This window comes from Python bivittatus, unplaced genomic scaffold, assembly GCF_059951505.1.
Source record: "Python bivittatus isolate LINGU-HERP-01145 unplaced genomic scaffold, Pbiv_v1 ctg000120_np1212, whole genome shotgun sequence".
Taxonomy (NCBI): Eukaryota; Metazoa; Chordata; class Lepidosauria; order Squamata; family Pythonidae; genus Python; species Python bivittatus.
Window position 1 is genome coordinate 4,167,832 of NW_028277037.1, and position 120,629 is coordinate 4,288,460.

Sequence of the window (120,629 nt, forward strand, 5' to 3'; positions counted from 1 at the left end):
CAGCAGATAGAGACATGCTCTTCTCCCACCGTTGTGACTGATATTTGCAGGCATGCTGCCCGTTACCTGGAGACCACACTGAATCTTTAATTGTTCTGTTTTCCATGAATACATCCAGTCCCCTTCTAAAGCCATTCAAGGCAGAGGCCATTGCTACATCCTGGGGTAATGAATTCCACAGGTTGTATCTAACATATAAATAAAAAATAGATTTGTATCTCTCCTTTGGTTCAGGAGCTCAAGATGGCATACATAACATTCCTCCTTTTATTATTCTACACAGCAACCACCCTGTGAGGTAAATTGGGCTGAGAGAAAATGATTGGTCCACCCATCCAATGAGCTTCCATGGTGGAGGGAGGACTAGAATCTGTGTCTCCCCCAATGCCAGATCATTGCTACAACCACTAGACCGCAATGGCTGTGATAAGAAGTGGACTCTTTTTTTCCCCTAAACTACCTTCCAATCAGCTTTATTCAGTGTCCCCTAGTCCTTGTTTTCTAAATAAATCTTTACAAAAAAAATTTTTTCTGAAAAGGAAAAAAGACACTTGAGTCTTAATTGAATCTTTTTTGCTGAATATCTGAGTGTGAAAACCATGCCTCTAGGAAGACACCTAGCCCATCAAATTTTCACCTGCTCTGGTCATAAGCTAATTTAGTCAAAAATGGGTTTCCCAGTGAATGGCTCAATCAAGCAACGGTCAGGTACCTTCCTGGAAGCCTCCTGATTTTTTGGGGCTAAATCCAATCAAAATGTGATCCAGGCTTTGTCTCTTGGTTGCTGTTAGCTGAGCATTCACCTATCTGGGCTGTTGGGCTTTTCTAATATGCAAGGACCTTCCTAAGAAACAGATTGAAATAACTCACAGGTCCACCTTCTGTTTTCTTCAGCAGCAAAACTAAAGACATTATAGCCAAGAGCATGAAACTACAAATTGCTGTTTTCAGGAAACATGGGTAAACCAAGTAGGACAAGACACCTGGAGACTAGTGAAAATTTCTCTGCTTTTCTCCACTTAGAGCCACAGTGGTCTCCTGTTCCAAAGGCCAGGCCTTTGTGCTCCTCAGCATGAGCAAGAAACAAAGGGGAAGTTTCTTAAGGGCAACAGTGCTGAGGCATTTTATAGTAGGGAGAGATCCCAATACACAACAGGATTTCAGAGCTTTGTAGTACATTTTAAGCCCTAGATCAAGACCGTCTTTGCTCTCCAGATATTCTTTAGGTTCAGTGGGATCACGGAAGAGGTAATTTTCTGAAGCTTCACTCCAGTGACAACTTCTATCTACAAATTAGACCTCCACTCTTTCACTCCAATCCTCTTTAAATCCCCTTAATGAGATGTATGCTTGCATTTTTCTCTTTTTCTCTCTGCTTCTCCTTCTGCCAATCACTGCCAATTTGCAGAAGGAGACATCCTCTGTAGATTCTCCAACTTCCCTTTTAAGACTTTTTTCACTGTTTTATCCCAATTCTCAATCTTTTTTACCTTGATCCCCTTTTGCCTCTAGCCAGTCTTAAGCAAATCCTCTTCCCTATTCTGGATAGTTCCAGGCAGAGAAAAATAGTCAAAAACCAGATACATCAATCACCATTCAAAGCTATCAGCCAAGTTTATAAAGCCTGGAGCCTGAATTCTACAACAGTCTCTTTATGAGCTGGTATTCTGCACAGCTGTTCTAATTTGGGTATCTCAATTTAATTTGCATGTTACTCTTAATTTCATACTTTCTATTGGATTTCTAATTTTCCCAGATAAATAGTTAATTTGTTGTAATTTCTGCTATTCCCCAAGGAAGTAACTTGTATAATTTGACACTGTCTGTTTTTTGTCTGTCATTAAAAAGTCTTCTAATTGGATGAGATTGTTCTATCTATGATAACTGGACTTAATTAATCAGGACACATATCAGCACATTGTTTTAAGATTCTTCTGTGGATATCTCAAGTTTGAGTCATGGCCCTAAGTATATGTGTTAACTCAGTACAGACTTTCCCAACACAAATTTGCTAGATATATTACAGTACAGGAGGTAACAGCACCTGGCTGATCTTGGTTGTGGGTAGTGGGCATCTGCTACTAACCACAATGATGAAAAACATGAAAGTGATTGGGCATAAATATATAAAACATGGGGTTTGCACTGTAATGTCACAATGCACATTTGGTTCCTTATCCTCTCTCACTCCCCCTCCCATGGACACTTATGACCTTAGAGGATATCAGAAAAGCTAAGCAGGGCCAGCCTAGTTAATATTTGGTTGGGAGACTGTCAAGAAACCCCAGGGCTGTAGATAGACTGGGAAGTTGAAAAGGGATGCATGAAGAAGACAATGGTAAACCACTTCTATACTGTTGCCAAGAATGGACATGTCCATCATGAAGACACCAAACATCAAATGTGAGTCAAGGGAGCCTTCACCTTTTATGATAGCATCTGTAAACAGCAGGATGAAGGTGCTTATTGGAAGGAACTCTGAAAATCCTCTGTGTATGCAGAAGGGGGGGTACTATGAAGAACCCACTTCTCTATTCCTTCATGTTTCCTGCTTCTCTGAACAGTCTATAGGGAGTCCTTGCTTAACAACCACTTGTTCAGCAACTGTTCGAAGTTACAATGGCGCTGAATGAGTGGGACTTATGACTGGTCTTCAAAGTTCTGGCCGTCACAGCATCCCTGCAGTCATATGATTGCAATTCGGGGGCTTGGAGACTGGCCTGCATTTACAACTGTCACAGCATCCCATGGTCATGGTTTGCAACCTTCACTGTCAGCTTCCCACGAGCAAAGTCAATGGGGAAGCTGGCAGGAGGTCGCAAATGGCAATCACATGACATTGTGCTTAACAATCATGCAAGATTTGCTTAACAACAGCAACCAGAAGTGCCAAACTGCCGTCTTTAGTTGGCGCGGTCACATGATGCAGTGCTTTATGACCGTGTTGCTTAGTGACAGAGTTGCCAATCCCAATTACCATCATTAAGCAAGGACTACCTGTACTGATTCCTTTTTTTCAGCATACTTTTCAAAACCTTTGTTGTTTTTGCTTTATTGCCTGATACATCATTCCACATCTAGGCTACGCTGAACAGCATTTCCTTGAATAATTTCAAAACTGGCCACATTCATCTTTCCCAAAGGCAGGGTCTCTGGAGAACTCTTATAGATAGGTGGCTGATTAACAAGTTAAGAAGTATATTATAAGATGAATGACATACCAAGGAAAAAGCCATAAACAGCTAGCAGATTGTTTCTAACTATTTTTTCTTCCAAGAACAGGGAGTACTACATAAAAAAAGGCTACGCTTGACAGTTCTTTTCCAAAACCATCTTTCTTCCTAAATCTCTTAGTTCAGAAGGTTAACATTTTTGTCAGAGAACCTGAGCAGTTTTCCACCCAAATTACCATTAAAATTTCAAACCCAGGGTTGAATCTTGATGCTTGCAAATTATATAGTAGCTTGTTGCATTTGTGATCTTTGAGGGGATTACTCTTTCTGTCTAAAAATTCATTTGCAATATAACTTTTCACACTGCTGACCAAGGTTTTGTTTTCTGTACTTAACAGTTTCCCATCAACCTGTCAATCCTCCCTGAGAAATATTTAAATAATGCTTTGAATTCAGCAGTTAGGTCAGTCTGGGGTAAGGCTGAATTCTTCTGAAATCTGACTTATCAGTATATAACCAGCACACATTAGACCTTGTCCCATGATATCTGCAGAACCTTGCAAGTGATAATACCTGGGAAGCCTAGATGGTTCTATCCACAATCTGTTTATTATGTCACTGCTGGCTTTACGTGCTGAACTAAGCCTTAAACCAACCACAGTGGTTGAATTCTCTCAATAAACTAAGCCACAGACAAATGAATCATCATCACGAAATTTGTTTGATTTGGGCATAGCATGGTCTATGAATTCAGCCAGTGGGATTCGTAGATTATTGTCCATGGCAGCCCAACCATTTGTTTTGGGCCCACAATTTTTGTTCTTCTTGTCTGTGTCAGTTAAGCATTAAAATAGGTGTCTTAAGATTCCACTAGGCTCAACATATTTTTTAATCAAAAATAAAGAAAGGGTCTTCTTTTGTGATCATCATTGTTTCAACCTTCAATGCATGGCAGCTGAAATAAAATATTTTTTAAAAAGTGCAATCCACAGCTTCAAAAAGTCCCCTGCCTCTGGTCTACAGTATGATATGATGTGTGAAGCCATGTTATTCAATAAGTTATAATTAAACAGACTGTGGCTTAGTGTGATACGTGAACCCAATTACAGACAACCATGATTTCTTTCTCTGGTTCAGACAACAACACTCTTGTGCAGAAGAAGTAGAAAAGGTATCAGAGCTTCAGAGAAGCAGGCAACAGATCGATCAGGACAATCTTGCACCACTATTTGTTTGCCAATAAATTCAGATTAATTCTGGCTTACTGTGTCTTTCAAATGCAGTGACTATTGGTCAGTTCATTCATTGGGCTTATACTCAGAGCATCATCTTCACACTATTCAGAACATAGAGCTTCAGTACATAGGAATCACAGTCCTAGAAAGCTTTGAAAAGGTGCTTATTTTCCTCTTGAAAAGGAGTTGGTGATACATTGTTATACCAAACTGGATCGAGTATTTCCACACCGCCTGGAAATCAGAAATGAGGTACACATGCCCGTCAAAATACGCCACTGTTAGATTCAAAAGGAAAATATATTTGACTCACTTGGAGACAAAATGATGCATGTTAATTCTGCTCCAGAAGATGCTTAATGATAGATCAGCAATTTGGAAACTTATGGGAGAACAATGGAAATGAATGTTGTGTGGTTGCAAGCTGGGAAGAGTGGCAGATTGACCCCTCCCTGGCAGATGTCATGCTCCATGGGTTCACCATGAGACAGACTGTCTTGCCATGAGTTAGGCTGAACCTCCCATCTTCTCCAAATTTATCCAGCTGGGGCATTTCATCAAGGGCTTGGGCCTTCAACCCAGCCATAGGGAAAACTGAGAAGGTGGTGCTTTGGTTCATCCTGCCTAAAGCTCAAGAATACACAACATCACCAAATTTGTGGAAGGAGTCACTATGATTGCAGATATGCAGACTTGCACTTGATTAATGAGAAATCCCCCATGGAGCCAAATCTTTAGATACAGAAAGGAGGTACATGAAGAAAAAAAAAAAGGAGAGGAATAAAGGAAAAATAAGGGAAGGTATTAACCACCCATGTAACCATAACCATTATTATAACCAACCCCTTTCCTTCTGCTTGATCTCCCCTCTTTAGCACCATTCTCAGTTTTATATAGAGCACAAGTGAAAACCAGCTTCTGGGTACTGTTTCTTTGACTCACCCAGCTAAACGTTCCACCTCTGATGCCTGAGGTCTTGACAGCAAATATCTGCCTTCCTACTAACCATCTCTGAACAAGCATTTTACTGCTAGGAGTCCCATCTGGAGGACTATTTGGTCAGCAAATATTACTTTATATATTTTATTTCCCTCTTGTTCCTTTTTGCTGTTGACTTAAATGTTAATAACTGGCTGGTATAATATGACATGAATAGACATGCAAGTCTCCTGTGCTTTAGTGCATAAGAGATTATTTCTTTGTCTTCTTCCTTCTTTTCTGTGTATTCCTCTTCCTTTTTGCTTTCTTTTTTGCTTAATAGATATAATCATTAAAGCTCTTTAAACTCAGGAGAAGGGATATGGGGCAATTCAGGAGCTCAGGTAAGAGCACATAGGAATGCTAAGTGGGTCTCTAAGGTGTATTTTCTTTTGTCTTACTATGATGGATCTACAGAGAAGGTTTACCACATTTTATTGCACCAATACTAGGACGAAGAGAGGCGATTTAAGTCTTCACTGATTGCATCCTTAATTCTTTGCTCCTGCATTTTATATTCAATTTCAATTCTTAAGCTTTACAACTATACGCAGCCTTGCTTGAGAGCTTTTGGCTGTAAGATAAATGATTCAGGATAGTTCCATATGTCTCTTACCGCAAAGTGTCTTTCGCGGCCTACATTTCAGCATCGCGCACCAATCTTTGTTCTACAGCGAAAGGGGCATCCACGGGAGGAAAAGAGGTCAAAAAAGGCAAGATGGCAGCATTGCAATAGAAGCCCCACCCCTTTTGTAGTCGGATAACACATAATTGAAGGTGAGGCTTCAATTGGAATGCTGTGGCTGTCATTTTTCCACTTCTGGCTTCCACTGTACATGCTGCAATACAGACAAGTTGGACAAGCCATAACAATGAATATTTCATATACTTTGGATGGTCCACATATTTATATTGTGAAATGTATGCCAGTTCCTGGGATTTTCTCATGAAGCAGGAAAAAGTAGCTAAAGTAGCTGAGGCTAAAAAGATAGCTTTTTCTGGATAAGAAAAAAAATAAATTCAAAATGTTATACTGCCTTTATAGAAAAATCAAAGCTGAGGAATGACCAGAATCTGAACTTTCCTGGAGAAATATGGCAGTTTCATATGATACTAGTCCACAAATTATATAAGCAAGTTCCTGATAGGCAGCTCCTAGGTTTCAGATGCCTTGAATTCCTTGCTACTCCAGTTTTCTTGGCAAAGGTTAGGGAAATGGTTCTCCATCTGATTGTTTCAGATGTTTTGATTTCCCAATCTAGCCATTACTTTGGGATTCCACATGGTCTCCCATCCAAAAGTTAACTAGGCCTGACTCTGTTTAGATTCCAAGTCCAGGCAAGGCCTGCTAGGTGGTGTCACAGAAGGAGGAACCTCTTAAATACATGACTGGAGTGTAATCATTAAATTTTAATTATGCCTAAATGAAATTAAAACCAATGTTTGTCTTAGCCCCATGACCTTTAGTAGTGTGTCCTTAGACATGCATGCAAAGACTAAATACAGCCCTTGGACTGGAAAAAAATCATGTTTCCTGGAGGTAGACCTGGATCTACCAGCCTGGATCTACTCATTAAGAAACAGAAACCATATGCTTTGGAAGAACGGTGGTAGGAATACTATTTCTGTAGAGAATGGGGTATTTGAAAGAGAACCAGCTGTCTTCAGTAATGCTTCAAAGCAATTTCTAAATTACATGAGAATGATCCTTTTCCCATTTTCGTTTCTACTTCTACAGATGTACGTCCTACTTTATAAAGGAACATAATACTTGGATGAGGAAAGAACATAGTTGTACGCCACCCAGAGTTGCTTGGAAAAGTAAAAAGGGTGGCTAATAAATTGTGTGTGTAAGTAAGTAAGTAAATAAATAAATAAATAAATTCCTTTTTTCAAGGTTCCCTCTTTTTGAGGGGTTGTCTAGACCAGTGTTTCTCAGCCTCAGCAACTTTAAGATGTGTGGACATCAACTCCCAGAATTCCCTAGCCAGCAAGACTGGCTGGGGAATTCTGGGAGTTGACATCCACAGATCTTAAAGTTGCCAAGTTTGAACAACGCTGATCTAGAGCAAGGCTGCTGTAAAGATCTCAAAGAGAAAATAAAGATCCTGAAGTTTTCCATGAAGAATTACTAGCATTCCCAGAGGGCACCAATTTCCTTACTATGGCAGCATTTATTGTGTTTCTGTTTAGCAATTGTAAATTTGTACTTGCGTATAAATCAAACCAATCAAAACTCATTATGGCCCTTGACCAGAAATCCAATATAATAAAGAAAACCTATGAAAACTTAATAAAACGTTCAACAATTTTCACAAGTAAGCAGAGTTGTTCTTGCAGATGGTCATTCTGGCTGGGATGATATTCTGCTTACGGCATAGCCGTATCGCTTAAGTAGCAAATTTTTCCCATGGAATAGGTGACTTGGAGATTTCTGCAGCTATAAGGTAGCTAACATTGCATTTACATGTATTAATTAGCATGTGCAAACGCTATAGAATCTGTCCTCTTTTATCTATTTATTTATTTTTGGTGGAGATGAGTTATGATCATCCTAGTTTCTGCTCAGCGTTAGAGTCCCTAGTGAACAACTTCAGTTTCCTGCTAATGCTTAATATTATTTTCCATGCCATTAGATCTGGGTGTACTCTAGATGATTTGCACATTTGAGAAAACTTCCCTTAACCCAGTTTGACCTGTTTCTTTTCTGGGGCATCCAGTTTGGATTTTTGCTCGTTCATCAGGTATGGAGAAAGAAAAGTTGCATTCCTTCCTCTTCATATGATAATTCCTTACACAGATTGGCAAGGGAGATAAGGTCACTAGGGAGAAACATTCTTGGCATTTTGAGAACAGCTAAAGAGGTTCTGATAAAATTAATGAAATGCTTGAAAGCTCCGCAGATGATAAGTTCCTTATCTGAAACGGTTCTGAAATGGATATGTTAAATTCATTTTCTTACACTGTAATATAGCCTTCCTTTGCAGCCCAGTGATGAGGTTTTATAATAGTGATACTCACTAGAATTAGGTTCACTGCTTTGAACCAAACCCAATAAGTGTGTCTCTCTTTTGCATGCAAGCACCTGTATGTTCTGAGATCTTGGGAAATCTGCAATATTTCAGGTCCAGGAAGGTTCTGAAACTTCTGGAAAATAATACTATAATGCTACACTAGTTGTTTCAAATGAAGAACGGGCAAAATCCTTGTGATATCTTGATTTACCTTTGTGGAAGATCTTGATGGAGAGCTCCTACGTGGATTGGTCAGAATGAAATGTCTGCCTTTTCCCCTTTCCATTTTTCTTTCTTTGCTGCCATTGTTAGTAACTTTGGAGAGTGAGTTGGGTTGGGATAACAAACAGCCAAGGAAAACATAAGACATTTTATAGTAACATGACACTGAGTTGTGCTTTGTAATTTCTTTAAGTGGTTTTTGCCTTGTGAAAGAGGCTCATGGTTTTTTAACGGATTCTCAAGGTGTTTGAGAATGTCTTCTCAATTTCTGTTGGTGGTATTTTTGAGCCTACTTTATTGTGGAAGGTAGTGGAAGATGCTACTACCAGTGATAACATTTTTTGTTAAATAAATTTCCATTGTATGGAAGCTTTGGGGTTGTCCTTCGCTTTCTGATCTGGAAAAACACCACCACCAGTGGCAGAGATGCTATCAAGAGGTCTCTCCTTCAGATGGAGGGAGACCACAGATCCCTTGCAGAGTTGATTGAACAATGAAAGACAGGATATTGACACACATCCCCGATTCCTCATTACTAAATAAATAAATGGAAGGACACCCTTCTCCACCCAAGAGAAAATCCATCATACTTTTGTTCCCTTTTCAAAAAACACGGCAAATACAAATGACATGAGAATCGGTTGGAAAAAATGCAGGGGATTTTTTTCTCCACAGAACTAGTTGCAAGCAGAAGCCTTTATCTTCAGTCTTTAGTGAAAAAATTCTGTGATGCTGGCAAGTGATACGCTTCATTAAATATAGGAGAGCAAAATAAAATTGCTTCAAGTGATGGTCTATTATGGAATCAGGTGTAATTACTGTAAAATAGCCTTTTCCAACCAAATGTACTGGATGGAACTGAGATCACTTCCTCACTAGAGATTAATAGGATTTTTTAGCATCACCCAGACATTGTTGGAGTAACACAAAGACTGACTTCAACAGATTTAGAGGGAACTAACTTAGCAAAGGGGTCTCAAGCTCCATATGTCTTCCAATAGCAGATGCTAGTTTTCTCTCCGTATACAAGGTTTAGATAGATGATTACAATAAGCAAGATTCCTCCACCCGCCTTCTCTCCCCTTTGAAAAAATCTTCTGGCTGATCACAAGACTTTTACCTGATTTTGATGTATCATTTAAGCACTCTTTTTTTCCTCTCTGGAAAAGGGTTAGGGCTGAAAGTTATAAGATATAATAAATATAAGACATATTCTAGAAGCAGGGTGGAGTAGCCATAGACTTACCTTTTGCCATTACATGATTGAAAAGCTATTAAAATGTTTGTGTTTCTAACCCAAGGACTGTCAGGGAGGCTTTGGTTCAAGAGAAAGCAATATGCTGTATAGTTTGGGAAATGTTACAAGCTGTAGGAAAATTAGAACACATTTCTTTTTTTCCCCTTCTCCCTTCTTTTCAGCAATATAAGACATTATAGGTAGTGCTTTGTAGAGGGGAAAAAGAATGTATTTCTTAGGAGAACCATTTAGTTTTGCATGAGTCTGCTAAGAGTTTAATTTTTCATATCCTTGCTTAAAAGGGACCACAGGGAGGAGCAAATATGAGCCAGCAGTTTTAAATCTGTTACAGATGTGCTCATAGTGTGGTTTGGGGACCAGAATCAGAAAGCATTTGGTTTGCAAGCTGCCTGCCTCTTGCATTTGTTTCCTGTGAAAATCCTTTCCAAACATGACGTTACTTGCAGAAGAAGGGTTACACAGGGTGCAGCCCTAAAATGGATTTTGCAGGAATGAATATTGTGATTTTTATTTTTAACTTATCAAAGGTGCATATTACAGCCAAAGTGCGTGGAAATTGAGTTGTCCTCATTTCAACATTTATGTAGAACAGCCTTCCTCTAACTTAATTCTCTCCAGATGAGTTGGATGCAACTCCCACCATGGCCCACATACGCCTGGAAGGAAGATGTGAAGCAACAACCTCCAACTTCCCCTGAGCCAGGTGGTACCTTTATCTCCATCTTGCAAGACAACAACATGAAATTAATAACCTATCTCCAAAAGCTAGCGTATTAGCAGCATAGGTTACCCAATGCTTCACATTGATGTTAATGTTGACCTTTTTTTTTTTTTTTTGTAAAATCCCATATTGTTTTAGAAAATGTATACTACAATAAAGTAATACCAATTAGGTTCCAGACAAGTCTCAGAGGATGGATGGATAAATGGATGGATGGATGGATGGATGGATGGATGGATGGGAGGGAGGAAGGAAGGAAGGAAGGAAGGGAGGGAGGGAGGGAGGGACACATAAACAAGAGGTCAATTTTTACAGCCTCTAAAAGGATGACAAGGTCTGAGCAAGCCTGATCTTGGATGGTGAACTATTCTACCACAAGGAAGGCACTATGGATAAGAATTTTCCCTCAGCCTCTTGGGAGCAGGGGACTAACAGTTTTTCCTGAGTTCCTCATATCAGACAGGTGGTTCTTGCTGAAGGAGATGACCCTGTAGGTGCCTCAGCACCAAGCCATATAAGGCTTTATAGGTTAAAGCCAAGATTTGAAATTGCCTCTTCCTGCCCATCCAGTCCTAGCCATGAATCCACTGGGCATAGACCAACTTTCTCAGGTGAAATGCCACCTTCAAGAGACAACACTGAAGCCAGCATAGAACCAAAACAGCAACTCCAGCTTGCTTGGGTGCAACTCTTTCTTCCTGTCCAGGCCCTAAAGCATCCCAATGCAGTTGGAAGATAGGCATTGACCTTCTCAACCTTTGGCCTCTAGGGAATAAATTAGTCAAAGTTAGTATAAGGATTCCCCTCTTTACATTCCCTCTTTGACATTATGTTTGACACTGGTTCTGTTTGATCAGACTGATATTCTCAGGGTTCATCACCTCTACTTCCTACCATTTGTTTCCCCAAAATATATTCCTCTGCAATGGAACAGATACCATGTTAAACTCCATGTGGTAGAGCAGATAACATGGCCTTCCATTCTTTTACTGTAGAATACAGCTAGATTAGGCATTTAGGCTATCTAAATGCAATTTCCTAATAAAGATGTTCTTTTTTAAAAGATAAGCCTCCAGTTAAAGCTATTCCCACAGTCACATGGACTTCAGCTCAGAAATGTTATTATTCCTGCTGGTGCCACTGATGCTACTAATCTCACCTTTCCTCTACATAGTTCAAAGCACTGTGCAGAGTTTAGTTTCCCTGGCTCCATCTTATCCTCCTGACAAACTCACTAGAAGGTTTAAGAAGATGCCCCAACAATCAACATAATTGAACCAAGTACTTTACTTAACTTTTACCATATCTCTGACTGAAGCAACTAATCTCTCTTTTTCCTGTCTTTCTCCTTCTCCCTCTTCTGAGAAAGAGCTGGTGCATGTTCAGTCCCACACTAGAAGATCAAAAGTGTACCTTTCTCCTTCAGGTGATCTATCAGGGTTCACATATGTGAAACTTATGCCATCATCTCCTCACCATTACTTCTTCTTCTTGTTGTTGTTGTTGTTAGAAGCAGCTATATTTGTATAGATCTCTCTGGAGAAGTATCTGATTGCATTAAAACTCTGATAATGCAGATCTTATTACTACAAAATATCAATGGACTACTTTCTTCCCCCATTTCCCCTTCCATTTTTAATTCCATCTTCCCATTTTTTTTAAAAAATGGAGATCTTGATAGTTTTTCCATAATATTGTACTTACGTCATTGATCCAAGCAAGTATATCACTTCTCTCTGTATTCTGGGTAATTACATAAAGGTATATGGTTAAAAAGGATGAACCATGAGAATTGGATCTGGAGTGCAGCAGGCTCTAAACTGGATTTCAGTCTCTCTCCTGAATCTGTATACTACTAAAACTCTTGTGTCTGTAAACTTCAACTGGGCAAAACAGTGTGTCATAGGGCAACAGTTTTTGAACCAAGGTACCTCAAATGGGCTAACTTACAGAATGTGTCTGAAATCTGGGACCCATGACTCCTGTGGGATTGAAATTTGGGAAATTTGTGGCTGCTTTAGCACTGCTGTGCTGCCATGCCGCCACAGTCAGCCTAGGTCACATGATCATCATGGGTGTATCCCCAACCTCTTTACTGCCTCCCTGTGTCCCCTGTGCTTAATTAGCTGGTGGCAAGGTGTGTTGGGCAAGTGGCAATTGGCTGCTTTGGAAACAAGGCAGAAATCTGAAATCTCTTAACAGTGGTGGGTGTTGAGGGAAGGATGAAGGAGTGACTTGAATGCTTGCTGGTGAGGTAGGACTGGCTGGAGGCACTGGTGGTCAGTGGGTGAGCCCTCTTCCTCCCTCAAGGGAGGGGGCCCTTGGGGACATGCCAGAATGGGGAATGGGGGTGCAGTTTTCCTCACAGTCCATGGCTCCCTTTGTTCGATCTCCCCCCAGCAAAGTGGCAGGCAGTTCTGCTGGTCAGCCAAGGAGGGGGAGGGGAGGGGGAGGGAAGGGGGAGGGGGAGGAGGGGGGAAGGGAAGAAGGAAGAAAGATTTCTGATGCTCCCTGCTGGCTTCTCACAAGCAAAGTCAATGAGGAAGCCAGCAGCAAGTCGCAAGTCGCTCACACTCCCACTGCTTTTTTGCCCTTGGTCATTCTCTTTCTCTGTTTAAGTAAGGAAATATCTCTGAAATGATGACCCAGTGGGTCACAGGTTTTCTAGTATTATCTATTTTCTGCTTCATCAGAAATGTAACCAATTGTCTTAACTTAGGATTCTAACATGCCCACAACTTTCTACCCTTCCAAGTACAGGAAAGTTTGACCTGCATAGGAAATTATTCTAAATTGTATAGAATCTATATCATCATCTAGTTATTAATTCATCTAAAAGATATTTTGCTGTCTTTGGTGACTGGTAGCATCCCTTCATCTAGACGGGACTGATCTAGGAGGAACACAACAGAAGTAGAACTAGTTGTACAAATATTCAAGCAAGGAACCTTTGAACTAAAGGTTGAATCTTATAAATGTACAGCAATAAACCACAACCTTGGCAACTTCCAGAAGTGTGGACCTCATCTGCCAGGATTCTCAACAATGGCCATGCTTGGCTGAGGAATTCTGGGAATTGAAATCCACACATCTGGAAAGCACACAGGTTAGGAATCACTTCTGAAGAGTAAGCGTGTGCTATCTTTCTCTGGACCCTTTTTAGAACTCCCCAAATGCCCACTGACCATGTGACTGAATTTCAGGTGTATAACTATAAACATCAGGGCAATTTCTTGAAGTGGAAAACATGAAGACATTGCCATAATGGGTACAACATATTTAAATAAGGGAGTGGAAAATATATAAATAAGAGAGTGGAAAAGCCTAGCTTCCCTAAAATAAAGAAGAAAATTTGGCATAACTCAGAAAGATGTTCCACAGTTTTGCATCCTTAAGCCAATACTGAAATCTTCTCCCACTCCAAAAATGCTAACTGTGACTTATGCATGATCATAAATTTCCATACTAATATATATCCTTGTGCATTAAATGGTGAAACATACTTCTTACCATTTAACAAAATGATAGTAGCCACAAAGTGAGATACAATAATTTGGACATCTGTATTCCCAGGAGGCATCAACTGTGGAAGAAATTTGATCCAAGGTTTTTTCTTTTCTGTAAGATCCTGATAATTTCATTTACTTCTTTATGGAGATTCTATTTTGCACTCTTAAAGAGGCTTCAAGGACAAGGCATGAATTCAAGCAAACATATTAATAATAAACCAACAAGAAGGGAGATAAAAGCAAAAACAAAAGTGATAAATAATGAGAAGAGCTGTCAAACAAAGCCTTTAAATCTATCAACCAATTTATAAGAGGAATAGAGATGTCACAGAAGCAGTCAAACGTCATTAAAAGCTCAAGAGGACAGGACACATTTAACTTGGCATCTGAAACATGGTAACAATGACATAAGGAAAACATAGATGCTGGTAGTATGATTACTACTGAGAATGTAAATTCATTCCAGCCTACACTCAGCATACCTTCAGGGCACATTTTTTTCAACATGCCAGGAACATCAAAGGGGGGGGGGAATTGTTTCTCTCTCCCACCTCTCATTGGTGTGGTTGAAATAGTTCCATGTAATGTTGGCAACTGCAACAGAAGGTATTCACACAGGATTAAGCAAAGATCAGATTGTTCTGCCCTGCTGTGCTAATAGCACTCAATATTTTTTGTCATGGGGAAGTACTCAAACAGGCAGCGGTGGGCCAGATGCAACGGCATATATAATGTGTTTCCAATCAGCTGCAAACAAACCGATGGTGACATTCTCAATTTTCACCACAGAGGAATGCATTTTTGTCCCACAACCAGCACATGAAAAAGCAGCTTGTGGAGAAAAGATAGATATCATAATTCTTGCAAGTAAGTAAGCACCGGGTAAAGAAATTGCCCAATTACGTGAAGGATCTTTTTCAGGGAAAGAGGAATGGGGGCAATTGTTCAAAGCCCTCCACAGTAAGATTCTGCGTTTGGAATGATCAGATGAAACAGTAATTTTTCAGGGCAATGAAACCCTTTGTTTACAGATAATGCCAATAATTATTTTAACACGCTGACAGTTTTCCATAGGGTGGCCCTGTTCCTTTGCAGCAGAAACAATTGTCCTATGGTCCCTTCATAATTGCCAAGGTTCTTACTGCCAAAGCTTTGGTAGATCACCATCCATTTCTTTAGATGCATCAAGCATTGGCCCACAAAAGGAGTATTAGATACCTCTATGGCTGCTTTGGGGAGGGAGAGAAAGAGAGGAAGAAATGGTAAGAGATACAAGATGAATTGCTTCTAGTGACTACAAATAAAGCAGTAGCTAGGTATGATACAGGCATTGTTGCATCGCATAGCTGCAGTGATAAGAAATCCTTGTCTCTCTTTAATTTATGGAAAATTATATTAAATCTCCTCATGAGTTCTAGCCCAACTGTTTTGCGTGACATTATTCCTTAGAACAGAGAACATCTTGGAGACTTGAAATGTTCCTCCACTGAGTTTTGGATTTTGCCATTTCTCATTTGCACCCAAGTTATTCTTTTGCAGAGATAATGGCCTGTGCAAGCGGAATTACGTTTCCAAGATAGTGGATAGATTATCTATGCTACATTGGAGGTGGCTTAGCTTGCAGCTGTAGGTGAGAAGTGTGTGACTTTCTTATAGTAGATTGTTCCTGGGAATCAGTGTAGTCCAGTCAATCTGTTTTTAACTGTACTGCATGGGTATTATAGATTGAGAAGTGCTTGATTTAAATCCCTTAGTTGTGTATCTCTGTCAGAGATGTTTGAACAGATGTAGCTGTATTGTAAAGGCTGATCACAAACAGTGGATTTTGTAGTGTGTTCAGGATGCAGGTTGTGCTAGTTAATGACCACAATAAAGTTATTTATTAATAGGATGCAGGCTGGTATTACGCAAACCTGCGCAGAGTCTGCATATTTCATATATAAGCCAGTGCTTTTATGTCCGTTCACAATACTGTCTATTTTTTAAAAAGAAAAAAAAAAGCTTTAATGTTTGTTAAATTTATGGAAGAAAGATAAGGAATGAAAGGAAACCCACCCAAAAAAGTACTACTATACCAATTTAACACAATGTAAATTGGTTTAATCTTAAATGTAATGAAGACTAATCCAGTGAGGTTGAAGACTAGACACTTGAGGTCCTGGACAAGAATAAAAATACTCTTAGACCTTCTGGATCCTGGGATTAATTCACAAAAATAGAAGAACCAATGTTTGATGTTGTCAAAGAGATATGTTCATCCCCAGTCATAATTTCAAGCTTCTGCTGACCAACCTTACCTGGTAGAGGCCACAGTGCAACATCTTCCTTTGTAATTTTACTGTTATCCATTATCCTGTTTCATTCTTCCATCACACTCTTATGGACGCAGATTTTTTTCTGATTACATCATCATTTTCATATAGTAACTGCTGGTTTTTGCATATCTCAGTTTACTGTTGGGATGGAACTTAAACTTAAGAAACTGATAGTCAAACTTGCTCTTGTGTCCAACATAATAGTGCAAATAGAAATCACTCACCATGATCAAAGAGCGCCCGCTGGGAAGCCAGCATTCTCTGCGCTGTTTAGAAGGTTAACATAGACTAGTCCAGACTCAGGTTAATGAAGAGATGGAAATTATTAAACCTGTAATAATTGCTAGAGCCTCTTGTCCGCATGTCCAGAAAATAAATATGTCATTGAGGAATCTCAGGTACAGTATTTTGGGGCATGGAGCCAGAATACAACATTCTGTATTAATTAAGTTATTAATGTTGTTGTTGTTATTATTATTATTAAGATCATGGCATACTGTATTGTCGTGTAAATGGTCAACGCTATCTTGTTGGTCTGAAGATATCTGCAGTCTTCAAAATGGAAGTAATTTGGCTGAGTTTGGTTGCAAAGGTTAGTGCCAAATGTGTGCTGTGGCATGCTTGTAGTCCATCTTGCCATAGGGTCTCAGCATCTGCAGAGGCAAGGACTGCATTCTATCAAAGAGGGTCAATACATTGTAATTTTTCAGATAACACTTTTTTCTGAGGTAACCATTAGTTTCACTTTCAATCAGATAGCGCAGTGTTTTTCTATTTGGCAACTTTAAGATGGGTGGACTTCAACTCTCAGAATTCCCTAGCCAGTGCTGGCTGGGGAATTCTGGGAGCTGAAGTCCACCCATCTTAAAGTTGCTAAGGTTGAGAAACACTGGGATAGACATTTGACCACTCAAGTTCACTTTTAAAGAGAATTATCTTATTTGACTTCAGTGATAAGTAAAAGTAGATTGAAAAAATAAAATAATTAAGCTGGGCAGGGAGAGTCACATGAATTATGCTGAAGATAAAACCTTAGACTACTGCTCTAAAAAATACATATTTCTAATTCTCTGCTTCCATGCTTTTCATTCTAAGGACCCAGATTTTACAACCCTACACAAAAAACTGTCTATTCCATAAAACAAATAGGGTTAATTTTGCACACAATGCAGATTAGGGTGGAAAGTGGAAAGTGTACTGAATTTCTTTTAAGAGCTCTAATTTTTCTAGCCATCAAACAACCCAATTATCCTGAAAGAGTCATCCAGTTTGTTCCACTGCAGGAAAGCATGGCAGGTGAACAAATCAGAAGATTAGCTTATTGTTGAATATGCAAATCTTGCCCTCTTGTACTTCCAACTGGCAAGCTGCAAATGTCAGGCAAAAATCAGCTATATGTCCTCAAAACACCACAGGATACAGAAACTAAAGTGAAACCCAATTGTTCTGTATTTAAGAGCAAGCTGTAGAAAAACGACTGATTTTGCTTTCTGGGGGGTGGGGGTTGACTTGCACAAGACGACCTCAAAGTATCTGTGTGGTTCATACACAGCAGACCATGATTTCCATTTAAATTAATTACAAAACTTGCAATCATTTTTAGATGAGATGAAAATTATTGTCTCATGATATTAATGGACATTGACTTGCTAATTTATAATGTTTACACAGACAGGTGGATCTAAATTTCCTGGCCAAATGCATTTGCTGACATATAGACTGTGGGTATTGGGTTTTTTTCCTGTGAAATTATTATTTCATTTTTGTTTTTGAACAATCAGTACCTGAAGTCTCTGAAGGAGCAGAAGGAAAACAGAAAATTTTTAATGAGCAGATGATGGATAATAAATCCTTACAGAAATATATTCTTATAATCAGATTTAACACTCTTGATATATATACCTTGCAGCAGATTCATAATATAGTTTGTACTGTACGTCTCTTATTTATAGCTGAATGTGATAATATCTTGGAATGACAATTCTATGGCTATGCTTTATGCATTATCCTAAACTATGGTTTGTATAACCATGGCTTGCTGATTAAACTATTTAGCTCGGTTCACACACATAAGCCATCCATCATCATTTAAAAGGCCTAATAACTGGATCCATGTGGCAAAAGCAAGCCATAACCAAAGAAGTCATATTATAACCTAGCATTTGCACCAAGCCATTATCTAGGAATTGTTTTGAGATAAGTCATCCATGGAAGTCTATCAACAATTAATGTTACTCTCAAACGACTGGATTCACACAACTGAATAAAAGAGAATTGGCTGTTTGTACATCAAATTGAACATAAACATGATGGTATGTTCACAGAACACACTATGCCAGTGCAAAGCGTGTCATTCCAAATAAATAAATCCTATTTTTGTTTTTGTGATATGCAAATTCATTGCTTTAAGCCATGATTTCCTGAATAAATAACAACATACCGACCAAACAAAGAAACTCACATTATAGCTGAGTATGGTCCATAAACCTGGTCAGTGAGTTCCAGTCTAAAAGGTGAAAGAGATTAGGAAAGAATTCAGCACTAAGAGAATAAAACCTGGACTAATGGCAGATGAAATGGACCTGCTAAATTGTACAAAATATGTAACCTAGCATAATTTATTTCAGAATTTGTTCTCATATGTGCAGACTCCAAATTGCAGAAGGGCACTTGTTCTTTTTTAATGCTATGGAGGAGTCAGTAGGACCTATGCATGGAAATTTTAGTGTTCATAAATGTCCCATACATCGATGCATTTGGGATGTCTTCTTTTATCCCCTGACCTGGATATCCTCAACTTGCTCTGTGTTTCCAAAGTATTTCCAATTCTGCGGATGGTTCACACATCCTGCTAAGCCATAATTTGTTTAGCTTTGGTCTGAATAAACCACAGTTAGCAGCATTTATACAACCTGTTATCCCAGAGGAGCTCCTTTTCGATCTGGGGCAGTCTGTACAACATGAAATGGTAAAATGAAGTCAGACTTGCAAGCCCAGGGAGAAGATGGCTTGTTTGGTTTTGGCTTGGGCTGATAGTGAGATTCTTGGCGGCTATGGAGGTTTGGACTTCTGGGGAGAGAAATGGTAAGTGACAGAAATGACCACAAAACTTGGGCCTTTCCAACTAATGTTTATTCTGTTATGGATTTTTCCTCCACCCCTCATATGGGCAATTGGGGGCTCATACAAAGATCAGAGAAAGTTCAGCCACTCTGAACCCTACCTTGAGTGTCTGTAATTCCGATATGGCCATGGTGACGTTTTCATTTCAAAATGTGCTTTCTTAAGAAAGGTCAAGTGACTGAAGTTGGGTAGCGGCCTACTGCACTGGCCTACGGCTTTCTGTGACATGTGGTGCCCAATTCAAAGTGCCAAACCTTACCCAGGATGAGACCCAAATTGGCTTAGCACATCATACGAACATGTTCAGTGACCTTGGTCAAGCTATATGGGTTTTAGGAGGAATTGTTCCCAAATAAGCCTGCTCAGTCTTAACAGCTTCTGGCTTCTTTCTTAGTCACTTAAATTCAGCTGCTATCTTTTCTCCTAGCAATCCTCGGTTGGAACCTGCGTTGACATTTCCAGGCAGAGTCAGTGCTATCAACTTAAGATAAGTTCTGAACATAGGAGGTCCTGCTGCAGTGTCATTCTTGAAAGTGCCTTCTTCATCTAGAAAAAAATCAGCTGTGCAGCTGATTTCTCTTCCTTGACAACTGCACGTACTTGTTGCTGGAAACAACTTACACCAGAAGCATTAAGGATTAAGAGCAGAATCTGCAAAGGGGGATTCTTTCATGTAAGACAGACTCAAGTTAAAAAGCTGGTACACTCCTTGCCGTGCTAGTTTTCTATGGCTGGATTCACCTTGTACTTAATTTAATCATGGTTTGTTGTGAGGACAAGGAGTTTTCTTGACTGGGAACTGAACTTTATTATAAAATCAGCAGCAGCAGCAGTTTCTAAGGCCACCGAAGACATGGTGGTGATGTGTGGATAGCCCTGTAGGTTTTGAGGGTAGGTGGTTGGATGTAGACCCCCCCCAAAAATAAAATAAAATAAAATAAAATAAAAGTATGCAATGAAAGACATAACACAGCTACGTTAGCTTTCATGTAAAACTATCAGGTTACAAGGTCATATGTGCTGAATTAACTACAATTGGCTTGTTTCACACAAGAAGCAGCACCATAAACTATAGTTTGTAAACCACAACAGTTGATTCAGTATACACACTCCCATTGGGCACAGCACCACAGTCTAACTGTTTAAAAATATATACCTCTTTCTTTTCACCTCCCTCCAAATTTATGGGGCAGAAGTGGGCAGAACACTGACCTGGTACATATTTAGATCCATAATTATATCAATACATTAAATCAGTGTTTCTCAACCGTAGCAATTTAAAGATACGTGGACTTCAACTCCCAGAATTCCCCAGCCAGCATGGCTGGCTGGAGAATTCTGGGACTTGAAGTAAATGTATCTTAAAGTTGCTAAGGTTGAGAAACACTGCATTATATCATCAAACACCACTGAAGCAAGCAACTGACTTCAAGGCCACACACATTCCATAATTCTCTAGTTTTGGACCTTGAACACTTAAATTGCTAATCAAGGTGACTGAGATTCCCACTACATCGGAGACCCATAGCATAAGGTATAAAATAGACTTAATATAATTTAAAAAGCTAAGGAAAAAGCCAATATCCTGCCCCTGCAAATAAGCAAGAGAAAACAAAGCCCCCCTTGTGGCAAAGTGTGTAACACTGCCTAATTCTCAACCTCAAAAATGTTACTTGTGCCCCCATTCATGAAAAGATTCCCCACACCAGAATTACAATGCAGAACTCTTAAGCCTCAGATTTTCCAGATGATCCATGGAATCGTGGAATAAGGATCTCTGCCAGTGATTTGCCTCTGAATGCCTACTTAGATATTCAGGCAATACAAATTGGCTTTTTTGTCCACCACAGATAATTTTAAGTTTCAGCATATATCCAGATGGAGGATCAACCCACATTTGGAACCGGAGTGATTGCTTTTCTTGCATGTTCATTCTCAAAGCCTGTACAGGAAACTTAAAAAGTTACAGTTCTTTTTATTATAAATGTATAAGCCACAGGCCTTGGGCTAAAGTGGGTACAGGCCCCTTGCATGTTATATGGCTCTTTTTAGAGCTTGTGGGGTTTCCCCCCAAAACGCCTGTTCTTTAGTTTGCATTTTTGAGTTGTTTTAACACCATATGCTGCCCAGAGTTGCAGTGGAGTTGGGCATCCTTATGCATTTAATAAATAAATATTTATTGTAAATGTACAATCCAAGGGACACCAAGAGCTTGTTTGAAAGGCTGGTTATGATTCTGGCTAGCCCAAAACTTTTTGCAGAAGATGAAACAGGCTCAAACCTGTTGGGCTGGAAGCTGGATTTTATTCAAAACTGGCAACAGGATGAACACTCCATTTTACTACAGGAAGAAATCTAACAAAAGGGGAAACACATATTCACTCTGCCTTCCAATGGAGAGAAGGATCCTACCAGTCCAGGAGCAGCTGGGTGGATCTATGGGGTAGCTACCCTCCCAGGATTATCCCATAAGATAGTTACCTCAGTTTTCCTAAGGATCAGTTTGGCTCCATTCCAACATTTCATTGGAATTGAAACTGAAAGTTTGAATGGAACTGAAATAAGATGCAAGGATGGGTGATCTAGGCTTAAGCAGTCTCATGAGGAGCAATCAAAGGCTTGGTTTCCAACTGCAACTACCTTTCTCAGGCAGTGTTCAAACAACAGGGTTAAGATGAGTTTATACCAGTGTTTTTTTTAACTGTGGCAACTTTAAAATGTGTGGACTTCAACTCCCAGAATTCCTGGGAATAGCTGGCTGGGGAATTCTGGGAGTTGAAGTCACACATCTTTAAAGTTGGCAAGGTTGAAAACACTGGTTTATACAATATGCTAAGCTTGATCAGTTTTAAAATTTCTTTTTTTTTTTTTTAAGAATACTCTCAAAGCTCACATTTAGTGACTTCACCCATGTCGTTTTCAGGCAATAGAACAGAACAGATCGCCAATGCTACTTTCAAGACTTTTTTGGAGGAGGGAACCCTTTCGAGGTTAGTCTATAGCCCCGGGTTTCTCAGAAGTCTCCAGATCGCAATCAGGACCTATTCTCTGTTTAGTTTCGGTTTCGGTTTCGCAAAGCAGAGCAGCCGCCACTCGCTGCATTGGAAAATTGGTTGGCTAATGGCTCAACGTACAAATCTAGAGAAATAGGTCCTTTCACTGAGCAGGTGTAGAAACAGCCTTGGTTATGAACCAGCAATTAAACTCCTGGGGAGATCCAGATTAAGTTCACCGCCAGCTATGGAAGAAAGTTCACTAGAGGTGAACTGTGATCCAAGCGCACACAGCTCCATCTATCTGCCCAAGGTAGCGACGGGGATGGGGAGCGAAGTGGAGAGAAATCTCCGCCTTATGGTCTGGAGGAAAGGCGGAATAGAAATCCCCCAAACCAAGAAACGGTGAACGAAAATCCCGTCCAGCAAACGCCCCGCGCCTAAGGCGTCCACGCGCACGACCCCTTGGCCTTCGCAAGCTCAACGTTCTCGGCGCCCCGTGCCTGCACGCGCGCACCGCCCCCCCTCCGTGGCCGCTTTAAGGGCTGCGGGGGTGTCCCAGCCCGGTTACGCGGTGCCTCCCGGGGGAGAGGGAAGGAGAGGGCGGGCGCAGGCGCGCCCGCGCGGCAGAACCGGGAGCAGCGGAGGCGGGGCGCGCGCGGCGGCGGCTGTAACCCGAGCGCAGCAGGACGGGCGCGCCAGCCAGCGAGCCAAGGCAAGCCGGCTGGCGAGGCGCAGAGAGCGGAGGGAGGAGCTGCCCGCCCGAGCCCCGCCGCCGGAGGGTCAGCGCGGGGCGAAAGCCCGCCCGCCTCCCCGCCCCGAACTCCGGCGCCCTCGGCAGAAGCCGCCCCGTGGGCTCTGCTGTTGCTGCTGCGGCTGCGGCGGCGGCCACCTCAGCGGCTCTCCGCAGCCGCCGCGCCGAGCCAGAGAACTTCGGGGAGCGCCGCAGAGGAGCCGGCCGGGGGCTCTCCTCCTGCGCCCCCCTGGCTCCGAGGAGGGGGCGCTTGAGCCGCTCCTGCCCGGCGGGAGGCGGGGAGCCCAGCTTGGGCTCGCCAGGCGGAGGGAAGCCCGCCACCGCGGGTGTCCGGCGGTGGGAGCCTCCGGCGCGGCCGCTTCCTTCCTCGGCTCGGCGGGTTTTGCCCTGGCGAAGCGGTAAGGAGAAACTTCGGAGCTCGACCTCCTCCCGTCTCTGCCTTCCTCCTCTCCGGCCCCCTTTTCCTGGAATCTGCTCTTTCCCCCTTCCTCCTTTCCCCCTTTGGCCAATTCCTTTCTCGCCCCCTTTTCTGCTTCGTTCCTGCCTTTCCCCCTCTGGACCTTCCTCCTTTTCCTTGCCTCTCCTCCCATTTTCCCTTTGGGTGTCTCTTAGCCATCGAGCCTTTCCCTCTCGTCCCCCTCAGACAGGAGGGGGAAAAAAGAGGCAGGAAAAACCTCTGCTTTGCATTCGGATCCGGTTTAAGGTTACTCAGAAACGAGGGCTGTAAATTCGGTGGGACTCAGGCTCGTCTGTCGGCGTGGAACCGAGACCGATTGGCAAGGCAACTTAAGCTCTCAAGGGTGCTGAAGGAGACAAGGTGGCGTTTCCTGAACGGGACAATCCTGAATGTAATTTATGTCTTCATTTCATGTATCTAAAATAACTTGATAGCTCCCAATTCCACCTCTGCGGAGTGGATGGTTTATTAATTCTCCACCTTCCTCTCTCCCCCCACCCCCATTTAGTTGAAAAAAAAAAAAACTGGACTGCAGACCTATGCATACTTTTCGGTAACGGTGTTGAGTATTCTAGGACTAAGTTCTGAGTAAGCATGCATAGGATATGATGGTGGAAGCAAATGTTGATAGTAGAGGGTGGATCTGATGTTTCGGAACAGCCGAAAAGACTCTTTCTGTGACTCACTGATTGCAGTTCAAAGTTTGTGTGGGTTTCTGTGCTTCTAATCCTCTGCTGTGATGCACGTTTTTTCACTCTGGAGGATGTCAGGTTGACGTGACCAGCAGAACTGCCTGCTTCTCTGAGGAGGGTATGTTGCTCGTGGATTTGAGGGATGTTTATAAATCAAAATGCAGTCAGCAGAGTCACAGTTTTGGAAATGCCCTATAGGATTACACTTGGGTAGCATAGGAAATGTCATCACGGTGGGAAGAGGGGCAAAGAAAGTGGCTGGAAAGTTACTGCCTTCCTGACAAAAACATGTGCGTCTCAGTTGCGAAATCTGCTTTTGCGGTTTGGGCTCTGAACCGTGCATAGGTGGTGTCAGGACCAATTAAAATTAAGAGCATACAGTGCTATGAAAATGCAGGGAGAATACTGTGACTGCTTGGTTTCCAAAGAGAAAGGACTGAGATACTCAATATTCCACATTAGGAAAGTATATTTTGTAGATGGGGAAAATGTGCATGTGTAATTTTTCAAAGTAATTTTTCCTTGTTTCAGGATGATTGATGTAGGTTACTATTGGTTATAAGGAAGATGTTCATTAGGAAGTTTTCATTGCATCAGATAATTTTATAATCAGTGGTTATCATATTTCTCTCCTTACTTGCTTTGCTAGGGACAATCACTGGAAAACAAGTCCTTAAAAGCCAAACTTGTTAGTTGCTGTATTTACATTGTGTAACCATTCCTTGTAATTTTTGAATTGCTGAGCCAGAAATTTTATGAAAAGAATATACAGTGGGTGGTTTTTTTGGGGGGGGGGGGGAAGGGTTGGAAAAATATCCTCACGGCTGATGAATCTGATTGTATTGCATTTACTGTATAAATGTATCTGCATTGGCAAAGGGACATCGCTTGGAATTCCACTCCTTCATTAAGAATTTGAAATTGAGAATTATTTCAATCTCTCTTTAGAGCCAAAGAAGAATTGCCCCAACAATATAAGGGTATAGCCTTTGGCTATGAGGAGATGCAAATTTTCCAGTACTCTATAGGTAGGAATATGTAATTTTTTGATACTATAGGAATGCAGATAAGTTTACAGCTATGAAGTACATTACATCTGAATAGGTCTTAAGAGAGTAGATGAGCATCTGATTTCTAATACTGCTTCTGATGCATTGTGGACACTGATGCATGGAAGTGGTTCTGCCCTTAGACCTTATTAGATTAGGACATTTGGCACAACGGTTCTCTGCAAGAGCCCTCCAGCCCTTGAGTTTGGGCATGCCTAAAGGTGAATGTAAGTGTATTTCTATAGGGCTTCCATAGCAACTTCTGAGGCTAGTCTGATTTTTTTTCCTGCATGGATTGGATTGAATGCATGTGCATATACGCTGAAAGGTAGTATTCTGAAACAATATGAGTGGACACAAACAGAAAATTAGGCAGAAAGTATTTTGTAAAGTTGTCAGCTTGTGTTTCTAGAAACAGAAAATTGGCCCTTCTCTGTAGTGAAAGATGTATTCAAAATTATTATGGAAGACGAGAGATCTCTTTTTCTCTCACCTGCCAAGATAGCAATCTGTGAAGAGCAGAATAATAGCTGGGAGCTTATATTCACCGGGCTTCAAAAATATATTTTATTACTCTTCAACACACTTGGAGTACTTCCCTGTATTGTGCATTGCAACTGTTGCAAGAGCTACTTAGCGGATGGATTTCAGGAATCATGCTTAAACATGTAAGACATTGAATTGTGGTTAAATATAGATGGCTAAGCTAATATCCTTCTGTTAGGGCTACACCAGACCTTCCTTCCTTCCTTCCTTCCTTCCTTCCTTCCTTATCTTAACTAATAACATCCTAAATTTCTATGTGGGACTTTTGTTTGCACATCCTAACACTGAACATCTTCTAAACTTGGAGGCCATTCAAAAAGCTTTCTGATGTGTAGACACACATACTCATGTAAACTTGTAACTTGCAGCTACAAAGTCTCTTTCAAATAACTTGCTAGTCTTGAGGCTTGTCTAGGTGGACTATAATTCTTGAACATAGTGGATAGGATGCATCAGAACCTTAAATTCATCTCTGGTGTTGAGGTCTTCAGCCACCCATGTCTATTCATTGGCTGAAAAATACCTTGTGATCCAGATTATTATCAGGTTAATGAATATTGAATTGAACTATAAATGGATAAAACCATTTATTTATTCAGCAGAAGCATACCTCAATAGCAGATCTTAGAAACAATAAATATACAGTAGCTAGTATCTTCATGTTTTCTTTGCGAGTTCTTAGGTAAAGTTAAGGGAATGCTGAGTAGACAGCTGGATCCTGAAATACGGTTTTAAAAGCTCCTTTAAATGTCCTTATGGACTTTTTTTTCCAAATAAGATTAGAGTTGAAGTTGTAAATGAATGGGACACAGTTACTTGGAAGAGACAATCTTAACTTGGTCTTGGCCCCAGCAAACAAATAGAAATGTGACAATTTAAAACCATTGAAAGGTTATGGAGATTGAGCGTATCTAAAAGAATATTTCATCCCTCTTTTAAATATAGTAGCTGGAAATGCTCAAAAAACTTGTTTCAATAGTTTTGGTAGGGGAGTTGTCAAGTGGGCTTTTTGGGGGGGGTTGTAACTACTATGGCAATTCTCAGTTTGATGGTATCTCCAGATCAGGGCTGTTGTCATGCTATTTGTTGATTAACTTACCCCTAATTGTTCTGCTCTGTTTATCAGTGCATTTCTCTCCCCCATTCTTCACCCTAAAGGAACTTTTCAGTTTTAATGGGATTCTCTCAATCTGCATATGTCCTTTTCAGGGACTGAAAGGGGGGCATAGCAATTGCTTATCTTAAAGCATGGCTAGGCAAACTGCAGCCCATGGCCACCTACAGCTTTCAGAATACCTTTGAATCATCCTGTTTAAATAAGCAGAAAAGCTGTCAATTTGGAGCAACATTAGGGAAGATTTTTGTTTTTGTTTTGCAACTTCAGAGGTTCAAAATAGATGTGTTCAGCTGAATTCATCTATTATGAAACTTTAAACCCTCCAGCCACCCCCCAAAGGGCCCAAAATCCATTTCTGGCAATGTTACCATAGCACCAGACATGAGCCTCATGGCCCTTGGAGGCTGAAATAATTTTTTAACAGTGCAGCACCACCAAAAAACTAGTGTTCAACCCTTGCCTAATTCTTCTGGCTTTTTTATGGATTGTGAGTGGATCGTGCTTCTCTGCTCTTGTGCATATACATGTGTCACTGAAATCCAGCCCTCAATATTTTTTTGAGTGGAGTTGGATTTCACAGGTAACTATAATATTTATGGGGTTGTAATAGAGATTTACTTAAAGCTGGGGACCTTGATATCTAGACCTAGAGATGCATGAGTATAATTCTAATCATGTTACTTGGAAGGAAGTCCAAAAGATTTACTCATAAGTAAGCATATGTAGAAGTGAAGGCCAGTACTAAAATATCTATTTGTGAACCTCTCTTCTGTTGATTAAAAATATTGTCATATCCTTTAAAGTTTAAAAAATGGTGAAGTGGGACTTAAATTTCCTCATTATCAATTTGCTATATTCTTATCTCTTTGTCAACCCAATTTGACAAAGTTTGTTGTGCCTAAGTTCATTTATGTCAGCACTCTGCTCTGCCTAGTTGGTTATACAGTCTGTTTGCTGGAGCTGGAAAAGGGCAGAACCTGATGCATTTATTGTGGAGGGAACGAGAATGGAACTGATATGGTATGTAATTCTTTAGTTGAACTTTGGCTTGTGAATGGTGCCTATGATCTCTTTACACCTATAGTTCCTGTTCCCAAATAATTTTTGTCTACTCTGTCATAAATGTAACCAAGGTAGTTGGACATTCTCTAGAATGACATTTTTAAGGCTTGCACAAAACAGCGTTTGGGAGAGTTTTCATAGCAGAGAGATTTAAGAATGCAAGCTGTGAGTTGAGTATGCTTGTTTCAAATCTCACCTGAGCCACAAACTTGCCAAGTGTTTTAGCAGCCCATAATTCTTTCAATTCCTCAGTATAGGGATACCGCATACTGGCCTGTGTTATATGGCCATGTAAAGTTTGCTAATTGGACTTTGAAGATGCAAGGTAAGAAGAATATTGACACCTTTGAACTTGGTATTGAGAAGACTCCTGGGGAGACCATGGACAGCCAAGAAAACAAACAAATGGATCATCGAACAAACCAACCCAGAAGTCTCACTCGAAGCACAAATGACCAGGCTCAAATTATCCTACTTCGGACACAAAATGCGAAGACCCAGCTTTCTGAAAAAGGCTCTAATGCTGAGAAAGATGGAAGGAAAGAGAAGAGGAGGATGACCAGCAGCAAGGGGGATGGACTCACAGTGGTGATGAGTGCACTGGAAGCCCTGAAAGATCAGGTTAGGGACAGATCATCATGGAGAAAATCTGTGTGGTCGCTAAGAGTTGACAATGACTTGATGGGACATAATCATCAAAGATTGCTAATACTATATGCTCTAAATACTTCAAATGGACTTCAGAATGCCAAGTATTCTGTAAAGCCAGAGAAGGGAAAAGGGAGGGATGCATAAAACAAAGAGACATCATCACTGTAATCGAATTGCAACTTTTAAAATCAGTTTCTCCTGTTTGTTTGTATAATGCATTCAAAAAGAGGATTAGCCCTATCAAAGGGATTTGTAGTACTTTCTACAATCCAGGGTTATTAGACAAACCATTTTGCTGGGCATCCTTGTCCTTATATTCAGTGTTGTGTGATCACACATGTTGCTCAGCGGTCACTGATTTCTCAGTGGTGCAGACTTGACAGGAAGACTGGGGAAGAAAGCTGCATGGCAAGAAGAAAGAGGCTTTAGTTTCATTGATCTAGGCCATCTAGCTGCTAAAGCCCTGTGCTAGAAAAACTCCTGATAGCATCCAGTCAAGGCTAAGAAGCTGTAACATCTGGAAACGAATCCCTGGCCTCAGGACCACCTCAGTAGTTGAGTTCTTAAACTAATTTTATTTTTTAGCGGGAGCTACTGCACCGTAATTTAGAATGGCTGCATTCTATTAAGACAAACCTTTCAGTTCCCAGTTTCTGGGGTATTACAGTTTATTTCTTCTTGAACTGCTTGCATGCAGAACAATGAATATTTTACAATTTTATGTTGTTCCAACACAAATATGAAAAGTAATGGTATGTTTATCTAGCATTCTTTCAAGAAACAGAATCTGCATCTTTTGTGTGTATTCAGCTTACATTCCTGGAGTTTTCTTCCACTGCTTATAAACTGTCCTCTAAATATTGGTAGCCCTAGGAATTTTTTTCCCATTTAGAAGTTTTTCTTCTAAAAATCTTTTCATCTAGCTAATGGTTTCAAATTCCTCAGTAGTCTGAGGTGCCTGTTTTCTTACGTATGTTTTGTTTTTTCAAGGATAGAGATGTACTGTTCAGTGAAATTTTATGAGGCTCTTAAATCTACATTAGCCAGGTTTCTATTTGGGATGACCTGAATTCGTGCTGAGGATTCTTCTGGCTTTTATGGAAAGGCAAATACATTTTGGAAGAATTTAGGAAAGTATTCTGTTTCTTCTTGAAAATGCATGTAATTCTTTTGCAGCCAGTGAAGCTCCTATATCTTAACCTTGTAAAAATAGTGTGACCACTCTCACTGATTTGCAGATAAATTCTTAAAAGTGGGTGTTTCTTAAATATTCAGGAGTTCCATGACAGCATTTGGATCAAATAAAGCCTTGCCATATTAACACCCTAGAAAATTAAACTAGGGCAGCTTTTTCCATCTTTGTATCCTCCAGTTATCTTACACTATAATTTCCATGTTGGATGGAGATAGACATTGTGGTCCAACACATTTAAATGGTGCCCAGAAGGTTGTACTGTACACTCGTAATCTGGGAGTTTAAACTACCTGTGTACACAGAATTTGTTAATAATAAACCCTCACCCAAAGTTAAAACTGTCTCTTCTTTCATGAATACAGTCTCTTTTGTTGTTCCTGATTTGTCTTTCATGCCCTACATATTTTAAGGTTTATTCAGTTACCCTCAAAATAAAGTGGCTTGTGCCAGTGGGTTCATTTAGTCTTTAGATTTATAAGCTTGGGCCAAAAAGGTTTTTGCTAGGGGAACACACTTGAAAAAACTATGCGCATTAATTATATTTAATGTATAATTTTATTTTCTAATATACAATATTATATTTTGTATTTTGCATGTATATGTTTTATTCTTATCAGTCGCTGTAGGTTTATGGCAACCTATGAAAGATCCTAAGAGAAAGTTGCAACTTGCATGTGATTGCTTTTTTTTTTTTTAATTGCTGATTTTATACAGAAATTGGTATTGGTGCTAGTGAATAACAAGAATTTGTGCTATTTGGTATAACAGAGGAAAGAAAAATGGTATGTAGTAGTGTATATTACTTTAAAATGATGAAAGCCTATGCATTACTCCAGTAATTTTTAAAACACCCCTTAAAGCTCAGTTGCTTTTATTCATTCTATATTGCATGTTGACTTTGAAAGAACAGTGGTTCATGTCATTTATTATATATGAACTAGTGGTTCATTAGTTAACGACATAATTACACACGTGGCAACACGTAACTTGACCTTGGCCTGTCTCAGAAGTTAAGCAGGGCCAACCTGATTAATAGCTGGATGGGAGACTGCCTGAAAATTTCTGGGGTATCATGATTAAATTGAGAAGTCAATGAACATTCCAGAAGAAGACAGTAACAAACTGTGAAGAAAACTGCATAGATGCGTTCACACCAAGAGCTGAACTCACTCAATTAGGATACAACTTATAATATTGGAACTGTTCCGTATATATTTTTGAAATAACATATTTTTGATTTAATTTGTCTCTGATTTGCATTGCAAATGTTCTTACAACATTAGAAATCGTATGTTCATTAAAAACACCTTGTATGGTAGTATAAGATTAACACCTCGGGTTGTGCACAAGTTCCAGTGCTGTGAACAAGGGAGAGGTAATTGAGTAAGAATGCTACTTGGCATATAGTTTCAGTTAATGCAGTATTTTCCAATATGGGGTATATAGTTATTAAAGGTCAACTGTCTTCATTCATTGCAGTTGGCTAGAGTTTATGAAAGTTGTGATTCAAGAATGTCTGGGAATGTACAAGTAGAGAAAATGAATGATTTGAACCTAGCGGGAGTCATGTGATGGAAGCCAATTCTTTTTGGATTGCTAAAAAGGCAGGTAGACTCTTCTTTGGGGAACTTTTAGTGCTGGGAAACATTTGAGAAAAATGCAGTCCTACACACTTTGGGCAACCAGCTTGATTTATCCATGTTCCCTTTTTTCTTTGCTTCCAAACTTGGACTGGCTTAAATGGGTCTTGCGAATATACTCTTTCAGTTTGCTACTGTCTTTATCTAAAACATTCGTTGACTTCTCAGTTTAGCCAACATAGCCCTGAAATTCTCAGGCAGTATCCCATCCAACTACTAACCAGGTTGGCCCTGCTTAATTTCTGAGAACAGCCAAGGCCAACTTAGGTGCTTCCATGTGTACAAGTATGCCGTTAACTAATAAATCACCAGTTCATATATAGTAAATGACATGAATCACTGTTCTTTCAAAGTCAACATGTCATGCAGAGAGCTTTATAGTAGCAATTGTATATGCTAAGCTCACTCCATGGATCATATTCCTGTAAGATGGAGTGATGAAGTTGGTAACACTCCATGGTGAGGCAAAAGAGTTTCTATGGAAATGTGTTCTGTACTTCAGAAACTAGCAGATTTATAAGCCATGAAAAATTTGCACTGACTCCCAGTTGTTGTTCATACCATTGAAGTTTGTACCATCATGTTAAAAAATTGCAAGGAATCAGGATTCAGGCTGTCTCGAAAGACTGCCTTCTCCTGAATCAAACTGCCATGGTGTCATCACACACTAATGAAGATCAACTGTGGCAGCCATTTTGGCACTGACTTTCCAGACTCCTAAGAAATGGTTGGTTGAGCAGATTGGGAAATGAGACGTTTAAGACCTTGGTGCATAATTGGTGGGTGGAGCGAGATTAAGACTGAGATGTGAAGATCCTCTTTTATTTTCTTAGGAGATTCTGAGTGTCCCCAGCATAGCGTGCTGCTTTCTTTCCCTCCGTCCTCTTCTCACTGCATTCTCTGCATCCCCTTTTAAATAACCTTTTTCTTGCATGATTTCTACTTGCCTATTTTTGGAGCTGTCACTCAGCCACCCCTTCAGCTGGCTAATGTTTGTCTTGGTGTGTCATTATCTTTAGGTTTTCAGCCTGTACGTGTAGAATTTTGCAAATGTGTTCTGCTGATTAGTTAGAAACTTTGAATTAGTTAGAAAGTTTGAAGGAAGAGAGTTACTGTCCTTGGGATAAGCATATTTAATAGCAGTATAAAATGTTTTTAGGTGCTGTTTCCAGTGTCATGTCTAGACACCGTAGATGCAATGTTATGTATTAAAACCTATGATTTTTTTATCCTCTGTAATAAGAGTGGACTGTATTATACAATAAAAGCTTCCCTAGTGAAATTGCATTGTAGATATCTATATGTTTGACGAGAAAGATCTTACAAAGTTGCAATAGACCTTTGTATACATATGTGTATATATGAATATTGTCTCTCCTTTTCTGTTGCTGCATTCCAATTTATCTTCAAATTGCACCAAACAATCTTCTTTGACCCATAAACTTGGAGCAGCCAGACACATTTGTGTAATCTCTGCCTGTTTCTCTTCTTGTCATACTTGGAGTGTGGCATCATGGCAGAACACAGAAAGTGGTTTTAACAATACACAGTAATTAAGCCTCTTCCACCTTAGCGTATCCGTATGCCTTCTTTTAGTAAAGATGTTTGCAATCTGTCTCTTATTTTATAGCAAATGTTACTTTCTGTGTTAAGAGAATGTGTGTGTGTGCACACACACATACACACTCAAATAACACACAAAAGTGATTTGCATTGCCTTCTTCCATGTTCTTTTTCAGCTTTCTAATCTAGCCCACAACCTTGGAATGTTCAGGTAATCCTCCCTCCAAATACAAGCCAGGGTTGACCCTGCTTAGCTTCTGGAATGACCCAAGGAAATCCTTGCTGACAGACCATGTAAGCTACATTGAGAAGTTTTCAAGAGATAGGCATCCCTCATGGAGCATCCCAACAGTTTTAAAGATCTGGGTTCATCTGGCAGTAAGGGGAATGGAATTTCCCATCTCTTGTGTGTTATGGGTATTTCCTTGAATGACACCCCTTCTAGGACACTCCATTGAATCCTAAGTGTTTGAAGCTGTCTCCTGAAGCTGAGTTTAGTATTGTCCAGATGAGAAACATCCACTGGATTGCCAGACTATTACTTCCAAATCTGCCCTTTTATCCATTCTGGTGTCAGAGAAGTACAGGATTGGGGAACTTCCTACAGATTAAGCAAGTAGGATTGAAATCCAATTTACTTTTCTGAGTCAGAACTCAGAGGGAGATTTCCTTTTTCCTTGGTCTGAAGGAGTAAAAGGATTGTTCTTTGAACCAGTTTAAATCAAGGACAGTCTAAATTCTGAAATTATTTTGAAGAAAATGCTTGGGACTTGCATCTCTTAATTAAGATCTGCTGTCTTGCTATCCAGAACAATTTCCTTGGCTATGCCCTCACATCTCAGATTTGTAGCTGAAATTATGACGATAAGCAAAAGAGAAAGTTAGCTATGAGTTCCTCTCCTTGGCAGTTTTTGTTACTTTACAGGGTGAAGTAACCATTTGGGAGGGCTTCAGATCACCAGCCAAAGGAGGTCTTTGAATGTCTCCCTGAAAGAGCTGTAACCACATTTTGGTGGGGTAAGGGACAAGACACCTCACAAAGGCTTTGTGTTCTATTTCCATCGGTATTTTCTTATTTATTATGCAAACTCCTTGTTGCTGAAGATTTGGTCATTTTGCCAGTGAATTTCGTCAGTTCAATCTTGGTGCTTTGGTATTGCTTACAGAGACAGTGCTGGCAGCTCCAGATGCCCCATCAACCACCCAGTCCCATTTAAATGGAGAGCGGTGCTCCAATATCTAAATGACAGCAAAATTTCCCCCTCTTGTTGGTGCAGGAGAACTCTGTACATTAAGGGTGGGGGGAGTTTGAAGTAGGTTTGCTACGTGAAAGATGCTCAGGTTTGTACAGATAAAATATTCCAGAATTAGGTCGCACCTCAGTAACAATCTGCCATCTCAAACTGTTGCGTTTTGGCAGAAATCAGCAGTGACCTCCCCAACTGTTGTACAAGCATAAAATATTTACTTCAGAAGTGTGTGGGAGAGTGAGGATGACTGGATTTTATTTTTAGTGCTATGAATATTTAATCTAGTAGAAATTTCATTATGAGGTTTCCCTCTTTTAAAGCTCAGTCCAGATCTGCTTACTGAAAACAGATTATTTTTCCATAAATTTACAGGGTTTCAATGAAAACACATCTGCAATTATATAGACTGGCTGAATAAGGTTAGCATGAAGGAGAAGAAAAATCTTCGCTTGTTTTGAGAAAGATGTCTAAAGAAAAACACGATTTTCTGCCCTACTGGATTGTGATTAGTTTGGTGAGATTGTTCTTTGCCTGTAACCGTGCAGCCCCCAACTGCTATTTTGCCCCTTCTCAGCCATCTCCTGTCTGCACAGCTGAAATTTACCATTGCAATTTATTATAAATGGCCCTTCTGCTCTCTTTCAAAAGTCACTTTTCGCAGTGTTTAATACTTTTGAATGGAGTGAGGTCCATGGATATATGGGGGTGGCTTTGTTTATTTTCTTGTTGGCCCAACCCACTTGAAGGTCAGGACTCTATCCAGTGGAACGCTTGGCCACAACACTGCAGCAAATGTGGCTGTGGAAAGGTTGCCCACCTCCCTGATAGAGAGGATTATAGTATTAGTCATTGTTCAGCAGTATTTGGAGGGATTATGCGTGTAAAAAAGCAAACTCTCTTTTGTTCAGATGCAGTCACTCGATGAAAACTGGTGCTTCAAAAAAGTTGTTACATGTTTAACAACGTTAAGAATGTTAAGGTCTCCTTTAATGAATTTCAGAGATTAATTTACCAGAGGAAAAAAAATGAAAGAGGAATTTATAATTTCTGAAAGTTTGGTTGCTAAGAAAAATCAGGTGTGTTTTAAAGTACTTAGGAAGTGGGGAGGTATGAAAAGGATAAAAACAATGTGTTGCTCTTTATAAATTAAATCACGACCTTTGAGTTGAGTTTACTTTTACCTACCTAGCATTTTAGTGCTCAAGATTAGAGTCTTTTTCTAAAGCGGATCAGTAGGGTTTACTTTCTCATTGGTTGAATTGCTTAAGTCCAACTGGAAATATTTACCAGGCGATAATTCTCACTGAGTTCACTGGGTCTCATATCTGAGTAGATATATAAAAGGTTGTGTAGCACAGCTGTAATTGTAGGAACATTTATCAGTGAATATAGTGGCTGACTTACAACTAAAGCATTTATGTTTGAGTTAGGAAACAGGTTCAGTAATAATGATGTGGTGTCTGCAAGTTTTTCCTTAAAGAGTAAACTCAGATAAGCAGAAGTCCTTCTGAAGATAGCTCAGAGGTTTGACTTTCTGGTCCATGGGAAACAGTCTTCTACTCTGAGTTCCAAACAGTGAAAATGCATACCTTAAAGAAGTCCACTTGGCCCCTGTGGAAGGAAGGTCATAGTAAAAGCTCCAGAACATGTTAAATTCTTCCATTCCATTATTGTCATAGGAAAGTAAGCAAAGAGAACAGTCCATTTCTATCTTCTCTCGGAGAAGAAAGAATACTTGGAGCTTCTGGAAGGAGCAAGCCCATCTCTCCATTCTTCCCCTCTAGCAAAACTTTGGGAAGCCCCACAAATCTTTGTCTTTCCTCGTCCTCCCAGCCACTCAGATAAGTAGCCAGTTTCATAGGCAGGTTTCCGTGTTCCCAACATGTTAGGTTTTTATTTGGATTTTAACAAAGCACCACATGAAAGTTTATGTCTTTTACTAAAATTTGTTACCCAGAAATGGTGCTACTAGACTCTTCCTGATTTTATGTTGGGAGCAATCTTATCAAGGCAGGAAGCGACTGCATATGTGTATACAGAAATTAGTGTGCGGTGCAGTACTGTAGCTTTTTTTGCACCCCGTGTTGTGTAAGAGTGGCTGTTCAGCTTGGTGGTGGCAATTACTGATGCTGTGCAAAGCTTTGCATTTGGTTTGGAAGAGGTCTTGAAAATGTTTGGGAGCATAAATGTCCCTGTCTTCAGGCTTTGTTAACTTCAATTTCAATAACAACAACAACAACAACAACAGATGTTGTTGTTGTTGTTATTATTATTATTATTATTTCTCAGGTGCACCTCTCAACCCTTAATGTAAAACCTATGTAAAATCTGTCTTCATTTGGCTGATCTGAAAAAGAGGATCCCGCACTTGCGGGAAAACACTAGGAAGAAAAAAAAAGTTAAAGAAAAACAAAGTTAAATATTTAAGAAGCATTTTTATCATTTACTTTATAATGTTATCTAGAAAAAAGCAGACGTGATTCCAGGTCACAGTTAAAATAAGGAGTTGTAGACTGGTACTTTATGTGCATCCAGATATTCTGTGAAAAGCTTCTTGCCTTTAGATTTGAAGCAGGGCACAATCTTAATAATTCCTGAATAACTGCTGCCCTCTTTAACAATGTTTGTGTTATTGAAAGAAATTGCTGACATGAAAGTCCTCGTGTATTTGTTTGTATGTAGATCATGTACTTTGGCTGCCCCTTGGTCCTCTATCTTTAGTTTGTCCTTGCCTTTTTGGGTTCATTTTATTTTATGCCCGCTTTACTCTGCCTGGAAGTTTTTCCATGTTTTGAATTTTTGTCACTTATCCTGATCAAGACATTGTGTAATCTTAGTAATTTGGGTCCTGATGTGCTTTGGGTTGCAGGCTTTCCAAATCTGTTGCATAAAATTGGTGCATAACCTTTCAAGGCTCAGTAAACCTTCATTTGAATTAAACTAGCAAGGTAATCAGTGCACATCAGATGCCTTAAAAAGAGAGAGAGAGAGAGAAAACATTAACAGCAGGCTGGAATATCTTTGTTAGGATGCTAACTTTTACAGACACAGGCAGATTAGGAAAAGAAATTCATCTCCACTCTCAACTACCCTGCACTCTTTTTTAACGATATAACTGAAGACCATTGATTGTTGTCTGGCTCAGTTGGTCATTGCAACTGAAGATTGCTCCAGTTTCAACTAGGAAAGCATGCAGTAAAGGTGACACTGAAGCATTAAAATAATGTACACTGAAAATAGCAAGAATTGATACATTTTCTGGTCAGTTTTCTAAAATATGGGTAGATATTAATGTTTGTTATATTATATCCTACCTTTTGGCTTTCAGAGCTACTCAATAACAAAAGCAAATTAACACCCAATATTATTTATTAGATTTATATCTTGCTTTGCCTTCAGGACTTCAAAGCACAGTATATAACAATCCTCCCCTCTGTTGGGTAGGACTGGCCCAAAGTGAACATCCTTGACTTCATCCCAGGTCCCCCTGGCCTGGCCTGAATCACTACACCCCACTGCCTGATCAGTTGATTCTGTTAAAAAAATAGGAAGGTAATGGTAGCTGAAAAGGTACCATGCTGTAACTTCGGTTCTGCAATGGGTGTGCAGTGATCCTCTGAGAATCTGTTTTCTCTAATACTATGGTTGTCCTACAGGCTGGAGCTGAGTAGTCTCCTAAATTGGTTCTCGGTTCTTCTCAGAAAGAGAGTTTGAAACAGTGGCAGGGTGGGGAGGCAGGCTGGAGATGCTGATATATGATAGCAGAAGATTCTGCAGGATATAGTTAAAAAAAAAAAGTCAAGATGATGGCTGGGATGGTGTGATCAAAGCTCCTCCTGTTATGTACATCACACAAGAACAAGTGGGACTTTGATCACAACATTGTGGCCACCATCTTGACTTCCTTTATCATAACTTGTTGATCTCCTATACAATAGCATTAATTGTCTATGGCCCAAACTTTACATTGGGGTAAAGAGTTTGGTTCACTCCCTGTGTTGCAAAGGTGAACCTCAGCTAGCATGCCAGCAGGAAAAACTGGGAGATTAAGTTCAAACATATGAAGAGCCCTAGGTTACCTATAGTTTACTCTAGATCAGTGTTTCTCATCCTTGGCAATTTGAAGATGTCTGGACTTCAACTCCCAGAATTCCCCGCCAGCATGGCCTGAGCTCAATTCATGGGAGACTTGACCTTAAGTAGCATTGAAACAAAAATATTATACATCTTATTGCAGTGATTACTACAACTTAGGAATAGTCCCTTGTAATGAAGGATAGAATGGGAATTTGTGGATGTTTCAGGGATAGCAGAGAAGAATTTGTTCTGGGTGGAGCTGGCCTGGCTAATGTCAGTTTAGGTAATGTTCATCCAACAATGTAGACCTATTTCTCCTTGTTCCTGAGCTTCGCATTGTCTGGAACCCAAACACTTAAGACTCATCACAAAAGAAAAGACTATGCCTGTGTAGTTTGTACATCAGTGTTTCTCTATCTTGGGAACTTGAAGATGTGTGGACGTCAACTCTCAGAATTCCCCAGCCAGCATGGAATTTTGGGAGTTGACATCCACACATCTTCAAGTTCCCAAGGTTGAGAAACGCTGCCCTAGATACAACTGAGTTCATTGGATTACTGTATTGTTATGCATTTGGATTACTATAATACACTCCCCCTGGGGCTGTCCTTGAAGATGCTTCAACTACACTTGGTGAGGAACTCCATAGCCCCACACAGATGGGTAAGTCAGTTCCACAGCATAATTGGGGTGCTTCATTGGTTCCCAGTAGGTGTCTGAATAAAATTCAGAGTGCAGGCTGTAGCCCTACAAAGCCATCTTCTCCAAGTTGATTCCACATAAGAGGGGGTATTTTGGGAGAAGGGGGGAGGAAGAAAAAAACAACCCCCCAAAACAAATGGAAACAAATGAAACAACAAAAACACAGTACATATTAAAAGATTATTCAGCACCATTTTTACACACATCATTAAACCACGACCACACAGAATAATATTGATCAGTCTTTCCAGTACATCAGTAGTCAGTTCATAAACAGAAAACAAACACATACTGAGGTTCCCAGATTGTAATCTTTTAAATCATCTTGCACTGAAGAAGAATATCTTTTTGCTGCCTCTCCCACTCAGTGAATCCATAATTCTTAATGTAATAGTATGTTCCAAATTTTTGAAGTACAGTATAATTCATGAATACACTGACATCTTTAAACCCTATCAATCTTTACAGCATCATATTAGCAGACAATGTTTTATAAGTAGTGAGAAATTGGTCATGGGGTATAGCAAGTGTCTGTTGCAACATGACTTTCCTGCTAGTTTTTGATCAGCTTTTTCTCCTCTGACCCTTCTTCCTTTCCTGTTCACTGTCATTTCAGCATTGTGGTCTGTTGCTCTAATTAATGGGGATTGTGGTTCAGTTCTTCTGGAGGACATTAGGTTGGAGAAACCTCTTTAATACAGTTGTTTTCCATTGCCTTACTTATATTTTAGTTTCACATTTCAGTTTGTTCAATTTTTCTATAGTGGTGTGATGCCTCTTGCACTATGTTAAGTTTTATTATTCTCCCAAGGAAAAGCCGTAGCTGGGTTGGTAAGTCTGAACGCAAAAGCCGTAAGTTGTGCAAAGCATTCAGGTGGCCTGCTCTGCAAAACATATTAGCAAGAATGGTGCACCTTTCTCTGAAGCATTAAAGCAGCTACATCCTTTGCGAGGCTCATGCAACTGCTTAAAAGCCCCCTCCAGCTGTGTCTCCATGTATGGTGCATGTGTTCAACACTTTGCTTTGCTGGCACTTCCAGCAGAAGTACTATTTCAGCATGCCCCCATAGATAACTGAGGAAAGCTTTTGGACAGCTGTGCAGGCCTTGAAAAAGCTTTAATGCTTTGCAGAAAACTGCTTGGTTTGCACTAATGTGCTTTGTGAAAAGCCCTATAAACTTGCATTCTATCCTTCATTGGTTTACTTCCTTTTATTTAATTTATCTTCCTTTGTAGGCCAGTATTTTATCTTCTGAAGCTGTTCACCTCTTAAAAAGGGGGGTGGGGATAGAGGCAATCCATGTCCCAGGCTTACAGATGGGGGAAAAAAAGGGGGGGAGTGGATGGGAGAAACAATGAGAAGAAGCATAGAGAGAAAAAACAGAAGAGTGAAACAAGTTTGACAGTGTCAGAATAAGTGATGAGTTGTAAGGAGACACTCATATCCATCTGCAGCTGAGTTATCTGTTTGAGTCCTTGCACTTTGGTAGGTAGCAGAGGACACAGTGTGCTTCTCACTTCTTACTCCTGAGGCATCTGAAAGGTGAAGCCAATGTTTTTTCTTTCTGGGAACAGGAAAACAAAGCTCTCTGTGGCTGTTCCTTCTCCTGTGCTATGACTTGTCATCTGCTGCTGTTTTCCTCATTTTTAATTCTCTTTCCACCTTTCAAAAAGAGCTACAGTGGTACCTTGGGTTACGAACGCCTCTGCTTATGAACTTTTCGGGTTGTGACCATCTCCGGCCGCAAAAATTTACCTCGGTTTGCGAACTCCGCCTCGGGGTATGAACCGGATCCGCAGCCATTTTCCGCCATGGCACGTGGTCCGCGGCCATTTTCTGCCCGTGCCACGTGGTCCGCGGCCGTTTTTCTGCCCTGCCGCGTGGTCCGCGGCCGTTTTTCCACCCTGGACGCATGGTCCACGGACGCCGGAACAGATTAACAGTAATTACATTGAACCTTATGGGAAAATTTGCTTCGGGTTGCGAACAAATCGGGTTGCGACCAGAGTCACGGAACGGATTAAATTCGTAACCCGAGGTACCACTGTACTCTGACTTTGGTCTTGGGAAAGGTTTCAGACATATACCGGAGAGGCAAAGGGAGAGAGCTTTGATGTATTGTGAACAATTGTTACAGGGCTAAAGTGTATTTGGCCATGAAGATACCTTGAGTTTAGCCTCTTGGTGACTTCATGGGCACATCCATCCAAACCAATATGGAAGTTGTTTCCCCTTGCCTTCTTTCAGGGTTTTTTCGGGGCGAGGGCGGGGAGTCTTACAATCCTGACAAGCCTTGATGCTCTCCTATCTAAATACTAACCTGGTTCCCCTGACTATATTCACTATTTGGTCCCCATACTGATATTGTGCTCACTGAAACACATCATGATAGAAGCTATTAGAAGAACTTTTGTTTCTGAAGGTTGTTGAAACATTCTGCCTAAAGAGTTTCGCCTTTAACTTTATGAAGGTGTGACAAACATCAGTAGACTTTTAAAGCTGCTTGATTGGGTTATATAAGGTAAAATCTGCTTGATTTTGCTTTTAGTATGCCCATTGAAATCAGCTGCTGTATTCTAAATGGAACAATACCTGGATTTTAGTCATACAACTCTTGGATTGCTATCATTGTTCTCCACAAGAGGACATAAACTGTCCCCATGAGATTTTTCTGGAATATAAGATTTCCATTTTTGGAATTTAGCAGTAGCAAACAGCAATCCATTTCATGCGCTAAACAGAAACAGAGTGAAAGGATGTGGGTTCACTTATGTGCCTTCTCACTATAGGTCATCTCTCTTGATGAAAATGGTCCACATCAAGAGAATAAGATGTTTTGTCTCCAACAAGAGAAAGAGAAATAGGTAGCAGGAAGAGACTTTTCATGTATTTTTTGTATTAATGCATTGCTGTATTGAAAATGATTCAGATTACCTTTTAGCACTGTTGATTTTTCTAATGCATATTTCAGCCTTTTTCATTTGTTTAAATTAGCTTAATTTCAGCAAAGCAACTTTTGATCGCACCACAAAAATATATGCATCAGAATAATTCAGGAACTTTTGTGAGCATGGGAAATGTATTTTTGTATTAAAGGAGAAGAAAATTGCAGCCTGCAGTGTCAGAATTTCTATATCGCTTGTAAAAATGAGAATTCTGTAGAAACTGCTGAAACATTACAGTGAAATAATTGTTCAAAAGTATTTCCCCTTAATTTTTGCATTAGATTTTTAAATGGATCCAAAAATAGCATAGGAACAATATCAAGTAGGCCTTTTACACTAATTTATTTTTTTAAGGAGCACCTAGATGGCCTTGACTTGAAAAACGCTAAAGCAAGGTCAGACATAGTTAGGATATGGGTGGGAAATCACCAGAAAATTTCAAGAACTGTAAGTTAGGAAGAAGGCAGTGGCAAACCACTTCTGCATTGTTATCAAGAAAGTTACATGGACTATCCTTGAAGTCATCAGCTTGATGGGAGTCTTTATCAAAACATGTTTCAATTAGTCCTCTCTCTTACAAGTATCCTTAAATTTTTTTTTTCTGACTAATCATCAGAAATAATTATTCACCACTCTTTGGCTCTTTTTTGGGGAGGGGGTAATACTTTTTGATAATTTTTAAGAGAAGTAGTCAAAATCTTTTGTTTAAAGAGAGACCAGTTGATTTCAGAATGACTTTGCCCTCAGTGTGAAAGAATACATGTCTGTTATCCTCAACCAGCTAGGAGAACATTTGTAAGATAAAGCCTGTGGATTTTTTCTCTAGAGGTAATTGCATCTAGATAAAGGTAAAAGCTTTCTTTGGGCCAATGTCCTTTTTTGGCACAATACCAAAGTGGTCTGCCAGATGTTTTCATCTTTCCAGTTTAGTCTGCACCCTGAGATTTTCTGCACATCTCCTATCCAAGGACAATTCAGGTTCCATTCTGCTCAACACTGAGTATAAGTGATAAATATATAGGTACTGCAGATTTTTAGCTTTTGAGTTCAATTTGTGTTTGCACCATTTCTAGAGTTTGGAAAACATGCTAGATAGTGATACTGCCACATGAACATGAGTTCAGATCCCATTGTTGCCTAAAAGCACAGCCATGAATGTGCCAGTTAAGAATTAGGGAGGTTGTAGCTTAGTACATAATGGAAGATATGACCAAGAAGGTTACGTATCAAAGAGGTTAGGGCAACAGTGTTCACAGAAGAGGACTGTTACTGATGCAGATCTGAAATTCCTAGACTTTCAGATTTTTGGTGAAAGATGAGCATAACCCCTGTCTAGCTCTGGATATATGCAGTCTGACAGCTGATTCAAATATTTGTTTTTATAAAGCTGTCCTGATTACATTTCTTCCATTTCATTACCCCTTGTTTTTCTTTTCTCTACCTGATATGTTACAATTTCAGTTTGTTTCATTCATGCATCTAGTAAAGTGGATTCAAGACCATTTATCTAGATACGTAGAGGAATAGAGAAAAATTGTTTAAGGAACTATTTTTTAGTTAAAGGAGTTATTGCATACATCACTGCACACCAAGAAGTGTGCAAATGTTCATAATTAATATGTAACTGTACAAAGAATAACTCAGAACATATCAAGAAGTCTTCTGGTGGTTGTAAAATTAAACAGTGAAATTGGATTATGTTGTTTCACTAAAATGATTCTTTGTGGTCTTTTCCAAGTAAATCTGTTTGAATGTAAATGCTTAAATTACTGCATTTATCAGGGTTCCCGAGAGAGTTGAATAGTGACCTAATGGTGTGTTTCTCTCAAGCAGATTAAAAGTACCTATTAAAACAGACAATGTAATTACTGTTGCTATAAATATGGGGTAATCTTTAATTATATCTTGCAGTGCACAACAGCCAATATTTTTCCCAGGTCTTTGGATTTTGGAGCTTAGTTTGTATTCCTAATACTTCTTGTAATCTTTCCTTGGTATATAATTTTTGTAATCTAAAACTTGTAGGCTGTGTTTACAGTAACATTAAAACAGTTGTAAAGATCTTTTCTTCTTGGCAGTCTTCTTAAACTGGTATTAGATTATGATTCTTAAAGCTTTCCCACAATTATGATTCTTATATCATTTTAAGGAGAAGAAAAAGCCCTGTTAGAAACATGCGGCCTCTTGAGCTTTTAAATGTTCTTTTTCTAGCTGGTTCCCCACTTCATAAAATGGGAAGATCAAAATGTTCTCTTAATCTTTTTAGTAATCAGATAAAACTAGATAATGAAAATGTATAAAACCTAGTATTATAACAACTACTTTTCAAAATTAATTACTGGGGGTGTTTTAAATTAAATAATAGAGGTTATACAGGGGTCTGATTTGCGTTTAGTCTGGCTTTCTTGCATTGTCAAACAGATGGTTAATTAATAAAGAATGGTATTAAAGTGCTGTAACAAAATCTGATCACCTAAAGATGGGGCAGTAAATACAATCTCCTGGAAAATCCTGTTGAGCATTATCTTATATTCCCATCAAGCTTACTGTAATAACATTTATGTGTCCTTAGCATTTTTTAACGTTGCATGATGATGCCTTATCTAACATCCTTTATCATAGCTTACACTAATTTCACCCTATTTTTTTTAAACAATATAATTTAATACTACCATAACTGTGTAGTCTCAGTGTTTCCTCCAGCAAGGTTTTCTTTGACCAGGTTATCTATTGCTAATATTGATTGGTTCTTCCTTCTCTTTTGAAGTCATGTCTCAGCTGAAGATAGACAGCAATTTTTCAATTGCTTCTGACATTTCTGATAGAGTTTCATATGGAGTTAAAAGCTTGACCAGAGGCAAGTAGCAGTCGTATCAAGCCTACTGGCATATATTTTAAGTTCTGGGATCAGTAATATGTGCAAGAGGCTGTGCTTCATTTCTGAAACATATTGACCTGGCCTTGGGCTGGGTATATATAGATGTTGAACGTGGTGAATAATGAAGCAAAGTAAATAACTTGGTAATCCTAAGTGTTCAGTCCAAAAATCATGGTGGGTCCAGGAGCAGTCTAACATTTTATCGTTCAGACACTATCCTGTTAAGAGTTTGAGTTAGATAGCAAGGTCAACAAATCTTAGAAGGCAGGTAGAAATGAACATTATGTTTGAGAAGATGGGTTCAGCACAGAGCACTGGCAATTATTTGTTATGCAGATAAATGGTATCAGAGATAATGATACAGTCATGGGAATGGTGTCTGTGATGCATTTTCAGTTGAGATTTTAATATCGAAGGCAACAACTGAGAGTTATTCTTTCTTTGTTTTATCAGCTTCAGTTGGTCCTGTTAGAAATTAGCCATGTCCACATTTAGCTGCATGGCAACTGATTGTATTGGCTAGTTTTCCAGTAGGATTGAAATCACATTGTGCATTGTTGCATCAAACTCTGTTCTAAAGCTTCAGCAATGGAATAGATTTAATTTTGGAGCCTGAATTCTTAGATTAGAATAGTTATAGGTAATTAGAGTTCTGGTGAGCCTTCATTTAATCACATGCATCCCAGTCTAGACTGTCAACGTGGTGTCTTTGGAGGGGAGGGGTAGTGGTAAAATGTAGTGAATAAATTTGGACGTGTTAGTGTTTACTTAAGTAGAGAATTTGCAGAAATGGGTGAGAATCATAGATGATTATACATTTCTATTATGGCAAGCTGATTTATTGAGATATTTTCTCTTAATAAATTTTACTTATTTGAGTAAGAATAATTTACTTCCTTGAGGTTTTCCAAGTACAAGTGGAAAGTTGAGAGAGGAATATTATTTGAGAACAGATCAGAATATAGTGTTTTTCTTTCCTGAACCTGCAGTGCTGGTTCTTGTCATAATGGGAACATTTGAAGCACTTTTTCCAGTTAGAGAAGTATAACATCAGAAGGTGATACTTGTGCAAGGATGAGATAGAAACACTTCCATCCTTATGCAAATATCTTAGTTTATCTATCACCTGACTGCATTAAAGGCTTGAAAAGGATATTCTCAATATGCAGTGGGAAGGGCCTAATAAGCTATTCCAGGAGAAGGGCAAGGGCACATTGGGTGGGTACTTCCACTTCCAACTCAGCTCCCTCTACTGGAAAACTAGTGGCCATATCACCGATATTCCTGGCTTCAAGGTGCTGATGGTAAACCCTGGGTCTATCTGCAATAAGACACATTCAAACATAATTTAGTAATGGACAAACAGGAAGGCACGTATTACTGAGACCTGGTTATCTAAGGATGGCAATGTTACCCTCTCTGGGTATCTGGAAATCTGCCCTCCTGGATTTCAGGTCCATCAGCAATCTTGATACCAGCCAGGCCAGGCCAGGATTCGTGCTTCAAGATATCATGCCTATGACCAAGTGTCCTGCTCTGGAGATTTCTGGATATGAATGCCTGTATCTGAAATACCTGATTGTTTTGGCAGGCTGTCGCCCAGTTTGGTTTGGCAGACTCACTTTTGGGAAGGAACTGACAAGAAGATCCCTGCTGCACTTTTAGCCACTGTGTTCAATTTGTGCAGCATTTTGCTGAAAAGGTCACTCAGATTCACCTGAGTCTTGATTCCATATGGGCAGAGTCCAGTGTGATGATAGGGGCAAGATATTATGGAGGATTCATTGTGGCCTGCAAACTCCAAGGAAGTGGATGTTTCTCTAATATGACCTCCACCACCTCTGGCTTTGAACCATGCCTTTCCTAGCTTTGGGGATCCTGGGTGTGTGCTATTGACTGCATCTGGGAGATTGTCAGAGCTTCTCTTGAAGAGGGAGTTTTATCAGTGGCCTTGAAAGAAGTCTGGTGTGCCCCTTTCTGAAGAGACCTTCAGTGGATCCAGTCATTCTTGATAACTGCTGCCTGGTCTCCAACCTTCCCTCTTTGAGAAAGGTTGTTGAGATAGTGGTGATGGCTCAGCTATGGAATACTCTAGATAAAACAGGTTAGGCCAGATTAGTTTAGGTTTCAGACCCTGTCATGGCACTGTGACAGCACTGCTGACTATAGCGGATGACCTTTGTTGGACCTAGACAAAGGGAGCACATCCCTCCCGGTCCTGTTAAACCTCTCAGTGGCCTTCCATACCCATTGATTGGTATCCTCCTGGGGTTGGGGTTCTTGCAGTGGTTTTCTTCCTCCCTCAGTGGGAGGTTCTGGTCAGTGGTTATGGGGAAAGGAGAATTCATCTTTTGGGCTGCTCACTTGTGAGTGTCACAGGATCAGTCCTCTCTCTTCTGCTTTTCAATATTTGCACGATGCCACTGGGAGAGGACATTCAGTGGTTCAGACTATGGTATGATAGGTATGCTGTTGATACCCAACCATGAATAACTCTTGGAATGCCATTAGGATGAAAGTCCTTGAAGGGAAGGAAGAACAGTGTTCCATGACAACAGTGAAATAGAAAGTCACCTTTGCTGCTGCTATTCAGTTGAGGAAAAAAAGATACGAGAAGTCACTGAAGATTATTGTGAAGTCTGTGTATTGTTTTCACTATCCAGCTTGGAATTGCAGTGTTAGATTAGCACTAGACTTGACACTAGCATAACCACAGCTGGATAGCTTGATATAAGGTTGGCTCTACTGTAAAGACAAGAGGGGAAACAGTGCTGGGAACGCTGGGCCCCGTACCATGCAAAACTGATATATGGAGTTTCCCAAACATTTAGGTCACTTCTACACAAGGATTCTGCAACAATCGGAAAACAGCTCTGGGTTCCCATGACATCCCCTGCATTTGTTGATGGGCTTGCAGAGAGTTACGTAATGCCCAACTCCCAAGACCCCAGGTGGTTTGCAAATTAAAAATAAAATCTATGCAACTCAGCATCAACAGAATAAAGTACTGTCAATCAACCAGGCAATTAAAAATAAGTCACCATTCACTGAAACAGGACTTTTTAAATAATTCTGCCAAAAGGCAGTAAGGAGGGGGGCTGTGTTGGAGAGCTGCTGTCTGATGGTGGGACTCCTTTTTCCAAGGAGGGGACCCTCTTCTCCCGGCTGCAAAATTTCAGGTCCTGAAAGGGAAATGCTAGATTGATGGCTTTGCAGCTCCCTTCAGAAGACTAGAAATAAAGAAGGATGTTGTCAGGATCTCCCGTCAGTTTATGGGTGGGGTAATCAACATACAAGTACCAAATGACTGGGGCTTTCTTTTCTTTTATGTGAAGTAGTCATTTAATGAGATGATTTTTATTGTTGTTAGACAGGCAACAGCTCAGGATGAAGCATGAACTTTCACTCTTTCTTTGCGTTCCCAATGAGAAGTGAAGGCAACTACTAATGTAGTCACTTTCAACCTGCTTCCAAAGGTTTGGAGAGTGAAAGTGGTAGCCACGCGGAAGTGCCCTTTTTTTAAACAACCAGTGCTGTTTGGCTTTATTGGAGCACCAGACATGTACCTGTTCACATATTCCCTGGTGAATTGTATGGGGGAGGAATATGTTGATGAAGATTCTCAGTCATCCAAGTGGAATTTTCTGGAGGTTGACTCAACCTCCAGATATGGGGGAGGAAAAGCTGACAGAATGTGAATTTGCACACATCTCCCCCTTCTAACTATGAATATATAACTGCGTCCTTTTTTTTTGTTTTAGATTTTTTATCCCACCTTTATTATTTTTATAAATAACTAAAGGGGCAAACATACCTAATACTCCTTCCTCCTCCTGTTTTCCCCAAAACAACAACCCTGTGAGGTGGGTTGGGCTGAGAGAGAGGGACTGGCCCAAAGTCACCCAGCCGGCTTTCATGCCTAAGGCGGGACTGGAACTCACCATCTCCTGCTTTCAAGCCTGGCGCCTTCACCACTAGACCAAACTGGCTCTTAGCAGAAAGAGGATGTAATCGCTCTGTAGGAGCTAAAATATTCCAGCAGGCAAGTGCATTAAGATGTGCCTTGATGGGCATCCAGGTAATCTTAACCCTCCCAGCTACATCTCATAATACAAGGCATAAACTATTTTAATTCTTTAAAAAAAATAGTCTTCACTTTGTACTGCCCATTTCCGTGGAACTCAAAGCTTTTTAGACTTCTTGCACCTGAACGACAGCTGCTAGTGTTTTCAGAGGGCTGTGAAAATAAATAAAAACCTACTAGCTTATGTCACTGGGAATGGAAATGGGAAATTGGTACAGTAATCTTTAGGCAGCTACATCTGAGCAGTTGCAGTAAGCTGCAAACCCCCCTCTCACCCACACCCCCATCAGAAGCAAGTGATGCACATTTCTACATGTCTGTGTTTCCCACTGAGGTTAACAGTGATTTAGAATGCAGTAGTCTTTAACTGCAGAAACGAAAATGATGGTGCTTCTTTATAATCTGCAACTTAACTGACCAAATCACTTAAAGATCAAGTGGCTTTTTATGTGGCTTGGCCTGGTGTGTGAGCATAGCTGTTTTGATTAGCTTCTGTTTCATGGTACAGGCAACCCAGAGAATGTATGAGTGAGTTCAGGAACTTGGTAAGGGTGTCACGCAGTCTCAATCGCCGCATAGTAAATTATATTTGGAAGTAATAAGTATTCTTTCTACCTGAAGAGTTCAGGTAGAAATGGTATAGAGTGCAATCAATAACAAAAATATTGATGTTTAATTAAAACAAGGCAAGGTAGATGTGTACCCACCATAGAGTGAAGTGAGGGATCGTGCATCTGATTTGGATATAAAGGGGAGAATGCCAAAGAAGAGGTGGACATCTATCAAGGACAATTTATTTGGGCATTCTCTTGGAACCCACTGAAATTGTTACAGAGAGATGGAAATAGAACCCAGTACACAAGGAATGCTAGTCATCTTTAAAGAGAGATATTGGGTGATGCTTTTGCTGCCCCCCCCCATTTTTTGGCAGAATAAAACAAGAGCATTTGGGAATTATTTTATTTTTTAATAAAGAATTTGCAACTGGAATATTGACCATCAGCTGTGACTTCCACTCTTATTGAAACCATGTGCTAAATTCTAAGTTCCAGGGATCATATGTTTGCCTTCTTAAAATTGTGGCCTTAAAGTTAGGGGGTAGAAAATGTAATGAATTTTTGGTTTCCTTAAGCATTTGTTTCCCCTCTCCTCATCAGTTGTAGTCTTCCTTCGTGACACTGGGTTTTTAAGTAACGCTCTTAGGAAACACATGTTGTGTTCTTGAATGTAATATGACAAATCCATGGTAACGTATTATATGTAGTTATCAATCCTTCTGGTCCAAGATACGATAGTTTTCAGCAGGCAAAGGCATTAATTTGTGGCACAAATTATGGCCTACAAGAATAGGCAAATATAAACCTTTGGATAGCTTGAATTGTACAGTATTCAGATGAAGATGGCTAGAAGACTCATTTCATCCTTCTTCATCTTAGCATCTTCCCACAGATGCAGGGTCCACTTTTTGGATCAGTGAACATCATTTCACACAATCAAACACAGCAACCAGGTCCAGCTGTATAATTTTCACGTCTGCATTAATTGTGTCCTGCCACCTTTGCTTTGGTCTTCCATGTGGACATTTGCCATCAGTGTTAAAGTGGTAGGCGGTGCAGGTGACAGTGTGGGGTGCTGCTCCTGGAACGTGGCCATACCACTGTAGGTGTTTTTCCTGCATTTTTTGTTATTGGTGCAACACCCATCTGCTGCCGGACTGCATCGTCAAGAAGGGAAATGCCTAATGACCAACAGAGCATGCACATCTCCATGGCATGTAAAGGGCACTCAACACTTTTGGTGGCTGGCCAACACTCAAGTGCCGTACAGCACTACTGGGCGGACCGTCATTCTGTACACTTTTGATTTTAGATGGATCGGCATGTGCTTATCACAGAGCACTCCAGTGATCTCCTTCCACCGCAGCTATATTTGAAACAAACTTTGGCAGTCTAGCAGGCTATTCCTTATTTATGTGTTCGCTTTATGTCCTTTTGTAATAAAGTGAGCAATCCAGGTGGGTGAGTCAATTGTTTACATGTTTGTTCTTCTAGGTTTGCATAAATGCTTTGCTTTAAATATTTATATTTACCAATGATGGAAGAGCAATTTATATTTCTGTTTCTTCTATTGCCATGCTTAAATATTATTTCTTTTAGGGTCAAACCTATTCTGCCCTGATTTCTGGGAAACTACAGGTAAGGGAAAGGTAAGAATCAGAAATAGTGTATGCACATCTCACCCAACACATAAAAAATTATAGATCTCTTTATACCAGTGTTTCTCAACTGTGGCAGCTTGAAGATGTGTGGACTTCAACTCCCAGAATTCTCCAGCCAGCATGGCTGGCTGGGGAATTCTGGGAATTGAAGTCCACACATCTTCAAGCTGCCAAGATTGAGAAACAGTGCTCTATACCACAGAACCTTTTCCAGATTTCTCTTTAGCCCTGCAGAATTGCTGAGTCCCAGAATGATTTGCTATTTGCTTTTTCCAAGAGTTATTTTCCAGTCTAGTATATACCTCTGTTATTTCCTGGCATTATCTTGCTTAGATTTTTCAAGATCAGTCCAGGTGTTGCTACCTGCTGCGACCTACACAAATAACGATATTCTTTTTATAATTCAGCTTCCTGCTATAGGATATTATTAAAAAATTACTGCAAAAGATGTCCCATTCGATAAATTTCCTCCTTCTAGATAGTCCAGTAACTCAGTTTAACTATGGAAAAATGTAACTTAAACTACTGAAATTAGTTCAAGGTTTCAGGAACAAATAGTATTAAAATAAGCCTCGGGCTGCAGTTTAATTTCACATAAAGCTCTGTAAAGAAATTTCTCATGCTTAGATTAGGTTATTGGAAAGTTTGGAGGATGTGGCCCTCTTAAATTGCTTAGATTTATTTTGTGTAGCTTTATTATAAATTGCTGTCCCTGGGAAGGGTAAACCCCAAAGCCAGATTTGGAGTTCTCACTCTTTTCCAGCCATTCTTTCTATGAGTGAGATACCTTCAACTTCCTTTCACATTTCCTGTGAAATTTATCTTGAATGAATGTGCTTATGTATTTCTATATGGTCATGTGAATTATCAGGGTTATTTTCCTTTCCTTCTTCCCTTAAAGTATTTTTTGTATTAAAAAATACAAATTGGTAACATTCTGGAATAAAAAATAATAAAAACAGTGGTTGAGGTTATCTCACTTAAATTAAGCATTTTATATAGATAGATTGGGAGTGCAGTTTGGTGAGCAGCAGTAAAAGCTTATCTTTTAGGTATTGTAACTTTTTTCAAGATGCCTGTTTGATTTCTGTATCTACAATAAATGTATTGGTAAAATTAGTATACTCTTTTATTTCTTGGAAGATAAACCTTATGATGTAATATTCTCCAGATATTATTCATTTGCATGAAGGGCAGAATAGTTGCAATGTTGAAATGTCCTATAAGCTTGACAAATTTCAGCTGTCCTTTAATTTGATGGAAATGTTTTCTGTCTTAACCTTGCCTTTATTGAGTCCCATGGTTTTGAAATCACTATGTTAAATTTAAGCTGCTGATTTTAAATTTAGTTCTGAATTGTAAGTTTCAGTTACTACTGTGAGCAGTTCAGCTTTTTTTTTTTTTTTTTGGAAGAACACAGTCTACTAGCCATACGTACTTAAGAAAACAGAACCTATTAGCCATACCCATATTGTACATTCTGTTTGTGGATTATCTGCTGCTGTCAGGAACTGTTGACTACCGTATATGCCATACTGCATGAATGATGGGGGAAAGGGGGGCTTGTGAGCCAAAAATTGTGCTGGTCTAGTTCAATCTAACATGGTGGCCTTATTTTTCTTTAGCTTTAGATCTGATTCATAAGGAAATTAATGTAAAACTAGGATAAGTACTTGGAGAGCTAGTAGCTTGAAATACTTTGTATAGGTGATCTTTTAAGCTTAAGTTTAAAGAAAACAAAACCAAAGAGGAGAATTGTAGATATGTCCCACTATTAAGCTTGCAGATGGGTTATGGCTAAAGGAAAGGGCTGGAGAGGGGGTTGTTTTGATCCATTCTGACATAAGATTGCTGTTCAGTGAAGATCCTGTCCTCATCTGGATTTTGGACAATGTGATCCCTCAGTTTATTCAGAGGGCCATCATGCTTACAATATAGGAAACATTTCTCTTTCATGTAAACACTACCAAGCTCCAGTCTTAGCTGAGCAACTAAATCTCTTAGTGGGAAGTGTTTGATTGAAACTGGAACAAGGCATCTGGCCTGTGCCCAAGCTTTGAACTGGGACCTAGCCAGCATCTTCTCCCTCCTTCCTCCCGCCTCCATGTTTCCTTCGATCTTAAGGCTAGCCTCTGTTTTACAGAGCATCCTTCTGGGTCCACAACGGGTAAAACGGTGATCTCTCATCTACTGCTCTTGCTGATGGAATCATATTGGACAGGAATCTAAATATTCTCTGTACACTAAGTATCCCTTTCAAAACTCTCCTTTGTGTTCACCACACAGGCTAATCTTTTGTTGCAGGGAGAAAAACAAATTCGGCAGGGAAATGTGCCATTTCTGTGGCATTGACATAAGTCTGAACATAATCATACCCTCCATCTATGCCAGATTTAGTCAATTTCAAATAGTGTGTTCATGCTCTCTCCCTCCCCCCTCCCCAGTCTGTGTGCTCTGATTCATTTCCTTCCACAATGTTTTCTGTTTTGTGAAACAGTGTTTTAAGGCTTACATAACAAGAACTTTGTGGGGTTGGTTAAATGGCCAAGGCTGAACTTGGCGAGCATTAGTCCTTTCAGTCTTATTGTGTTTGACAATTCTCTGACTCATGACATCCTCTGTCTAATATTATCATTCTCCAACCTGGTGTCCAGCTTGGAATTGAAGTTCCAAAACATCCAGAAGACACCAAGATGGAGAAAGGCTGGTTTAATATAAACTCAGCTGTCATCATTGCAACATTTTTATACTTTTTTAAAAATTGGTAGTCTATCTTATTAAGCTGGTGACTGCCAGATGGTGGGATTTGTGTGCTGTGCTCCATTTGCCATGATTGCTTGTTGTTTAGGGGTCCTAGGGAAGATTTGTCATCAAGAAGTTGATATTATATTGATCAATAATGGTTCATCAAGAATCCCATCTTAAATACTGCTTTTTCTACCAAGAAATCACACCTAAGGGTTAATCCCTACATAAAAGATGAGAAAGTATTTGGGGGCATCTATTGATTTGCCATCTTTGGGTGTTGGGTGGCATTTTTCATGTCAATGCCAGCGAAGCCCACCTAGGTGGCTATACCTATCTAGTCTTCCTTGATCTTCAAAAGCTTGGGCAGTTTGAGCCTGATTAGAATTTGGATGGGAAACCAACACAGAATCCTTGGGGAATAGTCTGGGAAGTAAAAAACATATGCCTTGGAAGATGGCAGTGGCAAACCATTTCTGTAGTGTTGCCAAGAAAACAACTGTGAGGTCACAAGCCTTTGCAGGAAACTTATATTGATAATCCTGCTCCCCCAATACTGTAGCGCAGTTCCAGTTTACTGTTTTTCCATGCCAGTGAAGAAATGTTAGGTGCCATTAGACAACCTTGCTGGTTCACAGGGAGCTGAAATATGACATGGCCAATAAAACTGAATAAACTTGGACATTGGCTTATGCTGTATTTTTAACTCCAAGGTTCATAATCTTTCCAAAGATTATGGAAAGATAATAACTGGCTCAAAATTATAAGCATGTATTCTGACTGAGTGCACTCTGAGCTTTCTTTTGTGGGAGGTAACCACTACACCAAACTGACTCCCTTTGTGCTCAGGGCACCAGGCTAGAAACCAGGAGACTAGGAGTTCTAGTCCTCCCTTGGGCACGAAGCCAGCTGGGTGACCTTGAGCCAGTCACTCTCTCTCAGCCCTAGGAAGGAGGCAATGACAAGCCACTTCCGAAAAACCTTGCCAATAAAACTGCAGGGACTCGTCCCTGCAGTAAGCAGGAGTCAAAAACTGACTTGAAGGCACTCCCCAAAAAGAAAAAAAGGCACAAAATAACTGTTGCTGGGGCCTGTAACCGTGTTCAGGCATTGGCATGAAAATATGTATAAATCAAAGTGGTTACACACCTTGCTTCATCTCTGCCTCTCTCCAGCTTCTATGAGTTCAGCAAACTTTATTTGCAGTCACTTGAACTTGAGTAGAATTGCTGGTACAATCCAGAATCTTGGTTTGTTCTCATCTCAGGTCATGTTCATATTCAAGTGAACTCAAGCAGAGCTTCCTCCATTCCTGGGATGGAAACATACAGGGCTGGAACTCTGTACACAGGCTCAATTCTCCTCTGTTTTGTGTAGCTGTTTGATGCTAGGTCAGTGGAGTTTTACTGTACAATTCCAGAAATGAGGAAGGATCTGTGCCTTCACAGATGTGTCACCAGTATCTAAAATCTTCCTGAGGAAATGCTGTTCAGGTTCACCATGAAGATTTAATTTAAAGGTGGCTACAAATTCTGATTCACCCTTTTCAGAAATCTACAGATGTATTCCTGGTTTATCAGCAACTCCAAGTATCTGTCATTTGTTCAAAGACCTGAATTAAGTTGGTTGCATTGTATAGAATCTGTAGTCCAAATAGTCTTGAGGGCATCAGTCTCTGATCTCTTATATAAATATGCATGTACAAATACATTCCCTCCCACACATGCACACACAGTATCTTCCAGATGTTAAGAAATGATAGAGAACACAATGCAGATTAAGAAAGTGCTCTTTTACAGTAGGATGAGGAAACCTTGCAAATTTCTCCATGGGTATTTTAAAGAGAAATTTCTTTATTCCAAAAGGTTTGTTGTGTAATGTAGAACATACTCTTCCCCTCGGAAGAATGGTGCTGTGTAAGACAGGCATCTTAAAACAAATCTCTACACTTTTTTCTCCATTTCTGATTCACATGGCTTGCCTTTTTCAGAAAAGCTTCTTAAAAATTCAATGCATAAATGCAAAGGTGTCATTCAAAAAGAATCATAAATTATTTTCATTTTCTTCTGTGAAATGAAGACTATTCCAGCATTTCTCTGAATTTCTTTTATGCCATAAAAAGCTATTGGTTGATGCTTTTTATTAAACTAGTGTTCCAGATAAAATTTTCATTGTTACTGAGATACTACAGTTTTTTATTCTCTCATATGCATATATGTATACATACCCTCCCACACATGCGTGCGCAGGATTTATTAATATTTATATCTGCTTCCATTTAGTAAACTACACTTAATTGTTAGTTAAAACAGGATTAGTGTATATTTTTCATTTGGAGGCAGAGCTTTAAAATATTGGAAAATTTGCCTTGGATTTATTATAGAAATATACTATATAGACTTAAATTGAATTTTACTTTACAGAAGTAATTCATGAGCTTGTCGTCTCATATTCTTTATGATTTTTAATTTTATTTTTGTAAATTAGAAATGCCTAATGAATTTTATGGACAAATGTTTGTTTATGTGATCAAAGATGAGACAGTCATCCCAAACAACAAAACAGAAAAATGAGACAAATGTGTCACATTCCACCCAGGAAAGTACACAGTAATAAAATATAAAAAGTTTAGGGTATTATTAGTCCACTAAAGTCAACTGTTGTCAACTACAAAAATGGTCAGCTAGATTCCTTGTTATATCTTGGTTGGTATCTGATTGATATCTTCTATATCTACTAGAAGATGTTTAGTGTAAAACTAATCTATGCTCCCTGGGAATTGCTGGATAATAGGTGCTAAATAAAATTCACCAGTCTCTCTGTACAAATTACAGTAGACAAGTACATGCTGGATTCAGTCTCTCCAGAGTCACACCTGCATTTATGCTCAGACACACAGATTTTATTCTGTCTTCCACTTAAAAGTGCTGAGGGTAAGATTTTAGGCTTGGCTTAGGGGAGGGGGGTTCCCTTAAGTGGGGGATGGGGGAAATTAATGTGCTCATATAATTTGCAAGTTTCTATGTCGTCTTAGTAATGAGCTATAAAGCTCCCTTTTAAGGAGCTAGTCTCAGTTTGAAGTTCCCTGTCCTCCAGCCTTTGATAAATAAACCTTTTGGCCTGATCACAGCCAGCAGCAAGAAAGTAATTTGTGGTTAATCCAATGGAATTTATTTTATTTTCCACTGATGTAGCCCATAATGAAGTATAGTCATCTGTTAGAACTAACGGTGCCACCCGAGTGGCAGAAATTTTAATTTCAGCCAGCACAACATTACTAAGCTCCAAGCCCTATATTTAGTACTAGGCATCTTGGCTTCAAGCTTGAGAGCTGCATTGGCAATGCCTTTAGAGACAGAGAGGATGACCTGAGAAATGTACTTTATAAGACCTCTAGAGGGGGTTTCTGAAAGAAAAGCCCAACTTGTGCCATCTGTAAAATCTGGACGAGGGTTTTGGTCTCAAAAAGTTTAAGGGCTACAGGTTTAAACTCTTCCTGATAGCCATTGAGGATGTAGACCAGTGTTTCTCAACCTCATCTACTTTTAGATGTGTGGACTTCAACTCCCAGAATTCCCCAGCCAGCCATGCTGGTTGGAGAATTCTGGGAGTTGAAGTCCACACATCTTCAAGTTGATGGGGTTGAGAAACACTGGGCTAGAATAAAAAAGTTCTTAAAAAAGAAAAAATTGCAGACGAAGTCAATGAGATATCCATACTGTTGCCAAGAAAGCTACATAGATTTGTCTGTGAAGATACCAGTTATGCTGAACTTAAAGGAGCCTTTACTTACTCATTGAGAAAACAAATTTGTCAAGGTATGGACTGAATTTTGTCTGGGCTCCATGTTCCTATGTACAATTAAAATAAAACACAGAGCTCAAACTGTTTCAAAACAAGCCTTGTTCTTTTTTCGGTCAGTCATGGGGACCACCTTCTTCAGTGTGGCCATTCTAATTTACACTTGCAAATTGAACCATGGTTTTGTGTCTCTATTTAAATACTTCTGAACTTTCCAATTCAGTTTTCTAACTTATTCTTTTTTAAGGAGGTAAAACAGGCTTATATTAGGACAAGTGTCTCATTCTCAGCCAAACTGCTGAGTTTGTAGTTTTCTTCATAGGCTTTCATCTAATAACCGACTACTATACTTTCAGGGGAAGGAAAGATAATAATACTTGCTTATGTTAATTCATAAGTTAAAATGATAGCAGGTTTGATTAATACTAATAAAATGATACTGTCCTGATCTTAATTAATTATTGGCTTCCTATAGCTGTTACCTAACAAAAGATTAAAATCAATAATTTAAAGTAAGTTTCAATGAAAATAAATACACTTGCATTAGTGAACACTGTCAGTGGCTGGCTTTTGTCTCCTTGCAAAGTTATGTCGGCCCAACCAGATGATTGTAAGATGTGTAGAATTATTGCCATGATTTTGTTCAACTGAACTTGAAGCAGTTTGTTATATAAACCTATATTCAAAACATTAGCCACCTTCTTTTTCTTTTCAGTGAGTCCAGTATTTCTCCTGTGCTAAATCACCCTTAATTTTTATGAAACAAGTTTTGGTGTTGGTGGAACAGCCAATAACAAGAGGAGTCGATTTTGCAATGTAGAGCAGATGGAACTGAGCACAGCAATAGTTTGTGAGCCCAGGAATGATGACAGATATGATTTAAAATTTCCTGTCAGCATATTAGAATGAGAAACAGATAATCTTTTTTTTTTAAATGCGCTATTTGAACTTTACAGTGTTTCTTAAAAGTGCTTTTTTGCTTGGTCTTCATCCTTGCTGCTTCACAAAACATAAAATTGCCTGTTAGTAGTACATTTGAAATTAGCTTACTCAGTGGCTAGCTACTCATATGAAAAATGTCTCATGCATTCGGGAAACTTGTTTTTCCAAGCAGTGAAGAGTTCCCTAAATTACTCAGAGTAACACAGGGCAAGTTATCTTGATTCTTACTGTTGTTATCCTTTTGGATACAAGTATAAGAGCTAATCCATGTGTGGCTGAGTTGGAAATGAACTTTTCATTGATGGTTTGTGTCATTGAGACCAGTGGGCCATCTCAGTTCAGTTTTGTTTTGCTACTGCATATTCCTACAGCGGCTGATTGTGTTTTTCAGTGGTGGGACATGTCCCTGGAGATGCTAAAAACTGAATGTGGGATAATTCATGCTAGTGAGTCCTCTACCACAGAGATCTTTTCCTATGTTTTGAATGTTTCCGCATTAGAAAAATACCACCACTTTTTTTTCCAACTTACTGAAAGCATTTTCACGTGAGTAAACGCTTTTTCCGGTTGAAAGCAACAGCTGATGACTAGAAGCGGGTGATTGGAGGAAAATAAAATTTCAGAAAAACGGGTTTTCACTTCATAGCAGAGTTTTCCTGGTAAACTGTAGTGGCTTTTCAGCATTGTCTGATTTCCAGCAATTTCCAGTTTGATTTCTTTTTTCAGAAAGATTTTGAATATAGACTGTAACATCAGTTTAACTGAAGGATAACAACATTTGCAGTGGGTCTGACAATACAGCTTTCAAGGTTTTCTGAATGGATGCGTTTCACTGAAGAGAAAGACTGAAAGAAAAAGACTGAACATGTTTATGCATGACATTTGCATCACCAACTAAAACAACAAATGATTTATGCCTCTCTTAAGCGGGTGCTTCCCTACTGATTCCTCTAGTTTTCAACTCTGCTTGTAATACTGTATTTGAAAACGCAAGAATAAAGCGCTCAAGGGAGAAAAAACATTGTGTAAAGTCTGGAATCTTGGTAACCGTAACGCAACAGGATATTCCTGTCTCTTTCCTGTAAGTATGCTGTTGTTTTTCTTTTCCTTTTAAAAAAGGGCATTGTGACTTCAGAACTCTATCTCATTCTTGGAAAAAGAAGCATGCAATCTGGAAAGGCTGAAATGAGCCCCCTTGAACTCAGCAACGGAATATCTGAACTGCTGTTTTCTGTAAATGACTGGCTACATTGTGTTGCAAGAACAGAAAATGCTTGAATCCAAATTACATCTATCAACTTTCACTTGGCTGCAATCATCTCAGAGGTTTTTTTAAAAAAAAAATAGAGAAAGGCTGATAAAAAGATTTTCTGAGATTATGGACAGAAAGGAGGGGGGGTGTATAGAAACAATAAAATATATTATTCTGTTTCTGCCAAGGGCACAGGAGGAGCTGCTAGATTGAAAGATGCGTCATGGCAAGAATGAAATGCAAGAGCGAGCGAGTCAAATAATGGAAAGCAGCTTTCTTCTGCCACTCTTCATTATTTAATCCATTTGTACATCTCATTCTTAGGTCAACCCCTTGAAGTGAGGCACACAGTTCAAATAAAGAGAAGAAAACATTCAATGTTGTATCTGCATTTTGATACAGTTGAGATTAAACATGGACATCAAAAGCTGGGAAGGTGAAAATTTCTCCCTTTAGCATTCATGCAGAGAAGACTTTAGCTTTCAACCATCCAGTTAATACTTATAGGAGCAAGAGTTGATAGTTGAGGAGGGTTTTTGGTGTTCTCTGAGCTTGGTGGTTTTCCTGCTGACATTTTGTTATCGTGCCAGGTAACATCATCCGTGCAGGAGAGAATGAAGTTTGCTGGTTGTTTATATATATAGTAGTGTGTCCAGCCAGTGTTGGCTGGAGTGTGATTTCTTCCTTTATGGTTCCTTGATTAGGGGATTGTGTCTTCTCTGATTGTTTATCTGGTGCTGTTTCTTGCTTATCTGGGTATAGCAACTTCTGACAAATCAGCCTTCAGCAGACACAAAGAGATAAGCCCCGTCTACATCCCATTTAAAAGATCTATCCAAAAGTCAAGGATGGAAACTAACCACCCAAAGTACGTTCTCCCTAACAACCAACCAGGCTAGGTAACAAAGCATCTGCAGGAAAACAACCAAGCTGAAAGAACACCAAAAAAACCAACAGTTCACAACCTTGAGCCATGTAGATTCTCTACTATTGGATATGATATGCCAGGAAGATTTGGCTCTGTGTTAATATTCTGAGGTTCTCACCTATCTCTACAAATGTTAATATTTAGCTGGAAAGATCACACTAACTTGACAAAAAATCAGTTGTTTCTTAACACAAGACCACCACTCCCTTTTCTAGGGTATAGACCATCATTCTTCATGAGGCCTGGCTGTCTGGGATTGCTGTGAGTGGCTGGGCTTCGGATGTTGTACTTGGGCAGAGGGCTTCTAGTGTGATGTCACTGTGGATGAGTTGATATCATTAGAAACTGTGTCCCAATCTGATTAAAAACCAGTGCGTGCTGCTGTAATTTGCAAAATGCAGTAAGCTGTTGGGATCTTTCGTTGGTTAATTGTAAATCTAATGGAACACTAAGAGTAAAACATTTGCTTCCTTTTTGGACATAGCTGGTCAACAAGACTCAGAACAAAAAATGCAGCTCTGTCTCCATAGCATTTACATATATGTGCATAAAAATGTAAACAATTTGACCCATGGCATAGGACGTGGTAGCTTGACGGTCTGCTTGTCTCCATATGTTTCTGCCTGTCTGCTGAAGTCAGCTAGAATGGGCATGCTCCAGGTCCCAACAGTTAGGCAGTGTCATTCTGTGGGACCTAGGAAGCATTCCTTCTAGGACCTGTGGGACCTCCCGCTTTGTGGAATAATTCTCCCCAGAGATTTTTACTGCTCCTACTCTTCTGACTTTCTGCAAACTGCCAACGACCTGGGAGTAGGGTTAGGATGGTGGTTGAGCCCCTTTGGTTTGGTTTTCTTGCTGATTGGTCTTTTGGGTTGTCTTCTGGTCAGTCATGTTTTTCTTGATATACTTTGTTTTCTTTTCTTTTTAATTTGTAAGCTGCCCAGAATCACCATGGAGTTGGGCAGCCTTGAAATTGAAATAATAATCCTCATAAATAAATGTCAAAAATTTAGTATGGCAATAAACAACTACATTTTGGGCCCTTTGTGGCAGCTGAGGACTATGAGATGAACTTTGATTCTTATAGGTAGGAACTTTGCTAAACTGAAGGTTGTCATGTAATCCTGAATATTTGTCCAATGCAAAATAAGCCTAGTTCAGGGGAGTGTGATGATGGCAGAAGAAAAACAGCTGTCAAAACACTTGTGAGAATCAGTGGCATATTTAAAGATAACTTGTTAGAATGAGAAAAGTTTAATTTCTTTTTTTATGTTGTAGTTGAAAGTATTATGTATATTTTATATGTAGATGTAATTTTAGCAAATATCTACAGTAATTGTAGGGGTGTGCAGTGACCTTTGAAAGAGATGGTTTGGAATGCAGACATTGCCTACAACTCATTAAAGCAGCTGGATCAATTTACAGGATTGTACACAAAGTTTCCCTGTGCAATCACAGAAAGATGATTGGGTGTAAGAGAAAACTTGTAGGGAGAAGTGGAGGAGAAGGAGGTCAGACTTATTATAGATTTTTCCAAAATGTTTATTTCCTTGTTTCTAAAGAAAAATTGCTGACATGGCTGGTGAGGAGTCTTTTATTAACTGCCTGAGCAGGTGACCTTGTTTCAGTCTTCCTTTTCTTCATGTCCTATCCAAGGTCAGGGGTATATCTTTTTATGTACAGCTGTGTTAATCTGTTCTAAACCATTAGGTTAGTGAGACGAAAAATCCAGACGAATTATATCATTTAACATTTAGCTGTTATAATTATTTTCTCTGTATGCTTTACTGGTTTGAAAAAAAGGATAGACTTTTTTGGAGAACAATTCATCAGTGGCATATAGCATATGTTCCTCCTACCCACCCAGTAATTTGTTACATCTGAATTGAAAGTTGCTTTGCTGCAAACCTTTGTAGGAAGGCAAAATTGAGAAAGGGATTTGCTTAACCCCCATCCTTTGGTCTACATTGCTAAGCATGCATTATAAAATGGTGCTATTTAAAAAAAAACCAGAAGTATGATCAATGTTACAATGGTAAAAATTATGTTGAAGGAGTTTTTGCAAAACTGGTACTAGAAATTTGTCTGTGTTTGGAAAAAGCATGGTGCAATGTTAGGGTTATGCTCTGCATCACGTTGCTGCACAGCATGAAAGGAGGGTGGGAAAATGTGTGTGGGAAAGTTCAATGCTTGTGAGCAGCGGTTAGCTTGTTCAACCTAGAATGCCTCCTCTACCAGTTGATGACATAGAATTGAAAATAGGACCTTACAGATTATTGGTTTGTGCAATATTGCCAGATGGAGATTTTGCAAAAGTTTCTGTGTGACATGGGATTCTAATTTTAACCATATCGGTACATCATGATACCTACAGCTTTCTGTAAAATCTTTCAAAGGCTTTTAGGTTCACAACCATCTATATACTTTCAGCACCAAAGTCATGTAATATTAAATATCTGAAAATAACTATACTTTCATGAAAAGATTGGAGAGTTAAACTGTTATTTCATGCCAGTCGTTTGATTTGTTTGATCTGGGATCTTCAACCAGCACTTTGGGCAAATCTATAATAATGAGTAAAGTTGCTTGAAAGGGGTTTTATTTATTTATTTATATTTCAAATTTAGATACCGCCCATCTCACAAAAAAGCGACTTTGGGTGGTTACATGGGTGCTTTTGCTCTCTTCTCATAAATAGAAATGTGGAAAACACATGCACACAGTCTTAGGGCACACTTCCTCCTCCCCCACTCCCCAACATGTACAGGGTTGAAGGTGGGTTCCCCCCCCCCTTAAGTACTGTAAAACATGCTTCCTGGATTAATTATACTATGATCTACAAGAAACATCAATTAGCAATAACAGAATAAAATTCAAGATTGAGTAATGAATAGAAACCTTTTATCAAAAAAGGTTTAAAGTTAAAATAGTCATTTAAAATATGAAAGTCATTTAAAATATGAAAAGTTAATTTGCCTGCAAAAGTGTGTGTGTGTGTGCGTGTGTGTGTGTGTATGATATAACCAGGCATTTAAAGAGAACAGACTGGAGGAACTTCCTTAGAAGGAAGTTAGAAGAACTTAGAAGAACGTCCTTCAGAGGAGCTTCCTTGAAGAAATTCCATAGCCAAGGAGAACAGAAGCAATGTGCCCTAAGATTTTCAGGATGAAGAAACAAGATTGGGGTATCTTGGGACTGAGACCCAAGAGATTCCCTGCCTGCATCTGTAAAAAATGGTGCTAGAGTAGCAGTGCTGACTTTACTGTATCTGCAATATGCTGAAAATCCATCTTGCTATCCCAAGTGTGCATGAAGAGTAGATACAGCTTGGGTCAAAAAACAAAAAACATAGCTTGGAGATTTTTGACAGCTTTTGCTGACTCAACTTGTTTTCTGATGCAACTCGTTCCTGTGCTATAATTGCAGAGTTACCAAAGGCAGGGAAAATGCTATTTTTTAGTCTTTTTCCATTTGCATATAAACTTAGAATGGTAAAAGTCAATATGATAGTTCTGAGAGAGTGACTTGGTGTGTTTCTAACCTTCTACACCTTCACTGGACATAAGAAAAGGGATTGTGGATAAATGAGGAAAGTAATACGTTTATTATGATTAGCTAAAACAACCCAAAAGAGTGAACAAGTTTGCAAGGTCTCTGGCATCTTTCTTTAGACAATGATATTACACAGACATTGAGAACTAGAAGGAAGAAAAATAGGACTTGATGCTAACAGTCATGTGTCCTGTTGCTCAGACTTAGATATATTAACTCAACTACAGTTGCTTTTTATGGGACAATGAAGAACTTTCAGATCTTTTGCTATTTCAGATTTGTCTGTATGGGTAGGAACTGGTGAATTTTTGTGTTTGTCTTTCTGTTTAGCTCTCAATGAGCATATTTCTAGGTTTCAAGGAACAACATTAGTTATATCCATCTCACTTTTGAAAAATTGGGTCAATAGAATATTATGGTAAGCAGCCCACAATTAGTTAATTTATAAAGTGTCAGGTTAGTTCCTTTCTGTGTAGGATCCTTTGGGGCACACACTAGGCCTGCACATTTGCAAAATATTTTGCCTAAAACAGTGCTTCTCAACCTTGGCCACTTTAAGATGCGTGGACTTCAACTCCCAGAATTCCCCAGCCAGCATGGCTGGCTGGAGAATTCTGGGAATTGAAGTCCACACATCTTAAAGCTGCCAAGGTTGAGAAGCGCTGGCCAAAAGTGTCAAAAACCAACATGCCAAACCCAAGGAAATGAGCTTTGTATCCAAACACTGACTCTAATTCATTTTATGTTCAAGCCATAAGTTGGACTCTTCCTCTAGCAGGCCATCATTGTTGGCTACGTGGCTGCATATAGTTCATTCATGAACTCCAGGTCCATTCTGAATTGACTTGAAAGTCTGGGTTGACCTGGTTTTCCATATCTGTTAGAAAGTCCTATTTCAATGGATATCCCAGAACAACACAATGCAAACCTGTTCCACACTGTTGTGGTTACATCCATGTGATCACCCAGACTCAAGCTCGGTTCAAAAGGATCTTCCTTTACCACAATATTAGGGAGAAGAGTAAGTAGCCATTTGCATCAAGAGTTTCCCCGCACCTTGATTCTTCTGTTTAAAACCCAAGTAACTTACTTGGGAAATGTGTATTCTCTGGGATACTGATTTCTCTTAAGCCACGAATCATGAACTTATTTTATTGATACTAAAGCAGCATTTTCTCTGCTGAAGTGAATGTCTTTTTGACATTAACTCATAAGATGACAACCAGCTGTTGGCTCATGGATTTCTATTTTCTGCATTATCCTTGTCAATATTGGATGAGGCAACTCTTTAACTCTTAAGTTGTGAAAGGCTGATAAAATCACCATTCAGGAACTTAGATATTTAGTTATCTTTGAGACTAAGTCTTATGTGTCACCTGAAGGAAAACCCATTATGTCTTTACTTACTCACTTTTTTCCCCCCTTGTTCAGTCCCCTAAACGTTTTCAGCATTTTTGTAGAAGCATTGCTCAAAGCATTTAACCGGAGTCCATCAGACCTGGGCAACTATAATAAATTTGAATAAGTAATAATAATAATGTTGAGGGAGGGGTTGCACATTTTTCAAGCTGAAGAATATTTTTAAGGTATAGTAATTACATCTAGATCTGATGTTTTAATGTAGCCTCAACACAGTTTCCCAACAGCTTAGAATATTGGCAATTCTTATCAAGATTCTTTTTCCTTGTGATTCCCAATCAAAATGCAATTTTCTCCCTCTTTCTCTCCTCCTTCTTTGCAGCAAAAGCAGCTCACTAAGCCGGCACTTTCATTAAGCTGTCTGCTCCAACCCCCAGATCCCTCTCCTGGCTTATCTAGTTGCAAGTAATTTTACATGTGCTCTTCCTTGGTGCCCTGAGCTTATCTTTTTAAAAACAAATAATATTTTGAATATTTTATGCATACTTCAATTATTAAATTGGCTGTTCTTTTTATACAGTTCCCTTGAGTCTGCTCAATATTTCTTCAATTTATCACTCTACTGTAACTTGAAAAAAATCAGCTGGTATTTTGTGGCCCGTGACGCGTTAGAAAGTATCTACAGGCTTGTCCGTTTGCTTAAAAACAAAAGAAGACCATTGGAATCTCTGTAGTTGTATTAACTTTTGTGAATTCCCTTTTCCTTTTTTAACTGGAGAGACCTCATAGAAAATGGACAAAGTTATCCTGAGCTGTAAGCTGTTGACCGCATTCTTGAACAATGGCATGTTATCACCTTGTATGGCTTCCTTTCTCTTTCCATCAAGTTCATCGCAAAATACTACGCTGGTCTTTCTTCCTTTTCACACTGTGTGTTGATCTTACATTGGTTCAGCCTATTAGATTTTGTGTGTGTGTGTGTACATAGGTGCCTGTGTGTATATCCATCAGTTCCAGATTCTCTCGTCCATGTATTGTTTGTTCCAGTAGCCCACTTATTGTCAGATTGTCCCAGTTCCCCAACATCTGACATGGACCTTGTTAATCCAGGAGAAGTCCGAGCTGGCATGACTCTTAGTTCGTGTCACTCTTGTATCCAAGAATATATATATATATTTGATGTAATATGATTATGGTGAAAAACCTTTATGCTCTGTTTTTCTATGCTGTTACTTTTGGTGACATTTAAATAGGTGGCTATTATATATTTTATAATATATGAGCCTCTTTTCACACATACTAATAGGAAAAGTTTTGAATTCAGATTTCTTAAATGTGTTTGACATTGTGGACTATTGTAAATATAATTGAGATCCTCCTAATAGCTAGATTAGGGATAAAAAGTAGAGGACCTGCCTGGAGAAAGCAACATCCAAAATCTTTATTAGCAGGCAAGAATAATATTTCTCCTGAGCTCAACATGGGGGAGTGGGGGATGAAACCTCTCTGTTTTATGGATAGAAAATGGCAAAACAGTTGCTGATGAGGCTTGGGTTTGAAAGCAATAAAACAAGATTTGCAGCCTTGGGGAACCCTATTTGAATAACGACTTAGAGCCAGAGGTTGCAGGAAACTCTGCTGTGAGATGATGACCAAGTTCAAAGCTGGCTTCACTTCTCAGAGCCAGAAAGGGAAAAAGGAGGTCAGTTCAGAGGAAATGTAAGGTACCAGATCTGGAAATTACATCACCTTGAAAGCAAAAGCTAAAGACAACAAAAAAGGATTGAAATTGGGGGCTGGGGGGCTTTTCTACTGCATCAGCGAAGTTTGCAGAGTTTAGGAAAGTGCCCTTGAGAACTTATTAGTTCAAGAAAGACTCTAAAGTAACAGGAGTATATCATAAGGAGAGTTGTGGTATTTCTGTGTGTTATTTGAAAAATGATACTATAGCCCAGTTTGTAAATAATTCCTTTAATAAACATTGTAATTTTATTGATTCAAAAATTGTATATCTAGGGTAACGTTAATCCCATAACTCAGTGATAGCACCGGGGAACCAAAGTTGTCTAAAGGTTCAAGAAAATTGTTTTACTTATATTTTATACTTATTTCCCTTTTCTTTTTTCTTCTTAGTTTGCATTTTTGTTTGTACTTTTAATTTCTTTTTAAATTTTTCCTTAAGATGAAAGATTGTTTTGTTAAAAAAATAATAAAAATATTAAAAATCTAGGGAAAAAACCGAGGTTGTTTTACTTTAAAAAGTTGACGTCTTTTTGAAATGTAATTAAGATTTTCTTGGGGGATTTGTCCTAAAGAGTGCTTGGGGGGCCATTTATTAAAATTCTGTTCCATTAAAATGTTAGTGTAGAAGGCAGAAAGAAACTAGATGGGACCACCCATAGGGATTTGCCATAAATATTGACAGTGGTGAACTAACCCAGGGTGTTCTTCACCAAACCCCATCAAGAGTGCAGAGACTTTTCATCAAATATCCTACCGCCTGTTATTTTGAGAAACAAGCAGTTATACAGTTCTTTTTTAATGCAGGAAAAAGGAGCCTTTGGCCATGTAAATTTGGGGAACTGCTTATCTTTTCCAGATAGAAAAGAAAAATAACTGCGAATATTTGTGCTTTTCCCTTCTCCTCTACATACCTAGATAGTGCAGCTATTCGGAGGTGAAATAAGAGAACTCTTTCCTTCCCCAATTTTGTTTGTTTGTTTGCTTGCTTGTTTTTGGTGCCTGGTTGCAAAGGTCCCAGTATGATTTAAGCACTGAGCAATTGCTCCAAACAAATGGTCGCTTTCAGCAGAACTTCTAGCCAACAGGTGAGGCACAAGAATGTTCAGGAAGGGAAGTGATATCACAGCAGCTAAATAAGCTTAAAGAGCCAGGTTAGTGTAGCAGTTAGGCACCAGGCTAGAAACCGGGAGACTAGCCACCTCCTTCTAGTCCTTCTAATCTGCTAGTCCTTCTAGCCTACTAGTCCAGGCTAGAAACCAGGAAACTAGTCCCTCCTTCTAGTCCTTCTAACCTACTGGTCCTTCTAGCCTACTAGTCCAGGCTAGAAACTGGGAGACTAGTCCCTCCTTTTAGTTCTACCTTAGGCATGAAACCAGCTGGGTGACCTTGGGCCAGTCACACACTCTCAGTCCTAGGAAGAAGAAGCAGGCAAGGGCAAGCCACTTCTGAAAATCTTGCCAAGAAAAACTACAGGGATTAGTCCAGGCAGTCTCCAGGAGTCAAAAACTGACTCGAAGGCACACGCACATACAAATAAGCTTTGCGGAACATTCCGACATTGTCACTACTTGGCCAGGTATTCTTGAGGCCCCAGATTGCTTTTCATTAGTTAGGACAAGTGTGCTAGCTGCTACATTGTCTGAACATGGTGAATGCTTTTGGAAGCTAAGTTCTGTCTTGGAAATTAAGGAATACGAGACATTGGGTGCCAGAATTTTAATTTGGTATGACTAGGTTGATTTACAGTGCCTAGTTTTAAAAAAAGATGTGTTGATTTGCTTTGTTCCTTCCAGGTCTGGTTCAAGGTGATGGTACTTAAAAACTCTAAATGGCTTGGACCCCAAATACTTGAAAAATGGCTTTGTATAAAGCTTTCCTGGATCTTACGTGTCTTATCAGAACTCTATTGTGTAATTAATAGAGTTGATGAGGGAGAGGGTCTGGCTGTATACAGTTGCCCACTCGTGATAATCAAGGGTCCTCTGTTCCTATTTGTTCCATGTTTTGAAAACTGGAATTCCATTCTCACTGGTCTGATTCTCCCTATAGTTTTTTGTATTTAATACCCTTTAGGATGAGCATTTCACCTATTTTTTCTTAACAACCTATAGTAGCTAATTGTAACCCTTCTTGCTGCTCATATTGGAGAGAAAGTGCTTTAGCTAGGTATCTTTTTTTTTTTTTAAGTTGTTCTTTTTGACACTGCAGCCTCCAGGCCTGTTGAGGATGGGGACATATATCCTGGGTATAATGAGTAAAGTTGTGTTAGAGTGACATTTACCTCCTAAGGTGCTATCTTGGCCCTTTTCTACCATTTATCGTGGCAGTTAATACCCCATAACTGAAACCAAGATTAACTTTGACCAGTTCATGTACTGTTTTGGGGGCTTCTGTAACCTCTGTGATTCATGTTAGTAGGTTTTGTGCATGCATAAAGCTTTGTTTGGACACGCCAGATTTTTAAAATTTTGATCATTATTGCTTGATCACTATTCAGTTCATTGTTAACTGCAATTATAGTACCACATTAATATGTTCTCCAGAGCAATCTTGGTAGGTAGGTAGGTAGATGGGGAGGGGAGGGGAGGGAGGAGAGAGAGAGACAGAGAGAGAGACCCAGATGGTTTCTTCATGAATAATCTATGGGTGCTTACCAGACCTCATGGTTCTTGAATGACCTCTGTGCCTTGCAGAGGGACACTGCTTTCTTCCTATGTGTGTTTCATCTTTTCACGTGATCCAGGACACTGCTTTTCCTTTACTGCTCCTGTGAAACTCCTGCAGTGGTCACTGCAAGCTCTGAATACCTACTGTATATAGTGGTAGTCAGTTTTATTATGAAGGGCCTAATAAGTATCCATTCCTATCCTTATAGCAGAATTGGGTCATGGCTCTTATTTACCTTTGTTTTAATTTGGCAAATCAATGTTGTCCATCTCCTGTTAGAGGGAATTCCACTAGAGCAATTTGTACCCTGGTGGCTTTTCTTAGGAATGTACCATCTCTGGAGCTCCATCGACAGCAGCGCGGTCTCAGCCACGTTCATATGGCACCATAGGCTCAGCCTTTGTACCCAAAAGGATGCAGCTTTGGGAAGCACAACACTTTCTTTTCTTGTGATGGAAGCACCTTTGCACCTCCTGGCAAGTAACTAGTTAGGCACCGGTTCATGTGAATCACAGAGACCATGATGAAGAACTGATTACTACTTTTTTGTAACTAAGGTTCTTCAAGTAGCAATTGTGAATTCATGCAAACTACCATCCTCCCTACTTACTGTAAATGCAATCACCACTGTCAATTCCAAGGTCTCCTATGTTAGTTTGAGGTTGCTCAGATGCTACAATGTGCATAGCAGACATGACACATCTCCCACCAAACTCTGTATTTTCAAAGGTCCAAGTGTTGCTGTCATTCATTGGATGTGAAATCAGTATTCAAGTAACCAGTTGAAGAAGTTACAGATAAATCACCAATTCTTTTTACATCAGAAGCTGCTTGCTCAGGTTTCTTCTATAGCATTTCCTCTATTCTCAGTCATTTGCTCTCAAAATTACCCACACTATCCCCTGCTGTTCCTCAATCTTTCTGACTGGCCTTGCAATGCTCATCCAGTCTCTTAGATGGTCTGTCTCTCCATCATTTATGATCTCAAAACCCATCCTAGAAACTCTGCTTGGAGCAAGGCCAATGGTGGTTGGATCTCGTTGACTTCCAACACATCTCCATCCTTGGGACTGTAACATTTGCATAACTAAGCTTGGTTTTGATTTTCTTTTATTGTTGCCTTCTTATGGATGCTAAATATTTCATTACACTATATTCAGTTTTTTAAAAAAGCATTATTGACACTTTCCTGGAATCTCCATTGCTGAAAGATGGTATCGACCTATTTTAATTTATATAACTGAAGAAGTAGTTCAGTAAATTATTTTGGTTTAAAGGTTGATTGGCCATGGCATATATTCATATTGGATTTCTTTTTCAGGATAGAAAACTTAAGAATTTAAAACAAAAATATATGCATAAGAGTTTACTTGCTTTCAGATTCATGTTTGCTCTAATGCCAAGCCTTGATGGTCCTTTATCTCCTTGTTTCAAAGTACTAAGGGATTAGTAGTACATTCATTATTGTGCCTTGAATTCAAGCTGCAAGAAAATCAGAAGAAAGACTAATTTTCCAATAAACATTGTGATTAAGTTAGCATCAATGTTAAGAGGAAATGGGGCTATATCAGAGAAGGTAGAAGGGGCTTTTTAAATGCCTCTTAAATGCTTCCTCACTCACGCCCATTGTATGCTGAACTGCTGACACAGCTTTTACAGTATTTTAACTTCTAACAAGCAACCACCAAACAACATTAACAACATTAAACTAAATAGGTTCTGTTTGAAAAGTCTGCAAAGGCCTACTAGAAATTCCCAAAGTAGTGGCTACCATTAGAGGTTTAAAAGCTACCAATGTTTAAACGCTAAGCTTAATTTTCACACCCAGCAAAAATTTTACTTCAGCCAGTTGTACTGCACAACAACAGCTTGTGTCTAATTTCAAGATACAGTGAAGAATCCAAATAGTAGCCTGGGAGGCTCTTAACCTGCCCAGTACTACAAGAGTGGAATTTATGTCTCAAGAGGGAGCTTGGCGCAGATTTATTTGGGGATCAATCACACTGGGTTATACTCTGAGTAAACTCTTGGTGTCTAATAGCTGTCCTCTTACATTGAGAGGATGTGACTAGAAAATGTTACCCCTTAAAGGAAATGATTCCTTTACATTTCAGCTGTGGCCAACTTCCAGAGCCAGAGGTAGTAACTGTTTTTACTGAAGAGTCGTTTTAAGGAAAGACAAGAAAATGGAAAGCCTTTGGGGGGGAGCAGTTTTTAAGTACAGTTAGTGACATAACAATGTCTCATAACAGTACTCTCCCAGAGCAGCTATCAATTTTCTTATTTCTTCTGTGCAAGTTGAGTTCTGAAATGACACATTAGGGAGAGAAATCTTTCCACTTCTGTTGAGGAACACGGGAAACTGGCCTCTACTGGATGAAATTATTGATTCCAGTATTCCATTATTGCCTACAAGCATCGAAGCATCATGGCATAAGGTTCATTGAATAAGGAGAAGATGAGGATACCCAGAAGGACTACAGTTCCACCATGGAGCTTATTAAAGTTTATTTTGTACTATGGGCTTGTCACAAATGCACAACATGGAGCCACAGAGATGGTCAAAATGGAGCAGGCTGGTTCTGGAAGAGTTTTACGTTTCCTCTGGAATGGGCAGTTAACATATTCTGGAAGGTTGGTGCAAGTGTGAACTATATCCAGAACACTTGGATCTGTCATTCCAGACCAAAAAACAGAAGACGATGTAACATGATGGAGATGGACCTCTCACTTGGCATATCTGTGGGGAAAAAACCCTTTTGTTGAACATAGAGCCCAAACTGGCTAGAATAAAAAGCTTTGTTTTTGTGTTTCATCAGACTTAGTATGTTTGTTATATGTTCTGTGGAGCTCAGAATCCAAGCAGAAAAACTACATGAACAAACCAGTGTTCTCACCTGGTTGATAACTGATATCAGGGTTGAGAAGCTAGGGATATACTCAGCTTCCAGATGTTTGGATTAGTTGACTTTTAAGTTATCAAGAGAGTTTAAGTATCTGTGATGTTTACTTTTTCATTCCCTCTGTTTAGTTTTCATTATGTTTGTTTCACCATTCCATTAGAGGATTTGTAAAGCTTGTAGAGCTGTACCCTCTCTCCCCACTGCTTATGCCATTTCGCTTAGCTTGATTAATTTTCTTTCATTAAGTAAAGAAAAGGTTATGCTTACTTGACAGCTTTCAAAGACAGAAAAATAACAGGCTGGCAGTACATTATTCAGAACTGACAGGCTTTGTTTTGTTTTCCACACATAATTATTTCATTATCAAGCCTTTTAATTTTGTAGTTTGCATGACTGCTATTTCAAAACATTGCCCGAGCCACCCTATTAGATTGCTTGGAGGTTCTGATGTTGGATTGTCTGGTAAACACAGTGCCCTGTTGAGTTCATCCCAGCAGCGTGAAGATGTAGAAACATCAGATTTTCTTTTTCCTTTCCTTTCCTTTCCTTTCCTTTCCGTTCCTTTCCTGTCCTTTCCTTTCCTTTCCTTTCCTTTCCTTTCCTTTCCTTTCCTTTCCTTTCCTTTCCTTTCCTTTCCTTTCATTCTTTTTTTTTTTTTTTTTTTGCCTTAAAACTTTCTGATTATGAGCTGCAGGAAGGATATACGTAGGCCAGCTTGTGAGTTGGCCTGCAATTTTTAGCCAGAGTTTTTGGAGGCAATGGGAGAGTATGCCAAGGATTCAGGATTATTCTGCTTTGAGGGCTCACCTTCTTTGAGGTACAGAGTTTAATTTTTCCCTTCAGGGATGAGCCAGCTGGTCAGGAAATGCTACCCTGGATTTCCCGGTGTTGAGTCTTGGAGGAAGAAATCCCGTGGTCTCCGTAATATTGATCGTGGGTCCATAGGATTGCAGTCCAAATTGAGGTTTAAGGAGGGAAGATATCCTAAACCATGATCTTTAAAGTTTTCATTAATTGGTCAAATCAGGTGACACTACCTGAACAGTAGAAAAACTATTGTACTATATATTGTATAGTATAAACAATAGGTTTTAACCATATTCATGGTTTAAAATTTCTTTCAAAGAATGTTGCAAATTGTGGCTCGGTGAAATTCATTGTTAGATCCTTCCTCCCAGAATAATTTGGAAGACAGGATAACTGTTAGATCAGATACTGAGCAGATTAAGACCACTGCAGAGGTATGTGTGGGACTGCATTACAAGTCTGTGCCATTAATGAGCGGTATGGTCAGGATTTCTGCATCTCCCTCACTTGCACTACAGTCTCAGAATAGGAGCAACGTTTTGTTTTACTAACTGAAGTACGCTGTCCTCCTGTTTGGATGAAACTACTTCTGTTCACATAGAAGTAACATGCCTAGAATTATTAAGCTAATTTAATTATTTTCAGTGTCACCTTCACTGCCAAAATCCCAAATCCTTTGCTCTAAATAATCACTTTTCTTGTGGCTTTACTACCAGTTAGAAGAATCACACTGATGATAAAAACAATAGATTTATTTACAAATACTTCCAAAGTGCAAATCTGAAGCGTTGAAGGTTTTGCTCCAAAAGTTGCTTCTATCCCTGGCTGCTGAAGTTGGAGCATCTCTGTAGAACAAATTGTCGTCCTGGTGCTTCTGTCAAATAATTGTAGGCAGGGAGGGAAGATTTACTGAGCAGAAAGCCAGTAGCAAAATGAGTGTGCTCTGCTTTTTAGAGAAGTAATTTTGCTGGGCAAAGAGTAATGGGAATGGTGCACTGAGCCAGAGATGAATAAAGTTGCCCATGAATCTGTTTTCTAAAATTGATCTTTTCCTCAGACAACAACTATTTATTAAAACTCTCTTCTCTGTGATGGAAATTACACAGCACAGATGGAAATTGGTTGTTTAAGTCATTTCCTTTCCTTGGGTACTGTAAGTCTGCAAAAGGATTTTTTTAAAAAAAGGAAAAGAAAAAAGCAAACTGTAAGTCCAGGATTCTCAATATAATAGTTCCAACAGAGATAAAAACTCTGTGTTTTCACTGATCTGTTGGATCATTACTGTGATACAAGCGTGCCTGTGTGTGTATGTGAAGATCCTTATGGGAAAGTTTTTGTTTGTACCCACTCATCTGGTATAGGGGAGGTTTATTGATTCCAGATTGCTTCTCTGAGCTTAAAAGAGAACAAGCTACATAGGCTTCTTCACATTTCTTTATCCATTGATTTGATCATCTTTGAGGTTAGAGAAAATAGCTCTCAGTGATCTGCAAGCTAACTTGAGGAAAAACAGTTGCTTAGGAATTAGGGGAATTGATATCTAACATGTCTGGAAGGGCAACAGCTTAAGGAAAAAGATAACTTTTGTAATAGAGGACCTCCGACAATTTCCAGCATCAACTGCTTTGGTCAGATGCTACCTTGAGTATTGTGTCCACACTTTAGGGTTTAAAGATATTTAAACAAATTCAGAGAAAGCTAGAAGGGATGATCAGGAAACAGAAACTAACTCCTATGTATTGAAATGGAAGAAACTGGAAACCAAGGCTGGTGTATCCACTACTGTAGTCATCAACTCTTTTGCGGGTTGGAATTGTTGCAATGTCAAATAATTGCTCCCATCCCTTGGATATTAACCCAGGAATTCTCCCCTATCTTAGCAGCAGGACCTATAACAGAATGAAACTGCAACCCCGAGTTGTGAAATTATCTGTCATCCTAAATCAATTTGGCAGGTGGGAAATGCAGGAAGGACCAGGGTTGGGGAAACATAATCCCAGAGAAATGCTGTTATCAGTCTGCAGGATGAGTAGAGATGCAGATTTTTGGATTGCCCTGCAAGAGGAACATTGTGTGCAAAAGTTAGCAGATGTAAACATCCATGTAAGAACTGAGTTAGCATTAGTGTTGCCCCTGGTTTGAGAGCTAAGGTTTTCTATCCCTTCATTTGTCCTTTATTCCTTCGGATAACAAAGTAAACATAGATTTGTTTTCCTTGGCATCCTGCAGTCCAATGATTCTGAATATGTGACAGTAGATACTGTTAAACTATAATACAATATGAATTACTTTGTGAAATTACTGTAGAAATTCCCCTTCCAATTCATTGCAGAATAGTAATGTCTTGGCACCACTGGAAAAAGAAAAAAAGATGGGGACCTGACCAGTAATTTCTTTTCACACTAAGATTGGAATATTTTTTTCTTTTCTTTTTAGCCTTCTTGCATCAAAACCTTAGAAATCTGAGGGGGGGGGAGAAAGAAAGAGAGAAATAATCTGATAATTCTAAAAGTTGAGGATGATGGGGAACAAATCTGAAATCCATTTTTACTCAGCTGCTGGTATATCTGACTAACTACCAGGATTCTCTCCTGATATTTTTTAATCTCCTTTTCCCTGGGTATGGCAAGATCCATTCTAGTAACTTCAAGCATCTTAAAGAGTCAACTGCCCATTTTATTAATTTAACAATAATGAAAACAGGGTTAGAATCAGTGGCCAGTTGAAGATGCATTCAGTCAGGAAATGGGACGAACCATGTGGACACAAATGGGTTGGCTGTTTTGGTAACAGAGCCAAAGAATTATTACTGAAAAACAACCAATAAAATGCTAAAATTGTATATCAGACATTAATAAAACAGGAAAAATTAGTGATGGATCTTACAAGAATTCCACTGCACTTCACAATGAAAGAGGACCTGGTGTTCAGTCTGCTGTCAGAAGTGTACAAAGCTATAAAGAACAGTTTTTATCTTTGTTCTAGGATTGAAACAGCGTTGTATTTTTCCATGAGCAAAAAACTATGTAGTAAATCCTAGTCTTACTGACATCTAGCAATCTAATGCTCAACCCCCATCCTAAACAAACAGTATCATAATTTATTGTCAACCACACAGTAAGAGCAGTTCTCTTTCAAAACATACTTTAGAAGATTAACATTCAAAACAAAACTTGGATATGTGCTTTTTTTTCTCAATACATTTTTATTCCATACTGAACTATGTGGGGGTTATTTATGCAAACTACATAGCAACTTTCCATTTGCACAGGTTTGAAAAGATAAACTTGATTTAAAAACAACTTTGTATCCAAGGTTTGTGCAAAAGACATGGGAGTTTTTATAGTGTTTACCATTGTTTCTTGTTCCTAGTTAATATATTGTGCCGTGCTTGTCAGCACTCAGATATTTGCAGTTAGAATTTGTTCAGAGATGCAAACATTTAATTTTGTTTATTTCTTTGCTTTGGAAAAAATACTTCTTCAGTAAAGCAATCTTTGATTGCTACTAGGCCTCCAAATTATTTCCATTTTCCAAAACTGGTGATACTTTTAGGATTGAAAAGCTCTTCATCACATCATCTGGCCATCACTAAAATGATATGAAATTTGATCAGCTGTTCTGTAGGTGTTTCAAGCCAGGATTATACCCCAATTGAATATAGGGTTCCACTGTGGACCACGGAGTTTAGTTCAGCCAATAAACAAGTTTTTTCTAGTTTTTGGCATGGTTAAATGTGTATCTTCTGCTGCTGCCCGGTTAGAGGTTGGTTTTCCCTCCACTGAAAGGGAAGTGCTTGGTCGACAGCTTTTAGATACTGATTGCAAGTTGGATATGCAAATTCATCTTCTGGTCTACTCTGTTACTGTCTTCCCCTTAAAACTGTCTTGTTTTGGCTGAAAGTTCACTTTCTTCCTCTAAAAGAACATTGTCCAGCAGGGCCCTCTTTTTATCCCTGTATCTTAGATTCTGGTTTCCAATGTTCTTATTCAGCATCTCATAAGACTATTTCTCCAGTTTTCATTGGAGTTTATAATAATATGAACAAATGAAATGCAAAGTACTTGGACAGCTTAATGATACTTACATTCTGTTATGCTTTTTCAAGAGCCAGATTGAATTCTCTTCCATCTCTTACTAACTGATGATTTTAGAGCGTATACCACGTGATAGTCACCTTTCCCCTCTGGTGTAGAAGCTGTAAAATCCCTCCCTCCCTCCCTCCCTTCCTTAGCTTCTGTCATGTAGATTGTTAAAGATACATTTTATTCTTAATCAGTTCCTCAGAAGATCTCTGAGTAGAGTATTTTTCTACTATCCAGTTTTAACAGAACTGCGATTCTTACTGGAGCCAGAATCTTTTGTTCACTTACACATATTTATAAAATGGTGTCCCAAAGTTAATTGGTTTCATTTTATCTGTACATTTTGTGCTTAGTCTCACCTTTTGGAGTTATTGCTTGGTTTGTATTCTGCTTTATAATTTGCTCAGTTGAGAAAGAGACTATTTTGGATTTTTGACCATAGGGTAAAGATGAAGTGAAATATATAACAGAATGAAAATGTTCATTGTATTTGTTTTCTTGATAGCCATTAGAATCTAGAATTCAGATGAGCCTTGTTCATCACACAAAACTGAATTTTTAGCCTTAGATTGCCTACTTTTATCATAAAAGATTAGATTTTTAAATGCTGGGGTTACAAAGAATTCATAGGTAGGTAAAAAAAATTCACAGACACACACACACACCACACGTGTCTTATATTAAATATTGAGACCATGTCCTTCAAACCAAACCTATGGCATGTTAGATGTAGATGTAGAAACATACAACTACATTTTTTCTTAACTGTGTTGCACTTCTTATAGGTTCCACTGGTTTTGTGAGAGTTTCTTGTACCAGGATCAGAATGGAGCAAAGACTTCTCAGGCTTTATGCCGCAAGTACAACCAGGGCCTGCTTTTACCCTAAGTGCACTTGATGTCAGGGTTGACTCTTGGTCTGATAAAATCAGGAGATAGTTGTATAGACTCATCCATTATTAATAATGATGTTTAACATCTGAGGAGATAAATCCGTTGTAGTGGAAATAACTTAGCTGTTGAAATTCTTGTGACTCTATCACTTTCAGCTCAATAAATCTTGTTAAGAAGACTCTGTGTGATGCATGCCTGGTTTGAATTCACACCCTCAGATGCTGATACTTACATTTTTCTATCCAAGTTCGATGGTCAACATATTGTTGCTCAAATCCTACCATCTAAGGGTACCGTGATGGCAAAGAGCTTTAGGGAACACATAAAAAGTGGACTAAATGCTCTAAAATAGGTAAAGCGCTATTTTAGAAAGAAAGAAATCCCCCAATTCCAACAAAACATGACAAATCCCTGTCAGCATTAGGGACATATAACCCCACTATTTGTGCTCCTTAATAGCCTAAGCATGTTGAATGCTCCCCATGTTAAAAGTTTAAAACCCTTCTCCAGTTTACTTAATGAGGTATCCTAGCTGGGTTTTAGTTTTTTTAAAAGAAGTTGCTTATCTGTTTTACTTGACCACTTAGTCACTAATTGAGTCTTGCTAAAGTTCAAGTGTAGTTCGCTGTAGTTTTCAGACCTCTGTTAAAATGTTGGCTTTAGTGTGTTAAATACGTCTTTGTGCAGGTGGCATTGTGTATTTAGGTTGTACTTTGCTAAAATAGTTTTGCTAAAGAACAAATACTAGGCAGAGAATTCTACATGTTAGTTGCATATCTCAGTAGCAAGAAAAAAATGCTTTTTGCTTGCCAGGTTGAAAGACGACGCATTCATTGTTGATGGAGATTTTCGCTCTCTTCAATAATGGGGTTGCTATTTCTCGTTCTCCCCCACCATCATCACTCCTTACAATATGATATACATGCTAGGGTTCACTTGCATGATGGCAAGGCACAGTTAATGAAGCTTCACTCTCTGTATAATGTTCGTATTTGCAAATTGTGATATCCGCTGATTAAAGTTTTACCTGCTGCTATTCTGTCTTCAGAGAGTGCCACATCATGGGAACAGGAGTGAATTAATGAGACTAACTAAGTGAAGAAAAGCAGATAAGCAGCTCTTTCAAAAAATTGTTTGCTTGGGTTGTTTGGTAACATGGTTTGGGTTCTAACCTACAGCCCACATAATCCAAGGCTTGATGTCAAATCTACACTGATTTCTTGTTTTAATGTGCCCACCCATATCTTGACTTAACAAGCAGAGCTGTGCATGAGTTTTTTGCTCATGCCCATGCTGTCTTTTCCAAAAGTAGTAACCATTGCTCATATCGCAAAGAGAGGCACCAAATAAGGGCAAACATGACGAAGAAGCTGATTTACATCTTTGCTTCTTAAGGCAAAAGCAATTAAAACTGGGCTGGGAAGTTGGAACCATTTGCCAGTTGTGTTCTGTTGTTCAGAATGCTGCAGCTGAGGCAATATGGAATCCATACGTTTTAGTTTAGGAGATTCGATAGCTCAATATCAGATGTGTCCTTGAACACAACTCCCATAATCTCTGGCTAGGGATAATGAGAGGTGTGGTCCAGAAACATCTGGGGAATACTACTCGCCTGCTTCTGACATAAACATGTGTGAGACATGTAACATTGGCAGAATGTAGCCTTTAAAACACAAAAACCACCTCTTGTACAAATCTGAAAACACCCCACTGCAGAAAAATTATGCTGCTGTAGTTGGAAAGGTTTCTGGCAGAGAAGAGGAGGAGGTCATGATTAATCATTTCATTCATCCCCTCCCCTACCAAATACTTGGACATATTTATTGTTCTCTCTATTAAGAGTTTGAAGTACCCCTATTTATATTAAAATCTAAATTTAAACAATCATTACCCAGCTGTTTTATATAGTGAAAGACAATGTGCTGAAGCTTGCTTTCATTTTTTAAGGGTAAATTTTCCTTTTAGCATTTGGATTCATTAGCATTTGGGTTTGGATAACTTTGGCAGGTATCCTGCGTGACCGTGCAAAGAAATGTTTGGTTTCAGTGAAAGAAGAGTTAAATTACTTATTTCTGAAGAAAAGCAGATGCTTTCATTAGTGTTTTGGAATAAGAGCAGTCCAAATGCAGAACAAATGTTTTCCATCAAGTTCCTGCGTAAAATCTTAAAACGTTTTTGCATTTTGTATATATATATATAAGAGTTATGACACACTGTGGATAAATAACATAGTCTAACATTCCTCCAACATTTGTAAACCTGGCTAATAAAATATAACTTTGTATTTTTCTTTCTTGCAGATGGACTACTTGTATTTCAGTGTTTTCATTTGCTTTTTAAACTTCCATTCTTCCACAGAACGTTTACGTATTTGGGGATGTCTAAAAAGGTTCATGATCCGTTGGTAGTTTTCCACTCCCTTGGCCAATTTACATTTCTGAAGAGACCAGTCAGCTCAGCTTCTTCATGCTAACCTAGTGCTTTTCAGATGCAGCAGACAAATTCCCATCTTCCTTAGCAATCACGATCAAAGGCTGGTTAGGCTTTATGTGAACTAATATCTGGAGAACACCAGTTTGTAGAGGATTGATGTAATTGGCACGTTCTTTTCCAGGTTGTAACAAGGAAAGTACCTTCTTCACAGAGGTTGTAGAAGAGCTGTTTTAGTCTATAGTGGCAAAAAAAAAATAAAAAATCAGGAGTTCAATAGCTCCCTTTCCAACTAAGACAATTTATTAAAAGGCATATGTTTTCATGAGCTGCTCACCTCATCAGATGCAGAGTGGCTTGACTGAGGTAGCATTTAAATTGGGGAGGGGGAGGCTGGGGTGGAAGGGAGGGGAAGATAGGTAGATTGTGTTGATGTAGATTACATGTAAGACATCTTGCAGGCACTTTATCAATTAACAATTGCAATGTGCTAAAAAAAAGTAACCATTGTGTTATGTTTGTGTTCACAGAGGTGAGAGATTTGTGTCATAGACAAGGGGAGAGGAGGGAAGCAATGCTGGAGGGGATAATCATTTACACTCAGTTTACTTGTAATACCCTTTTAACAACTCCTTGTGCTTAACCTGTTAGGTCCAGTTAATCTAATCTCCTCCACAGACGGGTCATTCTTCAGCATATGCTGAAAATATTTGCTGATTGAATTGTCTTGGATGTTTGTTCCACTGATCCAGCCATATTTATTAAAAGATACTTGATATATTTCCAGCAAAGGAAGTTTATCAATCTAGCATTATGTAGTTTTCCTCTCAAACCCATTGTTCGTTTATTCAAAAGTTACATTGAATAATTACTTAGCAGTAAATTCTTAGCTTAAAATATCACAGCACCTCTTCCAAAAAGTTTGTTTCTGTTTTTCTCATTGAATCTAGTCTTAACTTGGATGGTTAGTGGTTAAGCTTGTCTCCTCTCAAAAATCAGACCTTGTTAATATGTGAATGGGAGACACCCAGAAATTCCCAGGCTGTAAACTAGATCGTGAAATTGAAAAAAACAGAACAACACAGAAGGCTGTAATGCCTGTTGCCAAGAAAACTCTATGTGCATGCCATGAAGTCACCAGGTGTCAAAGGAAGCCATCTTTTTAGTATGAGATGACAACTTTCTTTCACCTGCAGCTGATGGCAGAATTCTGCCACTACTTTCCTTTAGCAGGTAGATATGGAGCCTCTTGTTCTGACCTTCCTTAAAAAAAAGAAGAAAAACCTATTTCAGAAAGTGTCTGGTATGGTAGTAAGTTACATCCAAACTTTTAGACATCTCAGATCATTATTTGATGGTTTCAATGAGCAAATTTATTCTTGCATTCTTTTTTTTAAACTTCTTGTTAATATTTAGATTTTTTTAAGGTTTAAATCTTGCCTGAAGACTTTACAACTTCAGGGAACATAGAAAGAGAGAATTTTTTTCTTTTTAAACTATACAGAGTGTGTCAGCTTTATCTTTTCCAAGACTGGCTCTTCAAATATGTTGTCCTACAATCCCATCATCCCCATTGAGCAGAAATAGCCTTCTTTGAAGATCAGAAACCAAAATGTGCTGGATTTTTATCTGGTTTAATTTTTCTCAGCTTGCTTTCTGAATTAATGATTATTTTTTTAAATCCTGGGTTGTTTTAATTATAAACTGTCCTGAACACATGAAATACATCACGGTTGCACTTAAATTTGTAATGAAATCTCCAGGTTTCCATTTTTGTCCTTTCCCTACTTCCTATAAAATGCCATTTTTTGAGGTGAATATTAAAAGGGAGATCAGTTGTCTTGGTGTTGAGGCATCAAACTCCAAAGTGATATGCTGGACACTTTGTGGTGCCTTGTTTTACTGTGTCAAATCTTTTTGCAACTTGCTGGTGTTAAAAATCATGTTTCAGGAGAGGCAGATGATGCATTGAGGGATGGCCTTTCAGCTCCACCAGAGGAATACTAGAAATGATCTCATCAGCCAGGACCTCCCTATCTTCAGCCTGGGTAACAATACACATGGCATCCTATTTGCTGCACTCCAGCCTATCAGCATCCTTGTAGCTCCTCATTAATGATGTCATAAAAGGGCTTTAGAAAATTATGCACAGATATTTTTTTTTCTGGCAGCCCTTCAAATGAGAGCTTAACCTGGAAGGCCAGGAAAATCAAAGGCAGGAAGATCAAAAGAGACAGGAGGGCAGAAGGGCAAAGTAAAACTAAAAAAAGACCACCTCAATAAGGAAGCAGAGCAGCAAGACCATCCAAAGCAGTCACAATCCAGGCAGCCTGTTTTCGGTGGGGAAAAGTAGTTGAGGGTTGAGTGGGAAGCAGGACTAGAACATGTCTGACAGTCAATGTGATACAGAGAGCTTCGAAGAACTTGAGCCATCCTGTAGGAGGAGGAGGAAGCCAAAAACATCCCGTTCTTGTCGGGCAGGCTTGATATTCCCAGTCAGTCGCATCGACAGATTCCTGCGGAAAGGAGACTACGCGGAACGCATCGGGTCGGGAGCCTCTGTTTACATGGCCGCGGTGCTTCAGTACCTGACTTACGACATTGTGGATATTGCCGGAAACATTGCTGCAGGTGATCATAGGCGGCGAATTGCCCCTGGGCATTTACATCAAGCGGTCAGCAACGATTCTGAACTCCACTCTCTGTTTGGAGGAGTTCTCACTCGGGAGAACAACTGTCCAAGGAATCAGTCTGCTGCATCAGCCAGAAGGGGGAAGAAATCTAGCAAGACTGTACGAGCCCAAAATGCCATTGCTGCTTAAACAAAGGTGGTGCCATTTATCCAGACACGGGGTGGAATCTTTAATATCTAACAGGGTGCTGAAATAAAAGCTGCTCTGAAGATGGGCTGCTTGTGTGAATGTCTTTATTTCCACACGGGGCAGTCCAGCAGTCTTTGCTGTACGTTTTACCACAAGGTAAAGGCAGTCTTTGAAAGACCAACATCTGGCTGGTTTCTCCAGCTCTCGCCGTACTCATGGCAGTGAGAGAAATCCACTTTTCAAGAGTTAGATCATGACCAGATTCCTTTTGTCATATGTTGTTCTTTCCTACTTCTATGGCGAGGTGTGCGGAGTAGTCTTTATACTCTCTTTAAGAGCCAAGAGGGTATAAGGCAAGGTTGTTTCTCAGCAAGGAATTTTGAGTAGAACCATAATTCTCTGGTTGGAAGGGTCTTTGGAGTTCTTCTAATCCAGCCCCCTGACCAAGGCAGGAGTCCTCATACCATCTCAGACAAATGGTTGTCCAGTCTTTTCTTGAAAACCTCCAGTGATGGAGCACCCACAACTCCAAGCCATTGGAGACAAGCCGTTCCACTGGTCTCAAGTCCAACCTGCATCAACTTCATTCTGAATGCGGTTATGCTCAGAACATTCTTTCCTTTGTGCCACAGTTCTTCAGAACTCAGCACATCACCTAATACTTCTGCACTTGTCCTGGACCTGGGAAGGTGAAACCTTATTTTAACCGTTCATGTATCGGTCTTCCTGGATTAAGCTGGTAGGCTTCAAACACTTGGTGCTAAGACTTTAAGCCTAAGAGTGGCATTTAAAAGAATAGAATTAAGTGGGCCACCTGTTCCATTAATTTCTCCTCTTTCTCTTGAATTAATTTGACAATAAAAGGGGGGGGTATTGTCAGGGCGATGAGCCATTCAACTTTTGAATCCATCAAGAAATAAATGTTGTGGGAAGGCTGATAATAATAAAGGTTTCTCGGATGTCATTCCAAGGCAGCTAGGTAGATCTTGTGCTTTTCCTTAGCTGCTAAATTTCTGCCTACTTCTGTGCTTACACAGTTCTGAAACTGCTTGCTATACCTTGTATAGTTGCCAAATGAGGTCTTGGACCTATTCTATTGGGTGCTCTAGAGAGTTACCTACAAGAGAAAAAATTGATTTACTCCAGTCTATGACTATGGCTAGAAGGAAAACGAAAAGGACATGTTGTTTAAGCATTTAAGTTAGAGATCTAAATGAACATGGGTGAAAAACACACAGCAGAGAGGTCCAACTAAATTTTGTCCTGTGTTAAGTTGGAGGTCTTAGCAGGTGACAAAATAAGGCAGGAGAAGCCAGTCTAGCTTGTAAAAACCCAGTTACAAATAAAGATGGTGGAAAAGCTACATCTTTTTTGCACACGTGATGGGGGAGGGGGAAAGAGATATAAAAAACAGAGCATAGACAAAACAGTGCAAGAAAAAAAAAAATTGAGACCCAAGAAAATGGCAGTGCGGTTTTGGTTAAAACATCTGTTCCTTTCAAGTTGTGATACTCTTTTGCCAAACAACTTTAAAATGGATGGCTTATCCCTTAATACTCTTGAGGTTTATCTGCTGTTTAACTGGTACAAGCTGGTCTTACTTGATCAGTGTATGTTGACTGAGATGGTGTACCAGCTCCATATAAGTTGTCACACCACTATAATGGCAATTCAGCCATACACACAGAAAGATGCAGTATGGGTGAATCAGTGCTCTGGATAAGGATTACCGGTTTGGGTTAACTGTCATATTGGAGTCTAGTGCTGAAACTGCTTTATGTCACCAACATTCTTGTTTTCCTACGGTTTAAAATGATATATATATTTAATATATGATCTGGGTAATAGAGATGTATGTTTTTTTCCTGCCCACTCAGAAGGAAAATAGGCCACTAAAGCAGGAGACATGTTCATTTAGACAGTACTTTTCATGCAGGCCGGGACATAGGAGACCAGATTGTGAAGCAATATATACAATAATACTGTAAGTCAATTGTGAAATTTCAGCGCTATTCATTTTTCAATTTTCTTCGCCGTTGCAATTTAGTGTGTGTGCCGCAGTAAGGATTAGACGATGATATGATGTATTGTTAACTTCTGATACTTTCTTGTGACTTTATTGTTTGGAATGTAAGCCTCCTAGAATCTATGGAGTAGATGGCATGCAGTGTATGGATAGATAAATAAATTACATAATAGATAATTATTGGGTTTTCCTTTGGAGTAGGGAATGTGTTTCCACAATCATTGGAGTAAAAAAAACGTCCTCTTTTTAAGAGCCCTTTGCAAAAGGAATCTAATAAGAGAGTATTCAAACTAGCAGGAAATAATGAAACCTGCCGTTTTCAACACCAGCAGAAACGTTTGACAGAGTCACCGCATTGTTGGACATTTTTTTTTCTTTTTTAAAGTCAAGCATCATCCTGTTACATAGACAGACACATATTAGGGTATGAGTCATTTCCATCCATAAATTGAATCCCTGATGCTAAAAAGTATTTCTAAAAAGTAGTTTATGGCTGGTATCCAGAGAGCTATTTTAGATGTAACTGAAGGGTCTGCTAGGTTCAGTAGATGATTGAAGCCACAGATGATTCTATCAACTGCTGGAGAGCGCTCCATTTCAAAAGCATTTCTATGTATGTTGCCTTAAGTAAGTTTGTGGGAATGTGACTGGTTGAGGGTCTATATGTTTGGAAGGTAAAGATTGGTATACAGGTAGGTCTCAATTAGCGCAGTTAATGAATCCCACAAAATGGCCGCATTATTCAAATTCGCCTTATTCAAAGTGATATTTCTATGGAAAATAGGGTAATTGGTTCCAGCTTGATGGAAATAGGCAACTAAAATTTTTAAACATTTTTTATATGCTTATTTGTGAAATACTTTATAACAGTAAAAGAGGATAAACCCACTTCCAGAGTATATCTGCTACCTCCTGTATTCTGCTGTAGTTCTTCAGAATGAGCTTCTTTTTTGAGCTTTCTTCGAAAGGGATTGTCCTTTTTCCTATTTTCCCCAAATGATGATTAGCATCTAAAACCCCAGCAGCAACTGCGCACACTCTAGCCTTGCACTAACTGAACTTTGCCTTGCATTAAACGCAACTCAGTATCAATTCATAAATCACCCTAAATTGAATTTCACACTATTCGAACTTGCACTAATTGCGACCTGCCTGTTATCTATTTCCTTTACTGTCTCAGGCCATCAGCTGTCTGCCTTCCAAATAAAAGGAATCTATTTAGCTATAGATCTGGGCAGTATATTGGATCTGATTGGGAAGAAATGGTTGGAATGCATGGGATCAAGAATGTAGCAGCTATCCTCAACGTTCATTAAAGCAGTAGCATCTTTTTCTGCAATTACATGGCTGCAGCAGAAGCTTTCCACAACAGCTGTACGTCTCTGAAAAAAGATGCACCCACTTTAATAAGCTGCAGACAACTCTGGCAAATGTGCTCCAATGTTCCATATCTAATCCAAAACACTGGGTGGTGCTACTTAGTTATGTCTTCCAACGCCAGTGGTGGTGGTAACTACTTCTAGAACCTGCTATGAATCTTAAGTACCTGTACTTGACATTAAGGTCCACGTTTTGAGTGTTTCTATTCTGGAAACACTCAGAATAAAATTCCTTTGGTGTTGAACTTTTGACATTTCCATTTGTGCATTGCTGGCTGATCAAAGTCACTTGGGGGCTTGTGTAGGTAATGCTGTTTTTTTCCTGCCCATCACTTTTCTGTATTATTACACTGTTTTACGATGGCACAAGAAACTGGCGGCTGTGTTAGCTTTTGCCCTTGAACTCTTGTTGGCAGCATTGAAATTACTCCTAGTGCTTGTAAGGTCAGTTGAATTAATTTACAGGACACCTTTCTAAATATGGTGCTAATATGTTACATCAAGACCTACCACACGTAGAAAGGGACTATTGCTACTTTTATTGATCTGCACTATAGTTAAGCTTTATCCAAGTGCTGCTGATGTTTCTATTAGTAACCACCACACCAGTAATAAAACCATATGCCAAAAGAACTAATTTTTAGTAATTTTCTTTGAAATAACAACCTTTGGCTACAAATTGTAGCTAAATAGGGGGGAAAAGATATCTAAAAATACAGGAAGAACGGCTTTTAATGAGCAACGTGTTACAATATATCCTACTTTTTAAGCCGTCTTTGTTTCTCTGCTTTTAATAATAGGAATATCAGCTCAACCAGTTTCTTAAAATAGGCTAGTAATGGATCCAATATGCTTTGAAAGAAAGGGTAGAATATATTGCCCTTTTTAAAATAATCTGTTTTCTTGAAAAATTGTCTGCAGTTTCCACTGGGATTGCATTTTAAAAGCATAAATTATATGTGGGAGAAAACTTGGTGCTTTAAACCCCTGAAATATTATCTTGGACATAACTTAAATTATAGCTCTTTTTCCCCCATCTCTTTCAGGTAATAATTGCCACCAGCATGTTGGCACTACCAGACATAGCTGTAAACGTGACCTGACATCTTGAAGATTGTATGCATGGCCATTGCGTGATCTGGAAACTATGGAGCTGAAAGTGTGGGTTGATGGAGTCCAAAGGATTGTTTGTGGAGTCACAGAAGTTACAACATGTCAGGAGGTAGTTATAGCGCTTGCTCAGGCTATAGGTGAGTATGTGGTCCAAATACGTAGATAAGTGGGAGTGGGTGGGAAGAGGTTGTCATTCATTCTGTTGGAAGATAACTATTTGACCTTGGTTCATTTTGATGGTCCATGTAGCTACTGGGGAAGGAGAGCCAGTTTGGTCTAGTGCAGTGTTGTCCAAACTTGGCCACTTTAAGATGAGTGGACTTCAACTCCCAGAATTCCCCAGCCAGCATGGCTGGCTGGGGAATTCTGGGAGTTGAAGTCCACTCATCTTAAAGTGGCCAAGTTTGGACAACACTGGTCTAGTGGATAAGGCACCAGGCTAGAAAGCAGGAGACTGTTAGTTCTCATCCCACCTTAGGCATGAAAGCCGACTCAGTGACTTTGGACCAGTCACTCTCAGTCCACCATGTCAGGCTTGGGTGACAAGCCACTTGGTCAATTCTTGTCGCAAGCAATGAATCAACATTCAGTTGACCTGAAAAAAGCCGACCGTGCACCTGAGGGAAAAATGCTAGGAAGAAAAAAAAAATGTAGTTTTGGGGGAATATTTAAAAATGGACATTGACCCAATAATTCCAGATTTTTTTTCTCTTATTTTTGTAAGCTGGTGGAGCTACCCGAGGTCATTGATATACCTAACTGGAGGGAAAGCAAAATATGAAAGGATATGTTGTCCATTTTGGGAGTTAAGCAATGTGACTGGCTTCACAAGTCCAGAACTGGAGATGATAAAGAATCTTCCTAACAATGTATTGTCGAAGGCTTTCACGGCCGGTATACGATGGCTGGTGTGGGTCTTCCGGGCTGTGTGGCTGTGTTCTGGAAGTTTTGTTTCCTAACGTTTGGCCAGCACCTGTGACCGGCATCTTCAGAGTGCAGGAGCACAGACAGGAGCAGTTCTCTCCTGGGCACAGAGAGAACTGCTCCTGTCTGTGCTCCTGCACTCTGAAGATGCCGGTCACAGGTGCTGGCGAAACGTTAGGAAACAAAACTTCCAGAACATGGCCACACAGCCCGGAAGACCCACACCAGCCAATCTTCCTAACAGTTTTGGATGCTCCTGCTCTTTCTATGACAAAGGCACATTGGCCTACTTTTTCACAGGAAAGACAAGATATAAGTTGAATTATTATTGTTGTTGTTGTGAGCTTCTTCTTTAAGCCTTCTTCAGAAAGACTGCGCCCATCAAAGAAGCCTCTGGTGTCTTCCAGTGTTCTCAAGATAACATAGCTAGCTCTTCTCACTCACTTTCATCCCCACAACAACCATATTGGGTAGATTAGGTCAAGAGAGCATTTCTTCCCAGACATTGTGAGGAACTGAGGAAGGTTAGTATTAACTACATTGAGATCAGGAATCCAATACAATAAGGATAATTGATTACACGGAGGACAGTAACAGTCATAGATCAAATGTGGTTAATAACATTCCCTGCCAGTGCAGAGATATCTTGGAGATGAAGACAGAACACATATCCCAGCTCCCAATTATAGTTCCCTTTTTAATAGGATGACTGATCTAAGATCAATCCCCAAGCTTAATGGGGTGTATAAAACATTTTGAATTGGAAACATTTTGATCTTGAAAAGCCCTACTTTTAAGTCAATACAGGGTTGCATTAAGCTCAGAATAGCATCAAACACTCCTAGTGTTGGAACAGCTGTTTTGGATTCAAAGCAGTGTGTTATGAGCTTGTAAAATTTCAAATTCAAAATGTTTTGCACACTACTCTTGGTCAGGGAGTTGAATCCAGCCTTCCCAGTATTTTAATGATAAATATTTTAGAACTTTCAAACACAAGTTTGAAAGATTTGTAGGTTATTTACTGTGTTCTGGACATAACACTAGTCTGTTCTGAAGTTTATTGATCAATGAGATCAGAGTCCATGAGCAGAAGATCATTATTCTTAATTGCAGAAGATTTTAGGGACACCTAAGTATTTCTCAAGTGTATTTGGAAGACTTATAAAGATTCAGTAGCAAGGAGATGACTTGCATGGCACATTGACAGCTGGATACTAGGTGGAACAATGAGGTTGTCTCATCTTAGCTGTTTTAGGAAACAGCTTTAGTTATCATTCTGAGCTTTCCAGACTGGTGGTAGTAATGGCTGCCTCTCTGAGGTGGCTTTTATTGAGTTTCCAGTCCCTGCACCCCCAAAAATGCCACTTGTGAGCACCTGGGTTGTATTTATGCTGCCAGCACTCTAGGCAGCTCAGGAATTGCTAGCACTTGGTCAGCCCCACTAAGGAGACCAGGCCAAGAAATAAACTCCACAGAAGACTAAAACTACTTTTATTAATATGGACTATTAAAGAATCGTGCAAGTCTGATTGTGCTTTACTTCCTCCCCTTCTTATACTCATGTGAATTAGGAGGATGTCTGTCTGAGATGTTTTTGCATACCTTCGGTATGATTTGGGCTTAAGCCATGGTTTTCTCCTCATTGAGTTTGTAATAGATCTCTCTGATCTCCATCAAGGTCATCCTCTTTACTCTCTACACACTTTGAAGTCTTAGTAACAGCTTGGTGTTTCCTGGGCTGTTGCTGCCACTTTAATATTGCTCATCACTGTGCCTTCTGCTCCTCCCCAGCATCTTTAGGGCTTCAGCTCTGAAGGCTCTTGTAATCTCTCTTCTTTTTACCCATTCATCTCTCTTCATCCTTGATACCACCCCATTTTTTATTGCAGCCAAGCCCTTTTTAAAGCATTGGCTTGTGGATCTGTGAGGACAGGGTCCTAAAATGAGAGCTGGAGAAGTACACCGTGTGTCCTTCCTTTCAGTGACAGGCAGTTGGACAACAGCTCAGAATGCTTGCTGACATCTCCATTCTAAAGTCCTTTCTCTTCCCTCCTGGTTGCATGACCAGTTGGTATTAAAGTGTTGGGAAGAATTCCAAAAGCTGTGCTCTGCATTCTTTCCCTGCTTTGATCTGTCTTAGTCTTTCCTAAGGTTTTTAAGTACCTTTAATTTCTTTAAAGTCAAAACTCTCGTAGAACTTGCTGGTACAATCCAGAATCTGTTTTTCTTAATGATTGTGTGAGCCACCCCAGTCCTGAGACTGCAAAGCATCCCCAAACTATGAAATTCTTACCACCGTGCTTCATAGTTAATATGAATTTTATTTGGGGGAATGCGGTATTCTGTTTTCTACAAACATGTTTCTCAGCAGTGCTAGAAAGTCCCACTTGTCTTATCTGTCCACAGAACGTTGCTCCAATAGCCAGCTGGATAATCCAGATATTATTCAGCAAATTTGAAACAGGTGGCAAAGTGCTTTGTGGAGAGCAATAGTTCCTCCCATATACCCCATTCTTGTTCAGTGTTTTCCTTGCAATGGACTCACTGACGTCAGCCCATGCCAGAGTGGTCTGAAGATCTTTACTCTTTATTCTTTCCAGCCTTCCACAATATTGTACACCTTTCTTTGGGGTGATTTTTGTTGTACAACCAGTCCTGGAAACAGTAATAATTATGTTGTATCTTTACCAATTTTCTATTATCAGTCTAATCTATCAGTTTTCTATTATCTGGCCAAAGTCTCTGGCAGTATATTGTAGTGCCTTCCAGCTTTGCAAGCATCAACAACGCTTTTTCTGAAGTCCACAAGTTCTCTTTGGATTGGGGCATGATTCAGTTCCACAAATCTGTGTCTGGAAGAGCAGACCCAGATGGTGACAACTAAGGCATGTGTTTGGATTGGAACATGTGACTCGGTTTATCCCTTAAGAGAGCTGATTATCATTGAATTTCACATCCTTCTTATCTATTAAAAGGACTTAGATGATGCTCAGATCACATTGTAGATCATGGTACTGCAGGATCACAAATAGTTGTAAACATTATCTCATATTATCCCTCTTTGAAGTTCATGCTTTTCTTGATCATAGGCTGGCAAATAATTTTGATTTTGCAGACCCCTGAGAGGGTCTTGGGGGATCCCCAGGGGTCCTAGGACTACACTTTAAGAACCACTGCTCTAGATATGATTCTTCCACACATTTTAGATACCTAGCCTTCTAGTATAATTCCCATGATCTTGGAATTATACTATTCACATTATTTATTTATTATCATTATGTGATTCTTATATTCTTGTTCTGACCAGAGGGAACTGAATCCAATGCTTCTTGAAAACATCATATTGAAGAAGGCTAGGTATCTAAAATGTGTGGTAGAATCATATCTAGAGCAGTGGTTCTTAAAGTGTAGTCCTAGGACCCCTGGGGATCCCCCAAGACCCTCTCAGGGGTCTGCAAAATCAAAATTATTTGCCAGCCTATATTGAAAAATTATACAATATTAAAATCCCATTAAATAATTGTGAGAAATGGTAGCAGCCATGAATGCATCAATTTTAACTTTTAATAAGTAAATATCGATAAATGTAACCCATACAAACAAAAGCTCTGTTGGGGTCCTCCATAATTTTTAAAAGTGGGAAGGGGTCCTGAGAGAAAAAAAGTTTAAGAAACACTGATCTAGAGGGCGTATATTCTACCATTTTAGAGAGAATGGTTACTTTGGGTGATCTTTCTCAGCTTCATCAGTTATGATCAGATCACTGATTCTTCTGGCTTGTTAACAAGTGCTGGACATTTAGGGGATTTTGACTTCATCCGTGGTGGAGATGGGCTGGAATTGAGCTATGACAGAGCATGCTGCCTCAAAACCTATTCACAAAGCTTAAAGGAGACATAGGCTACAATGTAAGGATCCTTACAATAAGTAAGAGGCTTCAGTAATGAGAACAACTTAATATTTTTTAAGGTTTGAAAGATACTTTGAAGTTTCTCAAATTTTTAATTAGCTGATAGTTTTCAGAAGTCTTTTCTGTACTGTTTGGTCTTTTAAAGCATCTTATCAACTAAATGCTCCTGAAGCCACAAGTTTGATTGTTTTATGATGTTTGATTGTTTTATGATTTCTACATTTGTAATAAAAGAGGTGAGGAATGTTAGCCATCAAAAATGAATGATTTTGATTCCGTATATGTCCTGCCTTGCAATATTTCCCAGCAGTTTGGTAAGTGCCATTTAAAACAATTGTATTTAGTACATATACTATTCAGACCTCCTTATAACTTGGGGAGAAGGAATCCCATTAAACTTACTTTGCTTTCTCTGTAGAAATAAAAATACATGCCATGATCTTCTCTTCACTAAACTAGTGGGAAATGAGTGCTTCGTTAATGGTTGGGTAGAACTCTTATTTAAGCAAAAATTAAGTTTGTTTTAAAGCCAGGGATAAAATTTAGGAAAGTAGCGTAGGGAGGTAATCATTCCAACTTGTGTTTCACATGCATTCGTTCATCAGGGAAATCTAAATTTTGGAACAGAACAAGTATTCTCCATATTGAATGGATATTCCTACATTTGAGCATCCTAGCTAGAGACAGAAATTCATCTGGATCCATAAAGGGAACACGTTATAATTTTGCTATGGTTATAATGTATTACAAAGCAACAAAATCTTCTTTGCCAATTAATCTTAAATATATACAAGAATAGGCTATTATAGTCTGATGTGAATTCCCCATAATGTATTACACTAATAGGATCCTTCCCCCCTCCCCATTCCTTAAATCTGACGGAGATGAAGTTGCTATCCAATTCTTCTAAGCATGTTTTCCTGGAAATAAATCACTAAGTATGAGGCATTGGTATATTTTCATATGAACTTTGGGCCAGGATTTGTTTTAACTGTGGTTTGTTGAATACACTAGGGTCAGTCTTACAGGCCCAAAAGCCACAAACCTCCAGAAAAACATTTGGGTGACAATGTATCTCAGAAGATGGTAACATTCAGCACCTCTGTAAGCCTGGAAGCTAAGCAGGAGTGAGCTTGATTAATGTTTGGAGGATGGCAGATCTCCAGGGAATTCCAGAACTGTAGAAATCATGACTGGGAAATCATGAAACCATCTGGAGGAAGGCTCTGGCTGATCACTTCTGTACTGTTGCCAAGAAAACTATATGGACTTGTTTCTGAAGTCACAAGTTCAGCTGAGTTTGAAGGAAGGAGATTTGACTTTCAGTTAACCCGATTAACATGGGTAACAACTGGAAAACTCATGTATCTAGCAGATAGCAGTCAAAGTCACTTGTTAGTGTTTTGCAATGAAGAGTAGTAAGTAAGTTACTTGATTTTGCCTCATTGAGTGTAATAGTTGCAATGCTCCATTTAAAGTTCTCATATACAGGCCATTTAAATGTCCTTCTGTCTTCATAGGATAATTTGAAAATGTGGCAGGCTGTACATGGAAAAATCAAGTGGGGAAAAGAAGTATTTTACAGACAGAATAAGAGGGAAGCTAAGTTCAAGGAACCTGTCCATGAAGGGTATCTTGACCTGTAGAATGGTTTGGCTTCCAGCTGTTCTTGATTGGCATGTGATTAGCGGGAAGGGAGTACATGAAACAAGCCAGGAATGTCAGCATTTTGAGCTCAGATATAATGGCAAAACACAAAATGAGCTGGAATCTATAACAAATCATGGCTGCCAGTTGTGTTTTGTCTCTAGAAAATACCCACAGTTTGTATATAGGTACATTCAAACCACAGTTAGGCTAAGCAAAAGTTTGGCTAGAATTATACCTTACCTGTAATTACATGGAATTATATGTAAGCAGAGCCCCGGTGGGATTGAACATATTTAAACATGTAAAGCCATGCAATGTGTCTATTATTTTTCATTCTAAAATCCCACTCAGAATGCTGTTAGCATAGGCTTTCTCCTAAATGCAGATGGATTGTGTCTTCTGTGGCTTCTGAGGAGCTCTATAAAATGCAGGACTGGAACACTTTGATCTGCCTTAAAATTGTGTCATAATTTTAAAGCTTGGAACAACTGATCTAACCATCTCTCTTTCTTAGTCCTGTGTCTAAGTAATAAATAGCTGATGCCACCTACCCAGAGAGACTTCCATCTCTATCAAGTTGACAAGAAATAAAGAAACTTTATGTTTTTAATAGAACATCTTTCTGGGACATCTCAAAGAGCTCTTGGCTTCCCAGGGATCCTGGGTCAGATAAATCTCATACAGCAAAGGCAGACCTCCAGCTTGGTTGGCTTCTCTCTGTGTGGGACCCACGAGGACCTCTTGCAAGCAAATCCGATTGACTCATAGCAAACTAATAATCTCCCTTCTTGAAGATTACCATAGGCTTTAAAAAAGCAAAAGAAAAATAAATTGGAGTGCTCGTTCATCCACTTATAGGGCAAATTTACACAAGAGAATGTATCTTGGATCTAAAAATTCAGAATATGTTCAGTGCAGTGCATGAGTACCTGGTTCCCCTCCCCCCAAAGCGATTGGGCTGTTTGTGCATTTAAACCCAAAATAAAATTGCTAACTGGTATTTAGTAATCCAAAGGTGGGAAGAAATTGAAACTGCTAAACAAGGATTGTTGCTTTCATCCTTCACAGGAAGGAATTAAAGTTGGTAAGATTGGTACCTATTCTATGCCCTGAACATTACTACCTCTCTTCTTCCCCATACCGTTCTTCTTTTTGGTTGGTAGTAAAGATTTGTGCTGATGGTACTTGCCCAAATTTGATGCTGAAGCATACATGCTCATCTCAAGAGTAAGACATGCATGATTCTCATGCTCAAGTATTATACTATGGAACATCTAAAAAACAAGGAGTCTTAAAACATGTTTAGTAGATAAATGTGTTGTTCATATTTATATTCTTTTTGAGATAAAACGGACGGTGCAGATGTTTAAGTCAAACCATGCATAACATTCTTCCCTCCCAACCATTGTTGCTTTCTTGTTATATTTTAAGCTAGCAAACAGCAATTGGCAGATAACAGCAGTCCTGAACCTCAATTTTCCTAATGCCCTGAGCCAACACATGTCATGCAACACTGAGACACACAGAGGCTGGGTTCATACAGTGGCTCCAATTTGTGACATCCCAAGTTGGGGTGAGAAACTCTCTTCCTTGAAGAAGCGGCGTGGCCCATCAGCAGCATTTGCTTCAGTTTTGGTTTAGATAGATCAGATGGGGTGCTTTCACTCAACATGCTTGTCAAGGGAAGGCAAAAAAACACGAATAGTTCTTAGATTTGTTTACTTTTAAACTTTTTTGGCAGCTCAGTCTGGGCAAACCCAGCTATTTGGTCCCTTTACAATTCAGTCTATTGGGTAACTTTATAGCCTAATTAAGCAACCTGTGTAAACACATCCTAATGCTCATCTTTGTTGTGTTCCTTATTTGGGATGATTTCATGTGTAGTGTGTAAATACCTTCCTTTAAATGCAACAAGAATGTAGATCGAACAGCAGCTCTACCCACCTGCAAGAGACATTTCCTGGACGCTATTATGGTGCATTCATCAGCCCATTTCCGCAATAAAAGCAGTTTTTGCAAAATAGTTCCACAAATGTTTAACAAAAAAGGTGATACATTGGATATTGTGGAATTTTGTTCACAGGAATCCCAGCTTTTGTGAAAGAAAGAGGCTTGTTGTGTCATAGATTTACATACAGTTTACTAGAGTCCACGTGAGCAGTGTTTTTTCCCTTGAATGTGTCCATGCAGTTCCATAATTGTAGTTGCATATCAGAAATGGGCAACTTTCACCAAAAACAAAACAAAATCAACTCTCATGACCTTCCAGGTGCATTGCCAGAGAAGTAACATTATCACCAAAATGACACAGTCAGCATTTTTGGCCCCTTAAGGGGCAACCTTGTCTGATCTCAGAAGCTAAGCAGGGTTGGCCACCTAGGCTAGTAAACCTGTGATCAAAATAATAAACAGATTGCTTGACTGGTTAGCACTTGGATGGTGGGTCACCTTGAACTTTCAGAGCTGCTGACCAAACTCGGGGGATGAGGAAATGTCCCAGAAGAAGACAGCAGCCAGGCATCTCCGTATCTTTGCTTGGTTACAGTCAGGAGGCAGTCAAGTTTGACTCAAGCACATCTTTATTGGGGGAACATTTTGAAGGACCAAGTGGGCTGAGGAAAAACTACACCACCAGAAATCTGTGTTGCACAAAACAAAGGCTGGTTTAGGATATCACAATCTGGGGTGCTTTGGGGCTCTCAGAATGGGATGGGGGGTTGCATGTGTTTGGTGATCCACGCACTGCTCACCACTTAGGTATTTTAGTGTAGTTGACAGCATAGATAACTGCCGTTTCCACAAGCATGCAGGAAAATCACAGCCCAAAAGCTATGGCCGCCCTTGTCGTGACCCCTTATAACACTGGAATTACTTAAGTCATGGCTTACCTGGGGACAGCCTGTATAAGCCTGCTTCTCCTAATTCTGCAAAGCAGGACATGAAGGTTTGTTTTTTAAAAAAAAAAACTTCAACCCCCTGTGCAAAATAATACTGTTTGTGAAAGTTGCTCGTTGGTTTAGTGCTTTGAATAATTCTTCCATTTTGTTTACACATGGCATCATTGCTTCCTGATTTGTTTTTGCCCTGCCCACCTTTGTAAAAGCATTTAACAATAAGTTAGCCTCTAAACTGCAAAGGGGACTAAATGATTTGCTTGCTGCAGCACAGTGTACAATGAAATCTCTGTCTGTTTTGCACACAGAGCCTTTAATAGCGAGTGGTCTAAACATTGTTTAAAAATAGGGTATTCATTAAAGAGAAAGGATCAGTCTGTAGCTTTTGCCCTTGATATTTTTGACTATTCACATTCTTGTATTTTTAGTAGGGCCTAAATTGTCATAATACAGTACAAAAATTAGATTTATTGCTGCTAGTAAAGATCTGTAGGTCACTAATAGGTTTTTTCTCCCATTTATATGACAACAGTTTCCATGGGGTTTATTTTCAAAATTGGATTAGTCTTAACAAATACATAATTCATAGGTTGCAGTCACGATTCAGTAAAAGCTACCAGGAACAATCTGGGCATGATTCATCATAATAACAATTAGCTACTCAATATTTTACTGTTCCTATAAGCTCATAGTCTCATAAAGAGGTAGACTAAACCATGCCTAAGTTCTATATTTTCACAGATTTTCCCCCATCTCAGCCAATCTTGGGAATGGTCGTTCAGGAAATAGTACAAAGTATCTTAAAAATGTCTCATTCAATTATGATTTCTAAGTTTTACTGAAGACAATGCAAAGAGGGCCAGTTTGGTGTAGCAGTGAAGGCATCAGGCTAGAAAATAGGAGACGGTGAGTTCTAGTCCCACCTAGGCACAAAGCCAACTGGGTGACCTTGGGCCAGTCACTTTCTCTCAGCCCTAGGAGGAAGGCAACGGCAAACCTCTTCTGAAATCTTGCCAAGAAAACTGCAGGGACTTGTCCAAACAGTCTCCAAGAATCAGACATGATTGAAATAATTAAACAAAGGAAATCTTTAAAAATGTCTCCATCATTCAATTGTTATTTCTGAGTTTTACTGAAGAAAATGCAAAATGGCACAAACCAGCAGAGGATTCACAGGCTAGAATTTTAAGCTCTCTGGATACCTTGAAAAATCAAAAAAGAAAAGGCTTCTTAATCCAAATTGGTCCGCTGTTGAACAAAATCACAGTCCGTGTGAATCAGTGATGTCCTCTAAGTGTCCTCTTTTATTAATTTATCAGTGGATACTTTTGCCCAAGTCACTAATTCTAAGTTGGTTTTCCAATCCCAAAGATTTTGGAACCAGTCAAGTTGTAAACTTTCATAGCATCCCAGATTTTGCATCTCCACCATTTAGGCTTCCAAAATGTGACCAGCATAATTCCACCCAGAGTTCCTAAATTAATGACTACATGGCCAAGTTCAGTTGTTGACATGTGAGGCTAAAAAGTAAGTGGCTGGTCCTCAGTGCTTTGTAGGGCTTTAATAGAAATATGGCTGTCTGCCCAGAAAAAGGCAAAGTAAACTATGACAGCTAGGAGTATTCTGGGCAATTAGAGTGAATGACGGAACAATATTACTACTTTGCCTTCCGTTAAATGGGTATCTTGAGACGGGCCAGAAACACACTCATAGCCCTTGTATGAACAGGCAAAGATAACGGGACAATCTTTTTGCAAGATGCTCTCCACCATCCCAAAGAGCTCACAGCACTTGGGTTGAACAAAAGGGCTTTTAAAAATGTATTCTTGTTTGGGGTGTAACAAGCCAGAATTCTGTAACTGTGGAATTGAACATTGCATAAGTCAGCTATGTTGTGAAATATGCAAGTCTAGAACTTGATTGAAATATGTTCTGCTAATATCCATAGTATTAATTCATGGATTAGCATCATGTGCTAATTACATCTCTAATATAATCTTTGAATTCAGTAGTTGCCTTCAAATGTTGTTTAGAACTATGTTCTATTGCATAAGTGAATTTCTTTTCCTGTGATGCAGTGATCATCTTAGTGACTTTTGCTTTCTGGCTTTTTTAGTTATATAGAACCAAATACTAAATTATCTCCAAATCTGGACTAACTGTAATATGTTTTAGTTATACTTCCTTGCAAAACAAGCAACATCAGATTGTGGTTTGTGATCATGACTTATTTCATTAAATTATAATTAATGTTGGTGTAATGTTAAAATGCATTTATTTGAAATTTGATTGTGTCTCACAGGTGTGTCCAGCAAAATGGCAGCCCCTAGCCAACCTATACACATACAAATGCACACACGCATGCACACACACACACCTTTTGTCACACTGGAAGTATAGAATCAATTGCCCAGAAGTACATATTCATTCGTCTGTTGGAAATTTCTGAAAGGATATGCAACTTTCAGATGCATTGAGTGAAATTGATCCTGTTTGTTGGTATCCTGGGGAAGATTCTATTACATTTCCAGAAGCAGGTCCATAACTTCAAATGATGTTTCAAGTTGTACAGTAAAGGTTTTTCAGCTTTCTAGTTATCACTATCAGCGTTATGGGATTCTAGACTGAAAACTGATATATGTCATACAGTGATATGTTACAGTACATAATCTCTGTGTTTCCAGCGGTCATGACTTCAACAGGAGAGAACGTTTTGTTGCTTCTTGATTAAAGGCACCATTCTCATTAGGAAGGGAACAGAATGTTCTTTTCTCCCCACTTTTCTCTACAAGGGTGATCTTTATTCAAAACACAAGTGTGTGTGTTAAAAAAAACACAGTCTGGAGAAACCCTGCTACAAGTGCATAGTTCTTTCAGTCCACTGCTGTGGGAGACACACTTGTACAGTATCTTGATCATGCTGATTGTTTTTACCTTTTTGGTAAATTGGATGATAGTTGAAATGTTAGGCCAAAAATCTGCTTTGAAATTAGTATTACTAAATATTATGATGTGATTAGTATACATGCATCATCAATGCTTTTGTAGATATGGCTTGTTAGCTTGCAAAAATGTTGGCGCTAATGTAGATTCAAGTTAAATTATCATAAAGTACTTTACCAGTAAATGGTTTGATTGTCTAACTTTTTAATGGGGTGTCTGATGTTCTCGTTGTGCAATTCTGTCCTCTGCTGGCTCATTCCAGTAGCTGCAATTATGTCTGCAATCTTATTTTCCTTTTTAGGTCGTACTGGAAGGTATACTTTGATAGAAAAATGGAGAGATACAGAGAGACATTTGGCACCTCATGAAAACCCTATAATTTCCTTGAACAAATGGGGACAATATGCAAGTGATGTGCAGCTAGTGTTGCGACGCACCGGGCCATCGCTTAGCGAGCGGCCAACATCTGACAGTGTTGCTCGGATACCAGAAAGGACTTTGTACCGGCAAAGCCTACCTCCCTTGGCCAAACTCAGACCTCAGAATGATAAGTCGATTAAAAGGAGAGAGCCAAAAAGGAAATCTTTGACTTTCACTGGAGGAGCCAAAGGATTAATGGACATTTTTGGGAAAAGCAAAGAGTCTGAATTCAAGCAGAAAGTCCTTAACTGCAAGACCACAGTGGATGAGTTGAAAAAACTGATCCATCTCCAGACGGAGAAGCTACAGTCTATTGAGAAACAGCTGGACTCAGATGATGCTGAAATTAAATATTGGGAGCAGAAGTTCAGTTACAGCTTGGAGGATGAAATTATCAAACTGGAGCAGAAGATCAAAAGGAATGAGGTGGAGATCGAGGAGGAGGAATTCTGGGAAAATGAACTCCAGATTGAGCAGGAAAATGAGAAACAACTGAAAGAGCAGCTCCAGGAGATCAGGCAAAGGATTTTGGACTGTGAAAGCAAGCTGAAAGAGTACGTGGTCCAGATTCATAACATGGAAAGTGGCCTTGAGGCAGAAAAGTTACAACGGGAAGTACAGGAGGCAAAAGTAAATGAAGAAGAAGTCAAAGGGAAGATTGACAAAGTGAAAGGGGAAATTGATATCCAAGGCCAACAAAGTCTCAGGCTGGAAAATGGCATAAAAGCTGTTGAAAGATCTCTGGGCCAAGCTACCAAACGGTTACAGGTGGGACCATCATCTTTCATGAATCATTTTCTCATAATAGAAAAGTCATGATAATATACCATGTTTTAACTATATTGCCCATGTGTTTTTCTAAAAACTGATACACACACACACACACACACACACACATACACAGAGTACCTGGAGAACCTTGTCTGTACAACATAGGAACCAGTCTCTGTTTTCCAAAATATTTTCCCCTAGATACATTTTGTTCATCATCCAAAGTGTGGGTTTCCAATCTGCTGAGCTGGCAGTGAAACCTAACATCTAGAAGACATCTCATGGTCATTCAGAATAAATGGCTGCCACAGAGTAAGTCTTGCATGCTGACAGCATGAGTGCCGCAGTAGTTATGGCCACTCCCAAGGCACTGATTTATCGGCAAACTGGCAAGTTGCTTCTGGCTCTCTGTAGCCACCCAAGATAATGCACTATCAATTCCCGGCTTATTATCCTCTTTCTGGGTAAATGAGCATGCTTCCAAACAAAGCAGTGACCCATAGTCAACCACCCTTTTCTTTCTTTAAGAAGAAAGACCATACAAGAGCATTCTTGGAAATAACGTTGATTTGGAGGACAAGTCCTTTGCTTTGCAACATGCTGGCTTACTCTCAAATTGGGTTGAATATTTTATTACTGCCTGCAATAAGAAAGGGGCCTGCTGGGTCTCAAGAAAAGTGTGTGTGGGCATCTTGGTACTTACTAGGGCTAACAGACCTGGGCTGCAAAGTTCCAGACATTCACAAGGTGACAGCAGAGTATTTTGGATACGTGCAGCCCAGGTGTGGTGGTACCAATAATCACAGTTACTGTGGGGTTTGGGGGAGAGGGGATGGGGGGGAGTTCTACAGCTTGCATTTCATTCTTTTCAAAAGTGTTGGGTTTTGTAATTGCAGAGAGCAGAATCCGAACTAAGGAGTTGAGTTATGATCTATGGGGCAGAAATTCGTAGATCAGATATGGCTTGTATATCATCACCCTGTAGGTTCACATCCCACTGTGTGAATGGGGAACTCCAATCCTTTGGATGCAACCATAATATGACTTACCCAATTCATACAAATCTTTCCCTCTCAAACAAGAGAAAAATAGATCCAAGTTAATTGCTTATATATGTCATGCTTCACTCTCCAAGTTGGTTTCTGCCAAGGAACTGTGTGTTTTCTCCTTTTAGTGGCTTTTCAAGAGGCTTCGGTGAATCTTTTAAAAAATAAATTTGCCAGTTAGGCAGGAATACATCTCCACCAGGACTCTGTTTCCAGTAACAGGCATTTGCAACACGGCATTGCTGTTTAAGAGAAGGAGATCCTCTAGATGGAGCTGTGTTTAGATCCTTCCCATATCAGAGGACAAAATGCTTTGTAACCTTAGAAATGATCATGCAAAGCAAGGTTTTCATTTGGGGCAGCTTTTCTTAATGAAGAGAACACCGTGTGGTCCTGTTTTTCTTTAAACATAAGCAAATTATATCAGTCTTGGGACCATTTTTCTTTATAACTAAAAGACCTAGAATTCAAAAATACATTTTGTATATGACTTAAGAAGGGGCCAGAACTCCTGACATTCCCCCCCACCAAAGTCATTTTAGCATCAGAAAAGGGTGTTCAGAGATTTTTGATCGCAGCCAGGATGCATGCTCAGGAAGAATAAAACGAAACATGTAAGCATTAGCATGGAGCGTGGTTGTATGGATGAAATGGTTGGTTGCAAAGATTCAGAAGGCTGCTACATAAACAGCCAGTTGCAAACTTCTCCGTTATCAACAAAGAAGCCCATCTCCCCACAAGATCACAGGAAGGTCGTTAAAAGTCAAAACGTTTCCATCCTAATGATACATCAATTGGTCCTTAATGGGAAATAGTTCAGTGTCTGCAAATCATGCAAACCCATCCTCTTCATCTCAATACATGTTGCTGAAGAGAATTTTGTGAGCATGGTGGTTGGGGAAAAAACATCACATTCAGCTTGAGACAGCTGCCAAAGACTGAGATGTCGGTGGAATAACTTCATTCAGTGGTTTGGGTGGAGTGAGAAGAGAAAATTAGCACTGAGGCATCTTCGAATGCCAGCCATTCTTGTTTCTTTTCAGTGGTAACAGCATCACTTTGATTGTTTAGAACTGTCCAAGTGAATCATTTTAGTGTCTTCTCCTCCTCAGGAAAGAGAACAAGAACTAGAACAGCTGACAAAAGAACTGCGTCAAGTCAATCTCCAGCAGTTCATCCAGCAGACGGGGACCAAAGTCACCGTCCTTCCTGCTGAACCTGTTGAATTGGAGTCTTCACACCCAGAGCTTGAGAAAGGTATCCACTTTTGAGATGACAAGATACTCCTACCCCCTCCCTAAAACAGAGCAGAAGGGGATCTTTGGGGGATCCGTTGACAATTCGTCTTTGGTCTTTTGAGGGTTGGACAGGAGACCTTGTATAAATGTTGCCAGGTCTGACCCCTTTGCACACAAGCAACAGGAAGCCATCCCCTGTTAAAGAAGGAGAAAGAGGTAATGGGTAGGATATACTCATTAGGTGTAGTGCGACAAGCTTTCTTCTGTTGAGTATCCAGTAAGAGTATAGTATTGGGGGGTCGATGATAAGATTAAGGATGGAGCTAAAAGTGGATGGAGACCCCCATTGTTGTTGGGTTTTTTCTTTATGAAAATGCACCCTTTCTTTCTCTATCAAGCTGGAGAGAAGAGATAGATAACTCTTGGCAGAACTCTGAATTGATTTTTTCTTTAGATTTTTTTTAATCCTGCCTTTATTATTTTTATAAATAACTCAAGGCATCTGAGAGAGAGTGGCTGGCCCAGGGTCACCCAGCTGGTTTTCATGCCTATGGCAGGACTAGAACTCACAGTCTCCTGCTTTCTAGCCTGGTGCCTTAACCACTAGACCATGTGCAGAATTGTCCTGAAATTAGGTACAGAGTTGAGTCAAGGGGCTAGCCTGATTTTGAAAAAGCTAAGCAGGTTAGATCTAGTTAGTACTTGGATGAGAGGCCTAAGGAAGTCCCACAACTGTTGACTAGACTGGAAAGTCAACAAAACATCCTGGACAAAAGACAGATCAGTTCTCTAAAGGTGCCAAGGAAACAATATGGACACTAGGAGGTGAGGTTGACTTGAGGGAGACTCTACTGCATCATTTGTCTAACATGGAGGGAGACTGAAACTCTAGAGGTTCCACAGCAGCCCTCCAGTATCTAGTGAATCCTTGTGTATTTGTGTGCTTGCAGTCACTTTCTCATACATGCATAGATAAATACACCTTTTGTATAAAGCTCAAATGTTGTCATGGGCACAAGGAATAACTGTGAGGAACAGGAGGAAGAGCTGCTACCAAGACAGCGGTCAGATAAAAGAAACCTGAGCCCGGGCCAGAACTGTAACCTGAGAAAGTGTCTCAGACAAGACCCTCCCTGATTCTCATGGAGATAAAGGGAGGGAAAGGGGAAGCACATGCAGACTTGCAAGATTCTGCTACAATCATTCTATAATCTAAGTAGTATTAGCCCACATGACTTTGGTTTCCTAGTCTGATCTACCTTGAAGGGCTGACAAATACTGGCCATTCAGACAACACCACCCTCTCCCCAAGTACTAAGATCAGCAATAAAGCAATTGAATCAGTTGCAAATCTCTACTTGGCATAAAATATTGGATCATTACTGTTCAAATTTTCCATTGTAAAATAATAACATACAGCAGAATTAAATCCCCTATCTCATTTTCATGAAGTAGTAATAATGGAATGTTATCATTACCTCCAATAAATATATTTCCAGTGCCCCATAACAGTATGTTGGAGTGGAGAACCTGTTTCAAAACGTCACTATTTCAGCTCCACTCAAAGACGTTGCCTCTTTATCTTACTACTGTGCTGTACTTCTCTTTAAGGAAAGATGGTCTTCTTTTCATTAGATAAGAATGGGGCAGCAAAGAGAGAGAGGACAATTATATAGGAAGTACTTCTAACAAGTTTCTATTTTTTTTTTAATCTATTGATCTAGCCATCCATCCATCCTAAAGAATTTACCTCTGTCAGGTATCTGCTTTTTTCATCCCTCCTTCCCTCCCTCCATCCTAAGGAATTTGCAATCCAAATTTAGGCAGTTGGGGAAGAAGCTCTTAAGATAACAATGTTCAAATGCTTCATGCTAACCAGTGTCTTCTCTCGCAGAATCAACATTTCAGACCAGCTCCCTCAAACGTCCCAGTTCCTCAAGGCAGCTTCCCAGCAACCTTCGTATCCTGCAGAACCCACTATCCTCTGGTTTTAACCCTGAGGGCATTTACGTATAACAGCCTAACATTCTTCTGGAGAGGACCTGTGAAGGTACCAAGGACCATACCCAGTTCCCTTCTATTGGGTTTGTTCTCCCCGTGATGTATGGAGAAAGAAAACCAAACCTGGCATTCTAAAACCACCAAGCAGGGGCATTTCAGATCTGCCACAAACTTGGAATCCCGCCCCATGCCTTGATTACGATGAAGAACAAAGAGAACTGTGGAGGCAGTTGCTGCCTTAAACAGCCATGGTGAAAAAAGCTTTCTTTCTTTCTTTTTTCTTTTTTAAAATTATTATTATTATTATTATTATTACTGCTATTTCTAAAGCATTTGGATAAATATTTCTTAGCAGGCATAAATGGCTGACCAGAGTACATAAAAAATAAAAAAAATGCCCACCCTCTTTGCAGGTGAATTAGGGTTTAATTTATTCCATTTAATTAGAGAATGTTTGAGTGTGGGCATATAATTTCTACCTGCAGGTCTTACCTAAGAGCAGGACTACCCTGCTCCCCATGGTTGCTGCCTAAAATGCCATTCTGTATTAAGTTCTCTCTTTCCCTCTTGACTCATATATAGCATCACTTATACTGTGTGTGGATGAGAGCTTGGTCGACATTTCCTGCCCTCTTGCTAGTATGGGATGTTGTGATGAACTTGGGATGAGTGATCCTAAATATGAAAGCAAAAGAAGGGAACATATACCTCCCCCACACACACACACACACACTCCCAGTTGCTCCAGACTGCAGGCATTAGTGTGCTTCATAATTGACCACGCCAGGAAAGATTGCTGTCAGGTATAATTTGGGTTTTTACCATAACGATGCCATGCCTGCACTGTGAAAGTAAGTGTGTGTGTGTGAGAGAGAGAGAGAGAGAGAAGGAATCAAAATCAATCAGTCTGCACAGGTATGAATGAATATACGTGAGGGTCAAAACGATGTAGTGTTTTGTCACTACAAATATTCACAATGACCAAATGTGCTGAAGCTAAAACAAAAAAAAAAAGAGTTTTGAAAAGCTTGTTCTGCGGTGGGTTTTCTTGTGTTATGGCCATTGTGGGACTTTTTTTTTTTTTTTTTACAGCCGATGGCTTTTCCCACTTAAAGGCCCACAGGCATGAAACCCCACTTTGTAAGAATACATTTAGCATTTGAAGATCTTATAGTTAGATAGCATATTATTATATGAAGTTTATATTTGAGATATTTTGCCATAATGAGTATGCTTATCAAGGAACAAAATATTATGAGATATCTTCAGTCAAATGTCTTGCCAAAGGAATTTCTCACAGTTTATTTTTATTTTTATTTTTACCACTATAGTGTTCTTGTATTATAGCCAGATTCTCCAATAAAAACACAATAATTTATCATAGTGTAGACTTGTGCCACTTAAGATTTACTGAGCCAAAAACACCGATGTATGGTAGCTGGTCAGTTGCTTAACAACCTATTTTTGCAAAGCCAGGTCTATCAGTCCTGCTTGGTTTCAGCCATACATAAAACTGGTGGAATATGCTCAGACTGTGGGATGAAACAGTTGGACAGGTCCACCCTAACGCCTTGCCTAGAATGAAGCAGTATATATATTTCTATAACTGTTTGCAAGATTATTTCAGTCCAGGCTGTGATAATGCAAAAGGTTCTAAAGAAATTGTCCTTTATTTAAATAAGAGCACATTCATTTCTAACATACCTTGTCACCCAATACTACCCAAAAGAATAGAATAGATCTACAGAAGAAAAATGCATGTCCAAGAAAAATAGGAATAAGCACATAAATCACAGTTCATGGTAAGTTATTTTAGCGATTAGATTTCTGACAGTTCAACTATTATGTCAAACAGAACACAAGACTATATTTTGAGTATTTCGGGACTTTTTTTGTATTGTTATATTACTGAATATTACTGAAATGTCTCAGAATGATTCTGAACTTGATGTTCTGTTTGGAAGCAATCACATTTTGATATACTGTAAAATCAGAATCCAGGCCTTATTAATTGTATTCATTTATCTGAGAGTAGAGTGATAAATGGAATGCTCTTGTTTTTCTTAGGGTAATGCTACATTTACCTGAAAAAAAAAGGTGACCCCAAATTTAAATTAATTCCCATTCTCACAAGAGTGAGAAGGCAGGTGAAAAATTAGAAATATGCACTCAAACCTTGCGCAATGCCCAGCTCCAGCAGAAGCCAATGAGTGACACTTTACAAATGAGTATGCATAGCGTGCGTGTGTACATACAGACAGACTTGTCAAAAGACTCACTTCAACAAAGGGGAAGTTTTGGTCCCCCCAGTAAAATAAAATTGTATGGATTGAATTAATAACTACAGATTAAAAACAATTGCCTGTAAAACAAAGTCCCCGCTTTGTTAAATGAATCCTCCATCTGCATAAAACCAATTGTTCTCTTGCTCACCCGCGACGACTCCTGTAGCACCACTAAACATGCACCTCCAGTCTTCTAGCACAAATAACAAAAACGGAAACAGGAAAAGGAGGGAGATGGGGTGAGGGGAAGGAGTATCTGCAGCCCCGTATAGATCTCACAGGAAGGGATCATATTCCCAGGCCAGCAGCTAATTTTTAAAGGCACTTGCGCTTTTCAGCAATGTTGTTTGGAGCCATTTACAGCTCTGCCCATTTCAACAGCATACACTGTTCCCCATTCCCTGTGCATTTATTTGGGGAAAATACCTTGTCTCTCTATTGGTAACCATGGCATGTGGACATTTTGTGGCATAATTCTAAGATTTGGCCCTCAGAAAGACTTGTCTACTGATGGTAAAAATGCCATTTTTAAGACAAAGGTTACGTGCAGTGTGCTGAATAAATAGTGAATGGGGCATTTGCTAGCTATGGGATCCTAACAGTTGGGTAATGTTCCAATAATATAATGCATCCCATTCAAAAACATCCTTTCAACTCTGTGGCTGATGCATTTTATATATCTTGGACCAATTATTTGGATTTCATAGGGAGATGACTCATGGGAAGAATGATTCTTCCTGCTATGCAGGATCTAATTTTTGGATCAGGAAGTTTGAAGATGTCAATATATATATAAATAAGTGTGTGTGTGTGTGTGTGTGTGTGTGTGTGTGTCAAGTAAAAAGAATACCCCTTTGAATAACCCCAGTTGGATTAATTCATCTGCAGCTAAAGATTGATATCAAGTTATTTTCTACCTGAATCTTTCATATCCAGAGCTGTAGAAGTGAATAAGGTGTATACAAGTGAAAAGAATCTACAAATTAGATGAAAGTATTTTTAATACTTCCCCCTTCCCTTGAAATGCTGCATTCTGAATAGGAACTTCCTTGCCTGGAACTGTAACAAAAAACAGGACTTGACACCATGAAAAAAAAGGTGGTTAATGGTGGTGGACAAGTTCAAGGGACAGCTGGTTTGGCAGATGAATTTTCTTCTGCAGCATACAATCTCAAAGAAGTAGTATTGCATTCCACAATGCCCATATGCTGTATGACTCCCTGCGCATTCCTCAAGTGTGCCCTAGAACCTCTGTAACAGCTTTCCTCCGTCTGTGTCGACTTCAGTTTCCAGAACTCCCCAGTCACCATACCGTTGTTCCACATTTCTGGAAAGGGCTGAGGTGGGGATAACTGCTCCATAGCGTGTGGATTCTTCAGCCAAGATTTGCTTCACACAGAAATAACCATTTGTATTCCTTTGGGAGCAGGGATTTTGAAATGCAACTGCTGTTAATTTAGCATTCATTCATTGAACAGGCAATTAGTAGTTATTTCTGCCAATGCAAAATGCAAACAATGAGCTAAGAACTCATCACAAGTGCACTAACTTACCAACCCTAACTTAGCCTCCTCCACACTTCTCTAAACCATAAAGACCTGCCCTTGCTGTGAAATTAATCAGTTGTATACATTTGAACATTTCCAAAGGCTTCAGTGCCTAAGTTTAGCCGGTAACCGAATTGTCCTAAACTACAGTATGAAGTTCTAATAGTGCAGGTTAGATCACTTGCGTCACCTACTGACCTTCGCCCTTGGAAATTAAAAAGCCTCAAAGAGGCGTAATTAAAAGGGGCTTCAGAAAAGGAAAATCGTGTTCTGGAGCTATTAGCTTTCTTCTTAGGATACAGCCTAAATCATCCTACCTCATTTCCTGCCCTCTATATGGGTTTCCCACAAGTCCCAATCATCCCAATGAAATCTTGTTGAGAATTATGAGGTCTGCAGTCCAACATGTTGGTTGAGGAACAGTGGCTAGCATTTAATAAGCTATCCACTTCAACAAACATGCAAGAAAATCAGTCTTGCAGGCATGTTGGTCACAGTGGGAAACAGAGGGCCATACGTTTCTTATTGCTCCTCCTTCTTGCATGTCATCTTTAATGAGAATGGAAACACGGGCAAGCAAATGCCAACAAAAACCTTTAATTCTATTTTTTTAAAAAAAGAATTTTGGCGAGCCTAAGGTGATATGTGTTAACGCCATTTCTCATTAAAGTTACTCTAAGGCAGGGTTCCTCAACCTCAGCAACTTTAAGATGGGTGGACTTCAACTCCCAGAATTCCCCAGCCAGCCATGCTGGCTGGGGAATTCTGGGAGTTGAAGTCCACCCATCTTAAAGTTACTGAGGTTGAGGAGCCCTGCTCTAAGGGATGGAGATGAGAAAAGAATCTGAAGTCTATCAATCCCTGGTGAAGGCCAATCTTCATGTTTTCCTGCCTTCAAAATGATGGTAACATACATGTGGGTGCAGATGTCATATGTGAGATCAACAGAAGGCTTCAGTAAGCCCCAAAAAATTCACCTGGGTTGATAGACCTCCTCATCATGTCTGTCAGATGGTTAGTCTTTGAGCAACATTCATATTTTTTTTTTATATGAGAAGACTGGTTAAGTTTTACTTGCAGTTGCAACATTGCGCCTTTGTGGAGTAATCCAGAGAATTGCCCTCTCTAATTTCTTTGCAGACTCTCAGAGTCAACCAAATTCCTAACGTGCTTTATGTAATGTGAATTGGGCCTTAATAATGATTGTAAATAGCAAACCTGTATTCTGATTTATTTTCCATTATTGAATAGCTCTGTGCTGTATTTTATTAAAAAAAATATCAAAAGTATTACTTTTGTATTCCAGCTGGGTTTTTTTTAAGACATTAATTCATGCACATTTATTCTGTTTGTTACAGTATTTTAATGTTTTGGATGAAGGCCATCAACTGTATGGAGATGACAAAACAAATAGTTCTGTTTATTTATTTATTCAATATTTTGCTGCTTTACTTTTCCTGAAATAAAGTTTTCATTGCCAATAAAAGAACCAATTGAAAAATCATACTTGTTTCAATTATGTTTTCAGCGTAATCACGCCTACATCCCAAGAGAAAAGATGGTGTTAGGTGATGTTTAATTGTAAGAACTTTTCATATGGTAATTGAACAGGGTTTAACGTGCATGTAAAATAGATCCATGATTTTTTTCCCCTTGACCTAAACAATCAAATTATTCCTTCAGTAAAGTTTTTTAAAACTTGAATGTTTATGGTGAGTGGAGCATACTTTCAGCCTGGAATAATCAAACAGGTTCAGTTGATGACTGCAGGTTGTATAGCAGTCGCTGTTTTCCTCAGCTGTGGTAGTTCAAGGCTCAGGGTTACCTCTGAGGTTCCAAATACCATATGCCACAACAGAGCCAATTGCCCATCTCTACCTGTGAGCTGGAAGTCCCCTCAGATACAGAAGAACTCACAATGTCATGAGAACGCAAGCTGGTGTCCATGCAAATCCTGCCCATGGAAGGGTCCAGATTCTCCAGAACAATTGCTTCTTCACCTCCAACCTTCAAACAGAAAAATTACATGAGGAGGAAGTAATGTCTGGTCTAGAGAAATACTTCAGACTAGCAAGCTTGGAACGTAGATGGTTGTGTGAACCCACATCTTGAGAAGAACAATAAAGTGTTTTTGACACTAGGTAATGAGGAAGCCTTGTCCCATTGTGCCCAGGGGCTCGCTAAACTGGAGTAATGGAGGTTCATAACAGATTTTGTGCTTGTCCAGTCCTCTCTCTCATTTCTACCTTCCCCTGCCGTACAAAACTGGGTAATAATTGGCAGCGTGAAGGAGATGAAAGCCTTTATGCTTGTTGATGGTGAAAGTCTGGGCCATTCTCATGACTGTCATTCCCTAGCAGGGAGCGTGGGGTTTGGGTTTCTGAGATCCTTGGCAGAATCCCAGTCAGAATATTGGCTCCCATTGTCCTGACCACCTCCCTCTCATTAACTTTCCTGGCTGCAGCATTGCTGCTCAGTTCAGAAAAGAGGATTCAAGGAGGATGTCAACAGCAGGAAGCAAATCACTCCCATCAGCTCCAGCCAGGGATGAGGAGGATGGGAGTGGCATTCCATCCACAGAGGGAGGACCACACAACGTGACCTTCAGGATGAGGGTGAAAAAGCAAGGAGAAAGAATGGGATAGGATGCTTACAGAAGTAAGAAGATGTTACAGGTGATGGGGAGTACAGTATGTGGGAAAGGTTCTGCCTAGGTTTGAGCTTTCTGCCACAGATTCACTTAATTTAGCCAGCATGGAATCTCTTTTTCAGCAGTTCTGATTTCCCTACATACATACTGTACCTTGAATCCACAGATTACCTTTCAGACTAAAGGCTTGAAAAGCAGGCAACTCTGAATTCAAAATAACCAGCCCACTCTCCCAAAAGAACAGGAAACGGCTGTGAGGGTGCGGGGGTTGGGGGGGAGGAAAACACAGACATAAATCCTAAGGAATGCCCATCTTCTCCACTTTGTCAAGCTAAGATTGCCAACTCCAGCTGAATTTGGTCCTGGAGATTTCTCCCCTCCCCCCCAATAAATAAGTGCCTGTGATAAACTTTTCTGTGCATGTGGGTGTCAGGGTGTGTAGGTATAAACACTGGCCAGATATCACACACCAAAGAAGGGTGGGGCCAGGACAAGTCCTCCCCTGCTTAATTAATTATTTATAAAGAAAATAACTCTTGTTGATCAAACAAGATAAAGAATAACTGCTGAGGTTCAGCGGCCGTGCTGCAGGCTTCTTCACAGCTGAGTCAAGAACTAAATAGACAACTGATGGAAATTAATTACCTGTAAACTAATGCACCACATTAAAAATCAATTGATTCAACTGTGGTCTCACACACATAAACCATTCGCACACAAAGTATGACCACGCATACACACACACTCATTTCCAGCTGAAACAGCAAAATAGAACAGAGAAAAGGCCCTGCTGATAGAGTTGAGGAAATTGAACAGAGGAAGGAAGGAAGGAAGGAAGGAAGGAAGGAAGGAAGGAAGGAAGGAAGGAAGGAAGGAAGGAAGGAAGGAAGGAAGGAAGGAAGGAGGAGGAGGAGGGGAGAGGGAGGGAGGGGGAGGGGAGAGGGAGGGAGGGGGAGAGGGAGAAGAAGGAAAAGGAAAAGAGGAAATAATCCCCACTTTTGGTTGTACAAAAAGAGTTTAAATGCACCTTAGCAAGACAGATCGCATCTCTCCCAAATCACATTGTGATGACAAATCTCCAAAGGTGTCTCTGATAAACATAATCCCAGCAGCCCTGTTGGCAACCTCCCTCTGACTCTCTCACTTCTAATACTATTTTCTCTCAACAAATATGTATCCACCCTCTGCCCCCTTCATATTTGTGAGAGGACAGGGCAGGGCATATTTGTGTCACGTAGATGTGCGGCATAGGACTCTGTGGGAGGACTGATGCAGTTGTGCAAAAAACACGAATCTGTCGGCTTGCACAAGGGACAGTGAGGCTTGCAAGTACGGCCTCACTGTCCCTTGTGCAATTGAATCGTGCCACATGGTTTGTCCTTTCCAGGTCATCGTGGCTTCGAAAGGACACTGTGGAGAGAGATACATACATATACACTTATTCACTAAAGTTCCTGTCAATTCACTCCACACGAAACATGTATAGAAATAACCAGCACCGTTAGCTGGGCATGTATGTGTGGCTTTGTTCCAATCCATTCCCACCTTTTGGCAGTGCGCCATGTTTATTTATTTATTTATCAAATTTGTCACCGCCCATCTCGTTAAAAAGTGACTCTGGGCTTCCGTCTCTTTCCAAGATGTTTTCTTTTTCTTTTTTTCTTTTTCGGTAGTAATTTTATTAAAGATTCATAAATGTTTTCCCAAAGTAGCCTACAGTGGTATGATTTCCTGGTGATCTCCCATCCACGTTCAAATATAAACAATAAATTATATATTATTATTCTAGGGGTGGGTGGGTGGGTGTAATTTTATGAAAGGCTTTTGAAAAGAAAATAAACAACTAATACAAACTAATATATAGTAAGAAAAAGGAAAGGAAAGAGAAAAAGACCAAAGAGAAAGTAAAAGTGCAAGAAAGAAAGAAAAAGCAACAGTAAAATAGAAAAGAAAATACAAAGAAGTGGCTTCCAATCTTCTTTATAGCAGTTATAAGTACAATTATAAATTTACTGCTTACTCTGTGGTTATAATGTACCCCTCTTCTTTTTATAATCCATTCTATCTAATCATCAAAACCATTTTCATAAGTTCATTTTTTCCTGTTTCACGCAAAAAGTTTATAAGGGGTTTTCTAGCCAGCAATAAATGTAGATATTGTCTTTTCTCTAATCAGAGCAGTCAATTTAGCTATCTCAGGAAGTTCCATCATCTTCACCAACCCTTCTTCCATTGTGGGTAATGCCAAATCTTTCCATCTTTGTTTGTACAAAAATCTCGCTGCAGTTATCATATACAAAAACAAAATCCCATGACTTTTTTCCAGCTGTTTGTCCATCAGTCCCAAAGAAAACCTTTTGGTTTCAATTGTATATTAATCTTTAAAATCTTCTGAATCAGTGTGTGTATTTGAATCCAAAATTCAGAAGATACATCTGATCCTGTGTGTATTGCACAGCATGATTTGGGGGCTCCATGAGCAGAACTTGAAACATCAAGACATGGTGGGAAAGAATTTCTGGACTGGGGTGAGTCAAAGAAACAGGAGTTGTTACTGAAGATAGAGACAGCATTGTGCAAATTTGGGCTAAATGATTGTCAGTCTTTCTTGAGAAGCGGGCTTTCCTTCATCCCCTACATTCTGTTCTAGCAAGCCTAGTGCCCAACATGAAGGAGGAACTAGAAGAAGCCAATAGATTTCATAGTAGTCTCCCTTCCAAGTACAAGGCAGAACCCATGTGCTAAGCTTCTAAATTCAAATTCTAAACCCCTTGATCATTTCTAACACTAATCTGAGTAGTAAAAGTTCACTGGACAGCAGAAAAAATAGGAGTGAGGATGTCTGGATTTCTTCATGATCCCAACTCTTGGTTATGGAATTAAGTGTCTCTTGAACTCCTTTTAAACCTTAAATTGCAGACACTGGAGGTCATTAGGTCTGGGACTGTAATTTATGGAGGTGGGGTGTTCACCCTTTGTCCTTCCTCAATTTCTCATCCCACATTATTTATCACAAGAGAGAAGCTTTCACCAGTGCCAAAATATGCCATGAAATTTCACCTAATGAATGTGGAGCGAGGACTGTTTAATCTGCCCACATCTGTGTTTGTGTATGAATTTCAGCAAGTTTTTAAAAAGAAAAAAAAAGGAACACATTAGCTAGGAGGGTTAAGATGCATACAAATCCTCAAATGCCACCAAGTTTTGCTTTATGCAAAATCTCCTATGAACTTCCTGATAATACTGGTAATGTGACCATTCAATCTTAACATTTTTCACTACATTCTGTCAACATTGGCCTGATTTTTACATGGATTATAATTGCAATTTGATTATTGCATAATAGAGGTTTTTTTATGGTAACTTTGTGTAGATAGATAGATAGATAGATAGATAGATAGATAGATAGATAGATAGATAGATAGATAGACAGACAGACAGACAGACAGACAGACAGACAGAATATACACACACACATATAAAGTGCAGTATACTTCTTTATTGTAAATAGAAAGGCAGTATTTCGGTTTCCGTGAACTGATGGGGAGAATTTGGCATTGTATGCAGTCAAGATATTTGCAACACAACAAAATGAAAGAAAGGATTTTTGTGTTTGTGACAACTACTTTTTATATTGTAGAAAATAGCTATTGTACCTTATTGTAGTTGAAAAATGATCGTGGGTAATTTTCATTTTAGGTAGCACCCAGCAGAATCTGTGAATCCCTATATCCAGGTCAGAGTAAGCCACTCAAAAATATTCTTGATGCTTATTTATTAAACATTTAACTAGCAAAAACAGCATACAGTAAAAGGCAGACAATAGCAAAGAGAGAAAGCAACAGAAAAACAGGCAAGAATTTACAGATAGTCCTCATTTAGCAACTGCCTCATTTAGCAACCATTCACAGTTACAAAGGTGATGAAAAAGTAATTTTATGACCAATCATTATATTTACAACCTTCGCAGGTCAGTAAAGCAAAGGAAAGCTAACATAAGATTGTAAGCACAGTCATGGTTTCACTTGGTGACCACTTCGCTTAGACCAAGTTGCTGGTCTCAATTGTGGTCGCTAAATGAGGACTGCCTGTGCATTATCTATATATCTACCTATATCCATCCAAAAATATAGAAATTTTCAGAGCCATTGGTAACAATACTGTGAGTAAGTATCTTGGACTGTCTCAAAGGGAGTGGCCTTAATCCTTTTTATGTGCCTAACAGTATCAGAATAGAGATGGAAAGAACAGCACCAGGAGTTCCCTCATCTATTCTGCACCATAGAAGAAACAAACTGGTGGACAGGGAGGATGCCTCCAACAATTGTTGCCCTAAAACAAATGTCCTTTTTATTCTTTAGCTCAAAAAACTTGTGAATCTCATGCTGAAAATGGTTGTCTACCCCAAATTGTTCTCATTAGAAACACCTTCCTTCACATCATGAATTATAGTCAGGATAAGAGTTATGGAGGGCAGTTACAAATCCACACCTTATCTGCAGGAATGGATAGTTGATAAATGTTGTCTATAGAAGTTTGAACAGTCATTTTTTCGATGGAAGGGCAAGAGACTTTAATGAAGTGTTTTGTTCTGTAATTGTGTTTTTGCTAAAGTACTTACATGGAGTTTTATGGATATACATGTGTGTATGCGAGGGGGTAAAAGATGAAAGTTTGAAATTTTTATTTTGCAAACGTTGATGATGCTGTAAGCACATGTCAACTCCTTTAGTTTATTTATACTTTTTCTTTTGCATGTTAATAAAAGTATGGATTTTAAAGTGTTGTTCCCAAAGGAAAACTGATTAGGAATGTCACCAAAATCATCAGCTACTAGAAGTCCACTATGAGGAAATGTTAAGAATTTGGGGCTTATCTATTTTTTTAAAAAATGGTAAAAACTGAGATACATGGTATAGAAAAAATGAATTGAGGGATGCTGTTTTCCTTTATTTCTAATATTAGAATTTCACTCAAGGAAATTTGAAGAGGAGACCAACAACTGAAAAAAGGGGAACACTTGTCCCACAGAGCTATGGTATTGTAGCTATGGTACTGTGAATTGTAGCCAGGACCAACTAGATGATTTGAACCATGAATTTTATCTGTGGACTGAGGATGAAAGGAGCACCTCTGAATACCAGTTGCCAGAGAACCAGAAGAAGGGAACCATATAGCTATGGTCATGTGATCATCCAGTGCAGGAAAACCAAGTTTCATCTTCTCCATTCATCCCATTCCTGAGTTCTGATGACCTTCATTAGTCTGGGAAATCATTTTTTGTATTTGGCAATTACAGTATTTTGCTCCAGCTCTCTTTAAAGCTGCTCCTTTTAAAAGCAGAATGGGACATACAGTATGTGTAAGACAGTATAATAGTTACTCATATCCTCCTCACTTCTTGACTATACTACTGCAATGCATTCTATGTGGAGCTGCCTTTGAAGATCACCACAGTCGGTATAAAATGCAGGTTACCAGGGTTGCCCACCAAGAGGACAGTACACCTGTGCTTCAGCCCTTGCAGGTGTAAATCCAAGTGCTGGTTTTGAACTATAAAGCCTTATATGGCTTGGTGTCAGGACCTTCAGGAATGTCTTCACCTACCTGACTTGGCCTATCTAGTATGTTCTTCCCTGGAGCATTTGGTCATACTTTACTGTCATGAAATAAGGAGAATGAAGTCCAGAGGTGCTGCTCTTCAGTTGTTGCTCTGATCTTTTAAAATATCCTCCCTTTAGAATTAAGACTTGCTCCATCCCTTCTAATGTTCCAGAAGCCACTGAAAATTGAACTTCTCTAAAAAGTGTTTGGTTGAATAGTTTATCTCATCATCTTTTATTTATTTCACTTTGAATTATTTTTATTGAGTTATTATTTTATTTGGGTTTGTTCTTTCTTTATTTTATTATTAAAATACATTGTGAAAGAGAGATGACAAACCCTTCAAGGTTGTCTATGGTGTTCCTTGAAGCCTGAGCAAAATCCTACAAAATGCGATTAATACTACTCAGTTTTCCACTCTTCATCTCTCATCCCACGTATCTAAGAACTGTCCTAGAAAATCAGGCTCAAAGCCTATTTAGTTCCGTATTTTATCCTACAAAGACTAACAATGGTGGTTAGTCCTTTTCATACCACTGTGAGCAGAAGCATTGATTGTTTTCTGTTTCAGAGTAAACCACACAATGTTTCCACTTGAAGGGCGCCAATACAAAGACTCAAAGGAAGCTTAAGTAATTCACAAGTAATATGTTTATCCATTTAGGAACTCCTGGGCTGTATCTCTTGTGTCTAGCCAAGACCCTGCATTTCACAATACGAACGTCATATTGGGGAGTCATTGATGCATTTGTAGCCAAGCAGGCAGAGATAGCCCTTCAATACCAGGCACTTTCCATAAGGCGTGTACAACCTGTGGCTACATATTATTGGAATTATATGTTATTGAAATAATATTGGCCACTGGGATCAAAATCTCCAAAAAGTTGATGATCAGTTTATGCTGCTTTGCGTATGGCAGCATTTTCATTTAATCCTGTTGGTGCAGTTATGAAACGAAGACACTGAAATCAAGAAACCAGCAGAGGGAGCAAGGAATCATGCTTTGTTTTTTTGGCTTCCTTATGTAAAAGGGTGCTGGATTTTTCCAGTTTCTAACACAGAATTATTTGTTTGTAATTTATCCCCAGAGTTCCTCAAAGCTGTGAGGTCCTTAAAGGAAATAAAGGCCTACATACTATCTCCTTCTTCTTTTTCACAACTTACCTTACAGAAGTTAGCAGATACCAGAGTTTATTCCAATTCTACCTTCTTGGAGTCCAAAATGAACATGTAGCTTCACACAGTTCCACAGCAGATACAGTGTAGAATCACTTGTCTAACCCAGCATTCAAGGGACTTTGGGGATTAACTTCTCCCAAAGTCAAACCATGTAGTTTGATCCATCTGTTTGGCATCTGACACTGTTGCAATTTCCATTCACATCAACAGGACATGGTGCAGATTAAGCGGGCCAGCCCAACATACTCACCAAATAAGCAGTAACATTTGGTTTGCTGTGTCCTTAACAAATTCTCCTAACATTTACTGATAGCTCCACTAAAGATTAGAGAAACTTGGGCTGATAGCAATACTTACAGGAAGTTGCTATTCAAATTTTCAGAGAAGTGATGGAGAGATACAAGATGGTTACCACATATCTCAGCCATTGTATGGGACAGAGTTGATTCAAAAGATAAGGCCTATAGATTTTCACAATCACTTATCTACCATTTCTCCATTATTCAGGAAACACAGTAGCAGATCTATAAACACAGTTGCATGGTGTGGTTCCAAATTCAGATCTAGATCCAGGGCTTCATGTGATACATTCTAGTTGAAAGGAGTGGAACTCTTCTAAAGGCAATGATACAGCAAGAATTAAAAAAAAAAACCAACAGATTATCTCCAGTGTAAAAAAAAAAAAAAAAAAGACCTAT

At 39.4% G+C, this 120,629-nt stretch overlaps 2 protein-coding genes and 1 pseudogene across 4 annotated transcripts; 2 read left to right on the forward strand and 1 right to left on the reverse strand.

The window, feature by feature from the left end:
* Nucleotides 1-13,429: 13,429 nt before the first annotated feature.
* On the reverse strand, nucleotides 13,430-16,652 carry LOC103065296 (protein mago nashi homolog pseudogene; annotated as a pseudogene).
* Nucleotides 16,653-23,217: 6,565 nt separating this feature from the next.
* Nucleotides 23,218-110,548, forward strand: RASSF8 (Ras association domain family member 8). Of its 3 annotated transcripts, none has more exons than XM_007423318.4 (5): nucleotides 23,218-23,693; nucleotides 88,803-89,006; nucleotides 101,492-102,378; nucleotides 104,540-104,684; nucleotides 106,560-110,548. In XM_007423318.4, the coding sequence occupies exons 2-5, from the start codon at nucleotides 88,904-88,906 to the stop codon at nucleotides 106,679-106,681; spliced, it is 1,257 nt and encodes a 418-aa protein (XP_007423380.1). In that variant the 5' UTR covers nucleotides 23,218-23,693; nucleotides 88,803-88,903; the 3' UTR covers nucleotides 106,682-110,548. The 3 variants fall into 3 exon arrangements, with proteins under 3 accessions (XP_007423380.1, XP_025019248.1, XP_087990987.1); XM_025163480.2 differs by lacking the exon at nucleotides 23,218-23,693 and adding an exon at nucleotides 23,934-24,143; XM_088134861.1 differs by lacking the exon at nucleotides 23,218-23,693 and adding an exon at nucleotides 51,117-51,218.
* On the forward strand, nucleotides 83,914-84,361 carry LOC103065542 (histone H2A, sperm-like). Its single transcript, XM_007423321.2, has one exon. The coding sequence runs from the start codon at nucleotides 83,914-83,916 to the stop codon at nucleotides 84,349-84,351; it is 438 nt and encodes a 145-aa protein (XP_007423383.1). The 3' UTR covers nucleotides 84,352-84,361.
* Nucleotides 110,549-120,629: the final 10,081 nt, after the last annotated feature.

Excerpts from the sequence above, each read along its gene's own strand:
- LOC103065542 (XM_007423321.2), top strand. The coding sequence starts at position 83,914 with ATGTCTGACAGTCAATGTGATACAGAGAGCTTCGAAGAACTTGAGCCA.
- RASSF8 (XM_007423318.4), top strand. The coding sequence starts at position 88,904 with ATGGAGCTGAAAGTGTGGGTTGATGGAGTCCAAAGGATTGTTTGTGGA. Across the intron at positions 102,379-104,539 it reads AAGCTACCAAACGGTTACAG|GAAAGAGAACAAGAACTAGA; the intron begins GTGGGACCATCA and ends TCTCCTCCTCAG. Across the intron at positions 104,685-106,559 it reads ACACCCAGAGCTTGAGAAAG|AATCAACATTTCAGACCAGC; the intron begins GTATCCACTTTT and ends CTTCTCTCGCAG.